General features: G+C 41.1%; 1 protein-coding gene across 2 annotated transcripts; it reads right to left on the bottom strand.

Moving 5' to 3' along the window:
• Positions 1–42,526: 42,526 nt before the first annotated feature.
• On the bottom strand, positions 42,527–78,046 carry CTTNBP2NL (CTTNBP2 N-terminal like). Of its 2 annotated transcripts, none has more exons than XM_054981262.1 (5): positions 77,961–78,046; positions 64,685–64,792; positions 51,037–51,267; positions 48,703–48,810; positions 42,527–46,719 (listed from the first exon to the last, which is right to left on the bottom strand). In XM_054981262.1, the coding sequence occupies exons 2-5, from the start codon at positions 64,781–64,783 to the stop codon at positions 45,253–45,255; spliced, it is 1,905 nt and encodes a 634-aa protein (XP_054837237.1). In that variant the 5' UTR covers positions 64,784–64,792; positions 77,961–78,046; the 3' UTR covers positions 42,527–45,252. The 2 variants fall into 2 exon arrangements, with proteins under 2 accessions (XP_054837237.1, XP_054837236.1); XM_054981261.1 differs by lacking the exon at positions 77,961–78,046 and adding an exon at positions 76,927–77,047.
• Positions 78,047–144,179: the final 66,133 nt, after the last annotated feature.

Below are 144,179 nucleotides of genomic sequence, written 5' to 3'. Positions count from 1 at the left end.
CATTATTGGATAGGCAGGGTGGAGACAGGGACATGCACAACAGTGAGATCTCAGTACACGTGTGGGTGGTGTCGGAAGTTACAGGAGTTTGAAAAGCCCAGAGAGAAGCAGCGGTTTGTTCCCCTTGTAACCTCTAGTTTGGATGTTATCCACATATTATATTTTATGGCATATATCTACAAAAGCACTATTTGCATTTCCAAAATCTGTAATGCAAATGGAAACCTTTCTTGGTTCAAAGATAATTTGAATTTTAAAAATTTAATCCTTTCCTGCCATTTATAGGCAAATGGACAACATCTAAAGAGGGAAAAAAGACATTCAAAAATACTTTTACCATCTCGTAAAAATGCACATAGTGTAAAAAAATAACTTTAACATTTAAATTCTCTGTGATTTTTAGGCAACAAAAGTCACTTAAGTTGGAGTCACCTAAGTTGGAGGAGGGCTCCAAAATTTACTGAGTGGAGTGGTAGGATAATATCTATAGATTTCCTTTGGTGCTATATATATCTATAGTCTATCTATAGATTCCCTTTGGTGCTATATATGCCTTGTATTCCATTGCAATAGTCTTCAGTAACGGGAGAAAGGCTGGGGTCAACTTTTTGCCTGCTGAAGGAGACCTGGGCTAAGCATCTGTGCCTCTTCTGCTGCAGGCACTTAGCCTGGCCATTGCCCGAGGCACCAGTCTTTGGTGTGAGTCAAAGGACAAAAGCCAAAGGACTCTGAGCCTGTTGGCTCTTAGCCTGTGCCCTATTGCCCTAAGTGAGCTAAATGACTGAAAATCAGCACCAGTCTAGAACATCAAACGGCATGTTTTTGCTTCCCTAAGAAAAATGCTTTGTATTTTATGTTTCAATTTGTAGCTGTTTGTAGGTGTTTTTTTTTTCTTTCAGTTGGCGGGGCTGTGATTTCTAGGGGCAATGTGTGTGTCTGTGTAATTTTTAATCCTTTCCTCATATCAATTTGCCACTGAGAATGGCCACATTCAAGAAGCTGTGGGAAGGGATATGGGTGCCCATACATTGTTCTCAGTCAGGGTGAAACCAACTTGGAGACAGAGATCTGGAGGAGGCAGGAATAGCATGGGAGATGGCTCAAAAAAACAGTTCTTCCTGTCAACCTCCCCCTGAGAATTTCAACTTTAAATAAAAATGAGCATGGCATTACACATAAGATTTCATCATACGCAGAGATTTGGGAAATGCTGGTACATTTCTTTCTACTGTGCAATTACTAAAATAAGGCAATCTTGTGTATGTTAAAAACAATTATTTATTTGACAAATTCAGAGCCAACCAGACTATCACATAACAATATCTGGAACTGCTGATACTGCAAAAACTATTAGGAAATTCTCCCTCAGCTGTGTGGCTAAAACTTTGCCAGTAATGTGAATTTCTGTATCCAAATCCAACCTGGGAAAGTGAAGTTCCTAGGAGAAATGTTAGCTTGTCTGCCTATGCTTCCACCATAGCCTAGCTTTGTTCATTTTTTGAATGAACCAGTTGGTGGGCCAGGAAGTAGAGGAAGGTTGGTGGTGCTAGGTGCATTTGTATATCAACTACTCAGAATCTGAATCAAATTACTTTTGCTCTTTAATATTTCTAAAATTCTGAATCTCTTCATACTACTGACCTCTCTGGATATCTTTGGAAACGACAATTATTTTGCTGCCTTTTTGTCTGTGTTTTGCAGCTGTATGAGTGCAGAAGAGGCAGTGAGGGGAGAGAATGGCTTAGTTGATAATCTAACAGAAAGGGGTATCTCCCCCTGGAAGACTTAACACATGTGTCCACTGATGATGAGATTTACCATAGTATTGTTCTGGTGTCACATTGTGCCTGTCCATGGAAGGCAGGCTGCTGCAGACTGTGGGCTGGGACCCCCACCCCTTTACAACAATCAGAATAGCTTCAGGGAAAAGAGGTGCTTTGTTTGTATTTTCTGGAAGCTGATGGTCAGGCAGGCTGCTGAAGGGCAGACTGAGAAAGGGGATAGAGGCAATGGCTTTCCTTACTAATGAAAGGCAAGGACAAACTAGAGAAAATTCAAGTTCAGTCATGAGTCACCTGCTCTCTTTGCTATTATGAGAGAGACATGTTGTCGGATTGGACCTGGCATCTACCTATAGTCTGTTGATGGTGTTGTCATTGATTCCTAGACCATCATCACTCAGCAGGAGGGTTTCATAGTAAAATGTCTCCAGTTTGGCATTGCTATAGCCCTTGGCATTTTTTCAGAGCATTGTATAAAATATCTTGCTAATGTGTTATATTTTGACAATTGTTTTATTTTTGGTAGATATACTAAGGAACTTCCATGAAGATAGATCAAGATGGGTAGCCGTGTTTGTCTGTCTGTTGCAGTAGAAAAGAGCAAGAGTCCAGTAGCACCTATAAGACTAACAAAATTTGTGGTAGGACATAGCTTTCATGAGTCACAGCTCACTTCTTCAGAAGTGTATCTGAAGTGAGAAGTGTATCTGAAGAAGTGAGCCATGACTCATGAAAGCTCATATCCTACCACAAATTTTGTACGTCTTATAGGCACTATTGATCTTTTCTAATACTAAGGAATGTGTGACATGAATGTATGAAGGCCTGCATTGATCTGTTAATGCCAGTCTCCATGGTGGCTATTAAGGAAGCTTTGGAAGAAATTCATCATGATATCTAACATTGGCATAGGGCTTCTCACATCACTGTGTCATGTGGGACTCTTTGTAATCTACCGTGAATCTCAATGAGATAGGCAAACCATAAAGTAAAATAAGTCAATATGTTGTGAGACAGTTACCTATGCAACTGTCCACAGGCAGAGCTAAGCATCATCTGAATTGTGGGTCATGACTATCAATTGCAATTTCACCACCAGTTTGAACCAAATGAAAGAAGTCTATGTGCTAAGCAAGACAAACAGCATGGAGAGAGCTAGTCTGAGAGAGCCAGGTAATAAGCCAGTAATTGTCATTTAGCCTTATAGATCTTGCAGGGTAGTTGCTATAATGGCAAAATGGAGAAGGGAAGAACACATAAGCTTCTTTGGGTCCTCATTGGGGTAAGAAAAGCAGAGTATAAATATCGAAATAAAAATAAATCAAATCCACAGGTTTGAAGAGAGTTAATCTTCCCCTTGCACTGTATCCCTGATGTGTTATTCTGCCCTCCCCGATTGCCTTAAGTTCCATTTGGAGGGTGGAGGGAGAGCATAATACTAATACTTATTTTTGTCTACAGAGGTTTAAAGCAGGTTCCAGGGGTGAGTGGGATTTTTGATCAGGAAAATGGTACAGAAGGGAAAAATTAAATCCATTCTTCCCTACTGCGGCAACCCTGACCCATTCTGGACCTGCTCATGCCTGCTTCTTAGAGCCAAATTGCACATCTGGAGCTCCAAAGACAAAATGCCAGCACTGCATGCATTTGGCCCTTAGATTCCCATTTCATGTGTGTGTTCCTTTGGAAGCTCAGAAATACAGTGAGCCATCTGTTGGCGAATCCAGTGGCAGATCTTCCGATATTACTTATTAAGACATGGATTGTGATGTGCGTATATAAACAGAAGAATGAACAAATAGCTTTGTATGCATGTGTGTATGTGCGCGCACACACACACATTTTAAACACAATAGTTGTATCCTATGAAATATATATACACACACACACACACACACACACACACATACACATATATATATATATATATATACACATACATACGTATGTATATGTATATGTATATGTATATGTATATGTATATGTATATGTATATGTATATGTATATGTATATGTATATGTATGTATGTGTGTGTGTGTGTGTGTATGTATATATATATATGTATATGATACATGTTTATCATGGTGGTGGATCTTTCCCTATCTTCCCTATTCATATGACTAAATATTTCATTTTTCTGAGTCTGTTTGGTAGAAGGATCTCCCATACAATACAACTAAGAGATCCATTATGAATATATTTATTGTATGTTTAAATAGCAGCACCTGTGGCTCAAACAGATCACTCTGTTGAAAATCTGTAGGAAATCTTAGCATGAGTGCAAGGCAGGAATCATTCACTTTCCATAGTTCACAAAGGACCAGTTCCAGCTGTCTTCATAATTGTTTGTTGGATCATGCCCATTGTAGTTTATTAAGAACTAAAAAGGCCCACAGAGCAGGAGACAGTTCTTTTGTTTTTAAAAACATATTGGTGCAAGGTATTTTTATAAACAACAACAAGGAAGCCCACTAGGGAGATAAGAGGTAACCAAAAACAAAAAGGTCTCCCAATAAGCAATTAACAATGAGAAACAGGAATCAATGTATTAATACAATGCCAAAGTGCAAAGTGCAAAGCATAACCAACAGTCAATAGATCATAAATAGTAACAGTCAGTAATTAATAAATGGTATACATCCAATTCATAAATCACATCCATATAAACATAGCAGCACTACACATATACACATCCACAGATAATTTTCTCATCAATGTAAACAGTAACAGGTAGAAAAAATACTCAGTCCACATCTAGAAACAGTATATTCAAGGTCTGGAGAACTCCCGAGGCTCCCACAACAACCACATTTGGTATGGTATATGGGGAAAGAAACAATTGTAATGAATCTGCACTTCAATCTGTGTTGAAGTCTCATGTGTTGAAGAGGATCGCCAACGGGACAAGCTCCGCTCAACAATCTGCTCTCCACAATTGTTTCACACCAAAGGCTTTCTCAAAGGCAAATATTTATTCAGTCATTATTCTGATTCACAAAGTGGATGTGCCTCTTTCTCTTCTGATGGATGGAATCTCCCATCTGCTTTGTGAATCAGAATAATAATGTTTCTCATTGTTAATTGCTTATTGGGAGACCTTTTTGTTCAAGGTATTTTTATACCATGTCATCAGAGTCCTGCACGATTGGTATTCGGCTTCTGAATGATTGTAAGCTGCTCTCTTGTAATTTTGTAATGCTCTTGATCAGTTTTTAGTCAATACCTTAAGAGTTAACAGGGTGGAGTTGCTTTGCTTTTTCAGTCCCTTATTGTTTAAAAAGAGGTCTGGCAATATCTTATGTCAAAATCAGTGTGTATAATTCTAAGCACCTCAGTAGTAATAAAAAATATTAGCTTTCTTGTCAAACCTAGTTTCTGCTTTTCTATCAGCCAAATAAGCATCTATTAGGAACAAGACAGGAGAGTTAGAACATGTTAATCAGTGGTCAGTTCATTGATATTCTCACTTAACCCTTCACAATAAGCAAACAATATAGCAATCATTTGATTAAGAAGCAAAATGGAAACTTTAGCATACACCTTCCTATTGTTAGCACATGACATTAATTTATGGTAAATTGGTTGGGTCTTTCTGAGGCCCTTAACTATACCACAAACATGATACCAGCAGAACAGTTTTATAGCACGATAATGATCATAAGGAACAATCTTAAATATGTCTACTTGGAAGTACGTCCCATTTTATTCAATGGAGCTTACTCCAGAGCAAGTGTTACTATGATCACAGCGATAATTTCTCACAAAGAACCCTTGGAACTGTAAGTTGGTGAGATGCTGAGTATCAGAGATGTTTACTGCTGTTCTTCATAGACTACAATTCCCAAAGATCTCTGGGAGAAGAATAATTAGCATGGCTATGTCTTGAGAAAGATAGAGCTGCAATAAGGACCCCCCCTTTTTTTTGTCAGAGTCCATCATGTTTCCAGGTTTTTTTCTTCTCAGACCAGATAGGAGGGCACAATCTACAGGTCACCATATCTTTGTAACTCCATGGGTTGGATTCAAATTGCCACAAGATAAATTAGGAGAGGAGGAATAATGGAAACAGGATCCTCCAATCCCTACTGTTGTGTATTGAGCCCTCCCAAATTGTGCTCCTGGGAGAGGGCAGGATACCCTAACAAACAGCTTGAAGGCAAAGTAGTAGCATTTTATTTATTTATTTTATCATATTTATATTCCGCCCTCCCCACAAGCAGGCTCAGGGCGGATAACAGCATTAAAAACATTTAAAACATTTCATTAAACATTATCATAAAACATTAAAAGCATTATATAAAGATATTAAAAATAGCAGCACACTCTTTTTTTTTTTAGTGGCGATTACAGAAAGTGCAGCAGTGTAATTGAAACATGGCAGCAGCTTCAGAACAGTGGAGGACAGCTCTCATAGGGAGGGGAGTAGATGTTATATCCTCCAGCCAGTGGAGGCCCAGCCTCAGCCATAAGCCTGGCGGAACAACTCTGTCTTACAGGCCCGGCGGAAAGATAGTAAATCCTGCCGGGCCCTGGTCTCGGTAGACAAAGTGTTCCACCAGGCAGGAGCCAAGACTGAGAAAGCTCTTGCTCTAGTCGAGGCCAGGCGGGCCTCCTTGGAGCCAGGGACTGATAGTAATTTCTTTTCTCCTGATCGGAGGGTCCTCTGGGGAATATACGGGGAGAGACGGTCCCTCAGATACGCTGGCCCCAGTCCGCACAGGGCCTTATAGGTCAATACCAAAACCTTGAACCTGATCTGATACTCCACTGGCAACCAATGCAGCTCGCGCAATATTTGTGTAATATGCACCCTATTCGGTGCTTTCATAATGATGCGCACTGCTGCATTTTTCACCAGCTGTAATCTTCGGGTCAGGCACAAGGGTAGGCCTGCGTAGAACGCATTACAGTAATCCAACCTAGAGATGACCATTGCCTGGATCACTGTAGTTAAGTCACAGGTAGACAGGTAAGGGACAAGTTGTCTGGTCTGCCGCAGATGGAAAAAAGAAGACCTGACAACTGCTGTGACCTGTGCCTCCATTTTCAGGGAGGCATCTAGGATCACCCCCAGGCTCCTAACCCTTGGAACAGGCACAAGCTGTGCCCCATTGAGGGTCGGGATCCAGAGTCCCGAATCCAGTCCCCCATGGCTCAAGTATAGGACCTCCGTCTCTGTTGGGTTCTGTTTCAGTCTACTCTGTTTCAACCAATCAGTCACGGCTGCAAATGCATGTTCCAGGACATCTGGGGCTGAGCCGGGCTGGCCGTCCATCATCAGATACAGCTGGGTGTCATCTGCATATTGATGGCACCCAAGCCCAAAACTTCGCACCAGCTGGGCAAGGGGGCGCATATAGATGTTAAACAGTAAAGGGGAGAGTATTGCCCCCTGTGGGACCCCACACACCAATGGGTGACAGGGTGACAATTTCTCCCCAAGCGCCACCCTCTGTCCCCGACTGTGGAGAAAAGAGACAAGCCACTGTAAGGCAGTCCCTCGTATCCCCACATCGGCGAGGCGGTGAGTCAGAAGATCGTAATCAACTGTGTCAAACGCTGCTGACGCATGCAGCAAGGGGGAATTTAGCAAAAAAACCCAAAACACTTATCTTCCATCAATGGAGGTGCCATTGTATGAGCATCCCATGATACCAGTGGAACAGCACTTTGGATCTAGCCTAATATCTGTCCTGGTCCACCACAGTCTTTGGTCCTCAGGAGACTGGGATGCTTTAAACTGGCATATATGGGTTCCTTGTGAACTTCTGTGGTTTCTACGTTTTTAAATTCTCCCCCAAAATCCTGTACTTGGAACAATAAAGTAGCGCTGGCCAGAAGGAACATACCTATATTAATCACATTCTCCAACTTTCATATATGTATATGTATATGTATATGTATATGTATATGTATATGTATATGTATATGTATATGTATATGTATATGTATATGTATATGTATATGTACACTAAACAGTTGTAAGTTAAGATTCACAGACAAAGTCTATTATCAGGACATGGTTAGAGCCATATGTAAATATAGTACTGGAGGACAAGGAGAAGCTGGAAGATGAGGTAGCTGGAAGCTTAGGCCTGAAGTACTGCAGGCACTGCACTGTTATCTAGACAAAGTTCTACGACATTCATACAGTTGATACCAAACTGTGTGTTCTTGTAAATGACCTTCAATTCACAAAGCGAAATATGTCCGGTTTCTACGTGACAAGAATTTTAACACTAAGGGTTTTTTTGTTCGTAACTTTATTCCCATTTTGACATACACCAGACCCTCTTAAGAAGACCTGCCTGCCAAGAGAAGAAATGGCGCATGAGGAAATACATCTTTAAGACATTTAGACAGGAGAGACTCAGGAATCTGAAACAAGTAAACACAGTTACTGCGCTCAACTGATCAGGTGGTGCTCTGGAGAATGTAAAACACATTTTTTAAAAAAATCATACAAGTAAATAATTAAAAAGGAAGAATGTTTGTTTGTCCTTGTTTGACCAGATGCTGAGGTTTTGGGGTGTTTGGGACTATCTGGCATGAAAGCGTACATGCAGAGTGGTAGAGGCTGACAAGTGTCTGTTACGTAAAATGACTTCTTCAACGTTCAATACACTCTTCAAAATATAAAAGTTGACAGGACATTGCACTGAATCCAATGTTAAAATTCCATTCAGATAGGAACCAGTCTGATTATCTGCTTTAGAAATGTTGACAGGGTTGGAAGCTGGGGCTGGTTCTTTTATATTGGCTCAGTGGTGGAGTTTCTTCTTTGTAAGTAGAAGATCTTAGGTTCAGTCCCTGGTATCTCCAATTAAAAGGTGATGATGTGAAAGACCCCCAACCAGAGATCCCGGAGAGCTGTCAAAGTAGATAAAATACTGTAGATAATACTGACCTTGACGGACCAAAGATCAGATTCAACAGAAGATAGCTTCATGTGATCATGAACACTTGAAATATATGAATGTTTTTATGTATGTTGCTTGATGGATCATGTCCACATTGTGAATATGGATATTGGTTAGTGAATAGAATTATCAAAATCTGTTATGTCTGTTTTTGTATCAAAATCTGGAAACAGTGGACTTAGACATTGGCATTCCAATCATCATAACCACACAGTTATTGAAAACAAAGGTTAGCAGTACAATTTTAAGCAGTTATACCCTTATGAGTTTACAGAAATCAAAGAAATTAGAAGTACATAACCATCATATTTGCTTAGAACTGCGTTGTAATTTATATAGCCTCTCTCACTGTACCATCATAAGCATGCTTTCTACGAGTAAACCCCATTGAGCAGATTTCAGTATGATTCTGAACAGACCTGGTTAAGAGTCAGCTATTGATTTTTGTCTAGGAGATTTAGTTCCCAGTGGGGAACCAAAGCAGCCTACAACATCCTTCTCTCTGTGAAGTGAGTTAGGCTTAGAGAGAAATAATGGCCCAAGGTCACCCAGCAAGGTTCCCTGACAGAGGGAAATTCAACCTATGTTTGCCATATCCTAGTCCAACACTCTAGTTGGAGAGCCAGTTTGGTGTAGTGGTTAAGAGCGTGGGACTCTAATCTGCAGAGGCTAAGTTGGCGTAGGTGTTGGTGGTGTTGGAAAGAATCTTTAATTCATAGCTGTCTTATGGTGACCACTGCTAGGGTGTTCATGGCAAGAGACTAACAGAGATGGTTTGCCATTGCCTGCCTCTGCAACCCTGGTCTCCACTGGCACTCTCCAATCCAATTACCAGCCAAGGCTGACCCAGCTTAGCTTTTGAGATTTGATGAGATCAAGCTTGCCTGGGCTATCCAGGTCAGGGCATGACTAAATGACACAAAGGGAATGCTACGTATGGAATTTACAGTGCAATCCTATGGAGAGTTACTCCAGTCTGAGCCCATTGAAATCAATGGCCTTAGACTGGAGTAACTCTCCATAGGATTGCACTGTTAGTGTCACATTTAATTTGGTTCTTGCTACACACAAAGCTGCCTTATACTGAATCAGATCATTGGTTCATCAAGGCCAGTATTGTCGACTCAGACTGGTAGGGGTTCTTCAGGGTCTTGGGTATAAGTTTTTCAAATTATTGTAGAGCAGGTGTCTCCATCCTTTTGGCACATGGGAGCTGCCATAGAGTGCCCAATGCCTAAAAAGGACCACATCTTAAATCAAAATGTAACAAAATTATTAAACTACTTATTTAGATCAACAGTAAACATTCAGTAGGTCAATGTTAACTTGAATGAAATCCATTTTGGAACAATATATTTTTCTGTTCTTTTATCTAGCTATATATGCTTCCCTAGCCAGTGTGATTTTTGTGGCTGTTTTCTTTTTTTAAAAAACTTTTTATTAACTTTAAAAACAACATACAATGCATAAACAAGAAAACAAATTACACAATGTTAAAGTCAACTATAATACAAGATTGTGGCTGTTTTCTGTTAGCCAAGGCATTAATGTCCAAGTCCAGGTTTGTGACACCCTTAAAATGTCATGTAAAAATGTTCATCTGTAAGTCTTGTCCTACACTTGGATTTCTCAATTTTCATCTTGGAAAAAGTTTGTTCACAGATGTATGTGGTGCTGAAGACTGTAAACATGCCAGCAGCAAATTTCTTTAGGTTTATAAATATATTAGGTAGACCTCAATAGAAATCTAAATGTCTCTGAGATGATCACTGACTTGCAAATCACTTAGTTCCATCTGCAAAAAGTTATTTACATCTTCTGGTGCTACTTCAAATGGATTTTGAAACAGTCTTATTTCCTTCCCATGCTTATGGTAGTCAGTAAATCTGTTCTAAAATTCCACCTGCAATAGGTTAAGTTGTAAGTAGTCCGCCATATTTAATAACTGTTTGATAGTTGCCTGAGATATAAAAATCACAGGGTTCCTGGATTAATGCAGCCTGATATACATCAGGGGGAATTCCAGCTGGCTGGGTAGTGAGCGTTGCTGAGTCCTGCCCGGGAGATCAAGCATGAATAGGACATTCATGCAAGTGCAGAGTGACCATGGTGATTGTATTTATGGCCTTCCCAGCTATGGGCGTTTGCTGTGATAAGACAGGGTCTCATTGAATCACCCCTCTTAGCACATTTTGACACTCTCCTTCCATGATGAAATCCCCACCCCAAGACTGAGGGGTGATTAATTAACACTGATAAGTTTATAATTTGTTCCTGGGAAGATGACGTCTCTATCTAAATTCATCAACTCAGCTCTGGAGAGATTCATTAGCAAACTGCCCCTTTGTGAGGCAGCAGGAGAGACTTTGCATTTCCTTTCACATACCCTGGCAGCAAGTAATCAAAGTAATGAAACCTTTGTAATTCCCAGGAACTGACCCTTAGGGCATTAAGTTATCCTGAAGGGCAGTATATAAATTGAATGTTGTTGTTGTTGTTGTTGTTGTTGTTGTTGTTGTTGTTGCTATTATTATTATTTGTTCCAACGGCTGAGGAGGCTTCCCTGCCTCAAGATACATTTTGCCTTATAAGAATCAGGGTTCTTTCCCCATTCAAACTGCACACCTTCTGGATCCAAGTACTGCTCCCTAAGGGTAATTTTCCCTAAGACTCTCTCTTTCCTGGCTGAGAACACTGGATGTTTGAAGCTCTTCCTCCGTGGACTACTCTACTCTTCGGATAGGTAATAATTGCCCTAATATCCCTCAAATCTATTCCACTTTCACTACTGCTTTTCCTAGGCATCCTGTGTGCTTGCAGATAATCTCTTGTGTGTGAGAACTTTCCCCCTTCAATAAAAATATTATTTTTTTCAAGATCACCATTGTCATTTGCCTCCTTGGGGAAGGGATCCTGTAAATACTGGTGGAGATATCCCATTGTTACCCCTCCCACATAGCCATACTCCTTGCTGCTAATTCCCCCATTTACTTGCAAGGAGACCCATTCCCTGTAACACAGTGCTTTAATTGTAAATTCCTGTGCTTCTCAAATTTTGGTTCATTGCAGCATGAGAGGTTTGAAAAGTTACTTTCACTAATGTGCTTCACAAAAATGTTTAGTTTTGCTTCAAAAGCTTTCAATTTAGAATACATGTCAAACACAAGCTTTCCTTTTCTTTGCAATCTTAGATCCAATGTGTTCAGATACTCTGTGATATCAGTTAAGAAAGCCAAATAAAAAATCCATCCAGAATTAGAAAATACTTCTTGACCTTTTCCTTTCTCCTTGAGAAAGACATTGACTTTGTGACGAAGACTGAAAAAATGTTTGAGGACTTTGCCTCTGCTAAATGAGCCACCTGACTTCTACATGGTACAATACGTCTCCATAATCTGCATCTATCTCTGAGGGAAAATTTTGAAACTGATGATGGGTAAGGCCATGATGCCTGATGTAATTAATGCTGCATCACACCTTTACACTGAAGAATCTTACTACACAAGGCTTACTGATGGATGATGCAGTGAAATTGCATGGGAAGTGTACCATTTAATTTCAATCTCTTCATTGATTCTTGCAACTATACCAGTTTTACTTCTTACCATATTTCTTGCACCATCAGTTGTAATACTTTTTAAATTTATCCCAACTCACCAAGATTTTCTACTGATTCACACACCTCCAAGAATATGTATTCTGCAGTTGTAGGGCCTTTCAAACTCTGCAGTGTACACAACTCTTCTGTAATCCTGAAGTTGGACTCTATTCCCCTGATAAATACTAGTAGTTGACCAGTGTCTATAATGTCATTGATCTCATCTAATGCTAAAGAGAAAAAAATCAAAACTTTTTGCCTTGACAGTCAGTGACATATGCAGCTGTTCTCCTAGTTCTTCAACATGCCTGGTGATTGTAGATGCAGATAAACTGACACAACTAACACAAGATAACTTATCAGACACATTTCCTCCATTACTTTAACCATGCACTTTTTAACAAACCATCAGTGAATGGCCTACCACTCTCAGCAATACATTTAGCAACATGTTAGTTGGCCCTCACAGTAGACAGGTTCTCCTCAATGTGCTTTCTGAAACTGTTTTGCTGCAAAAAAATTGATTTTTTAAAAGAGAATTTATTTTGTTCACTTGCACTTCCTTGATATATTGAATAGCTCTTGTGACAGGATTCAAAGTGCCTTTTAACATTGTACTCCTTTAATACTGAGACAATTTCAAGACATATCAGGCAAACTGCTTTATCCTTGTTTAAAACAAGAAAGTACTCAGTAGTCCACTTGTCATTAAAGATACAGTGTCCATTTACAATTTTTCATTTCTTTGAAACAGCACTTTCAGAATATCTTACAGAATTTTTAGCAGAGCAGCAGTTGCAGAGTTTCAATATTATCCTTGAATTAAAAAAAATATGAGAAGTCTATTCTATGGTGTCTAACTTGCATTTCTCATCAAATCCACCCCACTCTAGCTGCTACTGGCTTGGGATTTTCATTTTGATCACGGCAAAGAAGAGAAGAGACCTCTGTCTCTACAGTTATCAGGAATATTGGACCATATGCACAGGCTAGAATTTTTTTTAAAAAAAATGGATTATGAATCTGACCTACCAGATGCCAGAGCTGCAATCCTAAGTACATTGAATACTATGAGATTTATTTCTTAATAAACAGACTGCCTTGAGGTTTAAATCTACACATGTTAATACTTTGGGGGCCCTCAAAAAGGGGCAAGTACAGAGAAAGAGCAAATGAAAGGGTAGCCTCCCTCCTGCAGCAAAAGATATGACATTAAGTTGACTTCAAAATATATGCAGGGTCATATACACATCACTGCCTTCCAGCCAAGCCTCAATCATGAGAAGAAAAGGGCAGCCCGGAAGAGGAGGACTTGTCTGGATGAAGATGTGGGAAGGGGGATCCCTAAGCTTCCCTTTTAAGAGTATTCCTTCCCTCTCAACCCAAAGGGCCACTCACTGGCTCCTGCAGTCACAGATGCGTGAGAAGACTTCTAGCTGGAGTGGGTGGGGGAGTAGAGGCAGAAGCAAGCAAGGCAGAAAGTCAGAGCAACCAGCTCTTATTGAGGAAGAATGCTTTTGCCTGCAGCAGCAACCTCACCAGTAACCTTGGAAGCCACTTGGAAGAGCCTTGATGGGTGGAGCCTCTAGAATGTTCAGTACAAAAAACACTGTATCTTTTTTGTTGCAAAAATACCCGTCCTTTTACTGCCCCTTTCCAATCTTTTTTGCAAAAGACATCTCCATTACTCATTCAACACAGCTGCTTTATCTCCTTTACACACATATATAGCCTTCAACATGGTAATGCATGGAGAGGGAGTGTGAAAAAGCTGAGTGGTATGAGCACCTGAGCTTTGCTGGCTAGCAAAGCTCCCAGAAAGGCCAAAATGCTAGTATGGAGGAAAAACAAAGAGGAGGTTGACAGAAGAAACCATGAAGACCAGAAGAAACAATGTTGCTATTGTGCTTTTTGCAAGAAAGGAACAGGAAGAACTGTAGCAGGTGGTGCCTCTTGAGGCAGGAAGAACAGTGTGAGTCTGAGGGAAAATGCCTTGAGGGCAATAGCAGTAAACAAGCAAGATGGAGGGCTGCACATGGGGGCTGCAGGTTGTGACCTCCTACTGCAAAGCTTTGGGAATGTCGACTATCGAGTGGACCAAAGCAACTACTTAATTTGTAGACTGCAAGAAGACAGTGCTTCCAAGACAGTGGCCAGAAGACAACTACAGACATTATCTGCACTCTTAAGGGACTGTGAGTAAGGCCCTGGCTTGATAGGTCATCTTTCATCCTGGAACTCTGGGCCTTTGGAGGGGGAAGTTCCATATCCAGCATTACAAGTTCTGTTTATCTATTACAATAAATACAGTTTTGCTTATACCAGCGTATGTGAGTAGAAAGTGGTATAATGTATTGTCGAAGGCTGTCACGGCCGGAGAATCATCACGGCTGGTTTTTGAATCATCTCAACAACATCCACCTGAACATACAATTCACAATGGAGAAAGAAATCGAGGGAAAACTCCTATTCCTGGATACCTTGGTCATCCGCAAAGCAAACTTTCAGTTAGGTCACAGGGTCTACAGGAAACCAACTCACACTGATCGGTACTTACACAAAAACTCCAATCACCACCCCCGACAGAAAAGAGGCATAATGAAAACATTAGTGGATCGTGCAAGACAGACATGTGAGCCGCACTTCCTCAATGAGGAAATTAATCATCTAAACCACGCACTTCAGGCAAATGGCTACTCCAGAAATGAAATCCGAAGAGCAATCAAACCCAAGATGAATCAAACAACCAAGGAAAAACAGTCTCCTACAGGAAAAGTGTTTTTGCCATATATCAAAGGAATTACTGATCAGATGGGAAAGCTTATGAAAAAGCATAACCTTCAAGCAGTATTCAGACCCACCCGAAAAATACAACAGATGCTACGATCAGCAAAAGACAGTAGAGACCCCCTCACCTCTGCAGGAGTATACCGTATACCCTGCAGCTGTGGACAAGTTTACATCGGGACCACAAAGCGTAGCATCCAGACAAGAATAAAAGAACATGAAAGACACTGCAGACTTGGACAGCCTGAAAAATCAGCAGTGGCTGAACATAGCCTAACTCAAACAGGGCACAGTATCTTATTCCAGGACACCAAAATACTGGACAACACTTCCAACTACTTTGTCAGACTGCACAGGGAAGCCATTGAAATTCACAAGCATAAGCAAAACTTCAACAGGAAAGAAGAAACCTTAAGAATGAACAGAGCATGGTTTCCAGTTCTGAAAAACACCAGGCTAACAAAACATTCTATCCCCGACAATAGCCCTGCAGAGAAGATTAGCACATCAAGTACCAATCCATATGCAAAAGAACCTCCTCAGGATACAGTGAAGCCTCCCGCCATTAACATTCCACACCCTGGGAAACTCTTACAGGATGACTCAGCTCAACCCCACCCCTCCTGAGTAGATACAAATGACCTACATCTTTTCCACACTGTGACACTGAGAGATCTCTGTCTTTTGGTGCTACACCTCTGAAGATGCCAGCCACAGCTGCTGGCGAAACGTCAGGAACCACAATGCCAAGGCCACGGCAATACAGCCCGGAAAACCCACAACAGCCATAGAAAGCGGTATACTTTAAGAAAGGGGACCCTTGACTATGATTTCAACACCCGGGTTACATTACCAAATTGAAGACACTGGTGATTGAACCTGGAATCTTCTGCCTGCCGAACAGATGCTCTACCACAGAGAGCCACAGCCTCTCTGTTCTGTTTTGACTTTTCACTCAACTCTTGGCTCCTTTCTGAAGAGCAGGTACAACAACATACATATGCTGTAGCTGGTGTAGGGAACACCAACCAGCCATTCTCAGATCCTTACAGAAGATAATGGCTTACTCTTCTGTCACATATTTGACTTCTTTTTACAATGGACTGAAATTTCCCTGTTAATTGAAATTAATTCCTCATAGTTACATCTTTGTTCTTCTTGAAGGCCACCCACCCAAATGAGAAGTGGTAAAATATGCCCATGTCTTTTAACTCTGGAGATGGTGCATTCTGAGGATGAGCTCACATGCAGATGCTTAGATGTTAAGGCAAGAAGAAATCATCAAGACAATTTATTCTGACTGCATGCTCTTTTCAGGGCACAGAATTCCACCTAGTAATTCCTGCATGAAACAGGATTTTCAAACAGAAAAACAGTAATAGAATGAACTCAATCAAGGAAAATGCTGTCACTTCTTGTTTTGGAATGTATACTTCCAGCACCTAGAAGTTATGTCTCTTTCTGGGCTGTTCCTGGTGGTTGAAGGGGTTTTTCAAAGCATATTGTGGTATCTAGGCAACTTGTACATTGAAATAGACCAGCAATGGCCAACTGGATGCTCATTAACCTGGCACTATCCACCTGCCGCTACACTCCTTCCTAAGAGCACGTGGTGTTGCTTCTCCTTTAGCATTTGTTCCTCCACTGGGAAATGAGGTTATGCAAAAGATTGTGACATCATTGCTCAGGAAGTTCCACTATGTGCCTAGTGCTTCTACATTTAGAATATGTATTACATTCTTATCTTGTTCCCATTCTTAAAAGAACTACATTGCCTGCCAGTTCGGTTCCAGGCACAATTCAAGGTGATCATTCTTCTCTTTAAATAGGTACATTGTTATAGACTGAAATATATGAAAAACCACTTTCTACCATGTAAGATATCCTGGCTATCTTCTCTCTGCCAGTTAGTTAACATCAGAAATCTTGTCCCATGTGCTGAAGTAAGATGGGTAACAGTGTGGTAGCACTTCCTTTTTAAAATAGTTTGCCCATAAGTGTTCACCTGGTGCATAGTTTGTTATACACTAATGAAAATGTTATTAGCCCAGGCATTTGTTTAATAATAATAATAACAATAATAATAATATTCAATTTATATACTTCCCTTCAGGACAACTTAACGTCCACTCAGAGTGGTTTACAAAGTATGTTATTATTATCTCCACAACAATCACTCTGTGAGGTGGGTGGGGCTGAGAGAGCTCCAAGAAGCTGTGACTGACCTAAGGTCACTCAGCTGGCTTCAAGTGGAGGAGTGGGGGATCAAACCCAGTTCTCCAGATTAGAATCCTGCCATTCGTAACCACTACACCAAACCATAATTTATGTACTCTGTATAATCTTGTACCTTTGGCACTCTTAAATCACTGATGCTTCTAAGTGCTTTTACTGCTGCTACTGTTTTTACTGATGCTTCCAAGTGCTGTTTCTATGCTGCTGCTTTTATCATTTTTCATATTTTTATGCTTCAGCTGTGAATATTCTGTTTTTAATGTTGTGAGCTACCTTAAACATTTTTAAAAGAGAAGTGGCCAATAAGTATGAAAATAAAATAAAAAGTCCACCAGCACCTTAAAGACCAACAAGAGTTTCCAGGGTATAAGATTTTGAGAGTCATGCTCCCTTCTTTAGACATGAGAAGGAGTAGAGATCTCTGAGAAAATGCAGAAAATTAGCATCTGTAGAGAGAGAAGGCTCTTATATTCCTATTCAACCTTGGGAAGGGGAGGAGTTTCCATTTCTCTGAATTTGTGAATTAACTCAGCTTCAGCAATCTCACTACAGATGCTAACTTTCTGCATTTTTACTACAAAGATAATCTTATTAAAGAAGCATTACTTATAGTTATCAGTCAACTCCATGGAAGATCTTATCCAAGAGATAAAAATTACTTTTCTATCACAAGTCTAATTAAAGCCATTAGTGTATTTTCTTGCTTTTCAGCAGCCTCAAAGCATTCCACAAGCCAATTACATAATTAATTCTGGCTCCATCAGAATGAGTTTCCCTTTGCCCAATGGAGCAAATTTGTAAAGAATACAGGAGATCAACTAACTAGAATTTCATCAAAGGCACTTTACCAGGAGGACACCCCCACCCCCCCGCCATTGCTACAGAATTAGAAAAGTTTTAGTTCTTTGAATACACTTTTCTGGAAAAGACTTGAGCTCTACCAATGCAATCATAAGTAGTGTTTCCTCTTCACACGTTGCAGAATACACAGGCTAGGGTTGTATCAGACAATATCATCACATGTAAGTTAGGGATACACCTTAGTTCCTGTGAGTGTGATTCTCAGTTCAGGACCATGGTGCACATGGGGAAAGTGCTTAAGTTTTCTTTCCAGCATCAGTTGCTCAGCCTGAAACAGTCTCCATAAGGGTGAGGAGGAATCGGTCAAATTTTGTCTTTCTCTCTTTTTTCAGAATGTATTTAACTTGATGATCTATGTCTGACTGTGAAGTTCCTTCAGTTGAACAGCATTTCCATTTATTTACTCAATTTATACCCTGCCTTTGTCCCTAATGGGGATTTATCCTCACAGCCTTGCAAGGTAGGCTAGGCTGAGAATGTGTGACTGGCCCAAGGGGAACCAGTGAGCTTCTATGGCAGTGTCAGGATTCAAAACTGGGTCTTCCAGATCCTAGTCCAACACTCTAACTACTATAGCACACTGGAGGAGGGAATGGCAACTTTCACTGGTTCCCTCTTCCCAGTGCAAATCTCTGTTTTGTCCCTGTGGTGGTCCAGTTGAACTTGATGCCAGTCTTTTACATTTTTTTTTTACAGGTTTGCCAATGTAGTGGTAAAGCATTTTAAACAAACATTTTTTATGCTGCCTTTCCATCCAACTTAGGGTTCCCAGTGTGGCAAACAATGAAAACCATTAAAACAAGCTTTTAAACATCCATATTATAAAAACGACGAAAAACAACAACCATACAAAACTCATTCGGATATGAATTGGAAGGGAGGAGGTTAGTGAGAGAACATTGATTGAAACAGACAAATCTCAACAAGGCAGAGGTGCTAGAGATAAGTAAAATGTCTGACTCAGGATTTAAGGTGTCATCCATTCTGGAGGGGGTTGCACTCACCTTGAAGGAATGGGTCAGTAGTTTGGGAGTGCTCTTGGACCCAGGCCTATTGCTGGATAAGCAGGCGCCAGCTGTGGCCAAGGGTGCCCTTTATCATCTTCAACTGGTTAGCCAGCTACAGCCTTTCCTGGGCAGGAAAGTTCTTGCCATTGTTGTGCATGCCCTGGTTACATCTAGATTAGATTACTGCAATGTGCTGTATGTGGGGCTGCCTCTGAAAAGCATTCAGAAATTTCATTCGGTACAGAATACTGTAGCCAGGATGCTGACTGGAGTGGGTCGTAGGGAACATATCACTCCAGTCTTAGCTAGGGTTGCCAGATACCTTATCCTTGCAGTGTGTGTGTGTGTGGGGGGGACCTGGCAGTCACCTTTTTGTCACGCTGTTTGGAGCCCAATTCAGCTCGCTGCAAAACACAGGAGTACTCTTGAGGCCTGATACAGCCCGTTTGGGGCCCAAATTAGCCCACTGAGAAGCATAGGAGTGCTCTTCAGACAGTGTGGTAACATCACTTCTGGGAGTGACATCGTTGTATCACCCCCAGAATGCACCTGGAAGGCCTATTCTCCCCCCTCCCCCTGCTGGCCAGGTAAGTAGTGGTGGGGGAGGCAGAGGATGGGAGCAGGGGATCCTTCGCCCCCACCAAGGGACCTTGCTATACCTTGAGCAATCAGAATTAGCTCTTTGCATACAGTGTCATTTTCTTTGCACAGCACTATATCACATCTGTTAAATAACCCAATGTAATGGCTTGTATGCTATCAGAAGTGGACTGCATGATGCACACCTTTATATCTGCAAGCATGTTATGTACATGCCAGCATTTGATAAGGGAAGATCTGCATATTTTCATGTTCAACATATGGGCAGAGGGTTCCACAGGACCGAAAGTGAGCAAACCTTGCTTTCATGAAAACAAGTACTGTTAAAATATTTTTATAATGCGCATTTCCCAGCAACAATCTTTTGATGCGACATATTTTGTATGCTTGTATCATCACACAATGCAACACTCCCCAAACATTCACATTTTTACAAAGTCAAAGTTCATGATGCACTAGCAGAGTCATGAGAACTGTGTGCCAAATAGTGTTGTGCAAGGCAATTTGCTACAATTGTTGAGCAAGCATCCAAATTAGTAAGAATTCAACATACTTTAGCAGCTGATACTCACAGGAAGAAAATGTATGCTGCGTGCATCCAATAGATTAACAAGTATCCACAACTGGCAGCTATAGAGTAATTGGCCATGGAATGGGACATGGAGTGAAATAGGAACAGTGATTTAAAGACAGTATATGACTACATATCTGTGATATTAGCCATAGATACATGGTTACATCTACCTGTTTGTGTCTCTTTTTTATGTTATTTCTGTCTTTAGTTGTTGTTATAGGTACTGTGAATACCTTTGTGAATATCTAGTAATCTATGTTAGCTACCTAGGGTATAATTCTTTCAAGCGCACATACAACAGTACATGTCTACAACTGCAGCAGGGCTTTTCTGTGATGGTACTCACCACCAGTACTAACTACGGGCTCCTTAGCGGGGGATCTCCCAAGTTCTGAGGGGGAACTTGGTGGAAATCAGAGCAACCTTATACATGATGAGTACTAGCACCTTTTCTTTTGACCAAAAAGTACTGAACAGCAGTATTTGCACATTATTTAATTTACCAGATTTCTAGACTTTTTCTATTAAATGCTCAGAATTAATTACAAGGTAAAAAACACAATATGAACAAATCACAAAGACAGTACCAAAAAACAGTTGACACAAAGGCCATTAGATTAAAGAACATTGTTAAAAGCACTTGCTAGATGAGGAGGGTCTTAACCTGTAGGCAAAAGTAGTGTTTCCAGCCAGATCTCCAAACTGAAAGGTGTTCTGCAGTGCTGGAGTGACTACTGAAAAGGCCTTGCTCCAACTGCTGAGGATGTCCAAGTAAGAGGCAATTCGTGAGGGGACGGTGAGCAACTGTCATTGCCACTGAGAGGTGCAAGCCAAATGGCCCCCGAGGCACACTGGTAGAGTTGAGGGGCTTGGCTCTGCTTAGCCCGACTGCCAGTGACCCTCTAGAGAAGCAGCCTGTTGAGACATTTCCCTGTAAGTTAAATTTATTTTATTACATTTGTATTACGCTCTCCCTGAGAACCAGGCTCAGAGTGGATCATAGAAAAAGTATAAAACAACAGCATAATAGTTAAAACACATACAATAAAAACATCACGGCATTCATATTGCATAATCCCTCTATAAACTTGAAACCCATGGGGGTGGGTGGCAAGTTTTTGAATGTTTCAGCAGACCAGGGGGGAGCATATCCCCCTGGTGGGAGTCCAGTTGAGGGGGGGGGGACACTCTCCTCAACCACTGTATGCTTGGCAGAACAACTCTGTCTTGCAGGCTTGTCGGAAAGATAGTAAATCCTGCTGGGTCTGAGTCTCTACAAACAGAGAGTTCCACCAGGTCAAGTTGAGACAAACCTCCAGGGGACTGGGGATCACTAGTAAATGTTAAGTTGCTGAACAAAGGGCTCTCCAGGGAACATATGATGAGAGGCGGCCCCATAGGTATGTTGGTCCCAGTCCACTAAGGGCTTTAAATCACCAGTCCATCACTTTACAGAGCCATTCACTATTTTCTACCAAAAGAAATGCTGCCCTCTTAAAAGGAGAATGTAAATGCTCCATTTCTATGTGACAAGCAAGTGGGCAATGCCATAAATAATATAACTTTCTAGTACAAACCATCAGATCATTCATATTATATACCCATATTTAGGAACTGTGATCTGAATTTTACAAGTCAGTTTCTCATTTTTCCTGCATTAGAGAAAAGAAAACTAAAAAAAAATAACATCACCTTTGAGCATGCTCTGTGGCTTTTGCAAATGCATGACTGCCTATACGTATGTAGTTTTCTTTAGTGTGTGTCTGTGTGCATGTCTGTGTATGTCACATTTCCCTGTAACACATTCTCTGCCGCTGGGAATGTAGCTGTATCTCTGTGTTCCCCCCTCATATAAACACTTCTTCAGAAGCAGCCCTTGTGCTGAGCTGTGAATTTTCATCTTTCAGCTCATCAACTCGCTTCCCAGTCCAAACTTGTCAGGCATTTTATCCCGGGGCTGGCAGATTTCTCCTTGGCCTCTAAGCGACGGCAGACATTCTCAGAGCTCCCCCTGTACATAGGCAGCCCCTTCACAAACAAACCTCCCGCCATGGTGACCCTTCCCCATCAAACACATCTGACCCTGGATCCTAACACCCTGCCTGCCTTGGTGGCTCTGGGCCCTGCAGCCTTTACAATAACATTTGCGCCACTCCTTGCATCCCAACATTCGGAACATCCCCAGTCACAGTTAGTAAAAGGGAAATGTTTACTGGGCAGTGCTGTCTAAGTTGGGAGTTTATTAATCTCTCCCTTAGCCAATTATTCAGGCACAAGAGATTAATCACCCAGCAACACACACACTGCCTGTGAGGCAGACAAAAGACAGCTGTGAGGAGAACTGCTGTTACAGGTCTACAGAAGCAGCAGATCCTCTCTCTGAGCTGGGAAGAGATGCACAGCTGGTCTCCTTGAATAAGAGAGAATCAGAACTCCAAAAAACAGGGCTCTCCCATTCACAAATCAAAAATGGATAATTAATTTAAAACTTTGTTCCTCTTAGCTAAACAGCCTTATGTCTTTTCTCGCTATTTCATTTAGTTTTTCAAGGTAATTCTATGGCAACTTTCTCCCCAATGAGGACTCCAAATGGCCTACAAAAAACCACCAAAAATATAACCAAACAATGTAAACAATACATAATTTGAATAATAGACAACAAGAAGTCCAGAGAATACACAAAGAGCATCCTGGACTGGTCCTTTTTTACTGGGCCAACTCCTGCAAGGCCATAGGCTGCTAGAACCAAGGTTCAGAGTTTCTTCATCAAAGGTTCTTGCCCTTTGATGTGTACCAAATGACTTGTACCTCTGGCCATACTCAGGCAGTAACACCTGCAAGTAGAGGAGAAACTGACCCATCCCCAATCTTGTTCAGCTTCTGCAAAGCTAGCAGGATGTCTCCACATAGTCAAGGCTAAACAAACCTGGCAGACCCAAGTGAAGAAAAAGCACAGAATTAGGCACTGGGCAAAGTATTCAGTAGCAGACCCTAGGAGACCCTTCAAAAAAGTTTTGTAGGAAGCCACAAGTTATTGCTTAACTACAGTTGCTCTGGGCAGGCTATAATCTCATGCACCTCTATATGAACAGCCAGATCTGGTGTATTCTGAAGTGATCAATTAAATCATCAATCTTAACTTTTAAAAAAGGCAGTGGGTGTTAAAAAGTTCACAGATTTCACAGAGAGATCTTCATCCTGCAGATTAGCTAATTATGGGAGTACCTATTCCTCCTGAATGGGACAAGGCAGCTAAGTCCCTTGTCCTATGGAATTGCTATTACCTGAAGCTGGAATCCCTTGTAGCATGGCTCAACAACCCCTATAAACAGGACTTTAGAGAGAACCAATTTGGTGTAGTGGTTATGAGCAGCAGGACTCTAATCTGGAGAACTGGGTTTGATTCCCTACTCCTCTGCATGAAGCTAGCTCAGTCAACTTGGGTCAGTCACAGCTAGACATGGGCACGAACCACATTACGAACGCAAAAAAACCACGAACTGCCTGATCGTCTGTTTGTGATCCGGCGGTTCATGAGGGTCCATGGCCAACGAACCAGCGTTCGTTCGAAGCCCGGTTCATTGTGTTTGCCCGCGGTTCATGAAGCCAGACAGTCAGGCACCATCCATCAATTCCATTGGAAACGAAGCCGGGGGAATGCCTGAACTCTGTCTGCACTCCTTCTGTCGCCCTGGAAACCCGAATCGAAGCCCAGCTTACCTTGATCGGCAGGTCTTCCTTCCAAACATGGAGCTGCAAATTGGTTACAATTGGTTACATGGGAGAAGACACCCGGGGGGGGGGAGGGAAGGGGAAAGTGTCCCTCCCCCCGAGTCCCTGCAAACCCTGATAGGCAGTTCTGACAGCCAACCACAGCCCTCCTGCGTTGCTCTATGGGACCTCTGCTTATAAAATCAAAAAGAGTCCAGTAGCACCTTTAAGACTAACCAATTTTATTGTAGCATAAGCTTTCGAGAATCAAGTTCTCTTTGTCAGATGCATGATACAGAGACTGGTCAAATACAGAAGAGGAGGGAGGAGAAGAGGAGGAGAGAGAAAATTAGGGGGGGAGGGGGAGGGAGCAACCAAAACATTCCATTGCTAGTATATGTAAACATCTCCTTTTGGTGTGTGGATCAGTTGGCTTCAAAGGTGTTTGCCCTGTTAGTTTGTAGCAGCCAAACAGCTAGACCATCCAATTCCAATGCAGCATGAGCCTTCGATAACCACAGCTCTCCCTGCCAGATGCATCTGACAAAGAGATCTGTGGTCCCCGAAAGCCCATGCCAGGTGCCACTGAGCTCCCCCAGACCCCGCCTCTGTAAAGGAAATCTGTTACCTTTGATAATGTGATAACCATTCATAGTCCCTATTCAGTCCCAGGCTGACAGAGTCAAATTTGCATATGAATTCCAGTTCAGCAGCCTCCTGTTGGATTTTGGCTCCCAGGCTGGCTTTAACTTTCAGCGAGCAGTGGAGTGTGACAGAGCTGTTGCTTGCTACTTGCTAGCCTTTGGGGAGAGAGACAGAGTATAATTGAGCTTGGATTTTGGGGACAGAGATCTATCTCCTCTGGTTCCAGGGCTGCTGTCTGGCTCTGGGGCCAAGCTCACAGGGCACCTCGGCTGAGGGCTCACACACTATTATTATTGCCTGATCTGGTCAGGTCTGTGGGAGTGGTGGGCTAGGGCTCTAGTCCCTCCCTCCCTCTGGTTCCAGGGCTGCTGCCAGGCCTTGGGGCCAAGCTCAGTGGGCATCTCGGCTGAGGGATCACAGTATTATTAGTGCCTGATCTGGTCAGGTCTGTGGGTGTGGTGGGCTAGGGCTCTTGACCAAACTTGGATGCTGGCTGGAGAAGAGCCTGCTAAATACTCCCTGTGAATATAGGTTCTCTAAGTGCAACGGGGGCCGTTCCGACTCTCACGAACCACGAACCGCAAACCGGTTCAGTAACAGGAAATGTTCATTATGGTTTGTTTGTTCGGGTTCGTCAGCGGCACCGAACCACGAACCACAGGTTTGTTATTTTTTTTGGTTCATGCCCATGTCTAATCACAGCTCTTCCAGAGCTCTCTCAGCCCCACCCACCTCACAGGGTGATTGTTGTGGGGATAAGAATAACATACTTTGTAAACCATTCTGAGTGGGTGTTAAGTTGTCCTGAAGGGTGGTATATAAATCAAACGTTGTTGTTGTTGTTTAGAACTGGAGCAACTCTAGCAAGCTGGATTCAAGATCTTGGAAACAGGAGGGAGAAACAAGCCCTCAAACTTTACTAGTGAGTAGAGCTATTTTATCTTGTGAAAATAATCGTACCCTGCTTTTTGACTGAGTCTACAAGGACACTGTCGTGGAAGAGAGTGCTGCCAAGTCATAACTGACTTATGGTGACTTATGGAGTTTTCAAGGCAAGATGCAAATAGAGGTGGTTTGCCATTTCCAGCCACTACATAGTAACCCTGGTTTTCCTTGAAGGTCTCCCATCCAGTTGTCCCTGCTTAGCTTCTGAGATCTAACAAGAGCAGGCTTGTTTGTGCTATCCAGGCTCCTAGGAAATAGTAAATAATTAAATATGACAACTCACACTCACCATCTAGAAATGAGAACTTGGGCCTACAGTAACAACAATGGCTCTGCTACACTATCTGCCTTCCTTGGATGCCAAAGATTTCTACATTTCCATGCTTTCTCAAAGGGCTACTCACAAGCCTCCATGCCCCTGCTCTATAACACTGCCTGTTTTGGGGGGGAGGGGGTACCGTCTGCCTCTGCCCATAATGTTAGCAAAAATTTTCATTGCCAATAAGTCTTTTTTCTTATTTGTGTCTGAATTTGCACAGAAAGGAATGAAGGATCTAACTCCCGAGAATTACTTGTTTCCTAGTGACTCCAATGAAGTACAAAAATGAATGCATATAGAAAGGGGGGGGGGAAACACACAATTTTGAAACCCAAGCCAAAACGAATGTCAAATGTTTAAAAGCACCCCCCTTCAATAAAAAAAGAACAGAAAGGATTGTGGGAAAGTGTAGATTCTTGGTATGTTTGCATTAATCCGCCATATGAAAACTTTTCATATACCACTCGATGTTTGGAGCCTTAACCAGTCAGCAGTGTTTATGGTGGAGCACCAGGATCTCTGTCATTGGTGGAACTGCATAAACTATACTAGGAACCAAACCTATGGAAGGCAATATATCTTGGCCATGATCTAAGTTTTAAACAAGGAGATGTTCGGACAAATGAACCTTCCTGCAATAGACAGTTCCCTTGCTTGTCATTTTTTTGTCAAATATAGTTTTTATTGGTGTGTGTGTGTGAGGGGGAGATCTCTGATCAATACCAGAATAGACAATTAACAGAGAATGAAGGGTGTGTGTATGTGTGTTTGAGAATCCTGAGCCAGATTAGAAAGTAATTTATTTGTGAGATGGCAATACATCATATTTTTATCCTACCTTTTATGGAAACTCCAAACAGTATCTTTTTCTGCCAAACACAGAGATAGAACAATACAGTATACTTTCAGACCATTCTTTGTATTCATCCCCATTTCATTGGACTTGTTCACCAGAATGGTGACACACCTGCATACTGAAAGGCAGCAACAGAGCTCAGGGGTATGGCAATCAACACCTACTCCAGAGCTTGCAAGCAGGACATTTGTCCACATTGGCCCTGTTTTTAGAGAATTCTGAACAGTTCCTGGTATACCAGCAGCCAGGTGCATTATGGAAGTTATAGTCATCCCAAGAAGCTTGATGACAGCTTCTTGAAATGATGTCTCTCACTTAACCTAAGAGGTGTAATTTTACAAAGAAGTAGTTTGAAAGTTCAAATTCATCTTGCTCACATTGCCCATTTTCCGTTAAGCTGTGAAAACTACACAATGCATACATCTGTCTGCAGTTAAAAATGAGCAATGTTTAATGTTGTTTTGCATCTCTGCAGTTGGCATCATTGGCTGGCCACACAGCCACATCTGTCTCATGCTCATGATTTACTGCACTGCTTGGATTATGTATGCTGCGAGGTTTTGATGGGCAGACCACACATTGCTTATGAACTGCTCCATTTTGAACATATGTCCAATTTTGCACTGATACAGTTGGTAGTATTCACCATACTGGCACAGGCTCAGAATCTACTGGATCAAATTCAAGTTCCCAGTTAGCCATGTGGTAATGTGCAAAATATTTTAGAATATTTGATTGAAATGAAAATGCTCAGCAGTGGGAGGCAGACATGCGTAATGGGCAAGGGTGGAATATTAGAGAAAGAGGTCATGCAGTTTTGCACACTTTCACGACTCCAGCAGGTGAGATGTAACCAAATGAAGCACTTCTTTTGTAAACATGGAGGTAGATAGGAAAGCTGTGGAAAAGCAGAGCAAGACCATGCCTGCACAAACATTTGTTATACAATTTAGAATCATTTGTTTTTCTTTCTTGTTTGTACTTTCCAGTTTATTATTTAGAATCATTTCAAGCATTCACCAATCAGGGAGCACTGAGCATTCAAGAGTGCTGCTCTTAATTTGCAATTAAATTATGTTTGAACAGAGGAGTGTGTTTTGCTCACCATCTATCAAATGGCTGCTACTTTAGTGCAAACCCAGCATGCACCAGGCTAAACTGTTATACATTCAGTTAGGGCTGGAGTTTCCCCTACATATCCCCATATTTCTCAGATTAAAGTCTTTAAAGTATGTATGATATTTAATGTATGACATTAAATAATTATGCATTATAACACCCTTTGATAGATTCTCTAATTCATTTGGTACTCTGCATCTAATTTGTTAAATTAACCTTCATGAGGTTCAAGTCTAATTGTATTTACTTAGAATTAAGTCCTACTGAGTTCAATATAACTTGCTCCTGGGTAAACATGTTTAGGATTGCTTCTCATTTAGTACAAGTAAGTAGGTTATTAGTAAAGGACCCTTTACTAATTGGATTGGATACAGATAGAGAAGGAATATATATCACTGTATTGTCGAAGGCTTTCACGTCCGGAGAACGATGGTTGTTGTGGGTTTTCCGGGCTGTATTGCCATGGTCTTGGCATTGTAGTTCCTGACGTTTCGCCAGCAGCTGTGGCTGGCATCTTCAGAGGTGTAGCACCAAAAGACAGAGATCTCTCAGTGTCACAGTGTGGAAAAGGTGTTGGCAGGTCATTTATATCTACTCAGGAGGGGTGGGGTTGAGCTGAGTCATCCTGTAAGAGTTTCCCAGGGTGTGGAATGCTAATGGCGGGAGGCTTCACTGTATCCTGAGGAGGTTCTTTTGCATATGGATTGGTGCTTGATGTGCTAATCTTCTCCGCAGGGCTATTGTCGGGTGTAGAGTGTTTTGTTAGCCTGGTGTTTTTCAGAACTGGAAACCATGCTCTATTCATTCTTAAGGTTTCTTCTTTCCTGTTGAAGTTTTGCTTATGCTTGTGAATTTCAATGGCTTCCCTGTGCAGTCTGACAAAGTAGTTGGAAGTGTTGTCCAGTATTTTGGTGTCCTGGAATAAGATACTGTGCCCTGTTTGTGTTAGGCTATGTTCAGCCACTGCTGATTTTTCAGGTTGTCCAAGTCTGCAGTGTCTTTCATGTTCTTTTATTCTTGTCTGGATGCTACACTTTGTGGTCCCGATGTACACTTGTCCACAGCTGCAGGGTATACGGTATACTCCTGCAGAGGTGAGGGGGTCCATCTAAGCTTAAATCAGTGTTTAAAACTGCCAGCCCCTATTGTTGGAGGAAATGTAGAATAAAAGGAACTCCCTGTCATATCTGATGGGAATGCCCGGTTATTCAAGTCTTTTGGAGGGAAATTTATGAGGAGATTATAAAGATTGTTAAGGTTTCTTTTCTTTATAATGTTAAAGTGGTGTTATTTGATATTTGGAATGATTGTAGGTTGGCAAAAGAATATATAACTTTGATTTCAATATTGTTGGCAGCTGCAAGGCTATTAATAGCTAAACGCTGGAAATCGGATACACCACCTATGAAGATGCAATGGTACAATAAAATATGGGCGATGTATATAATGAGTAGAATAACCAAAAATTCCTTTTTTTGAGGAAAATGTTATAAATATGTGGAAAGCTAGTCATGAAGAGAGGTGGAATATGGTATTAGAATATCTAAAGTGTAATAATATTATCCCAAATAGGAAGGATTACGATGTGTTTTTGAATTAATTTAACTTAAACATTTATTTCTCCTTGATTTTAATTTTTTTAATTTTAAGTTTTTAGGATATTATGGGTATTGGAGTATTGTACATTTTTTTGTGTTTTGTTTTGGTTAATCAGTAAAAGTTAAAAAAAAAAGGATTGCTTCTCAAAATTTCAATTTCAATCCAACTTCAAACCTGGTTTTAAAAGTGAAACTGCTGCAGTTATCTATTGGATAGCCTAATTTTAGAGGGGTTGAGAGAATGTCCTTGTTGATTCTTTCTATCAGTAGCCTTTGATATCATTGGCTATGCTATTCTGAACTGTGGAGACAGGGACCAGGGGCCCTGTGATCCAGGGGTTCTGGTCCTACCTGGCTGATCAAAGGAATAAAATGAATCAATACTAGAAGTTGTTGCTCAGAGACAACTGCTTCAGCTCATGGCAGTTTTGGTGTGTGCCAGTAAACTGCCACAGTCTTCCCATGTTCTCAAACCTTTGAGGTTCTGTGTTTCCTGTCTGGTTCTGGAGAGACATTTGATCAACTGTTGGTTTTTGTATTTTCAATAGGATGCTTCCAGTTTTTGTTTCTTCTTCCTGACAGAACAGGAGCATAATCTGATGCCAGCTAGCTGCCTGAAGTCAGCTAAGCACCCTTCAGGCATCCTGTAGATGTAGAAAACGGGGCTTGAATTCCATGTCCTTAAAGATATATTCTCCTTCTTTTCCTCTTTTTTGTTTTTAACATCCAGCCTGATAAAGAGTTCTGCAGAATTCAAAAGTTTGCACACTGTTTTTGTCATTTTGGTTGAGTTTAATAAAAAGTATGTAGGGTTTTGTGTTTGGATTTTACTTTGGACCTCGTTCTAATATAAACAGTACTTGGATTACCTCCTTTAACATTATACTCTATGATCCATCATATTTCTCACAACATCTTTACAAACTAATCCAAATACAACACTTCCTGCAACAAATGTTTCTCATATAAATGAGGCACAGCAGCAGCAGCAGCAACAACAACAACAAGGATACAGCCTGCTCAGCTGACATAACTAGAATCAGCAAAGACTTGTGGCACTGAAAATCTGCAATCTTGCCCATCAACAAAACCAATCAACACTTTCATTTTGAGCTTTGAAGTGTAAAGAACCAAGGGTCAGGGAGGTCTTTTTGAATACTGAGATGAGACAGACCATTCCTTAGCAGTCTGGAAATCTTCATGGCTTCAGTTGTGATTCTAGCAGTCCAGAACAGTAGCTGATAACATTAGCGGAATTCTGAGAATCTTAGCTAGTGAACCAGCTTCCTTCCTTCTTTTGATGGGAGAAATGCTAACCTTTATGGTTTTGAAAGAAAGCTTGAAAAATGAGTATCTATTAAAAAGCTGAAAGCCTTAAAGGATCATGCAGTATTTCCAGGAAGCATCAGGCAGATCCTTCTCTCCCACGTGCCATCCATGGCTCCTGCTTGTTTTCTTAGGATATATTCATTAGTTTTTCTTCCATTACATAACTTGAATTGGCATACCCCAGATTCTCAGGTGGTCTCCCATTCAGAGACTGGCCTGACTGAGTCCTGCTTAGTGGTGGCTTCTAACTATGCCTAGGGATCCAGTGTTTTATGCACAATTCCCTTACGTTTTACACATCTCACACTCACCCCCAACATCTGTCAAATGTTTCAAATTGTACTTACTCAGGCTTTTCAAATTAAAAACAAACCAAGGTATACTATGTCAGTGTTCAGGACTGTCCATCCCCACGCACTTGGGTTTTATAAAAAAAAAAAAATCCACTCCTTTTCCTTAACATTCTGTGTTTGTAAAGGTCCAGTTAATTAAATTAATTAATTGGGTTACAGATGCTCTTTGATCTGGAGTTATTTTGCTTACACAACTGTAGTGACTGAATTTGGAATTTCCTTCCATAACAGACAGAATGGGTTGGATCCAACCAACCTTTCCACTGGTGAAAAAAGGAGTAGGGACCCCATTGAGCAAGGACTTGAGGAATCATGGAGACCACATCGACAAAAGCCATGTGGAACAGGAGCTGTAGGAAGGAGGAGAATTCAGCAAGATTGAGTGAAAAAGCTGACTGGAGGATCCAGCCCATTGGGAGACTGCAATGGCAACATCATATTCTCCTTCTGAAGTTTTCCCTCATAATGCAATTTTTTTAATTGGGGAATGAGGCACAACAGGAAGAGACGCAAATTTACATTGCAGGAAAGTTAATGGTCAATTTTGTTAAAGTTGCTTACTATAATATGTTCCCAAATTTGCCAGATAGGAAAAAGGAGAAGAGAGACTATTTTTATCATTTCTCTTTTATCACACCTCTACATCCAACCCCTATAAGCCGCATCCTAAAAGCAGAATAGGCAAGCATCAGTGTCAGGACAGAAAGAATCATATGAAGCCCATGATGTGGGCCGTGCACAATTCCAGTTGGAGTGTCCGTGTGCAAGATTCTCCTATACCATAGTATGGAGAACTCCTCCTAAACTTCTGCCTGCATTGCAGAAAGGTGTCTATAACATGAATAAGTGAGATGTCACACAGCGCCTGGTGTGCAGCAAAATTGATTAGGGGGGAAATTCATTCTTGAGAGCAGATATGACAATTGTTTTGAACTTGAGCTCAAATGACTAATGCTCTGATTTTCACAAGGAATATATTGAGAAAATTGAACTTGCCCTTTTCACAATGCCTTTGGGCATCCCATACAACAGCACTAGTGATTTGTTCTTTATTAAAAATGAGTAATATTTTGAGTGGGGTATTTTTCTGCTTATGAAGTTGGTGGCATTCAGCATGGCCGCTGGCTAGATGTTGGCGCATATGATTTTGTGACTCACTTGGATCATATATGTGTTCCAGGATCAATCTGGCACATGAACAATGAAAATATGTTGAGTGTCTGAGTTGCTTTTGTGCTTGCACAGTTAGTGGCATTCATCATGTTGTATATTCAGCTCTTACTCAATTGAACTACAGTTCCCACATGGCAAGGCAAGAATGTGAAAAGTATTTGAGATCTTGTTTAGAACTCTTGGTGAAACTATGATGCTTTGGGAATCAGATAGGCAAAACAGGAGAGGCCAAAATACACAAACAAACAAACAAACAAACAAACAAACAAACAAACAAACAAACAAACAAACAAACAAACAAACAAACAAACAAACAAACAAACAAACAAACAAACAAACAAACAGAGCAAAACATCTTCCCCACCACAGCAGGACAGAGACGACCAAATAGTTGCTTAATTTTCTGTAAGCTAATTTTCTTTCTATTGGTGAAAATTGGGCAGATGGTGGATAAGGATGGGGGTGGCTGGGGATACCAGTGGGAGAGCATATACAAAACATTTCCAACACAATTTAGGATTATTCCAATTGCTAAATGAAAAATAAACACTTCCCCTATGAGAGTGATCATACAGTTCTATCTGTACACAGGCATTCCTGAAAACTGCAGAACATATCTGATAAATCCACAAAATTGAAACTTGTGCACATTGCACTTGGAAATGTATTCATATACTTGGATAAGGATTCATGTGCATAAATTTCCACAAAGGAGGGGTTTTTTTTATTAAATTACCTCATGAATGAGGGCTTAGTTGGATAATAAACATTTTAGAATATAAGGTGAAGAAACACCTACAAACTCAGAAGCCATATATCCTGCTGCACATGACAATAGACATCCAGTATTAGAGCTGCTACCATGCCAACCCCCAAATGAAGGCATACGAGCAATGATACCTTTTGTGGGACTGATTGTTGCTTGAGAAAAGCAGGTAAATTTTTTTAGTAGCCCTGGAATCCTGGAAATTTGCACTCTCTCTCCAATTAGTTTCAATAAAAAGGCATCATAACCCCTCTCTCTAACACAAGAATCTGTTGTCTCTGTTTCTCTGCTCAGATTTGGGAGGGGGGGGGGGGAAACGCATCCAAAGGCCAGCAGAAGAGAACTGAACATTTGGCTGAACAAGGCTGCCCTCTATTGACCAATATGTGTTGTCATAGATTCCCAGATGCCTCTGGCTAGCTTTATGGAAAGAGAGACTTCTGACTGAAACACTGTGTCTCTGAACTGTCCTACTTCACAAAATCCTCTGAACTAAAAAGAAGAAATTCAGATTTTAAATAGGTCAATTAATGAATCAAGAGATACTTTTATTAATACTGTGTATTGTAGCTTATTTGAATTAAAATATATTCATATTAGTCTCCTCATTATTGTTGTGTCATGCTGATTATTTTATTGATGGAAGTTAGAAGGCAAGAGAGAAAGGATGAAGAGAGGAGCTAATATAGCAGACACGGGAGACATTTGTCTTCTTCCGGTCTTTACTTATCTTTTAGATTGACCTGATGCCTGGATTTAAGTAGGGCTAATAACAAGAGCAAAGAAGCCTAGTAGGGAGATACAATGGTAACCAGATATCAATCTCTCCCAATCAACAATTAACAATTTAAAGAATAAAAATATATTTTTAGAGTGACAAATTGCAAAGTGCAAAGCATAAATAGCAATCACTATGTCATAAATAGTATATGTCCAAGGTTCATAAATCACATCCGTACATAAATAGCAGCAAAACTCATATACACATCCACTGATGGTAGTACAATCCATGTAAACAGCAACAGGTAAAGAAAAACACTCAGTCCACAATCAGTATTCTTAGTCTGGAGGGCTCCCGAGGCTCCCACGAAGAACTATGCTCAGTAAAGTGCACAGTGCAAGAAGAAGTTTCAATTCATTCTGTGTAAATGTCTCGTGTGTGGAAGTGGTACGCCAATGGAAGTGGCTCCGCCCAACAACCTGCTAACCATGTTTCCCACAAAAGGCTTTCTTAAGGGCAAACATCTGTAAGCCAGACATAAACAGGACCAATACTAACATGTGCTGTTATAAACATTAAAAAAAATCCACAGTAAAATCTCACTTACTGTACGGTAACTCTACCTCATATAGCGGATGTGCCTCTTTCTCTCTGGATGGATGGAATCTCCGTGAGGCACAGAGACACTCCCAGTCAGATATAGTTCTCCAATGACCATACTCTCCCAATTTAAGGTTATATGCTCCTCCAAACACACTTACTGCACCTGACAAAAATCACACAAAACAGGATATGTCCCAATTTAAATTTAAACCTGTGGGTGATCTAGAACCCAATTCAAAAATCTGATGTGACTCCCGTTGGAGAAGCAACCATTGTGAAATACGACCTTCTCTATCTCTTACCACCTCCAACACAACAAAATGGAGATCTCTTTCATTCCTATGACACTGGATAAAATGAGATGTTAAAGGAGCCTCCAACTCATTCCTTCTGATTTTAGACTGGTGCTCCTGGATTCTTATTCTAACAGCCCGGACAGTGTTGCCTATGTAGATCTTTTTACATGGGCATTCTATTAAATATACAGCTCCATGTGTGTTGCACATAGACAATGCCTTTAACTGTATAACCTGGCTAGGCTGTTGTAAAATAACGATGTTCCCTGTCATCGAAAAGGCACAGATGCTACAATGTCCACAGCTGTAATGTCCAACTGGGGCATCTTCCAATCTAGCTCTCATTTTCATATCTGCATGAACTAGAATGTCCCTAAGACTATGTGTTCTTTTAAAACCCACTAACAGCACATGCTCACACCTGGGCAAATGTTCTACCAAGTGCCAATGCTGTCTGATGATTTTACTGATTTTAGGGGCTAAGGAGGTAAAGTTCAACGACCAATGGATTCTTCCTCCCTCTTGTTTCTGCTTAACCTTTAGTAGTTCCCTTCTAGCTACATTGGCTGCCCTCATTTTTGCACTATGGACTACCCTATATGAGTAGCCCTTCTGTAGGAAGTTGCTAACCAAATTGGAGATTTCTCTAATATAATCCAGTCCTGAAGTTGCATTCCTGCATAAATGAAGGAGTTGACCCAATGGGATGTTGTTTTTTAAATGAGAGGAAAGGTGGGAAGTATAATGCAAATAGGAATTGCGATCCATCAACTTCTTGAATGGTCACAGCCAATTTGTTAGTGGTTTTGTAAATGACCACATCTAGGAAGTTAATTTGATTGTAGTTGCTTTCCCATGTGTATTTGATGTTAGAGTCCAGGTTGCTCATCCAACTGGTATGGTCATCAATAATATCAGAGTTAGACAAAATAAGAAAGATGTCATCAATATAGTACTGGTAATAAATAATATAAGAAAAGAAAGGGCCGTGCTCATGATTCAAGATACTTCGGTTTCTAATGCGCTCATACACAGATTGGCGATGGAGGGCGCCGCAGGGCACGTAATCGCCACTCCTTTTATTTGCAGATAATATTCAGTTCTATATCGATTTTTTTCCCTCCATGACTAATTCTGCAAGAGATAGCATGAACGGGAATAGCTAGACGTCTCTAGCTATTAAGGCGTCTTCTAGGACCATCCTAGCCTCGTCATGAGGAATAGATGTGTACAGAGACACTATGTCGAGGGTCATTAACACAGCTCCAGTAGGGATCGTGAGGGCTTTAATGCTGTTAATAAACTGCATGGTGTCTTTAATGAAACTAGATGTGACAATGGCTGATTGCAGTTGGCTGTCCAATAACTGCGTAGAGGTTCTAACAGGGAATTATTTCCAGCCACAATCAGCCTCCCTGGCGGGGGCAAGCTCCCTTTATATATTTTAGGTAATAAAAAGTTGGCATTTTTGGTTCCTTGTTAAGCTGGAGAAATACCTCCTGCGAGCATGGCCTCATCTAAGACAATTTTGATAATCTGCATCACATGATGACTAGGATCTTCCCTAAGTTTTTTATAACTTTCAATATCTCTCCTAACAGTCTACGGACTTTGGATTAATAATTGGCTGTGTTCAAAACAATCACTCCATCCCCTTCATATGCCATCTTAATAATTATATCCTTGTCACTGGACAAACTCTGCAACGCCTGCCTCTCCTCATGCATCAAGTTCTACCATTGAGAATAATTCCCATGTTCTACCGTCTCAATATCTCTAAGCACGACTCTTTCAAAAGTGTCTATGCTAGAATCATTAATCAAAGGAGTGAAAGTGGACTTGATCTTTGATCAACAGTGTTTTGGTGCTGAAATCAACTCAGCTCTCTCCAAACCATTTTCTCAAATTTAATAATCTGATCAATTTAAAAACGTCAACTCGAGAGTCAAACAGAACATATTTGGGGGTTGGCACAAAGCCTAACTCCTTATTCAAGACACCAGTTTCAACAGGGTTCAATGTTCTGTCAGATAAATTGAAGAGTAGTACTTCCTTCTGCCCCCTTGGGAGGCGGATGCCAGAACCCAGGGGCTCCACCTAAAGAAGGCTGGTTAAGGAAAGGCACAGCTCTGCTCCTTAAGTTTTTGCTTTGAGCACTCTCCTCGCCTGAGGATTCTGCCTCTGAGGCTTCGGAGGTCTCTGCTTCAGATGCTGCTGCTGATTGAGCCCATGGAATCTTCTGATGTTTGGAGGTTTCCCACCATTGATACACATGGCCTGTTGCATCATCATTAGTGCCTCGATTAAATTTATGCAATTTAAAGTCCCTAAGCTTATTCTCAGACTCTTTGAGGCTTTTATCTAGTTCATTAGTTCTACAAGTGAACTCCTCTTTAGTGAATTTCTTCTTTAAGAAGGTAGAAACTTGAGTCATTTCCTCTTTCAGCTTTTCTTCCTCTCTCTCAAAAAGAGTCCAGTAGCACCTTTAAGACTAACCAATTTTATTGTAGCATAAGCTTTCGAGAATCAAGTTCTCTTCGTCAGATGCCTGATACAGTCTCTGTATCATGCATCTGACGAAGAGAACTTGATTCTCGAAAGCTTATGCTACAATAAAATTGGTTAGTCTTAAAGGTGCTACTGGACTCTTTTTGATTTTGCTACCACAGACTAACACGGCTAACTCCTCTGCATCTATCTTCCTCTCTCTGAGAGGTTTCTACAATCAAGAGTACTAAGTCGAGAGAGCACTTATTTAGTATGGCCATCTATTTTTTCTTAAAGGCTTTGTCATTATGAAACATGCCCAGGAGCTTATGCAACTGTAATCCTCTCGGGATCATGTTTTATTTGTAATATTCAGTTAAAGATGTAGCCTGTAAGTGCATTTTAATGCATTTCTGTTGCAAATTCTGTAATATGCTCCAGTCCGTATTTGTAGGAGTGCCTCCTTGCCCCAGGAAGGCAGGAACATCTCCTATGATACTATCTCTATCGGCATCAGAGTAGGCAAACACAGAACGAAAATGACTCATGGCCTCTACAAAACTAATAACAACAGCAAAAAAGCTCAGTAGGGAGATACAATGGTAACCAGATGCAAAAGGTCCCCCAATAAACAATTAACAATTTAAAGAATAAAAATATATTTTTACAGTGACAAAGTGCAAATTGCAAAGCATAAATAGCAATCAATATGTCATAAATGCGATGAGCAGGGAAGCTGCCATTTTTTCCAGGGGAACTGATCTCTGAAATCTCAGCTGTAATTCCTGGAGAGCTTCGGGCCCCTCTTGATGTTGATAATCCAAGTCATGAGAATTTTCCTCCTTGTTGATGCCTGAGACATACAATGTAACACACATCAATGCACCTGAGGAATGTGGCCCTGGAGTATCTGCTTTAATAATATGTCTTCCACCCAGAGACTGTTATTTCTCAGTGTGCACAGAGGAATGGCACCTGAGGAACTCACATCACAAATAACATCCTAAACACCAGCAGAGTTGGGAGGAAAGAACCTTGGTCCACAACAGTTGACAGTAGCTTCCAACCTGTGCTGAATGGCTACAATGGTTCTGGGCCACGTATTAAGTGGGACAGGATATACCAAGCTGAGCTAAAAGATTTCTGCTTCCTTAAAAAAATTCTGTGCATACTCCAACCAGAAGATTGCACCTTTCTGAAACTAGTAAACTCAGAACAGGAAGACTTTTACCAGTCAGTAGCAAACTATCTCAGATTCAAATGCAGAGATTTCAAGTATATGCCATGGTCACGGTAATACTAAGGGATTCCTCTGATAGCGATCACAAAGAAATGTCACATTATGGAGCGATGCCACTAGCTAGCAGACCTGAAAGCAGCCTGAAAATCTCCTACAAGATAACAAATCTCATTTCCATTGGAGTATGTTAAGAGCAGTAAGAGTCTTGCCCAACCTCAAAGGTGCAGTCTACTTCAAATAGCAGCTTTTATCTGCAAAGTGTTTTTAAAATGCCTAAATGAAATCTGTACAAGTTGTTTTCTAAAGTAGATTCCTTAGTGCAAACGGATACTGAGGAATTGTTCATGAGAACGCTGCTCTCTAGTGGATTTGTCATGGAAATGTCGGAAGAGAAAGTGTGCATTGAGGAACCAATCCCTAGCACTCAAAATCTGAGACGGTTCACTTAAATACAGTAGCAGGGTGGACTAAGCCAAATATTCGGGGCTGTGCAACATCAGTTTGTGCCAAAGAGCATCAGTCATTTCTTCCACTTCTCCCTTGGGATGAGAATTATCCTTGCTATCACTGGTAGAAACTTCAGAACTGTGAGGAATGATTTGCTCACAGCTGTCCATGGCTTATTTCCAGGTAAGACTATGGCAATGCATAGAACTCATTCTGAAGACCCTCTGAAAGTTTCTTTGGCTCCAAAATGTGACATCAAGACTGATTTCTAGGATAAATCATGTGGCATATATTTCTTATGTGCTAAAATATTTACATTGGCTTCCAATTCACTTCCAGGCACAAATGTAAGAGCTGGTCATTGTGTTTTCACTCATGACAATAAGACATAAGAAGCTGCAGCTTCTTATCTTCATTTTTATTGCAGCTATTTTTAGAGCAGTTTACAGTATTGTTTTATTCTGTTGTAATTCTTTTGCAAGCCATTTTGAGAAACCTCAAAATGGCTTGCAAAACAATTGGCAGAAAGAACAGGATAGAAATTACTATTTTAAATAAATGGGTGCCGAGGAACAAAATCCTTATTTCTCTATGCCTCGTGCCCATTTCTACTCCCTTTGAACCTTACAATTACTGCCTCCTGGATCCGACCAGCCTGCTGTTGTCTTAGCCTGCAGGTTACATTGCCATCCCATCCTTCAAACAGCATTCTAGTGCTTTTATCACTATTCACGCTCTTCCTGTTCAAGTATGTGTCTGAGAAAGACTAGTCCTGGCATGTATGCACCCCCCGCCCCCCAAACCTTTGACTTTTAGATCTAGTCTGCATTTTCTTGAATTTTCTGTTTTGAAAATACATGGATATTCTTAAAAACTATAATCGCAGTTAAGACATGAGTATGCACTTGCAACACAAGGGGGTGCTAGAGAGATTTTTTTGCGTACTCCTGGAGTGGAATCTTGTGACTTTATTAGGGACAGAGTTGTAAGTTAACTACTCTGTGTCAATCCACCAGGAAAGAACAAGGGAACTCACCTGCAAAATGTCTTCGAAATTAGAATTGCTGCCACCAGCCTTTTAACTCATTTAAGCAGGTATGCAAAGATGAAAGACTCCAAAGGTAGAAGGCTACAGCAGGATCACACACATTGCCTGAAGGCCAGAACCTAGATTTCCTAACAATCCATGAATTGTATAATCATTTTTTTAAAAAAAGTTTCAAACATATTCTAACCTTAACCCCGAGGCATCCCTGCCACTTGGCCCATCCCAGAGGATGGAGAAACCACTAGCTACACGAGGGGAGGGGGGAGAAGTCTCACAGAGCTGTTACTGGGGAAGAAGTGGGGCATATAAAGTACTTCTTGTAAGTGCAAGAGAATAATCTCAAGCCTCCCCTGCTTCCACTAGTGCTAGGCAGTAAGAAATTTGGGTTCCTAACCAAAGAAATGGACGGGGTTAACAAGATTGCCATAGGAGATTACCTATTTCAATGGAACATGTTAGAAGGCACTGGGTGGAACCTTTTTACTTTTGTGGTGTTGTAAAGAACATTTTGTAGCATTCCAGGGTGTGGTAAGGGCTTTGCATAAGGGCCTCCACTCCCACAAGAGGAAAAAAAGTTGCTGCTGGATCACAACCTGGAGCACATGAGCTGGCCAAAGGCCCATCTCAAAACCTTAGCAACTGGCAGAAGTATGGTAAACAGTCACCGGTTAAACTGGTTACCATCCCAAATACACTGACGTGAATAAGCTGCACTTGCTTAAAGGCACACCTAAAAAACATATGCCTTGCTAATGAGCGAGCATGTCCCAAGACCAGGAAAAAGAACTAACTTAACAGCTGGTTAATTTGGGCATGATGCAAGACTAATATATGAAAATTGAATGTGCAGCAGAAATGAAAGGCGGTGCATCATTACGAAAAGGTGGCTGGACAGGTGGGAGATCAGCAGGGTAGCTTGAAACTTAGACATTTGGGAATGCCACTTAAAACTCCCCAATTGCTTTATGCATATTGTAAGAATACAACTGTGGAAAGAGCTGCTGTAATAATAACTGGGCGCACAGAGGTAAGAAAATTTGGTAAAAGCTGCCTTAGTGCTTGAAAGGTAAATTTGACATCTGTCCTGGATTTTGTTTCAGCAGAGGCTTGTGAATGTCACAGATAAGAGCACAGCAAATATACAAATCATATTATAATTACAAGTGTCAAAATTTATAGAATTTTCATGTTGTTACCTAGGTAACACTTCCACTATAGCTATTTGATTGGACAAATTATAGCTTTATATGTTTTGGGTTCTGCAAATGTGCATTTGTGGCATTCTAATTTCTGGAATAAAATCCAATTAACATAAATTATTCAGACAAATCACACACAGGCACACAGAATATTTGTATGCCAAATATTTTTCATTTTGCCCACATTTGCAGGTTTGAAATATATATAATGTAGAATATGGCATAACTCATTTGCTATAGAACCAGCAAGTGAGTTTTTGTTTCTCCTGCTCCCGAATACCCAATGGAAATACACAATCATGGTCATGCCATAAAGTTGTTCAAGGAAGACAGGCTAGGAATGGGAATAGCTCTGAATCTTGAAAGGGAGTTATGAGAGAAGCACCTCATTTTTAGTGTCTTGCGTAGGTGTGGGAGATCCAAGTGTTGGGTTAAGACTGAGATCAGGGTTCAAATGATAGGGAAATGTATTTGCAAATTTCTGTAATAAGTACACTATCAGGGCTACCCTCGTTGTGGTTTTAAGTCAATGCAAAATAGTTTAGCTACATGGTAATGCACACAGAATTAAGATTAACCTGCTCACATAAGCATTATTTTTAAAATCAACACTTCTGAACTGAGGTTTGGCTCTTACATTTCCCCCCCACTTGTGCTCTTTTTCATGTGTTCCACAGGTGTCCCTCTGCTGCAGGAGTACACTTTCTCTGGTGCTAGGCACTTCTGATAATACAAAAACCAGGGTCACTGAAGGAGCTGATAAGTACCAAATGTAGTAGAAATAAGCTCCAAAGTGGACAACTGCTTCCGCAATGAACAAAAAGGAGCACCATCAGAAAGGTATAGGATCCAAGTCTTACTTGCACAATCAGAAAGAAGGAATAGGATCCAAATCTTACTGTGTCACTTTCTTTTGTCCCCTCAGCTAAGGTGCCACTACAGAGTTATAGTTTATGGTAACAGTGGGCACAGATGTTTGTATACCTAATGCTAAAGAACTCTTACGGACAGATTGTAGCCCGGTGATCTAAACAAGCAGTAACAGTTACAGCAGTAACAGTTACAGCATGGCCACTACTAACTTGCAACTTTTCTGTTTTGGCCTTAGATGCATTAAGTCCTTGTAACTCCAGTAACTGGCTTATTTTCATGTTTTTCTATATTATGTGGTGTGCATAGTACAGAGCCACTACAGCTAAGGAAATAATTATATACCACTATGCTTCATAGATAACTAGAGAAAATGTCAGTTGCATACAACCAGTCAACCTACTTTAAAAATATATTCATGCACAATATTCACATCATAAAAATAAAACCCTTTATTGATAGTATGAATGTTTAACACGTTTAATGCTACCAGCTATTTTAAAAAATGGTAAAAAGACTTCTGCTTCATACATTTGACTTTACAAATATACAGATGTTAATGAATAATTAATACTAGATTATACAGTTTGAACTTCATTAAAATCCTGTTAGCCAATGACAAACCTTTCTAGCAACACATGATTCAGAGAAGATATTCATTTTTTCCCCATACACGGAAGTCTACAGAAAATTTTAAAACTAACCCTAGAAGTCTTACTGGATTAGCAGGAACCACTTTAACAGTTGTGCTTGCTTTATAGGCTACTAGCAAAAATACACATCTCCTCTTGCATTGCGCCTCTCCACAATCCACTGTAGAATACAGTACTCAGTGCATTTCCTAATAAAATTCATTATTGTATATAAAATCTCTATAGAGTCATAGCATAAAGAAAGGGTACAAATTAGTGTAAACACAAGGAAATACTTTAAGGGCAATGATATCCTCTGTTTAAGGTTAGAAGTGATGTCGACAAGAAACCACTCACCAAGATTTCAGCTGTAATCTTTATTCAAAAATCCTATGCTGGACAATCAAATTATGTGTGTGCTTATCAGCTGTTTCCTATGTGTCCATACAATAATGATCTCTTTGCAAGAGGTCTATTCCAGTGAACAGAACAAAATTTAAGAGATACATTTGGAGCCTCTATGGCAGTGTGCAATTCCAAATACAGATCAAGAATGAAAAGACCACTGGCTAGTCCATATGCAATGCAGTGAAGTCTTGAAGCATTTTAATTGATCACAAAGGTTCAAGAACTTTCATCTAACATCTCAACATGAAAGTAGCAAGTGTCCATGCCTGTGGAAGATCCTTTGGTTTTTGTGCAAGAGCTCTACATACTGACATTATATGGAAAAACTGGTTAATGCCTGCTAATTGTACAGACTGGTTTGGGGAAGGTATAAATGCCACTACTCATAGCCAGACTACTTATATTTATTTTTGTCTTTGGACTACACACTACTATAACATCTTAGAGCAAAGTCATCTAGCACAATGTCTGACATGAGCAGTGTACATTATTGGGTGGAAGGGGAGGAGTTGCAGAGAGGGTTGGAGAACATATTTTTGCCCTAGGCTATACAAATTCTCTCTCTCTCTCTCGCACGCACGCACGCACACACACACATATATATAACAGGAAGTTTCATTGATTAGAAACCTCCCCCAGCCCTGTATTGGCCCCCAATTATTGAACATCCATTATAGGAAAAGCTTTCCAAAATTAGGTCAAATAAAGATTAAGTAGCAACTTTATCATATAAGTGTTTCCTCATTTTTATGAGCTATGAAATATCTCAATATAATTACAGTACGATTTAAATAAATGTGTTTGTGTGCATAACATACATGTGCTCCCCAACTCTACATGTATACATGAGTTTCTTTATATGAAAAGTTAATGATTTGGTTTCTGCAGCTCAAGATGACAGCAGTCATCAAGAAGCAAACAACTTAGTCAGCAAAACCTATGTTAGCTTGAGAAAGCATCATCATATGGAACAACTTTTAAGTTATTGCTTTGGATCATCTAGTATAAATCCTACCTTACCAATGCAAAAAACCTGTATAGAACAGACTAGCCTCTTCTCACTTCAAGTAAAATTATGATCTTTATCAAGCAAAAGATACTTCTCTCAGAAGTTCTACATACAACAGTAGTTTAGGTGGATAGCCGTGTTGATCTCAGTAGAACAGCAGGATTTGAGTCCAGTGGAACCTAAGAGACCAACAAGATTTTCAGAGTATAAGCTTTCTAGAGTCAGAGCTCCTGAAGAAGGGAGGTCTGACTCTTGAAGGCTTACAATCTGAAAATCTTGTTGGTCTCTCAGGTGCCACTGGACTCAAATCTTGCTGTACATACAACAGCAGAGTGCACGAATATTACAACAGACACAGCACTTCAAGATTTCTTCTAGTCTATTTAATCTCTATGGAGAGAGAAATGTTAGGAATGGATAGTTGGTGGGAAAGAACTGGCACTGATTGTTTAAAGCTCCCAAAATTAAAAAAAAAATCGTTTAAAACGTTTTATAATGTAGGAAAGGAACAAGTTGCATAAAGCTCAGCAACAGGGCCAAAGTGCACCTAACAATGTAGCACTACATAAAACTAACTTATGTTAATATCAGGGAAACAATTGACCAGACTAGTGGTCACACCTTTGGAACACTTCCTTTTCATAGCATAGATTTAATAAAACGATCAGGAAAAAAATCAACAGTCTTGTTTTCAACATTCATGATTCATAGAGAAACTGTGCTTTTTGCAGTCAGATGATTCCTTCTGGATTTACAAAGAATCACATTCAAATCTGCGGGCTTAAGCTCAGGCACTTTTTAAAAAAGGTCTGTCTGGAATGGAGGTTTGCATGGAGTGTACTCAGCATGATTTAAAAATGAGCATTTTCATAGTCTGCTGGTTATCTCCCAGCACAGAGATAGTTTTCTCATTTGATGTGCCTGCTGCCACGAGACACCTTTTGAGGCTTTAGCGTTAAAGGTTTGTACATAAAAAGCATAATTCTCTACATACTATAAAATAAAAGAAAAAAACTGAGTTATACAATTCTGCTATTACTCAAATAAATAACATGGAGTGGATAAGACAGTGTTAGGAATGGCAAATACTAGGAATGTAATATTTTCCCAGAGACTAGCTGCTGGTTGGCAACAAGATCTCAATATCTTTCCCATTGGCTACAACAGCATTGCTTGAGCAACTGCTTGCCAAGTCCACAGGTGACCCCAGAGAGGATGCCTGAGAAGAGGTTTTAGTTGGTGGGGTGGGAGTGGCTGGAGAAGGAGCCAGTCCAGGTTTCTTTGGAGGTATTGGTGGAGGATTCCCTCTTTCTGCTCTGGGTATGGTTGGTGATTTAATTCCTGGAGATAATGGACTTAGAGGGCTTGAGACCTTCCCTGGGCTTGTCTCATTTTTGGGGCTCATGGCACTGGCCAAGTTTCGGTAGTCTGTGCCAAAAGGTGAGCTGTTAGGAGAGACTGGCTTGATAGGGCCTTGTTGACTGGTGAACCTGGAGAGGACCTGAGTGACTGTATTGCGAGCAAGCTGCTTGGCAGCAGAATTATCCATAAGGGTGGGTGACAAATCCCTGGATGGAGGACTCTGGAGGCCACTTGACTGGTGATCCTGATCTGCTTGAGACTGGAATTTGTGACGAGCAGCATGGAAGCGCTGGTTGATTCCAACTTGGTAGGAAGACTGATAGCCAGGACTGCTGGCTGAAGCACCAATCAAACGTTTGGTCATCACTGGGGAAGAACAAGGGGAGGAAGTCAAAGATGAAGAACCTGTGTTGCTAGGGGATAAGGACATCCCACAGGAAGGGAGTGGTGGAACACAAGAGGCAGGTGATTCTGTTCTTATAGGGGAGCTACTGTTTTCTACAGCATTCTCAACAGTTGACCCTGCAGGCTTCACCCTTTGCAGGCTCTCTATGGTGAGCTCATGTGGTTCTCCACTTGTCTGTGTATCAGGATCACAATGCCCATTTATTTTAGCATAAGAGTGGGCAGCTGTGGCAGAGGTGGGTGTTAACAAGTGTGCCAATTTTCCTGTACTTCCCTGGCTAGCATTCTCTTCCAAGGAACTTTCTGTTTGGCAAGCTACTGACCTAACAGAAGAACATTCTGTAGCAGTTGCTATAGACACCACTGAGATACTGGATGGTATGCTCTTAGCTTGGCTGCTGATTTCTTTCTGAGCAGCCTCTAGCTCTTTTAGGGTTTTCTTCAAATTCTCTACTTCTTCCTTCAGAGCCTTGGTGCGATTCTCTTCCCGGTTCAGCTTGGCCCTTAACTGTTCTCGTTCAATGTCAAACTCAGACAGCTGCTTCTCTACTTGTGCCTCCATTTGCAAGCCCCTCTTCTTCTTGGCTGCCAGCTCCTCCTCCAGTTGGCTCACTTTGCTTCTTTCTTTCTCCAGCTTCAAACTAATTTCCTCAACCCGCTTCCCCTCCTCTGCAGCTTTGGCTGTGGCTTTCTTGCATTCCAGCACAAGCATGGAAGAAAGCTGCTTGTGGTGTGCTCGTTCCTCCTCCAGCTGACTAGATAGCTTCTTTTGCTCTCTCTCAAACTTCTTCACCTGGGACTTTTCAAATTCCAGCTAGGAGAGAAGACAAAGGCAATTAAAATAGTCAAATGGCTTCAGACCATCTCCTAAAATACAACCCCCTGCATACTGCCACCCACCTTAAACCTCCCTATCACCAGTTTGGGGGCTTTGCAGGCAGTTAAGAGCAGTCAGAATATGCCACTCTGTCTAATCTCCAATTTTCAGGCAGAGCGCCCTGGTCAGATTCACACCAGGTCCCCTCTCTACTCTTTCCAGATGCTCTGCCAGACAGGCAGCCCATTCCTTATATTTATTTTCCCTCATCCAGCTACTGCCCAGAATATATGAATATGCTGCCACCATTTAATTAAACTTGGCCATTGTTCGTGACCAGAGTGTTTGAGGTTTGTGTGTGTCTTGTTTCCTCTCATTCAACGACTTCACACCAGCCAGAGTTAGAACAAAGAATAACTTTTATATATAAAATAGAACACATGTGATAATGATTTCAAAACTCAGATATATTGTGAGTTCCCAGACAAACAGGGAAAGATTATTAAGTGACAGGAGTTAACAGCCAGCTATATATTTCTGTTACTTCTCAGCAGTCAAAAAACCCTTCTCTCCTCCAGTTACTGCATTAACTCCCTTCCCAACGGACTTTCAACTGTCACTCAGCTAGCATTCTGCCAGCTCTCACTGGCTGTTTCCCAGGAGAAGAGGAGCTAGAATTACTCCTGTCCATCACATCCCCCTGCAAGACAAATTAGTCATGCCAATGAAGAAGGATGGATGTAAGAATCAATGACAGAAAAAAAACCCGAAGGTTTGGATCCTATGACATTGTTTTCCTTGCATTCCCCCACTACAGTGTCTGCTTCCTCTGCTGTCAGCACTTCTACATGCACAAGATCAAAGGGCCATTATACACATAGAAGTGACAGCAGCAGAGGAAATGAGGAAAGCCTCCACAACAGCCCAAGAGAAGCACAAGGGTAAGTGCCGTAAGATCCAAGCCTATGAACAGCCTACATTCTCAGGACAGCACGTGCCCAAACAAATGCAAAAGCTAAGCATTGTTTCATATTTTACAGCTAGTATTACTGTATATACTCAACAGCATGGGTGAATTAGCAATGCCCTTCTGTTCATGACAAATGAATACTCTTCTTCCTTCCATACTGAAATTAAGCCTAAATATGTGTAACAAGAATGAAAGCACAGCCTTCCTCCTCTTTATCTCCACCTCCCTCCCCTCTCTTCGGGACTCTCTATGTTCTATGAGACAGATGCCTGCCTTTTGCAAAGCATCATGCTGCCCACTGATGGTAATACAAATGACATGAGGAGATCTGCGATTGGTCTTAGTTCCTTGTACTGCGTTCATGTGTGTACATGTGAGAAAAGAAGACACATGTTTCCTCTCACCATTTCAGGATACACTGTAAATCCATGCAGCATTCCCACCAATTTCAGAAGCAGAAGCATTTGTTATATTTTCAGTGGCTTGGATCCTGGGCAAAATCTTTGTTGACACAAGGAATTTCCATTAAGAGAGTGGGACCTCCACTCCCCCATTGCACAGCAACCCAAAATGCCCCCTTTGAAATGCTGTCCTTGGGGACAGATGACACCCCCCCGCCCATGAAGAAACATGAGATGGAAGTCAGAGGCCTGCCTCAGAAGGAAGGAGTAAGTGAAAATTGGCAACCTCTCATCAGAAGTTTTCTACTGACTCCAATTCATTATTATTTTCTTATTTACTCCATTTTGGACACTCCTATGACCCGTGAAGTATACTGCCTTTAATTTTTAGTGTAAGACTCTCTGAGTGGAATACAGTACGGTATGAATCAAACAAATGTCTAATCCAAATAGTTATTTCTGTAAACCTAACAAAAATACCGCTCTAATAATAAGTCTAGTTTTGTGCTTGTAGGAAGACTGAACTCTCATGTCACAGAAAGTGATGCTAATATTTTTGAACAGCAAATAATCAAACCTCTCTGAGAGATGACCAGCTCAAACTCTTACCTGTTGTGTAAGCCGTTCTCGTTCCTTTTCCAGCATGTATGTGACATCATCCCCTTCAGCAGTGTCTTGGGCATGTCGCTGCCTCTCTTCTTCAAGATCCAAGATTACCTTTCAACCAGAAAAACACATACAATCACTTTTAAATACAGGAAGAATTACAAGTACATCCAGATGTGCAGGCCACTCTGGGCCAGGCCCTTTTATGCCCAAAGCACAGTTTCAAACAGAACAACACATAAATACATGTGCTCCAAATCACTAGTCTTTCATATAGTATATAAGGATTTGGTTGAAGACTTAAAAAAAATCATTGACACTTGCCAGTCTATCCACTTTCTGTAATATTCTGCCTTTATCTTAAATATCCTTGTGAAGCAAAGAATTAAAACAGAGATGAAAAACAGAAAAATGTACAAGACACTGTGCTTACTAGCTTTCTGCACAACTCTGAAACTTTATTTCCTTTTCACATGATTTTGTTGCAGATATCAGAAGGGAGCTCAACAGGACTGTAAAGTGTATGTGCAGAAACAGATGCTTCTCTTCAGGATGCTGGAAGTTTACACCAGCAATTCTTCAAATCTGTCTCATAAATGAAATGTGCAAAACTAAAGAATCTTCCTTCACAGGTTATCCCGTGTTATGTTATTCTGTAGCAGCCAAGGAAAATTGGTAGTATCTAAATTGAAGTATCTAAAGTTATACATCAAAATTGATGTGCAAATTATTTCCTAATTCAGAGACCTCACTAAAATCTACCCTTGGTGATGGTGGGGTTGCAGCAGTAGGGGAAAATTTGCCTACAAGTTAAGATTATTTCCACTGAAATCCCATGCACATGGGAGCAGGCTCCACTGAAGTCAAAAGGACTTACTTCTAAGATAGCATACTTAAGGGCTGATATAAAAGATCCTGTACAAAGACTTGCTTAACAATGAAGAATGTGTAATAGAAGACAACTTATTCACATCATGTGAGGTACAGGTAAGACCAATGTGCTCATTAACTATTAATTAAAAAATAGGCCTGCTTCACGCTATTTGAGAACACAACAGAGGAAGAATAAAGCCAAAATTTGTCACTCCTCATTTAGAAAAGGCATTCTGCATATGTAAAGTGCCAACAAGTTGCAGGTGACTTATGGCAACTCCATAAGGTTTTCAAAGTGAACCAAGGTGGTTTACCACTGTCTGCTTCTCTATACCAACCCCAGAGTTTCTTGGTGGTATCCCATCCAAGTACTATTTAGGGCCAACCCCAAGCTTCTGAGAGCTGACAAGATTGAGCTAGCGTGGGCCATCTAGGTCAGTGGAGAAAAGACATTAGTGAAAAGAAATTACTTGAATACTTTAGTAACATTTAACAACAGCGTTTCTACACTAATTGCAGAAATCCAAAATTCTCAGAACGGGGAGTGTCAAAGGTGTATTTAAAACAAAAACTCCCAGTCAATTCTACTCTGGGATTCTAGAAATTATGCCCATAGTAATCAGATGTAGTAAGTATCCACTATGTCTTGCATAACTGCTGTGAAGTACATCAAATGGCTTTAGGTAAAATTAAACTGTACAGGGTTTATTATGGAATTGCTTCAAGTGTTAACATACCAAAAGACCTATTAGCCTGCAACTCTGAGACTGTATGTAGAGCAAGGAAAAAGACACAAGCGCGTAGTCAGTCTCTTTTGAAATGATGTATTTAGGGGAAATTATTGAAATGAAAAACAACTAAAATAGACAGCAAAGATTCCAGTGTGAAAGCCAAAAGGAAGTACTTGCTTCCTTTCAAAATTATCAGAAGTTCTAATATAATTATAACACTAGGATTACTAGAAAACCTCATCGGTGCAGAGGCGAAGCCTCCTGTGGCAAAATGGTAGCCAGATTTTGAACATGAGCATATTATAGGAGTGGAAATTACATCAGCTTTAGCAAGTGCACATGTATTCTTCATGTTGTCCACTCTGTAAAGACAGATACCAACATGTCAGTGTGATTTCATTTCTGTCTAACCTTAATACTATATAGGTTTTTAATAAGAGGCTGCATCTCCTCTACTTCTCAACAGCCAATTAAGTTAATACAAAACTAAAATTTTTGTGTTTCATTAAGTGAAATGAGTTTATTAGAAGTGTGAAGAAGGAAGTTAGTAACTGAAGATCACATTAATGCCTTTGGGACTGAGTGGATTTGTGCAGCTATGAATAAATGCTAACAGTTGCCACATGAGGCTGATAGACCTAATAAGGTAATGTGGATCTGCATTGTGCTAAGCAAATGCTAAGCAGAAGCAATCATATTGTTTTGACCGAAGTACAGAAAGCATGGAACCTACCTTTCTGTGCCTGCTTTCTGCTGCAGCTAACTGAGACAACATTTTCTCCTGCATATTCTTGCAATGTTTCATCACTACCTTTAGGACAGACAAGGGATTGGCACAAACAGGTTGCTTATCTCCATGATTCTCTTCCTTCATTGCTTCAAAATCCCGCTGAAGAGCCATCAGTGGGTCACTTATATTGTATTTTCCATAACGTTCTTCAATAAAAGCATCTCTGTGCTGGGCCTGAAATGTATGATCAGATATTTCAAATAATTATGCAATGTTAGGTACCAAAGAAAAGGTAAAAAGAAAATTCAGGACAAAATCCTGTCACCTGATGAACACGAGTTAAAAGAGGAGCAAAACCCAGGAGGATGGTCTTGCCAAGAACCCAGCCAAACAAAAATTAAGTCTCCTAATTATGTAAAGATCTGCTCATAATTAAGCCACCTCATAGCCCATAACAACTATTTAGTGGGGCTGAAAGAAGGGGAGAAAGAGAGAGAATGGAAGAAGGAAGCATGAAGCCTAAGAAAGAAACATGAAAAAGTAGGGATACGAGAATATGAAGGAAGTAGGGATAAGAAGTGGTTGTCACAACTGGGGGATGATGCACCTGTGGATAGAGGAAGAGGGTACAAAATCATCTAGGAACAGGAAGAAAAGCAGAGACTGGAATCTGCCTACTTATTCAACTTGGACATCTTCGTACCTTCCCACTACCATATATACTATTCCTCTGATAGTTATCTAGATCAATGAGATACACACTTTTTAAAAAAACATGGAACTACTATCTAACTTGACGAAAGTTCAGTTAAGATGTATGAGGATTTAACACAAGGAATGTTTAGAGAGGGTTTTAAGAAGTAATTTAAGAAGGAAAATAGCACTTGCCTAATCTCAGTCCACATAACCACTACATGAAAAAGTAGTAGCACTTCACTATTGTTCAGAAAATGTAATTCCAGTCTGGATATTTAGACTGCTGTTATATTGAATATTAATCTTTGTAAGAAATGGAATATGCAGGAACGTTAAACCTACAGATTATTTTACACAAAAGCAGCCAAATAATTCTCATGTTACCATTTGTTTTTCCAGAGTCTATTCTTAACTAGCCTGAGAATACCACAGACCCATTAAAGGGGTTGTTTTTTCCTGACTGAGCCTACAGTACCATTTCAAATAAGCCTGAGTGTGACCTGATTTGGGTTTTGATTACCCTCTAAATCCAAGTACAACAAAGCTATTTGTTCAGAAAAAAATTGTGGCTAAGCAACCTTATGGAGGGCTTACTTGAATCAATAGGGAAAAAAACACTTTAGGATGAATTCTGTTCAAATCTCCTACATAAATCACAAGTGCTTTTATTGGTACAATCACTAAACAAAATATTGACTATTTACAGTAAAGATTCCTTTGATATGGAACTTGAGGTCATTATTTTGTTAGTTGGGGGCATTTCCCATCATCCTTTGGGACAGGAAACAGGCCCTTAGTTTCTCCATCCTTTCTGGCCACTCCTACTTAGTTCTGAGATTCCCAGAGGCAAAAATTTAAATAAAAGAGGAACATTCTACAAACACATAAGGTAACCACAACAGGCGGCAAACGGTTCAGAAGAGAAGCCAATGAAGAAGGCAGTATACTGAAATACAGCACCAGACATAGCCTAATGGGAAATGGACATTAGCACCCCAAGTAAAAAAACTCCAGAATGTCACCAGGGCATTATTTTGTCTCAGAAGTTCCTGATATAAAGAACCTTCATGGTAAGTGACCAATATTTTGTTCTAATCAGGAATGAGGGCATAATTTTGACAGTTGGTATGTCCAACAGCTATACTAGAATCCTGGGGTGGGACTACATATAAGAAAACAGACAGATAGTACTGTACATTTTTGAGATCCCCCACCAGAAAGCTGGAGGAAAGCTAGGTCTATATGCATGACCACCTCGTCTCTGTGGAATAAACATAAGCCTCAATGAATGGAGAGTGCATTGAGTTCTGAAACCCTTTTGGCTGATGTAATGACTCCCTCTGGTCTGATCTAAAACGAGGTCAGGGTTCAATTAGATTGACAGGAATGAACAGAAAATTTTCTGAAGTGAGGCTGTGGTCAGGTGGTTAGGCAGAACAAACTGAAGCTGATTCCAGGCAAGACAAAGGTAATGCTGACTGGGAAGCAGATATTCTAGAGGACCGAATCCCCTTGTCCTAGATGGAATGAAGTTGGCTCTCTCAGAGCAGGTCAAGAGCTTGGGTCAACTAGTATATAAAACCAGCTGGTTGCAGATCTTTCTGAATACCTGAGGGTGTAGGTGCCATTCTCCTGGTTAAGGACCCTGCCTTGCTCTTTGAAAAGCAGGTTGGCATGGTGGCTCAGAGCACCCATTATCAGCTGCATCTGGTGTGCCAGCTCTCTTGCTACCTAGACTCAGCTCATCTATGGTCACTATGATCCATGCTTCTGTAACTGTACAGCTGGATTGCTACAATGAACTGTAGGTGGGGCTGCCCATGAAGACAATTTGGAAACTACAACTGTTTCAAAATATGACAGCACAACTGTTGTCAGGGGCTAGCTGCCGGGAACGTTAACAATTTTGAAATAGCTACATTGGCTGCCAGTCTGTTTCTGAGTTCAACTCTAGATGCTGGTAATGACCTTTAAAGCCCTTCACAACATGAGAAGGGCTGTCTCTTCCATATGTCCTGGTGCACCAACTACAATCTTCAGGCAGCTCTTTGTTGGCTGTCCCACCACATAAGGTGGCCTTTTCCATCATGGCTGCTGCTCTGTGGGATGCAATCCTGGAGGAGGTGAGGGAGCCCCCTTCATGGCGATATTCAGATGCTGCAAGGCTTGTTTGTTTGCCAAAATTTGTAAGGGAGTGTGAAAGGCAGGCATCTTTTAAGAGGAGAGGGAGAATTTTAACTTTGTTTTAATTTGTACATTTAAAAAATAATTTTGTAAGCTGTCTTGAACTATGTGGAAAGGTGGGGTATAAATGCATAAATATAAAATAAGTGCTTGCCCTCCTTTTTAAGAAGAGAAGGGCATGGTTTTCTTTTTGTCCTTGATCTCTACAAAGATGTCTTCCAATTTCTTCCCAAATAATTTACCTTCATTCTAAGGGGGAGCTGTTGCTGGTGATCTGGTCCATCCCCCAACAACCGCACTATAAGTAGCACTGTGTGACCACACCAGAGACCATTAATCTAGAGAAGGTAGTCCTGGCACTGAAATTCATGTTTGCCATAAACTCCATTGCTCTTTCTTACTTACAGAGTAAGTCAGCAACCTTTCTACACATGTTGGGAGAGTCTGTGATTAAAGCCCTAGCTCAGGCCTGTGATACTCGTGCCATATGGGAGGCAGTGGCTGTTGCTTTGATCACAAGTCTGCTGGTCCCATAGCTTTACTTGAGAACTATCTCAATCTTTTTGTCTGTAGTGAGCCTTTGCTATCTTGATGCAGGAGTGTTCTTGAAATGGTAGTTGCAACTGGAACAGTTTTGTGTAGTGGTTAAGAACGTGAGACTCTAATCTGGAGAACCGGGTTTGATTCCTCACTCCTCCAGTTGAAGCCAGCTGGATGACCTTGGATGGGTCAGTCATAGATTCTCGCTCTCTCAGCCCCACCCACCTCACAGGGTGTTTTGTTGTGGGGATAATAATGGCATAGTTTGTAAACCACTCTGAGTGGGTGTTAAGTTGTCCTGAAGGGTGGTATATAAATCGAACATTGTTGTTTAGAACTGGAGCAACTCTAGCAAGCTGGCTTCAAGATCTTGGAAACAGGAGGTGGAAAAAAGGCATCAAGCTTTACTAGTGAGTAGAGCTCTTTTATCTTGTGAAAATAATTGTACCCTGCTTTTTGACTGAGTCTACAAGGACACTATCCTGAAGAGCGGTATATAAATCAAATGTTGTTGTTGTTATTGTTATTATTAACACTGATTATTGGGGTGGGAAATATGTTACTGACTTTCTTAGGGAAGTTGTAGAGGCCTTTGGGTTGATGTGCCCAGAATTTAGAAGAATCAGGAGTTTCCCATTCTTCTATGATCTCTTCCTGAAAGAACCTGGGAAGAGTAAACACATGGGACATGTATTTCAACCTAATGAATAAATCTTTGCATCCTATGATGATATATTTGAGAGGTGGCAAAAGAAATAAATAACCAGCACCAACCTAACAGCAAACAGAAGTGCATTTAAAGGTTTGATTCACCTACATATTACATGAAGGAGTTATTAAACCTCAGTCATGTCTTGTGATGATTAACAACAACAAAAATTGGCCTGGACTATAAAGTGGCCATAGTCTGTCACTGACTCATCACAGACTAATCTCCTTCCCAGGCTGTGTCAGAGAACCTAGGAAAGGGATATGTAGAGTTTCATGTGCATTAAACAGAGATCCTCACTTTCAGCAGTCAGACCTGTGGAAGAGCGATCAAGAACAGAACTAGTTCATGTTAGGAAAAATATACACTGTTTTACATATCACAGAATCAGAGGTATAGAGCTGGAAGAAGCAGCCAGCAATAAATGTTTGGGAATAGTTACACTATTTCTGTGTTGCTTAGAACAGTTACCATAAACATCTCAAAGGAAGTAGAAAAAAGAAAGGGCAAGCATACAGAAATATTCATACAGGACTCAAAATCAAAGATCTCAGAACTAACCACAGAAAAATAAAAGAGTATTAGAAAACTGCTCAAACTTGACTATATAGTTCACTTCATACTCTCAAATCCAAATACTAAAGTTGCTTCAAACAATTTCCATGAAGTGCAAGGAGTAGATTATCACAATCACGCTGAATTTTAAAGTCTAAATATTGCACATCTGTGAGATTCTCACTAACATGACTTTGTTGTTCATCTTTCCAAGGCAGAAATTAACACAGGTTTTCCACAGTAAATTTTCCAATTGGCTTCTGCTATACTTTTGATATTGCAATAGTTCTGGTCACAATTTTTTTTTTAAAGCATGCTTCGTCACAGGAACACTAAGTACAAAAGACCGTATATTTTAAAAAAATGGTTTGAGCCATTTTACCATACTGGTCTCATCTTTTTAAGGAAAAAAATATAGGTAATGTTTAATTACACCAACTGACAGCAAGAGCAGCTCCTTGAAAATATGCTGTTGTTCATGCTATATACTGTTTATTGTCCATGAAGCAAACCTATGGAATAAAAAGGAATCGTTTTCCTGGAAGTGTTATCTTTCCTACTGCAAGGCTGAAGTGTAGCTGGATTAGTTGCCTGCAGTACCTACATGTGCACCACACATCTGGGGATTCTTGTGAACATAAACACATCTTTAACCCATACCAAATTAAGTACAGTAGCCCTTTCAGCATCGATAAAGACTTTAATTTTAAACAGTAATCATATAAAGCAAATTACTTTATGGATCCTGTTAAACAACACACAGATTACAGGAACAGCTGTCAAGATTACAGGAACAGCAAAGTAACCGCTTGGAGGAAACATCTCCTAGACAATCTGTAAAGTATTGTTGCAGAAGTTTCTTTGCTTGCTAAAACATTCTAACTGGGAGGTAGCCCAGAATGAATCAATTGCTTGAAATTGTTCAGAGAGGGCAATAATTTAGGCAAACTTTTTAATTCTGAACAATTTTATAAAAATTGTTTTATAAAATTGTTTTATAAAATGCCTGTCCAAAATGCTTATAAATGATCTTGTTCTTAACAAGCCTATGAAATGCAAATGTGTATTTTGTTTAAATTTCAAATCTTCAAAACACTTTATACTACCACCAATATAGATTCATAATTCAACAGCCATTCTTCTGGATAGTAAGAACTGCTACGAGCAGAGTATGCTAACAACAGCGTATCAGAGAAGAATTGTTCTTTGTTTTTCTGATCTACGATTTCAGAAGACAGATGTTGACAGGCAGGCTAGTAAAATCTAAGGGCTTAGTTGCAAAGCTACAAGAATATATTCATCATATTCTTATATATTTCAGTTAGTGCACAGATCATAACTAGATTTCACTCATGTGAATTTCCTTAGTGCTTTATTGATCAGCATATATACTATACACCAAAGTGACAGAATCTGCTACTCCAGAATTTGTGCTGAGATCTCGTATGAGTACACTATTGACTATACAAACTGGACAGCAATATTACCCAAATGAGTAACACTACCACATTACTAATAGGCAGAATAGCAGAAAGGCTATCATTCCTGCCTTTATTATTTTTGATATACTAGTCCAAAAAGCAAAATATTACCCACTATTCTAAACAGATGCCACAAACTACAAATTATGGGGAGGGGTGTACACAAAATCTGAGAAATGTCACTAAACAATTTAAAGGATGAATTCTGAAATTCTACATTATAGCTAAAAACCAAGAAAGTGAACTATCAATACTAAATTTTGTGTTTAGAAAAGGAAATACACCCTTGAAAATGAAAATATTTGATTTCTAGGTTGCCATCAGTTTAATGAAATAAAAAGTAAATGATACAACTTAAAGTTCACAACAAACTGAAGATGATCCTGAATTTCTTCCCGAGGAAATGCAGAATGCTGGAGTAATTTATCCAGGATAACAGACTACATTACTGAAACAATCATAGTTTGGTCAGAGGAGGAAACATGGCACAAATTTTGATATGCCAAGCACATCTTAGAAGACTAAAGATTTTTAAAACTTTATACAAGTTTTGATTTAGTAGCCTATTAAAATATTAGACCATCTGTATTGGACTCAAACACTGAGCACAAGTGGTTTCTTTCCCCCACCAGTCCAATTTCGACAAATCACTCATCACACAGCAATATTCTCCTGAATCAAGAGACTGATTCAGTTCCTCTTGAAAGAATAAATAATTCTTTCCTTACTGCTTGCCCCAAATTGGAATGACAAGCAGCTTTCTTCTTTAAAGTCTGATTTCTGACTTGCTTCATTGTAAGCCCACAAGGCAGTAAGTGCTCTTACTAAACCCCTCAGCAAAACTGGCAAGGTAAAATACACATTGAAATAAAAGCCGCATGCCCCTGGATCATTGGAATCATGGCTCACTGGAAATGAGGATTCATTGGAAATACACTACAGAGACCCTATCTAGCTACTGAAACCTACAGGATTGTATAAATTGGCTGGTAGACCTGATATTTCCACTGTTTAAAAACTCCTCCTAAAGAGTTTCTTGTTTTAAGACAAGGAAAGCCTCCTGTAACAGAAAATATACAGACTATACCTCAATGTATTAATACTCCTGATCTAACCTAAGTAAAATGTAAGAGAGCTGCACAGACCCTCGTAAACCAGACATGCATGAGCCACTGAATGAAGTCATACAGATCTTACAAGTGGATCACAACACTTGAGCTAAGCTGCCAATTGAATTCTCCAACTCAGAGCTGCAGTACTGATTATACTGGAGGCTGCACATGTATACAAAACTCCTGCACCACTGCCACATACAAAGCGTTGGTATTACCACCATCATTTACAGACTAGATCACTGAGACTCAATGAGGATTAAAAATATTCTAAACTTTCAATCAGTAAGTGGATGATAATACACACTCTGGCTTACAAACTGAATTGAACTAGACTGCACCCCATTCATGTCAGCCCCCACCCCCAGACCTACTGAGATGTTACTAAAGAGAAATAAGAATGGAAGATCTTAAATGTGTCACTGGATGCTGCACAAAGACCTGAGAAAAATAAAGGAGGTACAATGCAGTCACTTAGTGACTGAGGTTCTTCCCCTTTGGCATTAAAAAGGGTTCAGAGAAATGTATGAGTGAAATTAGAAGCTCTGGCCTGGCTGAAGAGCACCTTGTAGGATTGAGGATAACCTTGACTGTTGATATAGATGTGTCAAAGTTAAACCAAAGAACAGTAAATATTTTTGATAGAAATAATGCTGAAAAGAAATGAACTATTGGGAACTACTAAAACAAAGGAATAAATGCTTTAAAATTATATCTCATCATCAAAGCTGTATGGTTAAATTTGTAGTTTGAAAAAGAGCAAGGCCCACTGTTAGTCTACCAAAGGGTCCAGAAACAACCGATTAAAATTAAAGCAAGAGTTTTTGGCTAAACATTAGGAAGAAATTCCTGATAGCCAGTGCTAGGTTCTCATGGCCCTTTCTTATATGTTCAGGGTAATGCCGATTGCCACTATGTCTGAAAGAAATTTTTCTCCAGGCCAGAGATCCTGGAGGTTTTTGCCTTCTTCTGGGCATAGAGCAGAGGTCATTGGGGTGGTGGTTATGTGGTGCCAGTTGTGAATTTCCTGCATTGTGCAGGGGGTTGGACTGGATGACCCTTGAGGTCTCTTCCAGCTCTACGTTTCTGTGAGACTACTCACTCTTTAGAAAGATACAGCCAATTGACTAGATTAGTTGTTTTGCTTGTTTTGGTGGCATAGGGTGGGGTGTGTGAGCACTCCACAATACAATCCTGTACAGAATTACTCCACTCAATACCCATTGATTACATTAAGCACAGAATGCAGTAACTCTGCTTATGACAATAGTATTAAGCATCCATTTCCAGGTGAATTAGGCAGTGATGGAAACAGGGCATGTACATGCAGGAGCAGTGAGTGTGTGTGTGTGTGTTGCAGTAGTAATGAAGTGAAATGCCAAAAACATAGAGCTGAAACAGTAAGCCACACACACTGCTTGAAAGTTCTCTCTGAGGATTTATAGGCTGCCTTGGGAAAAACATTTCTCACAAATTACTTTGTATTTCTTGCATGCATGTCTCCTTTGACCTACAACTCATTCCTTAGATCTATTGAAACACAAAGAATGCTTAAGAATAAATTAATAGCTTTGAGACAAAGAAGTGCAGCTCTAACTGTACGTATTTTTCCTGCTCTGACATCATACAAGAAAGCTATTTAAATAGCTGGCTATGCTGTGTACTGGACCACACAATTTTCAAGCAGATTTCATTGGTGCTGAAATGCATATTCCAGAAGACAGAAAATGGCATCTTCTTTAAATAGCTTACTGTGCAAACTTGGAACTTCCTTATTCCTAGTTTTTCCCTAGAGACAGATGTCTGAAAACAAATACAGACTGAAGTCATAACAAAGGGGTAGAGAAGAAAAAGATTACTTCATTAATCTAGCAGCTAGAAACATGATAAAAAGACTGAAGTTTTTATCTTTGATCCACAGCAGCTCCAGACATGAACGATGTTCTGTCTAATAAAAGCTAAAAAGGAGGCAGTTACCAATATATTAAAAGAAAAGACAGACCACAAGGTTTAGTTTAGCTAAAATTACTGCATGTTTAGGTTAAGTAAACAAGTTCTATTAGTTTTATGTAGAAAAAAATCAAGTTCTTTCATTTTTACCTCTCCAGCTCAGAAGAAAGTAAATATATGGCTATTAACATCAATAAGATTATAACACAACCCTACTACGTAGGCAAGTAGTTCTTCAGATGACAAAGGATAACAGTTTGCAGAGTTCTACAAAGTTACAGTTTGGACATCTTTTTAAAAAGGGCTGTGCTAGAGGTGAAAGATGTTGCAGTCATCTATGCACTGACTTTGAGGGAAGACAAAAACTGATGCATATACAGGATAAAGAAGGTAGCAGGGAAGTACTGCAAATTTAGAAAGATTTGCTTTGAATGTGCAAACATGTTCTATATAAAAATGCAATTTAACAAAAACTGCATGCAATTTCATGTAAGTATATGAACAGCTAATGTTCTTAATACTCAATATTTAAGCATCTGGTGTAGGATTAATGAAATTTAAGACCAAGGCATTTCAAAACTTATGCTGGACATTTAATAATAACAGCAACATTCAATTTATATACCACCCTTCAGGACACTGCCCACTCAGAGTGGTTTACAAAGTATGTCATTATTATCCCCATAACAAAAAATCCTGAGAGCTCTAGAGAGCTGTGACTAGCCCAAGGTCACCCAGCTGGCTTCGAGTGGAGGAGTGGGGAATCAAACCCGGCTCTCCAGATTAAAGTCCCGCATTCTTAACCACTACACCAAACTGGCTCTTTACTAAGAAGTTAAAAAGATTTCAAACTCACTATAGCCCAGAAATTAAAGACTGATTCCAGCTCTAAGGTAATATACAGATCATCAAAACTGGGGACAAACAGCTTCCTATTACATGGTCCAATGAGATTAATGCAGTGATCCTAGTACTAGAGGAGTTAGCCGTGTTAATCTGTAGTTGCAAAACAGTAAAAAATCCAGTAGCATCTTTAAAACTAATCTTCTTTATTGAGGCATAAGCTTTCAAGAACCACAGCTCTCTTCATCAGATGTTCTTCATGGTCTACATTTGTGGACGTGTGTGATATTTCACTAGTCATCCTCTATCTGAGTGCTTCTGTACCACCTGGTTACTGACTCCCATCCCAGGTGCATCACCCCTACACAACAAGGTGAGAGATTGCCTTAATATGGCGAAAGTTAGAAGGGGTAATCAACTCCACTAAAATAGCATAATTGCTAACTTGCTAACTTTAACCTAATTTTCCTGGTAACCATGGCTAATAAGTACCTCCTAGCCATGAGCTGCGGTTAGAAGAAAGAATAGTAGTAAGGGACTGGGAGTCCTTCTGTGTGTTGACTTCACAGAGCTGGTGGGTGAAAGACTGGCAGCTATTGTAATCCCGTAGTGTCCTGTAGTTAGTACTACAGCAGTGATAGCAAAAACAATTGTGTCCTTTTGGCAGCTAACTTCAGGAACCAGCTGCAGAACTACTGGCTGCAGCTCTCACTGCTGCTAGGCCACTAGATCTTGGTACCTTCTGAGCTAGGTGGGAGTCATGAGCTATACAAAAGCAGACAGTTGGAAAGAGAATTAATGAAAATAATGAAATTAAGTATCACTCATACACCCACAAATATAGGCCAATTAATAGCATAATGTATGAAATTCGTCTGCTGAGAGTGATTTCTAGTTCAGCCTGAGTTTGCTCTTTTTTTAAAGCATCACTCAACTTCTTTTTTCACTGCCCCCCCCATTTTTATGATCTGTCTGAGGGGTGATTTCCTGTAATATGTAAGGCTATTAAAGGTCTACCAAGACATTACCAGCAGGAAGCACCATCCTGTAGACTGCACATGCTTGCGCTTTCTGTAGCTGTAATGAAGTATGCATGCCATATGATGGGGGCCTCTTTCCACAACCAATTACTGTTCTGCTAGTCTTCATACAAAACACTTCTTCATAATGAATAATAATTATGCTGCATTTATTGACACTTACCTTCTTCAGCTGAAGTCCATTAACAAGAAAAGCCCCTCGAAAGAACTCTCAGGGGTTCCAGCTCCACCCAGACTACCTCCACTAGCTCCTGTTTCCCTTGTTTTCCTACCTTGCGTAACTCAAAATGCCGTCTGAATTTCATTTTGGTGACATATGGGCTCTTACAGACCTCACTATTAACTTTTAGAAGGAACCCTATTGTCAGGTAGCAGAACAAGCTGCAACTGAACCCAGACAAGATAGAGGTGATGCTGGCCAGAAAGACTTATGTTGGAGGGATCATATCCACTTGCAGTGGATGGAGATAAACTGCCATCTCCAGAGAAGGTTAAGAGCCTATTACTGTTGCTTCTGTAATGCACTCTAAACTGAGCTGCCATTGAAGACAACCTGAAAACTTAGGCTGGTTCAGAAAGCAGCAGCACATTACTATCAGGGGTTAGAAGACAAGAAAATCTCTCACATATCTTAAAACAGCCAGTTTGTTTCCCAGGCCAAGGTAATTATATCCAAGGTGATTATATCCTTTAAAGCCCTGTGCAGCCTAGGACCTGCATCTCCACCTGTACATCCAGTGTGCCAAATACGGCCCTCAGGCTGCCACCTACTGGCTGTTTCCACACTTAGAGTAGTCCACCTGACATCAACCAGTGCACTCTATGCCTTCACCACTGTAGCTTTCCCTTTGAGGAGAAGGCTCACTAAGAGGGTCATTGTCTACTGCTCAAGTGATGCTGCGAGGCCATTTTATGAGCCTGGGCTTTTAATGGCGTACACACAGCAGGTATTTTGTGTGTACGTGTTATTTTGTTTTAAAAGACATCTTCAGCCACATGGATAGGCAAGATAGAATAAATATTAAAATAAAGATGCCTAAGACAAGCTAAACCTCCTCCTTGCTAGTGGTTAAGGATCATCAGCAACCCTCCCACAGTCTAGATTCAGCTGTTTTACTGAATTTCAAAGACCAACTTCTTATAGTAGCCCCTCGCCTGCTATTTTTGAGCCTTTTTGCCTTTTAAATTTCCCCTTAAGAGAAACTGAAGTGCCTGGAGCACATTCCTACTTAGAGACTCATCTCTAGTCAGAGGTGGGGGTGTCTGTGAAGAGATGGCAAAAGGAAGGGGTATCCTGAGAAAACATCATCAGTACATAAAAATAGCTGGAACAGCAAGGTACCTTCCTCTCTGGAGACAAGAGGCTAGGATTTACAGTACTACTGAACATACTGAGATTTCTGCATTCTGACAACTATAGTTAAAGAAAGCTACAAGCAAGAGTTTAGAATTTCAATTTAGCTCCCAGCAACAAACTAGTTTGCTGGTTAACCTGCATTTAGGCATCATGCTAAACTAGAGTTTAATCAAGTTATAGTTTAAAAGCTGTGGTTTACATGATGCCTGACAATAGTCCATTTCACAGAACGAACTATGCCTCGTTATTAATCTTTGCTCTCAAACTGTGGTTTAACAAAAGTTTTATGGCTTTGATTTTGTTCTTGTTTATTCTTTGGGTGATTATGTGCACATACAAACTTGCTCAGTCAGTACTGACTGCAATGCAGCATAGAACATGCCAAAGGTGGTGGTTGGAGGGCACAGTTGCCAATTCCATGATGGAAAATTCATGAAAATTTGTGGATGGCGCCTGGGGAGGGAAGGGAACTCAGCGCGGTATAATGCCAAACAGTCCACACTCCAAAACAGCCATCTTCTCCTGAAGAACTGATCTCTGTAGTCTGGAGATCAGTTGTAATTCTAGGAGGTCTCCAGGCCCTACCTGGAGGTTGGTAAACTTGAGGAGGTTAATTAAAATAGCATGACATGAAATAGACAGTTTCCCCCACCCTCCAAAAGGTAAGACACAGTAAAAAGCAATCCATGCCCATACATTTTCCAATTATAGCCACCCACTGCTCAAGGTAAACATCGAAACTTGTGTTGACTCTCAGGAGGTAATGGGGTTAGCTAAGAACTCAGATGAAGAATCTGTGTCACTATTCTTGCTTGATGAAAACAGTACATAGTTGGTATTCATCAGGATTTCTTTACAGAAACATGCTGAGACATGACAGCTAAAACAAGAAGTTCAAGTCTCATCACTCTTCTCCAACAGACTTCCAATTTAGAGATAATAATCTTATATTTGCAATAACCATAACCAAGATGTTCAACCATGGAACTGTTCATACCTGAAGTTAACTTTTGACAAAGAAAAATGAAATATAGACTAACACACAGCATTTGCAGTGATTTTACTGACAAGATCCAAATTGCTAGAACAGTGAACTTACTGCTTAACTTTATCTTCAGGTAGAAAATGACAGTAGCACCTGAAGCAGCACTGTTACATTTCAGTTCCTTTCTGGTATAGCTTACCTTTAAGGCTTCTATGACAAGATCTCGGGCTTCTAGCTCTCCTTCAAGAATGCTAAATAGTGTCAGTAGTTCAGGTTTGCTGAGCTTTTCCAGATTCATCTTGAACACCTGAAAAGATATGAAGTTAATAGTCATATTAACTATTATATATACATACTGCATATATATATATATATATATATATATATATATATAGAGAGAGAGAGAGAGAGAGAGAGAGAGAGAGAGAGAGAGAGAGAGAGAGAGAGAGAGAGAGAGAGAGAGAGAGAGAGAGAGAGAGAGAGAGAGTGTATGGTGATGGTAGAGAGTACACTCAAGTCTGAGTTGACTTATGGAGACCCCTGGTGGGGTATTCATGGCAAGAGATTAACAGAGGTGGTTTGCCATTGCCTGCCTCTGCAACCTTGGTCTTCATTGGAGGTCTCCAATCCAATTACTAAACAAGGCTGATCCTGCTTAGCTTCTTTGATCTAACAAGATCAGGCTCACCTGGGCTATCCAAGTCAGAGCATATATGCAGTATATATCTAGTTTAAACAACATTTGGCTTTCACTCAATAGGGCCAGGGTATAAGTCATTATGAAAAGTAACTTTTCCCTCTTGCCTGGCCAATTGATCACCAATTGGGAATGGGTCCCACTTATTCTGATTAGATTATTTGCTGTTTTGTCTGAATCTTTAACAAGGGCCATGGCTTAGTGGTTTTGCAACACAGAAAATCTCAGTTTCATGATGCAAAAGACTTCTACCTGAAATCCGGGAAAGCTGCTGCCAGAGTAGACTCAGAATCACACTACATGAGGCAAATTACACGCATATTACATGTGAATGAACTTATACATGTTTCCCCGTTGCTTTCCTGCTCACTTGCACAATGCGGTTACACTGCACTCGATTCTGTGCTTGGATTGGCACGTGTTTCTTCCCCATTCCTCCCAGACGAGAGACGGTATCCCATGATGCACCTTCTCTTTGCACATGCTCAAACCTTCCTCTGCAGCTTTTCTGAGAGGGAGACTTGTTTACTCAATTGGGTGTCTTGGGGGAAAAAACCACCGGGTTTCCGGGGGGGGGGGCTGAAAATGGGGGTTCCACACCTCTGCTGAGATCTTGCAGCTCAGCCTGCCAGGAAGGGGAGCATCTATGCAAAGGGGGTGGGTGGGTAATCTCCACGTTGGAAGCCACAGCAGCATTTCTTGCTGTTAGCCAGAAGCAACTCTTTCCTTCCTGTTTGTCCTCAGCCACCTCCGATCTCCATTATTATCTATGGGGAAAACTATGGGGGCTATCCAGGGGGATGGGGGTTGTGTTTTGCAAAATAAATTTACAAAATTTTGCTAACTATCCTCTAAAGACCCCCCAAGTTTCAAGGAGATTGGACCTCAGGGAGCCATTTTAGACCCCCCCCCCAGAAGGTGCCATCAGCTGCCCTCTTTTTTACTACTGTGAAGAGAAAATGACAGGAACTTGGGAAAACCATGGCTCATGCCTTTCTTGGGGTTCAATCTCCCTGAAACTTTGGGGGGGGGGGTCTTTAGAGGACAGTGAGGAGTAGGTCTTCTGCAAATTTGGAGGATTGGACCTTGGGGAGATTTTGAAGCCCCTCAAAGTAGGTGCTATCAGCCGCCCCATTTTTTTACTATTGTGAAGAGAAAATGACAGGAACTGGGGAAACCCGTGGATCATGCCTTTCCCGGGGTTCAATCTCCCTGAAACTGGGGGGGGGGTCTTTAGAGGACAGTGAGGAGTAGGTCTCCTGCAAATTTGGTGGATTTTGCTTGCAAAATGCCACCCCTGTCCCCCTAGATAGCTCCCCTAGTTTTCCCCACAGGGAATAATGGTGATTGAACGTGGCTTGCTCAGGTGCTTAATTGTGTTGCTACGATCTTTCTTCCCACTTCCTCCTTATCCCGACCGAAGACACTGCATGAATAGAAGGAAGAGGAAGTTAAGAGGGAAGGAAGGTGCAGGAAGGAGGAGTACGGAGGCAGGAGAATTTAAAACTTGTCAGATTAAAAGCAGAACAGTTTGAGATCTAAGGGCAAAAAGGGGAGAGGGAAGTGGAAGCCGCTCAAAATCCACGCTCTGAAATGGCAACTCACTGAATATGACCATGGACACTCGCAAGTGCAACTACACCAGTTACCCGACACATGCACAGACTAGAGCTAGAGGACACGTGTTCATCAGAGGTAAAATGGACACGAGCAGGGAGGAACAGACATGATTCTAGACACTCACACGATCTCATCTAATTCATCTTGTCTAGTTTGGATCATATTTACCTTGACAGACTGATGGACTGACAGGCAACTTAATGTATTCATGCAATCACTGCTAGGTCTTTTGGCCTTGTTTTGTAACAATATCCAACTCCCCATCCCTTAACTTATACTTGTAATATTTGTGTTTATCTGTGGGAACACATATGTAAGTTTTTAAGATACCACAATACCCTTATATTCACTGCAAGATTAATATGGCTATTCCCCTAAAGTTTAACTACTGTCTAAACAGCAACCATAATAGCTACATTTATAACACAGTATAAAGAACCTGAAAGGCTCAAATTTCCAAATGTGAAGCTGTACTACTAAACACACATAAAAGGTAAAGGTAGTCCCCTGTCAAGCACTGAGTCATTACTGACCCGTGGGGTAATCACAATGTTTTCTTGGCAGACTTTTGTTATGGGGTGGTTTGCCATTGCCTTCCCCAGACATCTACACTTTATCACCAGGAAACTGGGCACTCATTTTACCAACCTTGGAAGGATGGAAGGCTGAGTCAACTTTGAGCCAGCTACTGGAATAACTGTACTTTTTTTAAAAAAATGGCCATCATTATTATTCATAAAAGAGCTATCATTCACCTTTTCCCAAGGACTCAAACATATGTTAGCCCAGGTGGCCTGCGTACAACACAAGTGCTAGCACAGCAGTCTAACAGTCACTGATTAGCAGCTAAGTTAACTATAGTCTAACAGTGTACATTTTAAAAGTAGAGTGTGTTTGGCTTTTGGACTGTACAGCTAAACTGCCCCACTAAGAACTTCCTTAAATATCTCTAATTCCAAATAAAGAGTTTGGAAAACAATAGCTATATAGAATATTGGGTTTATGCAGCATAAATACAGAAAAAAATAAGATTCCCATTTCATTGCTTATTTAAGAGATCTAAAGTAGTTCAGTAACAATATTCCAACAATAGTCCAATATTAAATCATGCTAGAATCAAGAGAAATCATGTTCTTATTGCACAAATTGAACTTGAAAACCAAAATTTTAATAGCCACTGCACTGTAAATGTAAAGCTTCAAAACAGCTGTAGTGCCTAAATTTAGCTTTCATCACACATCTGAGCCCAGCTAATTTGAGTCTGTTAATACTCAGCAATTTGGCTCATGAACGGAGGTAAATATTTAAATGTATAACAAAACACAGTGGCTTCTGCTCCCACATAATCTTACTTCAGTCAGTGTGTTTTAGTAAAAACTCTATTGCATTCTATTGCCATCTATGTTGCAAACTATTTGGATAATATACATAAGCAAATGAAAACATATTCAGCTTTAAGGAACAGTACTTCTGCAAGCGCTGATCTACTCTCTTAAGATACTTTAATACTTTATAAGAAATGTTTAAAAAGTAGAATTTCACTGAATTCCCCCCAAATTAATTGAGGAGTGTGGTCTCTTCAAGATTGCTATAGGGTGAAGTTTATAGTAAAATGTTAGGCTTTTTAGCATAAAACATTGAAAATTTTCAAAGGCTGAGGTAAGAAAAGTATTGCTGATTTCACTGCAGATTATTCTCCCAATGAGAGAAAACTATGGCTCTTTCATACTGTGGCTGTTTTGAAATCTGATGTAAATAGTCATTAGAACTGTCATCACTGTACGCAGATAAATAAATTAACTGTCTAGGGGAAATTTAAATGGCTTGGAAAACTCATAAATGTCTGGTTTCATGATTTCCAACAAGACTAGACAATGCCAAATTGGTACCAACACAACAGAAGAGGAAGTATGTTGCTCTAAAAGATCAACAGAGACACAGGATACTCCCCACTTGTTTCTGAAACACTTCCTTGATGTACACATTTACACTGTTAGTGTAACTTCCCAGCACTCCAACAGTTCCTTGAACACCAATATTTCTATCTAAAGTCAACAATGATGAGTCAGTGGCTAGACCTTAGTTTAGTTAAAAAAACAATTGAAGTATTACTGCTGAAGACTAAAAGTGATACTTTTGTCCACTTGTACAAAGAGAGTACAACTTTAAACTAGTTATGTCTACAGGAATGTTTTGACATCTAATTAGTTGAACATGACCAGATTTTGCACACAGTTTAGGATACAAATCTGAAGTCTATCAGACATTTCCAAACTGGGAAAGATCTGTTTCAGGCATTACAGTGGCTTCCTGTACCTACTTAAGAGTATGTCTGCACTGGACAGGAGAGAATCTCTTATTTTAACTACTGTTGTTGAATTAAGAGGGAAGGGGATATGTGGGAGAACCATATTTGCGTACTAGCAACCTGCTCCTTCCAAAAAGGACAGGGCACAGGATTTATCATAGTTTTGTCCCTCGTTCCATAGCAAGGCATTCAGTGACATCCTGAAATTTTAGGGTTTTTAAAAACTGCACATAAATTCTTACCACAGGGAAGCAGTTGTCTATGACCAGATGTTCAGAACTATAGAAGGAACCAAAACCAAAAAAAATCCTGCAAACCAAAGGAAACAGGCTCATCTAAATCTACAGAAGCTTCTTTTTTGAGATGGAACAAAAATGGCAAAGGAAAAGATAAGGCTGGTGGGGAGGGGAGAGACTGAACATTAGTCGCTCATCCTGACATTCAGGGCATTCATGGTCATAGACAAACTAGCTTGGGATTTTGACAACTATCTTCCTCTGCAAACTAAGTCACCCATTCCTTGACAGTGCCCTTTCTTCCTTACAGCTCTCTACCAATTGAATGCTTTACTTTCTGGAATCTGTTTGATCCTGGAACATTTTTGATAATACCTTAGCTGTTCCATTTCTTTCTCTAATAAAGCTCACACTAGGCATCTGAGAAATATTACTTTTTGTATGGAAGTTAGCCAGTCTTTAAAGCCAGCACAAAGTGAACAAAGAAAAATGACTTTTGGACACTTTCACAGTTCCATAGATTTTTCAGAATAAATCTTGCAGATGAAAGAAGATGCAAAACAAAGTACAATCAAGCATCTTTACTCAGAAGACAGACTCACAGGGTTTAATTAGACTTATTCACAACTAAGCATAGATAGGACTGCATTTTCCATTATGTTCTATGGAAATCTTGTAACATAGGCACGCTCAGTTTTCCTAGGAGAATGGCCACCACCATGGTATATTTTAGCTTGGAAAATCTTTACATCTTGACCTAAACTATCTGAAATTATATTGGTATGCACACTTTTATCATGAGATTTCAAGTCACCTCAGGCAAAAGCACAGTAGACTGTTGTAGTCAAAGTATTGGCTTTCAACACACGAAAATAACCAAAATATTCAAACAATTCCGGTGGTGTTCACAAAAACTTGCTTAGCCATTAATAAAATATTATTAGGAAAAATTCAGAAAATACACATACAAATGTTTTGTAACCATTTTCCACCCACTCTGAATACATCCTAGGTGTTCTTTCTACAAACATTCAAAAAACAGATTCTCATTTGAATTACCTCCCAGATTTCTGGTGGCCCATGGGAAAGTCCCCCTTGCATTCAAGGGGTATGCAACTGAAATACAAGCTCCTGGGATGTAGTGAAAAGCTTTGTGCACCAAGAGGGAAGGAGTCCAAAAATTGCATCTCAGTTTTTCCTTGAGAGGGACAGAACACTACTCAACCTAGGGAAAACCTTTCAACATTTTGGGGTGGGGGGCTAGTGGCCAGAACACCACTTCTCAACCAAGAGAACAACTGAGAGGTAGTACTCTCACCCCCTCCCAGTAAACTTTAGAGTATTAGTGCCTCTCAAATTGCACAACATGGATCCAATGGGCTGCATGCACCCATGCTATTCTGTAAGAAAATATGAACGGATGCTTTTTATATGGAGTTTTATTGCACTACAGCAGAGATTGAAGGGAATTGGGTTACTTTAAGTTTCAGATCTGTTCTTTACTGGCTGTCAATACCTACTCAGAAAATGAATTATCTAATCATTTTACTAAAATATATGCATCTAAAAGCAAAACTAAACTTGAAGTTTTATAGCTATAGTAGCAGGATATTCTACTTACTACTTATTGACCATAAAGCCCCTCACGTCACATCATTCTGATTTGTTACATTAATTGTTACATGCTCCAGATCTTGCTCAACTATGTGTTGCCAACTTATGAAGATTATTGACAAAAAAAATAAACGATAAAATATTAATACTCTTCATAACTTCCAGAAACCAGACTATCTATGAGTAAGTATACAGAATAAATCAGATAAGAACAGTGTTTCTGAAGCATGCCATGATCATAAGCAGCCCACCCAGAAGAAACCTTGATTATAACTTTTCTGAAGGCTTACTCAACATAGCCGTAGGGTAGCTTCTCAAAAGAGAGGGCTGGATACAGCCACCTTTTCCACACACTCTTGCTTATACCAGATGAATTTGCTCATGCAGGTCCCATAATTTGCAGAATATTTTAGGTGGTCAAAAGCAGCGTTGCCTCCCTTGTTTATTAGTGGTTGGATTCCACCAACCCACAGTCTTCCCTCTTAGCTTGAAATTTCCTCTCAGATGTCTGGTGCTGTTTTCTTACAATAGATTACAATGATCAGGGGCCAGCATTTTCCTGTCATTATTAGATGCATTTCCTATCCTCTCGTGTACTATGACAACATGTGTGCCTGTTATTAAAAGAAGACTCCTGCAAAGAAAATGAATTTTAATGAGGCTTGTATCCATGTTGTGCTAGAAGTTTCAGCAGATTTTTTTCAACTGTAAAGTCTTGCTAGGCATAATTATGCTGCTGTATTCATGTTATGGTGAATGTATTGCTTCCTTGTGATATATAAACACCCAACATTTGAATTTCAGCATAAGAAATGAATCCTAACCATATTTACTCAGACAATACCTCCACTAGCTTCAATGGAATTGAATTTCAAGTAAATCTATACAGAATTGTTGCCTGAAATAGATAGCTTAATCCTTATTCCAAGATCCACATTTCCATTTTTATGATTATATACTACACTGATGTCTGAACATTTAAAATCAAATCCTTAAAATGCAAATTAAGATTATCTCAGCTTGAGAAAATACAACTCACTTTCCCACTGTCACCATCCCATAATCACTTCCAACAAGTATCTGCAGACAAATTATCCAGGAGAGAACCAGAAGCTAATTATGTATCCTTATTTCAAACAAAAATGATTTCTCTGCAGACCAGAATAAAAAAGAGTCCAGTACCATGCATCTGACGAAGAGGATTCTCAAAAGCTTATGCTACAATAAAATTGGTTAGTCTTAAAGGTGCTACTGGACTCTTTTTGATTTTGCTACCACGGCTAACTCCTCTGCATCTGCAGACCAGAGAATCTTAGCTTTCCAGCAATGACTGAATATAAAAACCCTAAGTTTTTAAAAAAGGTCGGCAGTGATCTTTTGCAAGAACAGTTCTCTCAACTTAGAAAAAATACTTCCATGTGTGTTTTTTTACAGTCTCACTCAGCAATATGATTACAGGATCTCCAATAAGGATTTAAACATTTCTAAGTACATTCAGCACTTTCCCCTTCTTAAAACATTTCCTTAGTTTGCACACAGAATTTGGATGTTTTACTACTACAACTGAGAGCTTAAAGACAACTTTTCTGTTTTCATATCTTTTGCTAAAAGGTAGAACTCCAAAACTAGGGGAGATACTCAAATATCAGAGTAATAATCATATGAATTCCTGCTCTGTCCTTTATTCTGTCACCAAGTTTCTGGCAATCTGCCTCTTTCCTCCACTATAAATTGAAGTTTCCAGCACTGTTCTGAGAATTAGCAAGCAATGATGCCAACTAGCAAATTTAAGCCTGCACTCTGTTCGCTACAGAGAGGGCTTGCAATATTCATATTATCTATCAGGCCTATGAATCAGAGGCTGTTCTCAAAGAAACCAAACACTAGTTCTTTAATATCATGAACATAGATCAGGCTGTGCAGTTTGAAAGAACCTAAAAAAAAAGATTAGAAACTACCAATGCTGCAGTGAATAGTTGCCTGAATTATTTGTCAAACTAGAATTGATTCATAAGGTCAGATGAACTTTTGCCTGTTTATCTGTTCAAATTTATATTCAGCAATAACAGAATGATAGCATTGGAAGAATACAATCAATCTTTCGAAAGACTTAAAAAAAAACCCTTTGGGGAGTTCTGAGCCAAGAACTATGGGAATAATTACTAAAAGGTAAGTTACACACAAGTTTGAATTTCTGGGGCTGAGAAGTTTGGGAGAAAGTTGCAGAATAATGGTTTCTATGTACATAAAGGATGTGTATTTGTTGTTTAACACACGAGGAATATTGCCATGGCTTAGGCTCCCCAAATTCTCCAAACAAAATCTGCTATATTTAGCTCTTTTCACTGTCATATTGGATTGCTATTTTTTCCTGACAGTGGTCCTGTATGGTTGAGCAACTGGAAACAGATGTAAATTTCTTCAACATGAAATGGTCTTACAGCTATCAAATGTAAAGAGCCTCCATAAAAAAATAGCCATAGGTCACTGGATCTTATGACTGGCTATATATCTCTATACAGAGAACACTCTCCCGGCCTCAAACACAATGTGTGCATGCAGAAGTCTGTATTTCTGCTTTTTAGTTTTGTCAGTATTCAACCTGAAGAAGCTAGTTCCATTTTCTTTCTCACCAACGATATCTCATGCACGCCTCCTATATTATGATAAGGGATTCTAACTGTATGTCTAAATCCACAGGTCAGAAACTTTTATGCTAGGACACAAGCCATCTGTAAAACTTTCTATACTCTGTCTCAAACATGCATTCTCACTCTATACTTAAGTAAGGTGGCTTTAGTCTGGTCCTTTCCAGATTGGTGAGAATCTGTCAAATGTCCAATCTATTATTCTGCTGCTGCTATAAAAAGGGACGAAACAACAACAAGCTCCCCTTCCCCCATCTTCATGTGGCAGACTGTGAAGTCCACAACAGGATCAGAAGAACATATTAGCCTTGTCCACCTCTTTAAAAGTTATCTCCCATTCTGCAGAAGGACGCCATGAGCATCAAAGATGACACAAAGTTGCTTTGACTAAATTACTAAGATTCAAATGATCATTCAAATCCACATTTTTCTGCTGCGTTTACACAGGCACTCTGCACACTACACACTTCCATTCTTAGTAACAGTTTGGGAGTTGACAGTAAGGGAAAAGCTTAGGTAATTAGCTGAGCAATCTTTTCCTTAACCAATCCAAATAAACGGTGATAGAAGGAACTCAAGCCATCCTTCTTCGGAGACAGAGGAGGAAATGTCCTCTTTCAGCAGCTATTGTAGAAGAGCCCAGAACTACACATTTGGTAATGGACAGAAACATCAGAGCCTCCACAGAAGACTGTGATACACATTTAAGCCTAGAAATCAAAACTTTTCCCCTCTCATTTTATGTGACATATCCCCCTCACTTTATTTATAGCCAGCCTCTCTCTCAAGAAGATATAAGGTGGATTTTGATTTCTCAGTTAGAAGGAAAGCTGCACTAGAAGCCTGATACAACCATGTTTTTAGAAAAAGGCATATACTGTCCCTTTTGGTAATTCCCATCTCAGTCAACTCAAGTAAGCCAACTAAAGAAAGCAACAAGATTGAAAATAAGAGGAAGCATGCACAGAGGAAAAACATGTACAGAGGAAGGAAACAGTTTACAAAGTTCTAAGACAACAATGAAGGTATTGCTATGTTAGTGGATTCAGAGATACTTGCTAGTAGTACCTTATGATCTACTATACATGGTATAACATAGTCATTTCATTAAATCTTTAGAATTGCAAAAACCAACAACTGTCTTCTTTCCATTCTCTCTTTCGTCCTGTAAAATCACCTGCATTTGTAGTGTGTGAATAAATTCTAAGTGCATTTAAAAGAAACAAATATGTTGGCTAATACAATAATTAAAAAGTTTTAAGGATATTTTTCTAGATATTTAGATCAAATAACTGACCTTATTTCATTCCATTTGTATCAGGTGGGAAAAAATTACAAACATACAAGTATGTCAGTTTATTAAGCTAAGCTTGGTTTACAGAAAAAGAAAAACACATACATTTTCATTTCAGTAAAGGAATTCATTTACTTTTAGAGCTCCTACAATTATAGACCCAACACATGGCAATTATCAACTTGTGTTCAGGGATAATACAGCCGCGGAGAATGCTTCTCTCTCTCTGTCTCTCTCCCTCTCTCACATACACACACAACTCCATATATTACTTACATGCATAAGCTCCAACTCCCCCTTCCCAAAAAAGGAGAGATGTTCAAGAAGTAGCAGAATACATGAAAATAATGACAAAAAAAACTTTCAGAAAGCTATTAGTTTCAATTCTGATTAAACATACTGAAAATATTACTTTCTGTTTGTTTTTAAAAATAACTAATAAGAATTGTTTTACAATAGACACTAGAATACTATTTTCATTTTTGCCATAATCACATTTAGAACATTTTCCTAACATCCCTAAAGAGGTTAGAGTTAAAAAGGCAACCAAACAGTGCAATCCTAAAAGAGTTACTTCCGTTTAAGTCCATAATGGGCTTAGACTGAAGTAATTCTTTTTAGGATTGCACTGTAAATCACCAAGAAAAGCAGGTATGTTTAAATATGGATTTAAGCCAACTTCACATAATTCAGATACAACTTAAATGTAAGTGCACACTAATTACTTGTTACAACTATAAACATACTGATACGAAACTAAATAAAGCTTCATAAAGTACATTTTAAAAATATTAAATTTTATTAATTTGAAAATTACCCAAATTGCTATCAGTTGCGAGAAGCTTGCAGAACAAGATTTTCTGCTTTCCACCAATTGAAGTGGGGGGGGGGGCAGAGTGTGTACGTGTGTGGTGGGGAAGGCAGAAAACCATCTTCCCCTTCAAGAGTGCCATTTTGCTACTACAAGTGCTGTTAGACCAGTAGAAAAAAGCTTTAGATTCAATCAAAGGCTCAGAACCCCAAATATGATCTCATTCAGTCCTTGCAGTCATGATAGGCTTTGTAGGCAGATCCTGGTTTCTCTCTTTTCAGTATTTTTTTTGGTTTTGATCTGCATATTCTCCCATCTTATGTAACTGCTCTGCCCACACACAAACACAAATCTTATTTGGAAGGAAAAAACAGACAAATCAATATTTTCTATGAAATGGAAGAGACGTGTCCATGTTCTTCAAGTGAAAAATCAAGGAACCGAGCCAATTGCAGATATCAAGTAATTAGTGTCATGGGGTCGGCGGGTGACACTATGTTGATTTGCAAAATCCTGCCTCCAGTATCAACTATAATATGTTGTGATGAGGAACTCCCCCTCCCCCTTTTCTCTTTATTAAGAAAAGAAGCCTTTTGTAAGAGAGTCACGCATTCTATTTTAAAAGATGACATTTTTGCACTAAATTTAGACTTTTTAAAACAGGAAATTTTAAAAAGAAAAGCTTATTACAGCTAAAATATTTCTATTTTCATTTTTTCTTGAAAAATAAATATCAAATTTTGTTCGCCCTTAAGCAATCTGATTTTGTACAAGCAAACACATACACTTGTCACACTGTTGTATGTTTAATTATACAGAATGGTGTTTAAAAGTTGGGGGGTTGGTACTTATCAATGGTGTTGTGTTGTTATGTTAACAAACAGATATGTACCTGTATTTAAGGTGAGGACAAATACCACCCTTCCATACACATGAAAGCTGTGATTCTAACCATAAGTCATATCAGGTATTGATGGACATCTTTACAAAATAAACATTAAAAAGGTATTGATGGACATCTTGAATCCTCACCAAAGCAGTCCTCCATACCTCAAGAGCACCAAGGTTTCTCAGCAATGACTACAAGTTCTAAAAGCACCTTCCTGATACAGAACCAGAAAGTTTCAGGACCACAGCTATAGACTGTTTCCAGTTAATCTGGAAAAATCTTAACAAGATTTCAGACACAATATGCTTGAAAGAAGATTCTCACCATTAACCACACAACAGGTAGGACTTTCCTTTAGAGTTGCACAATCAAATTTTCTCCAATTGCTGTACTCCTGTGATCAAATGCTTTCCTCCATCTGTTGCTTCCCAACTCTACTCAATACTTTCCATTTGCAAGTTATGACAGGCCCTGCTGTTCTGCTTTGTCCAATAACTTGTGCATCTAAAACACTTGCATATATTTGCTACAAAGGAAATTAGCATTTTAATTAACCATTTTACCGGGTCTGTACTTTTTCAACATACAAAAAACAGTTATATCCCCCTGCTATCTTCTGAATTGTTCTGATATTCAACCTGCTGCCCAGCAATATTAAACCTCTCTAAATGCATATAGCCCCCCCACTAGCATCCCTCCAATATTTTCCACCTTGTTCCATCTATCCCTCCTCACTAAAATACAAAAGCAAGTTTTTTTAACGTGCATTTTGTCACATATCTCACCAGGCAATATTTGCCTCCATTTCAAAAGGGGTCCAGTTACAGGTCCTGCTTTCAACTCCAAATCTGGCATCTGTGAAACGACGCTAAATCCAGCGTGCATATGCAAGAAGTTACCATAACCATTCTCAGCCACCCGTCCTAAAACAGTCCTGAGCTGTAATGTTCGTTATTTTGGAAACGAAATACGGATCGATTTCCAAAACCCTTCGGGAAACTGTACGCCCAATCGTTCGTCGCAACGCGTGGAGCGAAATCCCAAATCCGACCCCACTTCCAACCTCACCTGGGGTTCCAAAGCCCCCCTCAGGACGGCCATCCCACCTCACAGGAGCCTTGGCAGCCGCAGGGACACAAAGCGCCGCGTTCTCGCCCCGAGCACCTCGCAACTCCCGTCCCGCTTCGCTCCCACTGAAGAGGCCGCACTCCATCCGCTCCCACGTCGCAGCCCAGCGGGCCTCCAGGTAAACTCCCACCACTCCCCCTCGCCGGCTCCTCGAGCCGCACACCCCAGCCACCGCTACCCTCGCCCGGAGCAGCGCCGCCCGCGGCACGCCGGCACCCGCTTTCACCGACCTGGCCGCCGCGCCTCTTCGCTCACTGCCCGCCGTCGCCCTCGCCGAAGCCACCCGTGTCCCCGCTCGGCCCCACTCTCCATCCAGCCTCCTGAGGCAGCTCGAGAGTGACAGCTCCAGCCACCAACTGCCTTCCCAGGCAGCTGAGACATTGAGCCAATCGGCGGGCGGGTGGGCGGGAAAAGCCGGGAGCCGGGGGCCCAGATAGCAGCCTTAGCCAATCACCGGCCGGGGCCGGTGGCTAATGTGGAGAATGTGTGTGCCTGCTTCGGAAAGCTTGAAAATCCCTTTTGTTCCCGGTGGTTGAGATAGGCAGAGCGGAGCTGTGATTCAGACGTCACTTCCTGTGGAAGGCTTTGGTTGGTTATGAAAAATCCCACCAGAAAGGGGGAGGTGGCCAGCTTCTCCTCAAGAAGGGAACGGGACGGGATTTGAAGCCGGCAGCGGAAACTCCCGTTACAGTATATGTCGTAGTCTTCAAGGGGACGCAGAAGTATTATTTAGTGATTGTGTGTCTAGCACAGAGGCTCTTGCTCACGAAGGCTTATGCCACGGTACGCTTGTTGTAACTCTCCTAGCTATGTTTATTCCGAAGTAATTAAATTTCGTTAGTGACTTCGATAGGGTTTGTTTCCAAAGTGGCACGCTTGTGGTTGCAACCTTAGTTTTTAAGGTGCGGCAAGATTGTTATTGCGTTGATTGTCGCAAACCAACACGAATCTTTTTGACCTCGTGCACGGAAAAGGGAATGGATTTTGGGCGTGCGTCTGATTTGAAAAGTGTAAATGCATCTTAGTGCATGGAGCTGGAAGGGTTCCCAAGGATCATCTAATCCAACTCCCCGCACAATACAAGAAAATCACAGTTACCTCCGCCCCAGCCACGAGAGCCTAGCAAAGGCTTGCACGACATGACTTTCTGGTTAGATCTTTGTCTCTGAAGGGACTTTCATGCTTTACTAGAAAACCAATATAAAGTGATTAGTCCAGAAGTATTTGTTTATTGTTTTTATACTGCTTCTCTTCAATCATGATCTCAAAGTGGTTCTGTACAATCACTACAGCTAAAACCAGTACAAAAATTTAATATTCAATATTCAAGTAGTAGCAACTATTTGCATCTTTATCTGTCTACCTTCCTCCTTGCCATGCTTCTTTGTTGCTCCTCTGGGAACTATCTGCAACCTTTGATAGGTAGATCATGCCATCCTGTTAAGGTGTTTGCAGACAGAAGTAAGTATCAGGGGATGTGCCTTGGACTGATTTAAATTGTTCCTCAAGAAATGGACTCAAAGTTGCTGTTGTTGGTGTGAGAATTACCTTATGGGATTCCAGACGCAATCTTATGCCCCATATTATTCAACCTATACGTAAAAGAACTCTTGGGAGAAATAATTTGTAGCTATGGAATTGAAAGCCATCAATATACAGATGATACCCAGCTTTCTCATCTCACTATCCAAATTCCCTCTCCAAATTTACTGTCAGGCAGTAGATGTATTGATTTACTGCCTGGCATCTGTCGTGAAATGGCTGAAAGCAAACAAATTGAAACTGAACCCAGACAAGACGGAAGTGATGTTGGTTAGCAAAGCATAGATCCATGAAGGACACTGTGCTTCCCACTTTTGATGGGGTTCAGCTGACCCTTGCTGACAGCCTAGGTGGTATACTAGATCCAGTACTACTGCCAGAGAAACAGTTAATGCCGCTACCAAAAAGGCTTTCTTCTAACTCAGACTAACCTGGAAGATGGCCCCTTAAACACGGCTGAACTGGCCACCTGGATACACACCATGGTAATATCACAACTAGACTACTGTAATGCACTACATGGGCCTCCCTTCAAGGTCAAGTCAGAGACTCCAGCTGATGCATAATGCTGCTACTTGATTATTTACAAGAGCTAGGCATTTTACTCCTATTCTACAGTCACTCCATTAGCTACCCATTAGTTACTGGGCTCAATTTAAGGTTTTGGCTATCACATAGAAAGCCCTTCATGGCCTTTGCTCATATCTGTAGGACCGCCTCTCTCCCTATGCTCTACCATTGCAGTTTCACTCATCTGAACAGGGTCTTCCACAGATACCAGCCTGAAAATAGACAGCCTCAACAACTGTCCATATATGAGGGTTCTCTGTATTGGCCCCCACCTTATAGAATGACCAGCCTGAAGAGGTCAGGAAAGTTCCCACTCCTAGTTTTCCATAAACCATGCAATGCTAGATTGTTCAGGAGGGCTTTTTAACTAAGGCAATAGGGCTGTGCTCTAAGGAAATGGTTCAGAGAGATGCTTTGATAAAGATACAAGGATTACCATCTATACTAGTGGGTAAGATGTAGGTAAGATCTAACTGGGTAGTTTCCACGTCGTTTAATAGAACACATCAAATGACTTATGTTTTGCTTCAGCAGTGTTTCATCTCTGTATTCTTGTATTTGAATTGCATGCTTGTTTTCAAATTTTTGCCCTGCATACTCTATTATATTGTTTATTGAATGTCCTAGGCATTAATCACCTGGACTTACACTGTGTAATCTGCTGGGGTCTTAGTGAGAAAGGCAGACTATAAACATTATAAATAAATGAATAAATAAATAAAAATTAACCAACACTACCCCCACAGTTGCCACTCTATCAAAGAACTTCACATCATTCCTCCCACAGATTTCCCTGGGATGTGTTCCTTTGACCTCTTGTTCATTTTTAAAAAGACTGTTTTGTGATGTAGGTCGAAACTTGAAACTGTGATTTAAAAGAATAAACACAACTCCCTCACATTCTTTTCTAAAATGAAGTCGTCACATCCGTATCACATGCAATGCTTTTTTTGTGGACTGTTACATGTGAGTATAATTTAAACACATAAACACTTAGGAGGGAATAATGAAACACAGACTTTCTATTTGGTTTGCAAAATGCCAGATGTCTACTCTGTGTGTGTGTGTTTGTTTGTGTGTGTGTATTTGTGTGGCAGCCCCATTCAACATTTTCTTTTTGATTAATGAAGATAAATGTGAAGGATGTTTTTCACTGACTGATACGAATGCTTAAATGTCTGCCTTGGGCACAAGTAAGATAAACCCTTGGAAACCAGATTGCTCTAGGAAGTACTATATAAATTGTTCTGTGCTAATTCGCTACATCAAGATAAAGTTACTGGCTAACACACATTGATATTGAGATTGGTGGAGGGGGGTGGTACTTGGTGAAACAATTGCCTGTGTGTTTTAAATATTATTTAAACCCAGCATTTACATTCCTACAGCAAGTAGAGTCCTGTTTTCATAACTTGTGAATAAGCAGACTAGTCCCAACCATGTGTCATAGTCTGCCAGATGATGGACAACAACCCCTCTGTTTTTGCAGAAGCAGGCAAGCAGCAAAAGCAGAAGGATTATTGGGCCCTTGGTAGACTGCCATGCACAGCTTAGTAGGTTGTGTGTGTTTGATGCAATGCTGAACTCTGAAGAAATGCAATCTGCAATGTATTTCCATCATAATTATAAGCAAGACATGTATTTCTTAAATCATTCTGGAATAGGGGTGAGTAATTTGACTGATAAAAATAGATTTAATCTATTGACAGGTCAATTATTGTCAGTCATTAATTTTATAAGTAAACCAAAATACAGAGGGATGCACCCTCACTGAGGACAACAATCTAATAATAATATGCATATATATATTGAAGTGTTTTTAGTCAATTTATTGAATCAATAATAATAAAGTGCTCTAGTGCTGTAGGTAAACTACTGCTGTCCCTGAATATTCCAACTCTACCCAACTCTACCAATAAATATAATAAATACATAAGCCTCTATAAATGCAATGATAACGATAAATATAATACAATAAATACAATGAATCTTGGTCGTTGTTTGTAGGTATATCGGATCTGGCTGATAGCCATTATCCTGTAACTCCTGGAGGTAAGTATATTGTAATGGCAATGTCCCATATAGTCAAAGAGTTTTCTCTTGTATTTTCACAGGTGATTGCAGGTTTGTGTACTCTGATGCCATGGGGCACTGCCCATCAATTTGCCACGCCCAACGAGCTGCTAGCTGAAGAAACTCGTTTTGTGTATCTTTATCAAGAGCGGCTGAGTAGGCACAAAGTTTATCCACGTATGAAAATCATCCGACATGAACAGAGGCTCATTGCCTATTGATGACCATTTACCATCAAATAATACCATTAATTTTATAAGAACAACCCCTCCCATTCTACAATAATTTAAAAGTTTGATATTTATATCACTTACTGAAAAATAACTTATCTTGAAACAATGGAATTAACTTTTTAAAACTAACTATAGTAAAGTGGTTTGAGAAAGAGTGTACCAAGGATGAGGAAAACATGGAAAGTGGATGACGAAGTATAATGTCCAAAAATAGTACTCCAGTTTGGTAGCAAGAAGCCAAGATTCTGAGAACAAGTGGGTGCCTCACATTTAATGAGTGAAGGCGTAACTGGGTGCTGATCTCAACCCACACTGCAGCTTTCACCTTGATACAAATGGGGGATATGACACTAGCATATCTGAAAATTTCCCACTGAACACCTTTGGACTACCTTGTATGTAAACAGATCATGCTGCATATGTCAAGAAGAGTATTGGATTTATATTTAGCAGTTGTTGCCCTAAACAAGGAAATATATACCTTTAAGTTTATTGCAGCAGTGAACTACAAGCAAAGTACTTCCAACCACATCCTGCTGTGCTCAGGTTTGGATAAATGTCAGCTCCAGTGAGAAGTCAGGGGCTGAAGTTGCAGTTTTTCTAGTTCATAGAAGAGAGTAGGAGATCTTGTGTGCTGCTGTTGCAAGTAAAACCCTCTTGTGAGCAGTGTTTTTGCACAAATTAGCCCCTTCATCTCATTGGAATTGACCATCTCAAATCAAGTCGTAGCTAGACTAGGATGCAGAATAAACTATTTAGTTCCCTGTTTTTATCAATGGCAGTCTGCAGGTCACTCCAGGAACATGTGAAGTGCTATACAGACACTTTCCCTGTTTTCAGATGAGAGCTGCCAATGCCCCAAATTTCTTTCATTGGAAAGTACTGATAGTGCAATCCTAAACACCCTTCTAAGGCCATTGAAATCAAACGGAACAGCAAATCAGGCTAAAGGATTGCCTTAAGGCATATATTGTAAAAACAGGTGAGGTAAAGCTTACTTCATAGGGTTAGCATGGCATGGAATGGACTGCTCCAGATCCTCAGGAGGTTTCTTTGCCTGTGCCACTTTTCACTATGCAGAGGGGTGGGTCATTGGGAACCATAGCATGGAAAACTCTATTTGGGCTCTGTTGGCTTGGTGGCCTGTATTCTAAGCTTATCTTGAAGGCTTGTAGCTTCTATCCCCTGTAGCCTGTAATACTTCAGAAGTTTAACTGAGCAGTTCTTTCAATAAATTTGTGGCCTTGTTAAACACAAGTTCATATCTTCCGGGGCTTCAGGGAAGAACTTCACTTGTTTGTGTAAAAATAAAACCCAACTCAGAGGCCTTCCTGGAGCAAACTTGTATGAATCATTTCATACATGACAAAGTCCTCATGTTTGTTGATGGACAACATGAGGCCTTTGCAACAAATTGTTCATTAGGAATTTTGGGTCACCCTTTTCTTTCCATGACAGTGGCATGCTGGCAGAAGTTGTGTCTGTCTCTCTCCTTGCTGTTTTTGTTTCCTTAACCTGCCCTGCAGAGCTGCTATGGCTCTGTTTGTGAAATCACTTTACTTATATGGCTGCATGTAAGTTTCACAGTGGAGTCATTACTGTTCCAACTGTGGTATGCTGAAGCCACTTCTACCCACACATGAGGAGAAAGAGGCACTCGTGGGTCTGGGAGGCCCAAAACTCCTACTGAAAATCTGGTATATAGATACCATATAGCCAAAGTTTTACCTGCTCATACTCATGCAGTATTGAATGTATATGGTGTAATTCTACATGTTATATATACATAATTTGACTGTTAAGGCTCAGTGAGAGGGAGTGTCTCCTAGGCAATTTGCAACCTTCCATATGTATAATTTGCAATTTGCAGCTGGTTGCTAGAAGTGAAATATTTATTCTGGCATAACCTTTTGTGAGTCAAAGCTCACTTCATCAAATGCACAGAGGGTACAATAAAAATAGCTGCTTTGTGTACATGATGAAGGAGCTCTGACTCATAAAAACATGCTGGAATAAATTTTGTTAGTCTTTAAGATACCACTGCACTTCTGTTTCACAGGATGAAACAAATATCCATATTTCATTCATTCATTGTGACAAGTGCACGGAGGATTTGGGGATAGCTGAGAATGTAGAGGAAGAGTGTCGAATGATCAATCTGGGGAGCCAGACAAGAGGAAAAATGGCGGCGGGGGGGGGGGAGAATTTGAGGCTGAGGAACAGCTAAAGGGGAAGGAAACTGCTCAGCCCATGAATGAAGCATAGCTATCTACAGTGTGTTCTTCTTTCCTACAGAAGGGAAGTGGGTAAAAACTTTTCTAGATCTCTTTTTCTATTATCAACTTTGGGTTTGCTTTCTGCTCTCATGGGGTGTTTGAATTGTTCAAATAATTCAGCAGAGAGAGAGAGCCCTTCCCTTCGGTGAAAGCAATGAAGTTTCTACCAAACACACGAGTGTTTCTCTCCTCATCCTTTACAACTATCCTAATAATAGTATCTAGAAGGGGGAGAAACGGAAATGAAATGAAAGAATCCTTTTCTCCAAACATACCAGCTTTGATTATTGTTCTTGTTGGCACTTGGGTGGGTCATGCTGAAACTGAAATAGGCACAAAAATAATTTTAACTACTGGGCAGCAGTTGCTAATGCTGGGACCCAACAGAATCAAGGAAGCGAGGAGGAACCGTTGTGTAGCATGCAATGTCAATTGCTTGCTGCTATGGAAAGTCAACCCCAGTTTTGATACAAAGTGCTTTAAACAAGACGGTTTACCAGCTACACTGACTATTTTAGCTCTTCCTGGTCCCTTTTGCATGGTGCAAATACTAGTTTCTGCTCACTGGAATTAAATGTTCTGTCAGTCTTGCCCGCATGCCCCCCTCCTTGACCACCACCACCACCTTAGGCTACCCAAAGGCAGGTGAGAACACTTACATTCTGTGCCCCAGTCAAATTCTGGTATGGTCAGTGGGTTCAAGTGGCCTTCCCTGGTGCAATACGAGTAGGGGGGCATGTATGTGTGTGAGTGCAAAGGCTCCTTCTGACAGGAGCAGTGTGGCTGCTCTTATGTGGCACTGCTGTACTATGCACAGTCTGGGGAAAAAGCAGTGCCTGTGTTATATATCACTTTTGTGTATTGCTGCCTCGGCAGAGTATTTTTATTTATTTATTGAAAGCATTTATTAACCACCATTCTACTTTGTAGGAACTCAAGGCAGCTTATAATATAAATAAAATAATCATAAAAGCACACGAAAATATCACTCAATAACCTAACTTGATTTCAGGTAGGTGTGACTTGCTTCCAAGTTGGCAGCCTAAGTGACTTTCCCAGTAACGCAAGAACCTGTGGTAGGGCTGAGTTTATTTCCTGAATGCCAAATGGGTCCCTTTGTCACAATGTCATCTATTCTTGTCAGCAGTTAGACATCTCAGAGGACAAATGGACTTCAGATTTGGCTGTACTGATGAAATTGAATGGCAATGCAATCCTAAACAGCATTACACCTTTCTAAATCCATTGAAGTCAACTGGCTTAGAAGGGTGTGGCTGTTTAGGTCACGTAGCCCAGATTACAGGCAACTCTGTCATTATTCAAATAGCCTTGCTGTTCCAGTGCAACGATGTGCTTTAAAGGACATGCTGCTTTAGTTCTTGGACATCATCTTTATGTTTCTACATGTAGTTACTTTCAGAGTTGCCAAAAACCTGGAGAAAAAGAGGCTTGATGTGTTGGCAGGTGAAGCTTTTCATAGAGTGGCTGTAAATAATATCATCTGCTAAATAACGTCTCTCTTAAGAGGGCAAGCCATTTTTTTCTACAGATTGTTGGCCCTACGTACTTGTGTTAGATCGTGGCATTTTCTCTGCTGAAAACGATGGAAGAAGTATTTTTAAGACAATTTTTTAAAAAACAAACCAATTTGGGTGTGATATTATCACCCCCATTACTGGAATGTGTTTAATGTCTTGTATGAAATGGTATTAGGGAGGCTCATGATGAGCTTAAGAGCCCCTGTCCTAAATACATATTTAATTCAAAGCTCAAGGAAACAAAGGGAGCCGAAGTGCAAAGCAGGGTGCTCAAAGTGAGCATGTTACTAGAGGCTAATATATTCATGCTGCAGTCCTATGTGCCCTCTTATTTAACTGGGAGTAAATGCTATTAAAATCAGCTGGACTTGATTCTGAATAAACATGCATAGGATTGGGCTGCAGGGATGAGCTGGACTCCCTCTTGCGCCAGCGGGAGAATTAGCCTGCCAGATTTAAAAGCCATCTGGAATGATACCTGTAATTAAGCTGACAATCCAGTTGTGGTCTGACTAGTCCACTCTTTTTTCAAGTTGTCTGGATACAATTGTCACTTCTGTTGGCTGGGCTAACAATAGTTTTGCATCATTCACTCCAGTGCTGTAAGCAACACTAGCAGAAAGGACAGAATTTGACAAGCGCTATGGATTTGCATACCATATTCATTTTAAAAAAAAAATCAAAATCTCATTAAGAATTATCAGCAAGTTTGTTTTGTTTTCCTGCAAACTTTGTTGTTGTTTAAATCTGATATGCAGATTTGGTTAATTTTATAGTAACATTTTGTGCATAATGAAAAAATGCAGCATCCACAATATGAACTGACTCCAGTCTGTCATTCTAGCCACTACACAACACTGGCTGCTGCAAGCAAGCTCTGCTGTCACAGTAGACAATCTCTTGGGAGTACATTAAATCTTATCAGCACTCAAGCCACAATATATAGCTAGAAACATTGTCGTCCTTGTTTCTGAAAGCATTTATTTTCTTGAGTGTTGTGTACTCAGAATCACAGGTACCCCAACTAAACTTCTGCTTTTCACTTTCATTCGATAGCCTCAGGAGATGTGTGCATCACTTGCTCTGCCTTCTGAGGCCTTCACAGTGAAGGATGGAAGAATGACAAGGTTGGGATGCCACCTTTTTGCTCCTGAGTCTTTTGCAATGGCCCTTATGATCTTTGTACATGGAAAAGCTTTGTTGGCTTCATTTCTTTATATCAGGCTGCTTTAAAAGGTACAGGAGTAAGAGCTTTAGAAAGCTGGCATCTTTAAGAATTCTTCATCAGTCCATCCGTCCATCCATCTGTTCATCCATCCAACAGTAAATCTATTACTGTTGGCAGATCAAGGGCCTAGTCTGCTTTTCTTAGTCTGTCCCCCTAAGGTTGCCATCTCCAGCTTGAGAAATCCCTGGAGATTTAGGGACAGTGCTTGTAGAGGGTTATGTTTGCGTAGAGTAAGGATCTCAGCAGGGATGTGATGCCATACAGCCCCCTCTGAAACAGCCATGTCCTCCAGAAGAACTTATCTCTCTAGGTCTGGAGATCAGTTGTAATTCTGGGAGAACTCCAGGCACCATCTGGAGGCTGGCAACCATAAATGGGAGGGAGATCAGCTGGGATATGATGCCATAGAGTCATCTCTTTGAAGTCCAATCTCTTCGACGGGAACTGATCTCTGTAGTCTGGAGATAGGGTTGCTAGGTATTTGAACCACAGAGGGTGAGTCCTGTCCCCATCTTCCATTGCCCATCCTCAGTCCAGTGAACAGGTGGAGGAAAATTGAGTGGGACAACATCACAGTTCCTTCCCATGATGCTGTAGGAATGGACCCAATCTTTATGATATAGAGACTGGGGAAATTCCTAGAGCATCACAGGGAAGCAGGGACATTACTTCAAGGTGATCACCCAGAGGTAATACTACAGCATCCATGATGCTTTCACCTCCCCAACTCTGGCTGCTAGTGTAATTCTAGGAGAACACTAGGCCAGAACTTGAGGATAGTAATCCTTCTGCCCACACCACCCCTTTCTTCAAACTGATGGCTGCTGGTTCCTATCACTATAAAGATGGCAAAGAATGTTTTCTAAACCTTTCTACCCTTGAAGCTGCATGTTTGATTGGGGGAAAGGGAGGCACTCATTTTACCCTGGCTCCCGGGTTTTTAGGTTTTGTGAAAGAAAAGCATGAGAAACAGAATGCCTTGCAACCACAAGCCCCTGGATTTACCCCTCAGTGCAGGTGTAAGGACAGCGCTAGCCCTGGTGCCCTGATAGCAATGGCTTTCCCATTCAGTACCAAGGATAATGACACATTTGGGTTCTACTACAATGTTGCCTGTAGTTCAGTGGTGTGTATGGTACCACACTGCTCAGCATTCTTCCAGCCTAAGAAGCTCTTCCTCCAACTTAAGTGGCTCTTCTTCCAGTGGGACAGCCATTTACATTGGAGGAAGGCTTCATATGTTGCTTTCTGTATTATGATATGCCATGCCTTAAACATTTTTGCTCTTTTTGTTCACATTGATACCCAGTTCTGTAATCCTAGTCTTACTGCACAAATTAATTGGAGTTCTCTGTTTCATGTCCTGTAATCCACTTTGAGCCTCAGTGAGAAAGGCAGGCTATAAATGAAGTAAGTAAATAGAATATGTACCATTACTTTACATGTTCACCTTAATTTCACTCATATGCAAGACAGCAAAGGCATGTACCCTGGGACACCGTAGAGGTAGAAGCTACAGCTGTCCGTTTCTAGTAACAAGCAGATTTTGCCCTCTCCAGCCCTGTGGTCCAGACCAAAGCCCGTTTGCTTTGCTCCCAATAGAATTTAATTAGTGTGGGATAATGAGAACTGAGCTAGCTCCTCTCTGCATAGTTCCACCTTTCATTTGTACAACCCTCAATTTTCCATTCTGTGTTTGAGGAAATGTTTGGAAAGAGTGACAAAAAGAGTGTTGGGGACTGGCTGTGATCTGAAGCAATATGACGGGTACTTGTTTAATACTACTCAGGCTGCAATCCTAGGGACGCTTTCCTGGGACTTAGTTCTAAGTAGCCCTGTTTAGGATTGTTTCCTCATGGCCACACACCCCTGCTCTTGTTCCCTGTTTCTAGTATACTGTAATCAAGATGAAAGTGATTAATTGTGGGGGTTTTGTTTGGTATGCAGGATTGTGCTTCCTCATCTACTATTCAGTTTGATGTTGTTTACTTCATTGTTTTAAACAGAATTGGGAAATGATTTGGGTTTTTTTTTTTAAAAAAAAAATGACGTTTGGCTGGCAGTGAGAATCTCCCGACAGCTGTAATGTTTCAAAGCTCCCTTAGTTGCAATAACCCTTTGGTTTGCTGCGGAGTGCAAGTTTATAAGCTACATCAGCAATAAGTAAAGTAATTATTTAAAAAGACTTTCAAGTGGGATGTAACTTGAAGTGCCAGGTGCTTTGTTTCAAAGAGAAAGGAGGAAGAGGAAAAGGAAGAAAAGAGAACTTTAAATGCTGTAAATTTTTTATTAAAAAAAAAAACCATGAAAAGTCAAGACTGTTTATTAAGACTGATCATTCAACACTTGTTTTAATTTTGAAGCACTCTTTAAATTAAAAAAAGTGATTTAACACCAGCTTACAATTCTTTTTAAAGAGTGCATGGTGTTACAGATAAAGAACAAATGCAGAAGAATAATATGTGATATAGTGATATAGTGATTAGAATGTCTGAAAAGGACCAGGGAAACAGAGAACAAGGGCAGAGGCGTGTGAGACCATGTGGGAGCAATCCTGAGACCAGTTTTTCATTTAGCCATGGGTGCTCCCTAGTTGACCTTGGGCCTCTCTCAGAGTAACCTACCTCACAGGGCTGTTGTGAGGAAAAAACAATCAAATCAGTACAACTAATTCAGGTGCTGGGGAATATTTGTAGGTGATATGAAGCGATTTCAATGCTTGCCATGTTGTAGATCCAAGATTTAAAAAAGAAAACCACAGAGTTCCAGCAGCCACAGTTTTCATGTAATGTATAGCAAAACTGGAGTCAAGTGAGGAACTCTCCATGAATGACCTAGATGGAAACACATCAGCAGATGAGTGCTGAGTATACATTTTCCTAGGCTAAAAAACTAGATCATGGAGTCTAGTCTCCATCCAGTCCCACTGTATTAGTGTCCAATACTGTATTAGTGGAATGTTTGGATCCACCTCTTTATTCTTAAGTAGATGGAAATTATGGTTTGGATCCTATGGACAAGTCCTATGCATGCTTGATAGTCTCTGTTACAGAATGTGCATCTTTTAAAACTTCCCTTTGTTCAAGACCAATGGTTTTCCATAGACCATAGTGCACATGGAAGTTTTAGCGGAAGAGGAAAAATACTCCATGGCAAAGACTGTCTAGTGTGCATGGAACTTGTTCATAAGATCCAAATTCCAAGTATTTTAGAAGGGTGTAACTCTGTCTAGGATGGCAGAGTGAAGTTAGCAGTGACAATAGTATAGTAATACTCGTGAATACTAACAGTACTCAGAATTCAATTTTTTTTCAGTCCTTATGGTGTACAAGTAAGCTGAAATTGTATTTTATCATGTAAGGAGATGGGCCTTACATGACAGTGGTGTGAAGGGAAGGCTGTCCAATGATTCATAACTGGTGGGTTATTGAATGAAGGTGTTGCACATCTGCCTTTTCAGAGATGTAGCCACCAGAAGGCATACCAAGTTCACCCTTCGCTCCTGCAGAGGCCTCAGACTGGAAAGGGAGGGGGGTTGAATCTTCACCCTGGTCCATCTCTTCCATTAGGGACTCTTCTGTCACTCTCCTGCTCTTCTCTCTGAGCTAGCTCCACGAGAAAGGAGTAGCTCTGATTGTATAATCCTTAGCTCTGGGCTAGAGGAGCTTAAATAGCTCCCCACAGTCCCTGCAAGTCCCTCACTTTTCCTCTGGTTTGTGGGGACCCAGCCATTCCTGAGTATTGCCTCCCATCCCTAGAAAAAGCTTGGGATCAGTCTGCGCTCCCTTGAGGTCAACTTTGCTCTGGCCTCTTCCCTGGCTTGATCATCAAGCTGTCTTTGGGCCACAGAAGTGGGGCTTTGCTTTCTGGCCTGCCAGTCCTTGAAGCCACAATGTTTCCAGCTCACCATCCACTTCTGCCACCCCCACCCCCCAAAGAAAGACCACTGGCCTCGCCTCTGGAGCTGTAGATGAGCTGCAACCTTGCACTGAACTAGCCAGAAAATTTGGTTGTTCTCAGTGCTGAACCTCAGTGGTGTGACTACACAACAAGAAAAATTGAAACACATTCCACATATTTGAGAATAACTAAAGGTATGTATATATGTTTCTCTTTAGACTGTTAAGTGCAGTGTAATTTCATGTATTTATATCTCTTGTTGGTAGTTATTGTATAATTGTATGATATATTTTTCTAATAGATTTTTCATTTTTGGTATTTGTTGGTTGGGTATATTTTCCCCTTTGTCTTTTACACTTTTTTGCAGATAGTCTGAGGGGTTTCCTTTTGCTTTATTTGATTTGCTGTAGGTAAGCTCCATTTCCCCTCTTAGCTCCACTGAGGGCTGTGGCCATGTTCAGCCATCCCACCTTTAGGGTGGTTGGAGTACTAGTGTGGGAGCCCCAGTCTGGTCTGGCTCTGGACCTATAACAAAGAAATTTAAAATGCAGTAACTGATATGGTATAGGGTTTCTGTTCTTAATTTGCTCATCTCTCTGTCCCCTGCCCTCTCCTAATCATTATTCCTTAGAGATTTACCCATGTTCAGTTTCACAGCATAAATTCAGGTGTGTGTCTAAGTTTCATGTTTTCAAGGGAAGTCAGAGAAACCAAAGACTGAGAAGTAGTTGGCAAAGCTTACAGAAGTGACTATAATCATTGCATGTTTGCTTAGTTATATTTGTTGGATGTTGCTAGGCTGGAGCCAAGTGTTGATAATGATCTCTGACTCATATTTTTCATGATAGGTACCCATGCCAGTGCCCCTGGCCACCACTTCCTGCTTATAAAGTAGGAACTATTGCAGGAGGCGAAGGCTCCTATTTATCAGCTGCCTAATGCAGCAGCTTACTCCTTTCATTGAGTTTTATTTAATCTATTGTTAAAAGATTTTGATGCAGTTTTTATTCCCTGGTACCAGTGGTACCAGAATTGCCCAGTGGTACCCAGTGGTACCCAGTGGTACTCTCTTATATGCATCAATTGCATATAAGAGAGGTTAGCCTCTTAAACTTCATTTAAGATAAAATGGAGATTCCCCCTTCCATAAAGCTTTTAGAAAATCATTAATTTCCTCCGAAGACAATGCCAATAGAAATATTTGTGCAGACCAAGCCTACTGTAATAACTAAATCTAGATCCTTATTTGGATAGCTATGGGCTACAAACACATTTTCAGAATGTGTTTATGTGAATGTGTATCTCCACCCTGTGACCAAAAGAAGAAATGCAGCATATGGCTGTTTCATCTGCAAGCCTCCAGAAAAAATAAATAAATCTATTTAACTTGCACGTACTAGCCTGCCCATTATTAATATACATATTAAATAGATTTTATTCTCAACTAAAAACAAACAGGATTCTTTGTGGCACTTAAAAGACTCACATATTTTTATTCCAACATAGTTTCATAGGATATAGAACTATTCTGGAATAAGAATGTGTAAGTCTTTTACATGCCACCAGGACTCCTGTTTTTTTCCCATTGAGAATAAAAGCTATTTAACTTGCATATTCTATTCTATGGATCAATCTTCCCAGATACAAAGGCTTATACATTCAAGGGAAGAGGGAGCTAGGCTGAGTGCTGGAGTTAAAACCCCCCAAAACAAAACACTTTCAGCATAGTCCCAGAGTTACTGCAGTTTAAGTCTATTGAAATTAGTGGGCATAAACTGGAATAACTTTGTTTAGGATTGCACTGTTTGTCTTTTAGATGCTACAAGCCTCCTGTTTGTTTTCACTTGAACAAATACAGCCACCCCTCTGGAATTCTCTAGTATTGTCCTCATGGTTCCTTCCATTAAAAAAGGAGTAACTACAAGAAAACTAGAATGTAAAAGCATAACCAAATACATCCAGTTTCACAACACTAGGGCTACTTTCACATACACCGGATAATGTATTTTCGATGCACTGTTCGCGATTGTTTGCAAGTGGATTTTCTTGTTTCACACAGGAAAATCAAGCGCTGAAGTGCATTGACAGCACTGCATTATTGAACGTATGAAAGTAGCTTAGGAAGTATGACTAGGGCAAGAGCATCCTATAAAAGTCTGAGAGTTTTGCATGGCTGTAGTGATTTATTTGTATAACCTTGTGATAGCCTGAGTTCCCTTGACAACTATTCTAAAAGCGCCAGTATGTGTGCATGATGATTTGCCTCAGTATCTGAGTTACCAGTACATAAAGCAGTAAGCCAATATGCAAATTGAACTTGTTTGGTATCTTTTTGAGTAGTTCATTTTAATCACTGTGCCAGAATGCTGGCCTGTGTTCTTGATCCAGATTATATTTCGATTGCGCTTGTTGTTACTCAAGTTAATATTACATCTGTCCAGGCCATTTATTTCCAAAGTAAGAGTTCCAATAACTTTCTCACAATACAGAGTAGAACTCTTTGTGGATTTTCATGTGCTCGGCATATCACTTATTGGACCAGCAGTGGTAAAGGAGTAGATGCATGCATCTTTCCTCCAAGGTGTACATAATGCAGGAAGGGAGATGGGACTCCGTGTGAGAACCTGAATACATACAGACTATCTCTTCTTTTTTGTAGGCGAGGAATGCCATAATTCAAGCTTCAGTGTGAATTAACGACATTATTTTGTTTATGTGGTGAAGCAGATCAGTTGTACTCATTCTTCTACCATAGGACAAGAATTGCCACTCAAGCAAGCATATGAACCAGACCTACATTCATTGTAACATTCTTGTTGTCAGTCTTTGCCATTGTGAGTCTCCATAAGACCTGCTTGTACTTGACAGTTTTGGGGGAGCAACATCCTGTACAGTGTTTCACTTACATTTATTCCAATTCTGTGCAAACATGGGGCTTTGCAATCCTATTGAAAACAAAACATGAAATGTGCATTAAAGTGCTGGAGAGGATACATGTCTTTCCTTCTGAGAAAACATAGATTGTGTAAATTGCAGTCAGGTGAGAGATTGTGCTTGGAGGGTGTGGAATCTTTCAGTTGAAATACAGCCTTACAATCATCTATCCCCTTTAAAAATTGCATGCAGAAATAGTAGTATTTTTTTTAAAGCAGTGCCTTTTTGACACCAGTAGAGAGTAAACCAATCTCCACTCTAATTTTTCCCTATTTGCATGCCTAGCAACCAAGAGGCAAAAGTTGCCATGTTTAACAGACATAAAAAGGTCAAGAATGATTGCAGAAATAAGAATATTAGATGCCACAAGACTCTTTTCTATTTTTAACCTATACTGCTACCGTCTGAATAGAGCTGAGTGATAGTGCAGACTTGAGAGAGGTACATATTGTCCATGGTTTAGAGAACACAATACCAGACTGCTCATTATACGATTACTGACTTGTCTCTAGACCATAATTCATTTGTTGAGCAATGTACTGGTTACACAATTATCACTAATACTCATAAAATGCCAAAGAGACACAAGCTGGACAGAATACAACACCTCTAGTTCTGAGATAAATGTGTTTTGCAAACATGCATTGTTATTCTCCCTTTTGTGTACACTGCAGAATTTGACATGCTGCCATCTAGTGTATGAATGGGCTATCATGTTTACAGCCTCCAAGTAAGGCTGAGTAAATGCATAGTCCATATTCAGTACATTGGAGCACATCTGAGACAGGTTCAGTGGTTATTGAGAGCACTAACCTGAACAAGAGTCAACAATTCAATGCTGTAGCACAAAAGATGTGTTATTTTAGGTCACTTTACAAGAGTAGCACTTCCAAGGTTCAGGTTCAACTCATTTCTGGTAAGATTTCATTTGGAGTCCTGAGTTCAGTTTTGGATACTGCAGTTCCAAAGGAAAATGTTGCTATTATGACAAGTAACAGCACAAGACTGACAGAGCCCGTATTTCCTCGTGAGATGCTACTATTACCATAACTGGCAACGTTCTTTGCCTTCCAGCTGCAGGACAATTGGGCTGTGCATCTTGCTCTCCAAGAGACATCGAGTCACTGTTTCTCAGAATCAGTCCACAGATGTTTCCTGCACGGTGGTTCCAGCTGGCCGCTTGTTGCTTTTTCCCCTTATGCTGCAAATTTTCCTCTCTTGCCAATTTTGTTACAAATGGAAAGGGAAGAGGAAGAACTGCACAGATGGAATCTATAGTAATTTACAAGGTACGTGAAAACTTTTCCTATAAAAAAGAATTCCCTCCACTGAACATCTTGCACCATAGATCTTTCTACCATGGTATCTGGAATGAGATTTTGAAGCTGGACAATAAATGTCAGAAGTCATACAGGTGAAAAGGAGAGGTAAAAGGAAGTGATCTGAATTGTGTTTGAGTCCAAGCACACAAAGTCACTATACTGTATGAGTCCTTTTGAAAACCCAACTATTTAATGGAAACCAGATTTTTTTTGTTCTAGTAGGCACCTTATTGTATGTGAGACTGGAAATACAAATGGTGCCCCTCCAACGGTGGCAAAAATTTAGCTAAATGAGGTATTTTTTTTTGCCTTTTAATGGTAGCCTAAAACTCCACAGATGGAAGCAAATCTCTTGTTCTGTCTAATTATAGGTCTATTTTATGAGTTTCTGGAAATAGCACTATTTATTTTACTTGTGAGAGCATATAGAAGCATCTTGACATTGAGGATGTTTCTCTAAGAGCTAATTGTCCTTGGACACAATGTTGAAGTGGATGTTAATGGGTTAACAGGTGGGATAGTTGACAGTATCACAGACAGGAAGCCATATTATCCTTATGAACAAATATAAAATATCAAACCAGATGGCAAAATTACCACCCAATTTCCCTCTTTTTTTACTTAGTGTAGAAAAGCAAATGCCAGAGAGACTAAAGAAAAAGAAACCCAGAGGTAAATGTATCACTCCAGGTTGCCTGTTTTCATTTCATTCTTTGTTACAGTAAGGCTGCCATTCTGTACATGGGAGTAAGTAGAAGAATGTGCCATCAAGTTACACCCAACTCATGCCAACTGAATCCATAGGGCATTCCAGGCAAAAGAGATGAGCAGAGGTGGTTTGCCATTGCCATTCTCTGTACATCAATCATGGTTTTCCTTGTTGGTCTCCCATCCAAGTACTGACCATGGCCAAAACTGCTTAGCTCCCAAGCTCTGATGACCTAGGCTAATCTGGACTAGTTGGGCTGGGAATAATCTACCATTAAAACCCTGTATGTGTTTATTTCCAAGTAAAACATGTTGAACTGTGCATTCATTGTTGTGCTAGATGCCTTGCGCATGACATAGCCCCATCATGACTAGCCACAATAGTAAAAAAGTATCTTACTCTATGAATGGAACAGCACATAGGCAGGCTTGGATACATGCTGACAGTAAAGTTAAGGGCTAAGAAATCATGTGGACACTGAGACAAACATGAGGGAAGCCACATTTAGCATGCGATGGGTCAGGGAGCGTCAGGGAACTAGCTGGGACTTGGGTGGGGTCATGCCTCAAACCATCTTCAGGCTTAGGAAATAAGGATCCCAGTTGTGGCCATATGATATTTAGACAGTTAGAAGGTTTGAACTGTTCAGGATACATGGAACTTGTGGAGTGTGACCTTTTTTAATTTTTTTTTTATTTTTATTATGGAAAAGTTAAAAGATAGAACAAGAGAAAGAAAGTGGAACATAACAAGAAGACTACTACAAAGGGCCAAGAATGGCCTACAAATCAATATGCAAAGTAAAAACAGTCAGAAACATAATAGGCATATTATTAATCTATTACAGGTTTTTGCCTACAACACTTCCCTTTTTTCTTTTTCTGAGAGAATCTCACATGGACTTCACTCAAAATACCATTTCCAGCAATTGACCATAGTACCCCTGGGCTTTTACTAGAAAGGAAAAGATGGAGCTTGAAAGGAAGAATTACAACAAAGCAATATGAGATAGTTTGGTATAGGGCAAACATAATGTTCTAAGACATTGTTCTAATCTAAGTTTAGTCAGCGTGAAATCTGAACATTGAGGATTTGTCAGAGAAAATTGATACTTGAATTGCTGTCATATTTTTTAGAAATGTCATTACTCTTAAATCTCAGGGCAAATCCACAAGCAGTTTCTTGCATTATCAGAGTATATTTACGCCTCTGAATGAAACAAGTTTAACATTAATTCCCCCTCTCCAAGAGAATGGAATTACCTGTATGTGGGGAGAGGGATGCTCACATGATGCTCACAGTGGTGGGCAATCTCCCACCTCTGTGCTCTGGTTCGCAACTTACTCTGTGGAGCCATAGGAGGAAAACACAACACTGTGACATCACTTCTGGTTGAGCAGGCTGAAGTGATGCCATGGTGTTAGTGATGCTCTAGGAATTTCCCGAATCTTTATGATACTTAAGATAGAGATTGGGAGGAAACCTAGAGCATCGCTGGTACCATGACACCACCTGCCTGCTCAAACAAAAGTGACCTTAAAGCATTTGACATGTGCCCCTTTTCCAGGATCTGCCCCTAATTACTCCCAGGGGTTGTGAGCCAAGGTGTTGCAACCCTGTGTCAAGATCTGAAAGGATTATGAGCAGCCCCACCAAACTACTATTCCCAGAATTCTCTGAGAGAAGCCATGACAGTTAAACTCTCAAAATTGCTATACATTTATGACATGGGGAACATATAGGAAAAGCACACTTTAGATATTTGGATGTGTATATGAAAAAAATCAAGAAGTGCTTACTCTGCTTATCCAAACACTGACATTCTGTTCCATTATATAACTCTACTTAGCTCACTTTTAAAATGTGCAACTATCCATAGAGTTCACTGGTAGATGGGAGGGAAATGTGGAAAAGGGATAGAATGTACATCTTGTTCTCCAAAAGAAGCGCATATCATACATCAGGTGTCAAAGCAAAGAGGAATAAGAAAACTGATTTCTCAGAAGATGCATTCTCATACACTTATGCACAAAAGAAGGAATAAAGGATGCACTCAAAAATATAGAAAAGAACTCATCTGGCAAGGCTGCCCAAGCCAAAGGGAAGAAAATAAATCTGGGAAAATATCCAGAACAATCTCCTGTGTGGGATAGTCTTTTATCTTCAAATACTGTAAGACATCCATCCTTGGCACCTGGTCTTGTTTCTCTTGTCATATTGGAGGCATTCTCCAATTTCCATTGTAGGTCTGTCCAGAGTAGAACCTCTCTGTATGTCGCGCACAGGGCTGGGCTCAGCAGGCAGGAGGCCCACCGGTACTGCAGGGCAGAACACAACAGGCAGGAAGTCAGTAGTCCAGGAGTCAGGTCAGGTGTCAGAGCCAATATGTCAGTCAGAGAGAGGAGCAGGCAGAAGAGTAGTCAGAAAGCAGGCCGGGGTTAAAATCCAATCCAACAGCAGGGCAGGGCACAAGGCAGGGCAAGAGCGTCCAGGCGTAGAGCTCTGGTAGCAGGGAGTGGCGAGCTGAGTTGCTTCCACGCTTGGTTTCCTCGGCGTCTTCCTTTTATGCTGTCCTAATGAGGAACAGCTGTTGCCTCTCTCTCTAACAATTCAGTTCGGTGTTGCGCCTGTAAACGGGCGCTTCTTCGCCTATCCAACAGAGCTGACTTATCTCTATGCTTCCTCCTTTCAGCTGGCCCCAGGTGCTCAGGTTTCGCTTTTGCCCTGTGGGAGTCTTTGTCTCTTACAGCCTCTGTGGAGGTTTCTGGCTGTTCCTCATCCCTGACAGTCTCTGCAGAAGCTCCAGGCTGTTCTTGCTGAATTCCTCCTGGAGCAGCAGCAGTGGTTTCTGACTGCTCTTCCTCTCCAATAGCTTCTGCAGGGGCTTCTGGCTCTAGAGAAGACCCTTCTGGCCCTTCCTGCTCATCTTCTGAGGAGGACTCTGAAGCAATAGGTAAGGTGGCCAGCCGGGGCTGGGGCTGACTCATGACACCATCCCCCCTCCCAAGGCCCCCTCCACCCGAAGGTCCGGGTTTGCTAGGGTAGGTCCGATGGAATTGGCGGATGAAGCGGGGTGCGTGGAGGTGGTGTCATGAGTCAGCCCCAGCCCCGGCTGGCCACCTTACCTATTGCTTCAGAGTCCTCCTCAGAAGATGAGCAGGAAGGGCCAGAAGGGTCTTCTCTAGAGCCAGAAGCCCCTGCAGAAGCTATTGGAGAGGAAGAGCAGTCAGAAACCACTGCTGCTGCTCCAGGAGGAATTCAGCAAGAACAGCCTGGAGCTTCTGCAGAGACTGTCAGGGATGAGGAACAGCCAGAAACCTCCACAGAGGCTGTAAGAGACAAAGACTCCCACAGGGCAAAAGCGAAACCTGAGCACCTGGGGCCAGCTGAAAGGAGGAAGCATAGAGATAAGTCAGCTCTGTTGGATAGGCGAAGAAGCGCCCGTTTACAGGCGCAACACCGAACTGAATTGTTAGAGAGAGAGGCAACAGCTGTTCCTCATTAGGACAGCATAAAAGGAAGACGCCGAGGAAACCAAGCGTGGAAGCAACTCAGCTCGCCACTCCCTGCTACCAGAGCTCTACGCCTGGACGCTCTTGCCCTGCCTTGTGCCCTGCCCTGCTGTTGGATTGGATTTTGACCCCGGCCTGCTTTCTGACTACTCTTCTGCCTGCTCCTCTCTCTGACTGACATATTGGCTCTGACACCTGACCTGACTCCTGGACTACTGACTTCCTGCCTGTTGTGTTCTGCCCTGCAGTACCAGTGGGCCTCCTGCCTGCTGAGCCCAGCCCTGTGCGCGACACGTTGCTTCCACCCACAACTCAGCAGCTACTGGCAGCATGGATGCAGCCACAGCTGCTGCACTTGTAGCTCAGAACCAGACGCTGCAGCAGACGGTGACCCAACTGAGCAATGCTGTGGCTCAGCTTCAGCAACAGCTTCAGCAGCAAGCTGCGGCAGTGCCGCCGCCGGCCACGCCCAAGTGCCCAGTGAGTCCACCAGAAATGTTTGCGGGCAATGTGGAGGAGTTTCCTGTCTTCCTAGCCCAGTGCCAGTTGTACATCAGCCTGCGCCCCCGAGACTTTCCTGATGAGAAGACCCTTCTGGCCCTTCCTGCTCATCTTCTGAGGAGGACTCTGAAGCAATAGGTAAGGTGGCCAGCCGGGGCTGGGGCTGACTCATGACACTGTAGCAGTTCTTTATGACTGGATTTGGCTTGGTCTGTCTCTTCTTTCCTAGTGCTGCTCTTCTCATGGACACAGGATGTAGACACCTCTTCCTCCAGCCAGAAGGTGGCTTTGAGGTTTTTAAAAACAAACCTAATCAATGGTTGTTGTGATTTTTCCGGGCTGTATTGCCGTGGTCTTGGCATTGTAGTTCCTGACGTTTCGCCAGCAGCTGTGGCTGGCATCTGCAGAGGTGTAGCACCAAAAGTCTTTTGATGCTACACCTCTGAAGATGCCAGCCACAGCTGCTGGCGAAACGTCAGGAACTACAATTCCAAGACCACGGCAATACAGCCCGGAAAATCCACAACAACCGTCTTTTGGTGCTACACCTCTGAAGATGCCAGCCACAGCTGCTGGCAAAACGTCAGGAACTACAATGCCAAGACCACGGCAATACAGCCCGGAAAACCCACAACAACCATTGTTCTCCGGCCGTGAAAGCCTTCGACAAAACCTAATCAACATTCACTGTATTGCTTCATTTGTACTTTCATGTGGTTTGCAAAATCATTGTGAACATCTATGAGCATTGCTATGGCTTACTGCACATGTTTGAAGACTAGGATGGCTTGATGCTAAAGACGGCAGGGCTCCTTTGCCTTTAAGAAGTGTTTAAAGAAGAAACTGGAGAAATTACAGCTTGCCGTGAAGGGCCTTCACTGAAATTGCCTCTTGTGTGCAGCTCTTAAAGACACAGGAGCCTGATTCTTTTTTGCATATGGTCACCTTAGCAGAGACCTCTGTGGCATCATGCAGGTTGATGACAATGTCAGCTTCCACACAGAGAAAATTCTACATGTAGTTGCACTGCTGCTGAGAATGCACATGGAAGTTTCCCTCAAAAATCCCTTGCCTCTGCCCTCCATGGTTGACATTTCTTCTAGCCACCATCAGACTTTAAAAAGGCTTTTAAAATCAGTAATTGTCATGGGTCATTTCGTAGAAAAAGAGCTAGAGGAACTCATTAGCATAACTCATTAGCACAACTTATTAGCATATGCCACACCCCTTGCCATCACCAGAAGTGTCATGAGCATAACTGATTTGCATATGCCACACCCTCTGACATCTATATTGGCTGTTTTGGACCCAATCCTGGCCATTCAGGGCCAAAATTGGGCCGAAAATACCAAAAAGGGGCTGAAAATGGCTGAAACGGGCCCCCAAATGGTCAGGATTGGGCTGCTGCTGAGCGGGAGAGTGATCCACCACCTGTCAGAGGCTCGATCTGGGCCGTTTCGGCCCCAATCCAGGCCGAAACAGGCCCCATATGGCCGAGAGTCGGGTGGGCGGGGCCACCTGACATGTGACCTCTTTGGGGAACTGCCAGAACTGCGTTCCTGTGCATTCCTCCTCAAAATGAGCCCTGGTAATTGTTATAAGTTAACACTATAGTGATATAGCAATCTAGTGCAAGAATGTACTCATTCCCAGTTTTCATTTAAAAGGTAGGTTGCTAGTCCTTTTGGTACTAGAATTAAAGAAGAAATGTGCAGCCAGTACCTTTTCCCTTATAGTTCCACAACCAAAATGGCTAGACACTTGCATTTGAAAAGAAAAAGAAATCTGGGAATTAATACATAGTTACAACAGATAGTTACAATTAGACATGGGCACGATCCAAAAAATAATCCCGATTTAGCTGATCGTGATTCCGTGGCGGTGCCGAACCCAGGTGCCCGAACCTCACCGATCAAGTCCTGTTTCCGATACAGAATCGGGAAGGCCAACGTGGGAGGGCGCCCCGCGGTTTCCAGTGCTAAAGGAATGGTGGGTGAGGAGGATGGTGGCCGCCGGGCCTGGCAGGCCCGTGGAGGCAGCGGCAAGCCACCTCCCCTCAGGGGGCGGGGGGGTTGTCCCCACGGGAGTGTACCGGTACTATCACGGGGGGGGGGACCAGAGGAGATAGCTCCCTATTCCCTAATTCCCTATCCGCTGAAGCCCAAAGCTAAAGCTCCCTCTCTCTCTTGCACTTTCTTTCTCCAAAAGCGGCAAGTGAGAGCTCGCCTCTGTCCCACTCCACCTGCGAGCGAAAAATTGAAACTTTGTTGCGCAGCACATGGCTATTTATAAAGCCTGGGTCTGCTATGCAGGAGGGCTGTGTTTGGCCGTAAGAGCTGCCTCTCAGGCTTTGCAGGGATGAGATTCGAGTGTCCATGGCTACAGAAGAACACCCCCTTCCCCTGCCCTCCCCTCTTTTCTCCCAAATGGACGAGACGCGTGCGCTTTTCTGGCTGCTCCGGGGTTGGAAGGAAGCCCTGCTGATCAAGGAAAGCTGGGCTTCCATTCGCGTTTCCAGGGCGACAGAAGGAGGGCAAACAGCTCCAGCATTCCCCAGGCTCCGTTTCCACGGGGCTCCGTTCCCTCGGGAACAGATGGCTGGCGCCAGACTGTCTGCAGACTGCAATCCCGAATGTAAACCGATCGATCCGATCGAGACCCGATAGAGCGCCCCACCCAAGCGCTGAACCGGGAGCCGTGGATGGAACCGATCAGCCCAGTCCCGATGGCGCAAACACCAAAATCGGGGCAATTTTCAGCCCGTAATTCCGATCGTGCCCATGTCTAGTTACAACGTGATGGCCTAGCAGCAGTTCTGAATTCTTTTTCAAGAGCCTGGATTTCTGAAACACAAGTTTCCAAAATCTCATCTGGAAGTTCAGTGGAAACTGGATTCATATTCCTATTTCCTCCCCTGAAATAGTTCTAGAGCGTGACAAAAGCAGAACTTTGTAGGGCCGTTATAACAAAATGCAGTTATCTTTAGTGTAATCTACCTGGAGCATGGTGCAAAGCTAAAACAAGATTAAACAGGAAAGATGTATGTTCTACACAATGAAAGACATGAAAAAAGAACAGAAGCCTCCAACTTTTAAAATTAATGTTCAAGGACAGTTTCAAAGGGATTTAAAAAAAATTAAAAACAAAATTGTGAGTTTAGCTATTCAAATATCCAGGAGAAGTTCCTTTTTATGCTAATTAAAGTGCTTACATTTGAATTGCTAGACATATTGATTTTGATTTTCTGGGAAAAGCTCCTTTTAATTTGATGCAACAGGTTTTATTGTTCAATAAAGCCGAGCTCTCCCTCTCCAGGGGCACATTGCAATTGAATATGAGTTAGCATAAATGGTTTGAAAGAATCTGTGAGCATTTAGATTCATTAGTGCTTCAGCAGAAAGGGAAGGGTTCATTTAAAAAAGAATGATTCAGACTGTGAGAATGTGAGGTAGGGAATGCACAATCACAGCATTTTTAATTGATCTTGATTAGAATGGTTATTGAATGTCACTTACAGCAAATTTTTTTGAGATGAATTTAGATTTTTTTTATGGCATCTGAGGAGTTTTGAGGGAATGCATATCAAGTGAAGGGAAAATGTGAAGAAGGAAAGGTGTTTTTTTAAACTTGTAGGACCTTATTTAGTTTGTGTTCACTGATTTCATCAAGATACGTGAGACCGTGTAATCAAAAGCAGCTCCCTTTAAAAATGCTTGAAGCTGCAAGGATATGGTGGAGAAAATACATCCTTCATTGTCAGTGAATATTAGGCACACTGCAGTAAGACAGTTACCGTACACACATTGACACACTACACACACTGTACTATAATGGAGGTGCTAGCTGGACGGGGGTGGGGGATGCCTTCTCCCCAGTTCACTTAACTGTTGCCTATACACATATGCTTCTTAACTTTGAAGACTAGTGCTGGTTTTAATACAAAACTTCATTGTGTGAGTGTACGGGGGTAGGGGCAGGCAGGGAAACTTTCTAATTTTGTGCCTCTCCTCCAAAATGCAAAAGCTGGCTATTTCTTCATTTGGTTGGCTCCAGAGACAAGCTACAGGAAACATCCAGATATGAATAGCAATGTAACCATCAAACATGCAGTTCTTTGAGATGCAGAGCCAAGTAACGGGTCATGAAAAACAAAGTCTGCTTATCTCAGGATTTGCTTGAATAAAATGTTGGCAGGAACAATAGCTTCCTCTGTGTTTGCAGCTAGACTGATACTGATAATTTCGGTGAGTCTCAGGGACACATCTGAACTTTTATAAACTTTATAGATATTTTGTTCCTCCCAAGCAACAAGTCTGGTCATTTTAAATAAAACCTTGAGACAATCATGACAATTTTTAAATGACTAATAATTTAAAAAACCCTTTTAAAAAAGGAAATTGGTTTGAGAACTATCATGTTGTAGAAGTCTTTTAGAAACATTTTCTCCCAAATTTACCATGAAAACACTTTGAAACTTGACTAGATGATTTCCATGGTATAAAATCCGATCATATCAGAGCCCTGCTTTATACTATATTCGGTATGTAAAAGAAAGTTGCTAGGCCTGGTAGGTACATCATGCCTTTAGGAACTTTCTGGGTTGTGCAGTTTCTGTTTCTCATACAATCCAGGGAATTTCAAAAGAAAATCAGCCTGTGTTTTATAGATTACAGCAAAGTTTTTAACTGTGTGGATCATGAAAAGCTGTGGATGGTGTTAAAAGAAATGAGTGTGCCACAACATCTGATTGTTTTGATGCTCAGCCTGTATTCTGGACAAGAGGCTACTGTTAGGAAAGAATATGGGGAAATAGGATGGTTTCCAATGGTAAAGATCAGACAAGGACATATATTATCTCCCTGTCTGTACAACCTATATGCAGAACATATCATAAGTAAAGGTGGATTCGATTTAGAAGAAAGTGGAGTGAAAATTGGTGGAAGGAACAATTGGAGATATGCAGGCGATTCCATGTTACTGGCAGAAAACAGCGAAGACTTGAAATGACTACTGATGAAGGTTAAAGAAGAAAGTGCCAAATAAAAAGTGCTAAATATTAAGAAGACATAAGTAATGACTATTGAGAAATTACACAATTTTAAAGTTGACAATGAAGAAATTAAAATCGTTAAAGATTTTCTATTCTGTGGCTCAATCATTAACCAAACTAAGAAACAACGCGCAACTAAGAAATTAGAAGCAGACTGAGACTTGGAAGAGCAGCCATGAGGGAACTGAAAAAGATCCATAAAGATAAGGATGTCTTTCTGGGGACAAAGATCAAGAATATTCCACACTATAGTACTCTCCATTACTATGTATGTATGTAAATATTGGACAGTGAAGAAAATGGATTCACTTGAAATGTGCTGGTAGAGAGCTTTGCAGATAACATGGGTGGGCAGAATGACAAATGAGTGGGTTCTAGATCAAATCAAGCCTGAATTCTCCCTAGAAACTAACTGGCTGACTATGGGTTTGAATATGGGTCTCACTGGTCTGAGTCCCATCACAAACAGTCCCCAGTTGAAATCCTGCCTCACAAGGTGCCCTTACTAGCTCTTAGCCTCAGTCCCCCTCACCCTAATGTGCAACCATACTGACCTACATGACAGAATTATTGTAAAGGTGAGAGGCAGAGAGAGAATGTATTCAAAATACTTTGAATACTCTGCAAGATATTATTATTATTAACTTACAAGTTATTATTATTAGTATTATCCCCTGTATTGGGAGTTGGTTGGATTTTTTTCTCACATGGTGTATGCAGCTGTTCTGGCATCCATTTTCCTATGAGCATTCAAACAAGTGACAATACCACGTTCCTTAAATGATTCTAACCTATTTTTGTAGCATGGCAGTTATGAGAAAATGACTACCTCTTTCAGTCCATGTTTGCTGAGATCTGAAAAGTTATTCATTGCTTTCAGATTGCCCTAAATTTTTTCAGGCAATGAAAGCAAAGTGTAGGCTTTTACTAGATGTGTTATTATAGCTTAAACTCTGTGTGATTGCTGAAGAGAGAGAGAGAGCTTCCCTAGATGAAAATATATCAACTAGCATGTTGAAAATAGGTTGGGTGGTTGAAATGATTGGAATTCAAACATGTGTTCAGTTTCCCCCAAAGAGAACAGATGACAGGGCTATTAAGAAGAGGCTGTCTCCTTAATTCAGGAGAAGGAATCAGGTTTCTGGTCAAACCCTTATATGTATAAGCAAGAATATAGCCCAAGCTTCTTGGAACTAGAAAGGAGCTTATTAAAAAGCAGTGGTGTGAGGAAGAATTTATGCATGAATGAGTCAAAAGTAATCATAGTGAGCAGTCAAAGTGCTATTTGTGTCTTGTGCAGTGATTTCACAGGCAGTGTGAAATTTGTAGGCATTCAAGTAGGTGGTTCAATTTCTCTTCATATATCACATATATTGTTACACATGTGAGTGTGCGTGTGCATGCGTGTGTGCGCGCACACACACACACACAGATTTTGATTCCCCTCCCTTTTCCTGCATGGAATGTACTTGATTTCTGCACTTCTTTTGCTGTTTGTCTGAATTATTAAAATCCATGTCCCCTGCTCTGCTTACACAGCTGAAGTTGCTGTCTCATTATCTAAAATAGGGGATTTTATTAGCTACAGCAAATACCTGGAGGGCAGACTCTGCATTTGAAGGTTATTCAAATCTGGTTTTCATTATTTTGTCTAGTAACCTGGAAAAAAGTGCTGCTCTCTCTCTTTATTTCTAAGTGTCATCAAATAATGTTTGCATAGCTGGTTACAGTCTCAGAATACTAATATTAGTTTCTTTAGCAGGGCTGTTGTGGTTTCTTTCACTACTCCATCGCTGGTAACTTTTCTTATTTAAAGCATATAATTTAGGATTTATTAAGATGTGCTGCAGGAGATCTGTGATCGGAATCCACTGTGTGTGTGTGTGTGTGTGTGTTTGTGTGTGTGTGTACGTGCCTGTGTGCGTTTTTAAGAAGTTCAAAGCAGCTGTTGGGCCTCTCAAGTTTATTTAAAATATTGATATCCTGCTTTTCTCCCAGTGAGTTGGACTCAAAGTGGTTTACATCAACACCAACTAAAAAATCTCATTGTCTAAAAATACAATGCAAATAACAAGAAGGTAACAAAACATTTAGACCATCACCCCCTACTCATCAAAAGCTCATTGGAAAACCTTTGAAATCACTGCAAGATTGGGACCTTCCTCACATCCTCAGGACGCCCATAGCCCATATCAGGAAACCTCAAGCCGAAACAGTTGCCACTAACCAGAGTGGAGGAACTGTTAATACTTGACTATTGGAGCTGCCTTGTGGGCTGCAGTTTGCCCCATGGGAGAAAACATACAGCGGCCATAACTTGGAACAAATGGCAGTTTATCAAAGGGAACTTAAATGAGGCAAACAGCAGAGGGTGAAAGGATGACTTATTTGAACAAAAAGAGAAAGAAAAACTCCAAAACAACCAATACACGAGATTCTGATCATGGCTATTATGTCTAATAAGCATAGCTATTGAAAAAACTTCCGTTGCAAAGGCAGTTCCCAGACGATACAACTTTAAACCCAGGAACGGCCATTTGCCCACCCCCTGACTGCTGCCAGCAGATCTGGGTCCATATCCTCACTTAATCTTAGGTACATTTCCTATGCATATACGAGTGTTTCTTATAGTCTAGGTTAGTTACAGTATCCTATCACAGCCCAGATCATAAATTTGTATCAACAGGATCCCATATCCAAAGGTGGACCAATCAGAGCACAACCCCAAATTCCTCACTGGGCAGCTAGGTTCTGAAGTTTTAGTACAATGCCAGCGCAAATCCTACTTCTGCATCAAAACGAATCAATAGCACACCGCTCCCCATTGGCACTCAGGTAAATTCAGGTGGATAAGAAGAGCATCACCAGCCCTCAATCTTTGTAGCTGGTTCCCTCCAGGACCATTTTCCATCATCATGACCATGAAATCACTGGACCAGAATATGGAATTTCTTTAGAATATAACTTATTCTCTCTTATTCTGCCTCCCTTCCCATGATTAATCATTTCTGTCTGTCCTATTTACCTGTTTATCTTAGCTTCTCCATTCTCCATCTAGGACTGGCTTGTTGTACTGTCTGCCAGCCCTTTCCCGTTGCATCTTGCTTAGGGGTTCCTTTTCTTTTGCCCTAAGTTGTGTTCCTGTTTATCTTGCCACGTGTTTTGGTCCCAACTTGGGCAACCCATCATCTATCAGCTTTCTTTAGGTTCATTTGCTCTGAACTGGCCAAGTAGGAAGAACACAATTTGGAATAAAGTAACACAATTACACATCAGTGTATTGTCGAAGGCTTTCACGGCCGGAGAACGATGGTTGTTGGGGGTTTTCCGGGCTGTATTGCCGTGGTCTTGGCATTGTAGTTCCTGACGTTTTGCCAGCAGCTGTGGCTGGCATCTTCAGAGGTGTAGCACCAAAAGACAGAGATCTCTCAGTGTCACAGTGTGGAAAAGATGTAGGTCATTTGTATCTACTCAGGAGGGGTGGGGTTGAGCTGAGTCATTCTGTAAGAGTTTCCCAGGGTGTGGAATGCTAATGGCGGGAGGCTTCACTGTAACCTGAGGAGGTTCTTTTGCATATGGATTGGTGCTTGATGTGCTAATCTTCTCTGCAGGGCTATTGTCGGGTGTGGAGTGTTTTGTTGGCCTGGTGTTTTTCAGAACTGGAGCCCATGCTCTGTTCATTCTTAAGGTTTCTTCTTTCCTGTTGAAGTTTTGCTTCACAAGCATAAGCAAAACTTCAACAGGAAAGAAGAAACCTTAAGAATGAACAGAGCATGGGCTCCAGTTCTGAAAAACACCAGGCCAACAAAACACTCCACACCCGACAATAGCCCTGCAGAGAAGATTAGCACATCAAGCACCAATCCATATGCAAAAGAACCTCCTCAGGTTACAGTGAAGCCTCCCGCCATTAGCATTCCACACCCTGGGAAACTCTTACAGAATGACTCAGCTCAACCCCACCCCTCCTGAGTAGATACAAATGACCTACATCTTTTCCACACTGTGACACTGAGAGATCTCTGTCTTTTGGTGCTACACCTCTGAAGATGCCAGCCACAGCTGCTGGCGAAACGTCAGGAACTACAATGCCAAGACCACGGCAATACAGCCCGGAAAACCCCCAACAACCATTACACATCAGGTTTGGACAAAGTAACAGATTTTTTTATGCACTAAGGAAATTTGTTTCAGTTTTGGTTAGTTCTAGTTGGGCCAGTGCTGATTCTGATCTAATCTCTTTTTTTTTCATTATCTGATTTCATCCTCTTGTGTGCATGCATGCGTACAAGGCAGGTGGTGTTGTACATGTGCACAAACATGTTGTTCTTTTCAAGGGGGGTTGAGGAAACGAGGCAGTATTTGTGCTTAACAAAAAATGCATTGTTACCAACCATTAGTCCCCCCTCCAAGTCCAAAAAATCATCAATCCAACAAGTTGCACCTCAAGCACAAAACCCACACACAATAGACTTTGAAGAAGGTGAGTGTTGGTGGGTACATACAATGACAGGTCAGTCTCCATTTTCTGTCTAAAACCATTAAGCCAGAGTTGAATGATGAAGGAGAATAATTTAAATGAAGCCAAAGCCACAGCCTCAATAAAGAAAATGAAGGGAGTCCACATGGAATATGGATCTGGAAAGATTTGGGTGTCTGCATGGAAGTGTGCACAGTTCAAGGTCCTGCTATCTCTGCTCATTTAACACTGGGTTAACAGTTTTAATCATGGCCCAGAAAAGATGAAGAAGTCTTTCCTGGGCAAGATGAAGTGCCTCCTGGTGCTTCTTGATCCATTATCTTAGATTGATTTTTGCAGTCACGGTTAGCTATGGTGGCACCTAAGTGAAAGACAGTAGCAGAAGGCACTAAATGAGCAAACCCCATACATGCCTGATTCCTCCTCTGTGTGGCTCTCCTTTACTAATTCTTTATTTGTTTCAATTTTTACCCTCATCTGCATATCGTGTGCCTTTGTGGCAGCCGGGGACTTGGAAGTGAGAGGAGACCCCTCCTTCCTCAATGGCATGTGTGTGCGTGCGCGCCCTTATGGATGTTGGTAGCTTGCCAGTGTTTCCTTGCATTGTGCATAAAAGAGCACAGGAAGAGAGGGATGGATCTTTGGTTTCCTTCACAGAAAGAGAAGTAGAGGGAAGTTGATCCTCTCTTTTCCCTATCTTTTACTAGTAAAGGAGGGGAGACTGGACATGTTATTCAGTTTCCCTTTCCAATTGAAACTGTTAACCCAGAACTGAATGAAGGAGGAGTTGAATTAAAGGCAAAGTGGAGTATGACAAAAAAAAATCTTAATCAGATTGGTCTTTTCACATGCAATGGTGATCTGGAAAGATTGTCGAGACCACACACAGGCCTGCTAAGGCCCTTCTTTAACCCGGGGTTAACAGTTTTAATCAGAAGAGTCCGGAAAAGACAGAAGTCTTTCTAGGCAGGGTAAAGTTCCTCCTGGTGCTCCTTGACCCATTGAGGATTTCTTTAGTCACAGTTGTGGCACCTAAGCAAAGGACAGCATCAGCAGAAGGCCACTATTAGACAACCTGTTTCATACATGTCTGGGTCTTCCTTGGTGCAGCTGGCCTTTAATAATTTTTTATTATTACCAGTTTGCAGCCTAATCTACATAACGTGGGCCTCTGTGGCAGCCAGGGACTTGGAGACTACAGGAGACCCCTCCCTCCTCAAAACTGCATGTGCATGCTTACATTGGTTGCTTGCTGGCTTTTGCTTGCATTGTGACATAAAGGTGCAAAAAAAAAAAAAGTATTGGCAAGGCAATGCAGATGGTGCCATGCCATCTGCTGTTCTCCTCCCTGAAGCAAAACAAGCCTTTCATGAATTGGAGCCACTCAGTCCCAATGCTATTGCCTAGGAGGTGCCAAAGACAACATGCACTCAGGGCCAGCGTGCCCATTGAGGCCAGGTAGGCGGTGGCCTCAGGGCGCGAGGGCACCGGAGAGGTGCCGGAGGGGGTGTTGGGGGCGGAGGTATGCGCCACGGAGCTGGTGTGGCTGGCCCGCAGCTGCTGCAGCCAGCCAGCCCTGTGCTGCTGCCGCTGCTGCCGCCGCACGCCCTCAGCCATGCGCAGCAGCCACGAGCTGCTGCCGGGGCAGCGTGCAGAGCGTGGAGCAGCCTCCGCCCGTCACCCCAGCCATCCGCCTGCGAATGCCGCCGGCTTGCGCTGTGTGATGACGTTATTGCATGATGATGTCATCACGCAGTCTGTGGCGCATGCGTGTAGGGGGTTGCCACAGGCACCAGAAACCCTGGCGCCAGCAGTGCATGCACTCATGCACAACATGCACATTCCCCTTTCTGCCACCAGCCGCTGCTGACTTAGTGCCTGCCTGCCTGCGCTGCCACTGCACGGTAAGCACCAAAATGAAACACACAACCTTTTCCTGTAGGGGAATGATTACAACTTCATCTCCCAATTTTGTTTCACCATTCTGGAAGCCGCTTTAACAAACTGAACTATAAACTTTCAGGTATATTTCCAGCTTGTTTGTTTCATTTTGCACACCCCTAGTTTTCATGATACAATTGCTTGCCCTTTCATTTCTTTTTTCATACAGATTCCTCATTTTCTAGTCTGTACCTTGGTATAGGTAATAACATTATTTGCTGATTGAGTGCTTGTCTCCTTTCAATCTTTAATTTATTGGAGAGGTATGATGTCAAACTGAGAGCTGTATGCAACAGACTACAATTCCTTTTTGCCCTTGGATATGTTTTCTTGCCTTATACGTAGGGGACACTCTTGTGTGATAGGCTTCACACAGGAACTGATTTGGGTAACATTTCCCACTCAGGTGGAGGATCTGAAGTGGTTTTCAGAATGTGTTTGTGTTTACTGGGGTTATTTTATCTCTTTGCCAAAGTCCATAGAATTCTGTTGCTGCTGCTGCAAATGTTTGGCATTTTAATTAAAATCAACCTTTCCTTTCTTTCTCTACGGATCTCCATTTTTATTGGATTGATTACTGAAAAGGCTGTATTTGACAGTTGGGCACTGTGATTAGTGATTTATTTCTTCCATTCTCTTCAGTTAGAAACAAAAGTCTCTTCTGCAGAGCAAAAGCCATAGGGAGCCCTAACTGGATTAGCCAAAAAGGAATTTATGCATTTATTTTTGTATTGATTTGAATGTGTCATTCACCCCATCTAGAAGATTTCAGGCTGAGTGACAGTAATTTAAAAACTGTTATAGAGAGATACACTAAGCAGCATAAAATCACTTTTAAAAGCCAGCAAAAACTACAATGATTGGATATCTAACTTTCCATGTTAACTCTACTTTGTGTAGGGCTATAAATAAACAAGTAAATTTTGGCTTGTTTTGTTGTGGTAAGGCTGTTCATGTAAATGTTTTCCCATGTGTGATTTTTGTTAACAAAATTGAAATATGCATGGATCTCTGCCTGTCCTCCAGGATACCCTTCCTAGGATGGGATCTTGGGAGGCATTGGCTCAACATGGTAAATTCACTTTTCTTATCAATGGATAAACTAGCAGTCCATTTCACTAGTGCCTGCTCATTTCTCCAGCACAAGTAATCTCCCATCAATGCAAACAGCATTTCCAATAGTGGAAGAGGCTTTTTATAGCAGAACACTTCTGGCAACGAGGAACATATTGGTATCAGCAGGATGGATGGGTAGGACCCAACCAATAGTTTCTGTTGCATTATGGGCTTTTGGTCCCTCGGGAAAATGTTCGAAGGATAAGAGTCTTCCTATTACTTTCTCCTGTTGCCAATTACGAGTTGTCGTGAAAGTAGAAGCCATTTGATTGGGCAATCATGGATGTTTTCAGCCTTCAACTGGCAAAGCCTCAGCAGAAGCTTATAGAAGGAAAAAGGCTTGTAGAGGCACTGGGGTATTGAAGAGGAAATGGGAAAACACTACTGGAGCTGTCCTGTCCATTAGGCTGACCTTGCCCAGGGCAGGGGTATGTGTGTGTGTGTGTGCCAAAAGAGGCTAAGGGCAAGTCCTGGACAGGGCTGGATCAGCTGCAGCTAGAAGCAGCCCTGGATGGTGCCACCAGCTCCAGTGCTGTCACCCTTGCACACCTCATGATTAGCGATGGCACAGGAGGACACGGTGTGTTTGCCCCGCCTGCCTTTCTCTGCCCCTCCCCATCCATCCAACAGAAGGAGGCAGGAAGGAAGGAAGAGCAGGCAGTTGCCAGCGTCATGCTGCCTGGCTAGTGGTGTTGGTGGTGGCTCCTTGACTGTCCAGGTCCCTTCTGCCTGGGTATCAGCAGGAGGTAGATGCCTGGGTCACGATGTGTGCTTGGGTGGAGGAAGAGGGGTGTCTGGGTTCGGGGGGGGGCAAAGTTATGGGCCACCTAGGACACCAAGAGCCCAGGATAGCCCTGTACACTATAACTGACCGTAGATAAGGAAGAAAAGAATAAAAGCTATTGGAAAGGAAAATTGTAGCAGAAACATACCAACAAGCAACCACTTCAGAAACTGCATGCAAATACTATATGCAGAAACTGTATGCAATAAATCTGAAAGGTTCTTCAACTCTGTGGAGGCCACTTTTACCTAGGAGATTGAAAATGACTTCAGGTATATGGAGATGTTGAGGAACAGGAAAGCAAGCTTCAGTTGCCATTGTTTGGTTTACTATCCACTCCCCAGTCAAAAGCAGAGGGCTCAGTACTGGAAATCTTAGTTTTCATATGATTTCTGAAACTGAATAAGCCATGGCTTTGTGTCTTTATTGTTGATACACAAGAAAATTATGAAGTGGAACTGTTCCAAGGAGCCTTTCTCTGACTACTCTTAATTTTTTACCACCCTGACCGCAGCGACTAACCTTAGACTTAAGCTAATTATATCTGACAGCCTTTGGATAGGCTCAGAGCAGTACCTAGAGGACCCCATTGGTTAAGGCCATCCCTTCAGCTGACTGTGCTTGACTATGTGGTACCTTCTAGTGTCTACTCATGAATATATTCTGGAAACAAATATGAAATTTACGTTTGGACATAACATTTTTAAAGAATGTGCATTCTACAAAAAAGAGATGCTTAGGATCATTTCTTAATTTTTTGTTTTATTTTTGACCATAACCATGTTTTCTTTGAAATTTCACAATGTTTCCTTTGAAACAATCAAATAGAATTAATATATGGTCAAGTTCAAGGTTAATATTTACAGAAAACCTTTTACTTAACGGCCTGGAACAAATGAACCTTTGGTCCATCCTAATTCAGCTGGGATTTCAGAGAGATGAGAATCCACTCTGCTGGAACATTGGATTGTTGAGCTTTGATACTCATTAATCATATTGTCATTATTATATGGTGCAAATAAGTTCTTATAATGAATTCTGGGATAATGCTATGAATTAGTTATATTGTACTTAGCTTTAAAACTTGTTAACTTGTTTGGAGTTAAAGTAACAACAGTGCGGTTAAAGAAATTATAACAGATGGAGAGTGGTAAAAAACTTTTATTTTGCAACACGTCTAGGATTTATGAATTGTCATATTAACATGTATTTTCTATTACTGAAATAGTTGCCTAGGATGATTATCTAATCTTTCCATATTTACAGACATCCGTGATTTCTATATCAGGAACTAGAGGCAAGATTCAAAGCCCATGTTTTCTCTGGCTGCACAATGGGAACTCCCTACTGCATGCAACATTCTGGCTCCCTCTGTTGATGCAAAGAGAATTTTAAAATGCGCAGGGAAGTTCCAGTTAAAGTCTAACACTCTAGTATCCCTGCATCACATCACCTCACTCTAGAAGGAGGATGATAAAGCCTGGCATGTATGTGATCATGTAACACAATTGTAGATTCTTTGTCAGAAGTTGGATGTTTGTGCTGGGAACTGTAGTTGACCAATTAAGTCCAAATCCTACTGGGGACACAACTGGGAAAATTGGACAGCACTCATTTGCTCACCCAGTTACAACCTGTATTTAGGGTCACATTGCCACTGTGCTCCTTATTTACAAGGGCAGCAAAGTTGGAAACCTGTCCCTATGTTGCTCCTGGACTTGTCTACCCCAGAAACTCTGCAAAATGTCTTAGATATCCTTGCTTTTAGGAACTGTTAACATTCAGCCTAAGTCTAAAGAGGATGCTGTTGATTAGTTTCAATGGAATACATTCAGCTCTGCATCCCTATTCTTAAACCTCCAACTAGCTTGCAGAAGAACGCCCCCCTCCCCGATGGTAAATGAATAGGTTACCACTAGATAGAAGTTTGATCCTGACAATTATATAGTATTTGCATGATGTTTGATTAGAGCACCTTCTGATCCCTAAATTTTTCAGCTTAAAAAAAAAAAAAGAACAGGCCCAAACTGTAGGATTGTGATCTAAAGAGAGAAAGAGAATAAGGGAGAAAATAAAGGACACAAAAATAAGGATATGGTGGAGAAAAAAAAAAGATCAGCGCTCAGAGGTAAGAACAGAGTAGGAAACAGCAATGAGCTTAGACTGGAGTAACTCTTCTTAGGATTGCACTGTTAGATGAAAATACACCTGGTTAATTTCAGAGAACAACTTGTAGTGTGGTGGGTGTATTGGACTGGGAAACCTGAGTTCAAATCTTGGTCTTGCAATGAAGTTCACTGGGTGGCCATGGCCCAGTGACCCTGCCTCAACCTAACCTACCTCAGAGGATTGTTATGATAAAATGGTGAGGCAAGAACCAGAAATATCACTCTGAATTCCTTGGATGGGTTCGATAAAAAACTAGGTAGATAGATTTCCACAGCTGCCCCCCCCCCCGCCCATTTGAGATCTGATATTAGAAACATGAGTGCTAATTATTCATGTGTGCCATGTGTATGAACTTTGCTTCATACTCATACAGATTTATTCCAAAGCAAAATACTTATAGGTTAAAAATGTTCTAAGAGTTAGCTGCAATATATACAGTTTATGCTTGATTTCATCCTGCCAAAGAGCAGCAGTCAGGAGGAATATATTGAAATGGTCTCCTTCACAAGAAAACAGAGATATGCTGTTACAGTCAACCTTAATGTCACAAGACAATGATATTAACGTTTCTAGGTACCATCGTGACTCTATTCTGGATGAATTCTTGTTTCATTCCATCAGATGATTACAAAACTTGTAGTATACTGTGACATTGCTGTTGCCATCTTGATCAGAGCCATGACATGACATGACACTTAGTGGCAGTGCATCTGGGCAACATAACCTATGGAACTGCTATCCAGTTTAGGTTTACTTTCAGGAATTCATGCTAATTTACAAATCTGGAAATTATCACTGAAGCAGTTTTCAAATATTGTTATTTGCACTGTGGTGATTCCAAGTACAATGGGGTTAAAGTGAGATATCTTATCATAATGAACATCATTGATTCCTTCACGTGCTTCTGCCAGCTAAACAAACTACAGCTGGAATGTATACATTTTGTTTTTACCAAGCTTCATTGGACTTAACATAAGAAAATCTTTGTTGGATCAAACCAGGGGTCCATCTAGTCCAGCAACATGTTTTCGAAAGCTCATACCTGGGATATTTAGTTGGTCTCTAAGGTGCTACTGGATCTGAATCTTGCTCTTCTACTACAGACCAACATGGTTACCCCCATCTGTGGTCCATCTGTGTTTTTATCAAACATAGTAGCCCATCACTTGCCTGAAGGGCCAACAAACAAAGTATAAAAATGACAAGTCCCTTCCCTGATGTTACTTCCTAGTGCTGCCTGTGGAGGTTCCCTTTAATCATCTGTTTAATCATCTTCTATGAAGCTGTCTTGAAAATGGCTTTTAAAGCCATTTATGCCAAAGGCCATCCCTATGTCCTCTGGCAGTGAATTCCACATTTAATTACTTGTTCAGTAAAGAAGTATCTCCTTTTGTCCATCATGAATGTACAGTCCACCAGCTTCATTGCTGTTAGTATTTTTCTGATCTCATAGGAAAATTGGCAGGCTGCTAAAAATGCAGTGTTACAGACTTCCCATGTCCCCCCAAATGAGAAATTTCAGGGGCAATACTTCAGGGTGTGGTTTTCTTTGGATGAGTGAGAGTGAAGGAGACACATGGTATCTCAGTAATACTGGTATTTTTGTAAATAAAAAAGGCAGAGCATACTGGAAGCAAAAAGGCATTTTATAGGAGGTAGCATGCCCATCAATCATGAATCAGATTTCTAGAGGGAGAATTGCAAGATTCTTTATCTTCTGCCAGCACACAGCTTTCTTTCCCTCTATGTCTGAAAATCTTTGAATTCAAGGAACAAATGGACTCCGAATTGTTTCTCTGTTCCCTCCTCAAATTCTTATGGATATTACTTTCCAAAAGCTTGACTGACATTTCTAGACATCAGGAAAACATTTTCCATTTTTTGCATTTATTGATGAAACATTTATCAATCCTTCTGGACTTTTAAAATATTGGTGTAATCAAAACATGTTATTCCAGCATCTGTAACAAAAGCTAGAACTGTGTTCTGTGTCTCCTGTGGCATGAAGGAGCTACTAGTTCTTTCCCTCCTGACAAACTGAAAATCCTCATTGTGTGAAGGTAGCTTTTCACTTTAAGTAGCAAGAGTGTTTGCAATCTGTATACATTGATGTGAATGACATGCAAAGCTATATACACATCTTTATATAAATGCACAGGGACGTCTGCACAAGTGATACAAGTGACCCATTAGGGCAGCGCAACTGTGGGCACATAGCCAATGTGTCACTGATGTTCAGATGCTGGCAGCTGGGAGGAGGAAATAGGGATGGCTTATGGTCATTGTCACTTCCTCAGACCCCTGCTTCTGCTGGCTGGGCCCAAGGCAAGCATTGAGGTGCTGGCAGCACTGCTGGGACGTGTCTTTTATTTATTTATTTATTTATTCGTTTGTTTGTTTATAGTCTGCCTTTCTCAATAAGACACAAGGTGGATCATACAATGCAAATCAATATGACCAACAGGTAGGACATTCAATGAACAAATACAATAGGGTATGTGTTGCAGAAATTTGAAAACAAACATAAATCCAAAAATTATTCAGTCTGTATTCTCTTCATATGCTTCTCAGCCTAGAAGTATCCTAGAGCCCATCCACCTGAAATCTTCTGTACAAGCACCATTGAAATAAGAGCAGTACAGTCACTCAACCGGTGGTGGTGACTCTTTCCTCACTGTCCAGAGCCCATGTATCTGAGGGTCTTCAGCCTTAATGAGGGAAGGAACCAAGAAACCAGCAGTAGAATGACCTTCTTGGAGATGCTGTTAATGATGACCCTTCAGAGGAGTCAGGGCTGGGGAAGCAAGGCTCCCAGATGCGGGGGCAGGGCAGCACTAGTGTTGATCTTTGAAGGGGCAAGATGGCAAACAGTGAGGTGCAGCTCAGAGGCCTGCAGAGTGGGTTAGCAGTTTGTCAGGTAGTTTTGAAAACCTCCTGTCAGGGCCTGGAGATCTCCCACAATTACAACTGATCTCCAGACCACAGAGACCAGTTCCCCGGGAGAAAATGGCTGCTTTGGAGGGTGGACTCCATGGCATTATACTCCACTGAAGTCCCTTCCCAAACCTCTTCCTCTTCAGTTTCCACACCCATCCCAAATCTCCAGGAATTTCACAAGCAAGAGAGGCCATCCCTATTCAAGAGAGATGAAGCCTTGGGCAAGAGTTGAGGAGGAGCCTGGAGAAAATTGTTTAGACAGTGGCCATGCCCCAGAAACAGTTAACAACCTGAGGTCAGTAGTGAGGAGGACCAGCACTAATACTACTGAAATCCTGTGGGGTCGGGGAGCTTTGTGGGAAAGGAAAGGAGACATAGCCACGTGGAACTTCCAGAGGTTTATAAGCCCCAGCAGCTCCAGGCTGATAAGGACTCCCTTCACTCCTGACCAATGCTGAGAGAGTAGAGAAGCAGGCTGGAGGGAAGAGAAGTTGTGGGTGCCATAACCCCCTGTTCTTTCTAAGCAGAGGCCACAGCAGGAAGAACTCACACTGGCAGGGCAGCCTTCCCTGCCACAGTAGATCTGGCCTAATCGTTTAAGGTCTAGCATGGGATTGTTAGAACTCTTGCTGATTCTGGGACCAGTCCCTGCCTGTCTCGCTGAAACTGCATGGTAACTAAGGTGGGATATAGAGTCTGATGTGCATTGCCATTTCACTGACCCAAAGCAGGCTCAGTCCAATTCGCCCTCCTATATGGTATCTTTATCATGGCAGCAAACTGGTCTACAGGTGGAAAGTGATAAAATGCTGAGGTGGTAAAATGGACTGTATCACTGAAGTCAGAGGATGCTACTTTTGAGTGTTCCCCCATGTAAACAACCCCATACAACAGAAGAAAAATGTCAGACTCTGGCTCTGGGGCGTCGGTGCCTGGGGGTGGTGGACCTTCCAGGTTGGCCCCTTCCCTCATTCAGGACAAAGGAGTGTGCCTCAGAATGGAGGGAGGAGGGGGGTTTACATCGCGCTCTTCCCTCTCTTTCTCCATCAGGTAGACAGCACTCTCCCTGCTCTCTTTCTGGCTTGCCTCACTTCTCTCTCTCTCTCTCTCTGATCCACTCTGTCTCCCAACACTCCTCACTGGCCTCCCCTTCCTGCCCACTTTTATGGGGCCCTTCCCCTGTACTAGTTCCCACCCCCTCCCAGTGCTGACCTGCCCCTACCGTTCCCTTCCCCCTCCCAGGGGCATGGTCAGGGGTACTGGCCTATCACCATGCTGCTCCTATTCCCTTCTAAATATTGGCTCCGTCCCCTGCCTTCCCTCTCCTCTGGCCATGTGTGGCTGCCTGGGCCTCGCTGGGCTTGGCCCTGGGTCATCTGCCTCTGCTCAACTGGGTCCAAGTAGGTTCCCAGGGGCCAGTGGCTCCTGAGAGCCCCAGCACTGCCTGCCCACCTCCTGGGCAGCAAACCAACAAAAGGAACCCCCTGGCTATAGGTGTTCCTTGGAGGCGTCCCCTGCCACCTGCCAGGCTGCCATGGGGTGATGGGAATGTTGGGGGCCTTTTGGGAGGCCCCTATTGCAGCCCTGGGCCAGGCTGGTGTGTCAGGGGCCTTCCTATCTCCAGCCACTGCTCCTGTGGGCTCCACTTCCATGGAGGGCCGGGCCAGTGTGACGGGGCCTTCTACAGCCCCAGCTGCTCCTGGGGGCTTGGGGAAGTCCAGGGGTGGTGGGCCCTTGACCCCAGACAACAAACATATTAGGGAGAGAAGTTCTAGTCCAGCCTGTTCCTTAATGTTAGTCTTCTACTTATATAAGGGAGTATTCAAGAGCATGTTTCTGAAATGGTTTGTGCAATTCCACTGCATCAATATTTTGCCACCTCATCCTGCTATCTGTCTAGACCACTGCATACTCTCTAAAAGACCAGGTATTTCACTGAGCGACTCCATGAGCTGGAAGTGAAAGTAATAGACTTGGCAACAAGTACTATGAATGGGCAACCTGTGGAAAACTATATCATGTCAAGAGACTCTCTCTTGTTTGGTGGTTCAGAATGCTATTTCAGCCTAGATTGGCTTTTGTAAAGCCAAACAAAGAGGCATTACCTATTTAGTTACTTCTGTATTTGATTTTCCCCAGGCACTGCTGAGACCCTTTGGTCCAGTTTAAAGGCTACCACAAGTCCCATCACTTTCCCCTGAAATGAACATGCTGTGCTCTGTTGGAGCAGAGAGATGAGCTATCAGGACAGGCTCAACAGCTCATGTGTCTCAGGCTCATGCTAGCACAGCTGACAAATTGAGTGCCAGGGATTTTTCTCTACCTGGTTTCACCAAATGAAATGCTCCAAGAGTGACCTTGTCCCTCATTAGCATCATTCAGCCTTGCTCAAATGTCTACTAGAAGAGCATCCTTTAGAAGAGGGAGGGGAGGCCAGCAACATCTTAAAGCAGTGAAAAGGACTAGTAAGCATACTGGGTCTCTCTTTTTGATCTTTGATGGCTTTGTTTTGAGGAAGAGGAGGTTGTGGTTAAGCACAATAAAAATGGTTTGACTCCTGGGTACTTGGCTAACTGATAAGACTTCAAGAAAAGTACATGAGAGTCATTGTAAGGATTCACTTAAAACTTCTTAGAAATTGGTAGGGGTCGAAAAGACAGATGATAGAAAGTAAGTGCATGTGTGGGGATGATGCAGGGAATCTATCAGTACTATTGTGTACGCCACTCCTTGTTTGCTATCAAGCAAAAGATAGAAGTAGAAAAAGGTATAGGGAATGGGAACAGAAACAGCTGCTGAATCAAATGGTTGGGTCAGTTCCAACGTTCCATTGCATCCACTTGTTCTTAAGGAAAGGGGAGTCACATTTGGAATTTGTGGGCCGGTTTTTAAAATCTGCAAATTCTGTCTGCCAGATTTGTATCTGGCTGTTCCAACACAACAATGACTCATAGGCCCTTGACTTTCAATCCACTTCTGTATGTGTGTTTCAGAGATATGAATACAAAATGCAGAAACAGAGAAATAGATCAAGCCTGTAAAATCTGAATCTGAAGATTAGTCCATGTTTTTGAATTAAGAAAGAACTCCTCTATACCAACACCCCTCTCAGATTAGCAGTTGTGATCTTCCAGTCTCTAATGTGACATAAATTGGCAGCAGGGCAGATGAGCAACATACCGGAAGTAACTATGGGATAAAGAATGCATTTTGTAAAGCAGGCCATTGCCTCCTGAGGTTGAAAGGGAAAACCACTTGCTAATCCCTGTAATGGAAAAACTTCCAAAACCTTTCAGTACCAGCTCAGTATAGAGGATCCAATTTCTCCTGTCAGCTCCAGGTTTAGGAGGCCATTGGGTAAGATGCCCTCAGTAGCCCTACCTCCCTGAGTGGGATTTAGGATTGCCAGATTTCAGGTGGGGCCTAGAACTCTCCCAGAATTACAACTGATCTCTAGACTACAGAGATCCATTCTCCTGGAGAAAATGGCTGCTTTAGAGGGTGGAGTCAATGGTATTCTGTCCCACTGAGGTTCCTCCCCTCCCCAAGGTCAACCCCCAGATCTTCAGGCATTTCCCAGTCTGGAGCTGGCAACACTTCCTCCTTGCCACTGCCCACTTGTTTACCCTTTCCTCTGGAGCCCACCCAGGGGAAAAGTAAAAGTAAAATGTGACAGCTGCCCCTTCTTCTTGTTTCTGTCACTGCTCACTCACTTAAGAAGGCAAGCAAGCAGGTAGCAACTGAAAGAGGATGAGTGGAAGGGCCCAGGTACTCCAGTAGATGGCAATGTGCCCCTTGCGGGGATATGAGCCTTAGCAGCTGACCTCCAAAGCCAGCCTGACTCCAGCCCTGCCTGTTTCCAGCAGTGGTTCTCTCTGCCTTGTTGGAAAGCTTTGTGTTACTTTTTTTGAAGAAAGAGGGCCATGGAATGAAAAGGGACCTGCTGGGATAGTTTTACAAAGTTGTAAAACTTGAGGGGTTTTAACTTGAAATTCAGCATCAGAATATTGTGATCAGAGTAGTCCAAAATTTGATTGGAAGCGTGTTGTTATACAATGCACTAAATTCTATTGCAAGTGATCATAAATGATAAAATATTGACTGCTATTGAATGTCACCATCAAATATCATTTAATTCTGATTGTTACATATCATATAATGTTGACTGCAACTGCATTTTCTTTGGGTGTCACATGTGATGCCACATATAATTCATCTTGTAAATGTTTGAACACCTAAAGAATGTTTAGAGAATATTTGCTATCAAAATTCGTACTGCAGAGATCAGGGGGGTCTTGGCCATTAAGGACCTTTCCCAGTGAGTTAATGGCCTGGGGAAGCCCCCCTCTCCCCACCAGTGTAATCCTGGCCCCTAGCAAGGGATAGGAGCAAGCAGCTGCAAGCTGGTGGTCATTGCCTCACATTGGGCAGGGAAGATGGTGCCTGGCCAAGCTCAGTATGGGGAAGGTTGAACCCTGCACCGCATGGGGCTGGTTAGGCAGGCTTTCTCCCTGCTGCTGTCCTGTGAGGGGGGGCATAGCTGGAGTAGGCTGGAGAGAAGTGCCAGGGTATCCCAGGCAGCATAGCTCCTCTTCAAGACCACTTTTTCCTCCCAGTCCACCCCTGGCAGAGATGTGAGGAGGTGAGAGGGAGCTAATTTATTAACATTTTTATTAATGATTAGACAACTGGTCAAAAGCTTCCATCTTGGGGATGGATGAACCTTGATTGGAACTATATCCTCTTGTGTTTCTGTTTTCACAGCACAACTGGCTCTAAGCCAGCCTTCAGACGGCGAGTCACTCTATCGATTGCAAGATTGACTCTGTGTTACCAATTTTCACACAATGTAACATGCAAGAGGAAATGGGTTTCTCACATTACTTCTTGAGTTCACAACGGTAGGACGTTGAGCAGGTCCATTGCAAAAGGAAAGAACTCAAGAAAAGATGGAATAACTTTATGAGTAATAAAAGCACAAGCCAGGGATCAATGAGGAATCCTGGGGAACGGAACAATTTGGAAATCCTAACATAGTCCTTCAGAATTGTCTAAAGCTGTTTGTTCTCAGCCTTATTGAAATGGCAATATTGTATTGCTATATATTTTATTTCAGGACACCCTTCCAAATAGAATAAATCCAGCTGAAATTGTCGTAGGTAAAACATGAAAAGCAGTCAAGTAGAAATATAATGAAGGACAAGAGCAGGTCCTAAGACTGAGCAGGCTCTTGCAGCTGGATTCTAAAATATTTGACTTCGGATGCTCCAAGAGCTCTTTTGTTGCATTGTTCCAACACAGCCAGGGCTCCTGCCTTGGATTCATATTCTAGCATTAGGACTGTGTTTGCAGAGACCTTTGGAATGCAGTGTGTTAGTGAAGAGTCCAGCAGATGGTGGTATGCAGCTGCAGAAAGTATGGGGGCAGACAAGCCGTCTTTCTGGGAGAATCAGAAGAAAAGACTGAAGACATAACAGGATTTTTTTTAAAAGGGTGGAGAGGGAGAGAGAGATGGAGCCGAGGATACGAAATGCCTGTCCATTGCTGTCTAGCTGATACTTCAACCATGACAGCCGCACAAAGGCCACAAAAAACAGAGCTCGTTTTATACAAATGAACAAGTGGTTAAGAATTGTTTAATGCCAACGTCTTTGTCCATTTCTTATGGAAGCTATGAGTCTCATCCACTTGTGCAGTGCGGCTGAAATGTGCAACAACAGCAAACTTACCTGAGGTCTGACATGCAATTACTTTGCCCAGCAATCTCTTCAGATTCCAAAGCTCCTGTTAGCCTCCTGTCTGTTTTAGAATTCCAGAGCAGTAGTTGTGTTAGTTCTATCTCAGAAAAACAAGAAACAGGAGTCTTATGGCACCTTAAAGACGTAACAAGACTGGCTAGTGAGGAATGGATCCATTCATTGCATCTGAAGGAGTGGGCTATTAGCCATGAAAGCTGGTTGAATTGCTATCCTCTTACAGTAATTTATTAGAAAAGCAGGCTATAATGACTGTAATAAGTAAATAAAGGATCAAGCTTAGTTTTTCTGCACATCCATATTATCATTTCCAAAAAGTTAATTTCTCAGTGTGAAAATTATAGCTATCAGCCCAGAAAAATAGGTGATCTATATTATAAAAAGTACCCCCCCCCACACACACACTTTTGCTTAAATCTACTTCCTTTGAACCCGCAACCTCCTGGGCTTTTGTCTTTTGAAGACTGTGTCCTCTAGACATAGGGTTGCCAGCTTTGAGTTTTGGTGGGGTGAGACCAGATGTGAGGGAAATCTGGCTGTAACATCTGTCACCCCATTGATCGCCAGGGTTGATTTGGCTGATCTGGCTGGCTAGGTGGATGTCCCCTTCCTCCCTCACCACTCCATGTGCATCCCTCCCGAAGCTGCGCACTCGGTGGAAGAGGACAACCATCCCAGATAGAAGGAGTGTACCGTTCTTCGGTCAAGGGTATATGATAGCTGCGCTCCCCTGCTAGAACCTCCAAACAAGCTCAAGGTCCATTTGTAGGAGAACGTAGGGTGGGGTGAGACCATTGGTGGAACAGAGGCTAGAGAAACAGTGCTGCATGATGACATGGCATCACTTAGTACCAAAAAATGACACCACAGTGTCATGCAGTGCCATTTCACCCTCATTTTCTTACTGCCATTCTATTGAGTGAGGGTGGGGGTCAGAGCAGTGGGGACAGGAGGCTGCCATGACATGCAACCTGATGAGTTTACCGAGATCCCAAACTTTGCTGTCTTAACTCTGGCATAGTCTATACCAAGGGCAGGCAACCATCTGCATATGTGCTGAACAGCAGCACACCAGAACATTTTGATTAGCTTACAGGCCAGGTTGTCTGCCCAAAGAGCTGAGGTGAAACCCTGAAATAGTGCTACTGGAGCTGATAGCATGGGGGAAGGTGGCAGGCCTGGATTTGGCCCATCATTGCTTCTTGAACCTGCACAGCTGCCAACTGGATCCAGGGTGAGCCCCTCAGGTGCTGGCAGCAGCCGGGGGGGCTTAGTTCATTCCCACTATGTCTGGCCCAGAACAACCCTCCTCTCCTCTTCTCCTTTCGTTTGCTGGCATTCCAGCCCCTTTACAAGTAGAAGAGATTTTGGCTAATTGGACCAAAAGGTTTCCTACCTCTGCTGTACACTATGCTAATACTGGTGATGATGAGTGCTCAGTGCAGCCTATACTTACAGATACTTAATAAATGGTTGCAACACGCCCCCCCCCCGCCCCCACCTTAGTCTCTCTCTTTATTATTTGAGTGCAAAGTCCCTGTGCATTTTGAAATATCTCTGAATATGGGGTCAGCTGGAAAAAAAGAAGACAACATATTCTTTAATCACTTTAATCTCACAGCATTCAAATTACAACACAGCACAGACTGTGTACTGTCAAAGCAAATTATTATAGGCCTTTTTAAAATTCAGTTCTGAGCCTCTTGGAATGTTGATTAAAATTCATTTGGCCTTTCCAGTTTTGTTTGTAATGTTGATAGAAGAGCAAAGGGACACCCTGAAAACAGGAAAGAGAAGAGAAATGATTGGCAACGACTCAGCAGAGTCCATTCTTTTTCAAAAATAAGAGAATGCCAGCAGAATCTTCTGCAGGAAAGATATACAAACTAGTCAATTTCCATTCTAAAGTTCTGCCAGTGCAAAGTGTGCCTGAAGCATGCTGGTGGGGGCAACCAGGCATCTTTTCAAGTGACAGTGGTCTTATTTGATTTATAATGCAAATTTTTTGCAATATCAATACTGCTAAGTGCACAAGAGATCCTTGGGATCATGGAGGGTTGCTCCCATATGCCAATAACAGTGGCATGCATTTGGCACAAACATCTAACATTCTTGAGGTAAGAACTCAGGAAGCAAGATGAGAAATGTACAGACTAGACACCTCCAAACTCCTATTCTGGGAGCTGAAAACAGCCACACCAGACCCCTTTAGGCAGCAGGAGGGTTCCTGTTCAGTTGTGAGGCTTTTCAGTCTCCCAAGTTCCCTGAGGTTGTACCTAGACATGGGCGCGAACCAAAAAAATTTAATGAACCAGCGGTTCGCGGTTTGGTGCCAATGACGATCCCGAGATCGCGAACTGCAACAAACATTTTCTGTTGCTGAACCGGTTCGTGGTTCATTGGGCGCAGAATGGCCCCCATGGTACTTACAGAGCCCATATTCCCGGGGAGTCTTTTGCAGGCTCTCCTACAGTCATCACCCAAGTTTGGACAAGATTACAAAAGGGATCTTGGAGTTATACCCTCTCCAATCCAAGGACCCCAGGAAACTCCCACAAAAATCCAAGCTGAATTATACTCTCAGTCTCTCTCCCCAAAGGCTAGCAAGTGGCAAGCAAGAGCTCTGTCCCACTCCACTGCTCACTGAAAGTGAAACCCAGACTGGGAGCCCATGGCTATTTATAAGCACAGGTCCCATTGAGCAACGCAGGAGGTCTGTGTTTGGCCATCAGAGCTGCCTATCAGGGTTTGCAGGGATGAGATTGGAGTGCCCGTGGCTACAGAACACCCCCTTCCCCCTCCTTCCCCTGGGTGTCTTCTCCCAACTTGTAACCTCTTTGCAGCTCTATGGTTGGAAGGAAGACCTGCCAATCAAGGTAAGCTGGGCTTCCATTTGGGTTTACAGGGTGACAGAAGGAGTGCAGACAGAGCTCAGGCATTCCCCCGGCTCTGTTGCCAGGGGAATTGATTGCTGGCGCCTGAGTGTCTGGATTCCTGAAACATGGCCGAACGCACCGAACCAGGCCTCTTCCGAACGCTGGTTTGTTGGCCATGGACAATCACAAACCGCTGGATCGCGATCGCACGATCGCCATTTTCATGGGTTTTTAAAGTTTGTAATGCGGTTTGTGCCCACCTCTAGTTGTACCTACATACAACTAGTGACTCCAGACACAGGTTTGAATAAAATATCATATAGTTTACTGGGTACAAATTTACAGAGAGTGTTGCTGAGCATAAAGCACTCTAATTCAGGCAATAGATAAGAAAACAAACAAACCTTTCTATTGCTAGCTAACAGCTATCTGTCTAAAAACATTTGGTTTCTCTGATATAGCTTTTTAAACTATTAGGTTCTCACCATTAGGGTTAGCGAAGGAGTCCATTTCCATGCCATGCAGCACAAGGCATGTTGATGACAAGAGGCATGGAACCATTTTTCTCTCACACATGATGGTAAAAGAATGATGTTAGAGAAGTGTGTGCTAGGCAGTCATCTTTTCAGGCCTGCCAACATTATCCTACCAACCAAGATCCAATCAGGGCTGACTTGCTTAATTGGCATTGCTAGCCATGTGAAACTGAGGAGTAAAGACAGGAGCTGTGAGAGCCCGTCTCCCATGGTCGAATCTCCAGGGAACCAGCAGTAGCCTGTAGGTGTTCAGAAGTAACAAGCCAGCACATTTTTTCTAGCTAGGCCAAATCGAGGCCTGCAACAACTTACAGCTTGAACCAAAGTTCTGTTATTTTTGACAGGAGTACAGGGCTTGACTGAGCATATTTCTTACAAGAAACAAGTCTCTGAAGGACAGTTGCTTATGGAATGGAAGCTGATTATAACATGAATTATAGCTAGCATCCTGATCTACAATACCCCTCCCATCCTGTACTTGGATTATAAAGACTCCTATCTTTTTCTACTCCTTATATCAGATGAAGGGAGCTTTGACTCTTGAAAGCTCTTAACTTAAAAATCTAGTTGGTCCTTAAGATGCCGTTGGACCCAGATCTACTACAAACCAATATAGTACCCACCTGAAACTATCTGCAGTAGTACTTGTTATATACTCAGTGGATTTGAAAAGCTGGCTTGGCCTGTTTTGAGTGCTGGACTCTGGAACTTACATACTGTCATATATAATTCAAAGTTGCTTCCAGAAACCATATTGGAATCTCCAAAGAGGTTTAGCTCAGTTACTGCTGTGGAGGTCAGTCAATCAAGCAACCATTCTATGTCTGCAGAGGAATTTCCTTTGGGTTTTTAAATAGCCAGAAAGTCCCATTTCCAGCAATAGTCTTTATTGAAAAAAAAATACTCATTCTGTTTAATAACAAGAATATAATTGTGTGATTACCTTTGTTAATTCTGGGTGGTCATGCATATATCTGGAGTCACGGTCCATATACTTAGGGCTTGCAGTTATGCATACTGATTATCTGCCCACCCAAGTCTGACTGCTGGCCCCACTGAGAGACCAGTTACATTTGGGGATTTCACATCCACTCTTCCCTACAAGAAGTGAGCTCTGACCCTGAAATACTCCATTTGGTGGGTATCTGGTGCTTGCAGAGTGCCAGAAGAGCTGAACTGGAAATATTCAGAACAGTGGAAAGTGTCTGGGGACATCACTCTGCCTATCAGTCTTTCACACATTTGGAAGATTGCTTTGGAATTTGCATTCAAACAGCCAAAGCTGAAATAATGACAAACTGCATACTATCAGCCTCAGATAGAAAGTGGTTATTCTGTAAAAGTTCTTATTTGCATGGGGCTCTTATTTAAGTCTTTTCTTCCAGCCTGTCCTGCAAATTGTTCAATTAGTTTAGCTCCAGGTGGGCTACACTTCCTATTTCAAGAGCTTGCATAGCAGTGTTGAAGTGTGAGTTATTACTGGGGATTGTTAGCCTGGAAACAAGAGGGAATATACACGGATGGTCCTCACACATGAAGTTTGTGTACACACTTGGTGTATGGAAGCAATATTGAAATAAATGAAGAAGAGGCAATTGTAATTCAATAGGATGATTTTTATTGAATATATTTCCAACTGAAAGCAATGCAAGGAACAAAGAATCTAATAAAAAGGTTTAATAATGATAACAAAGAAAACCAATGCAGTTATTAAACAGAAATATAAATATTTCTCTGTTTCTGTTTCTCAACAGCTCTCATATGGCTACTGTCATGGAAGATGCTTATCTCTCAATTTAGAATGTATTTGCAGAGGTGAAAATCCCCATGTCTTTTGTAGAGCAAGGTTCAAGTCCAGTAGCACCTTAAAGACTATTGAGATTTTTCTAGGGTATAAGTATATTTGAGAGTCAGATTGTCTGTTATAGTTTCTTCTATATTCCAGATGTGGTCAAACGGCAGGTTCTGCACAGTAGACCAGCACAATCAATGGTGCAGTCACATCTGGCAGTAGGTTTGCTAGCTCCAGGTTAGGAAATTCCTGGAGATCTGGGGGTGGAGCCTGGGGCTTGGGGTAGGGAGGAGAGGCACCTCAGAAGGGTCTAATGCCATAGAGTCCACCCTCCAAAGCAACCATACTCTCCAGGAGAAGTGATCTCAACAATCGGGAGATGAGTTATTATTCTGAGAGATCCCCATTCCCAGTGGGAGGTTGGCAACTCTATTTGGCAGTCTTCGAGGAGGTGAAATATCCCATTCTGATAAAAATGGTATATATTGTCCCGCTGCTATTCTTCCTTTTTCTGGCAGTGTATAGCAGCAGAAGAGACAGATAGAGCAATATTTATCATTGGTTTAGAATGTGCATTAAATCAGGGTCCTTGCACAGAGAGTGCAAAGGATCCAAAAAGATTTATGGTGCTCCTTTTTCAAGAAATTCATTTGCTAACCAGAAGAATATGACTAGATAAAACATTTGATCGGAGACTTATTGCTGCACCTGCGAGTGCCAAATATTCACAAGACATACAGTTTATTACTCTCCCTTCACTTTGTGTGGCACGCATCCCCGTTGGCTACCCCATCGATTAGAACCTTGTCAGCATGGCCTAATTGAAAAGGCCTCATGGATTTTCCATTTGTGCTGCCAGAGTGACAAAGACAAAATGGCCCTTTGTCTAATGCAAATTAATATTTAATGCTGGCTTCTTTACACCTGCCATTCTGCCTGGACAGCCAGCCTCATTTGCTGGCCGAGACAGTGGCATTGATTTGCTGCTATAAATAGACATTTCAGCATGGAGAAAGGACACTCGTCAACTCCCTAAGTTATTCCAGAGAAAGGATATTTTCTTTTTGCAGCTGCTGTTTGGCAAAAGGCCAATGTTGCTCTCATACAGGGAGCTTTTTCATGTATTTTGAAAGCCAAACAACGCTACTATTTTTAGCACCAATGAGAATATTTGATTTCCTCTTTCCAGTTTTTGAATGCATGAGAGGCATTTGCATTGCCTTTCTGACTTGCCGCATGTACCATGCTTTGAAAGCAGCCCTAAGAGGGTAGAGCGGGGGTCTGGCAGCAGCAGGGCTGTTAAGTGGATGTTCTGAAATTGTGTCACCTGGTAGACTCAGCAGACTCTGTCTCCGAAGTGGCACCAATATTTACTCAATAGCGTTTAAAATGAATTTTTAAAAATCCACAGACTGACTGAATTTGCAACTGAACACTGCTTTCCAAAGAGGAAAGTTTGCTTTTTAATATAAATATATTTTTGGCTATGGCCAAAAATTACACAGATGATGAAAAAGTCTCTCCCCCCCCTCTCTCACACATGTATGCATGTATATTCCAAATTCTTTCAGCACCTTTGTTTATTAATTTTTTTTGTGCCATGGCCTTGCTTCTTCTTTCACTCTTTATATCAAATTCTTTCCCTCATTTTGATGCTACTTTCATCTCATCACTCTATGTTATTATCGTAAAAGGGGTTCGAGATGATGATGAAGACTTTGCTAGCAGTTCACTGAATTAGCCAAATGTCAGAGAGAGATGGAGCAAAGTTAAAGATTCTCTGGCTGTAACTATTTCGATTGGAAAGGCCTCCAGCTGCCATTGATGAGCTGTTCCAATATGAGAAAGAGACAGAAGAGGTAGTAGAGGAGGACACAATCTTATCTCCCATGTTATTCTCTATGTAAAGCCTTCAGGAGAACTCATTTGTGGCTATGGAGTTGGATGTCACCAATATGCAGACGACACCCAACTCTATATTTTGCTATCCAGGTTAGAGATGGGCACGAACAGGAAACAAAACCTTAACATGATGTTCATTGTTCATTGCCATCCACAAACAGGGACTCATGAACAACCATGAACATGTCCCTGTTCACAAACATGTCCATGGTTGGCTGTTCGTGGGGGCCAGCAGGCTCTCCTTCAGCCATCATCCAAGTCAAGATCCCTACTGCACGACTCCCAGAAACCTGACCTGAGCAGGCACCAGAAAAGGTACCAATAATAAATAATAGCTTGGCTCCAGAGCCTCTCAAATCACATTAGAAAAATTCATGAAAAGGTGTATTCCAATAAATTGTGCAAACAGTGCAATAACAATATCAATCCATACACTCATATGTCTAATGCAGACAAAAAAATCCTGTACAGAATATTCTATAGAACCCCCCTAAGGTACAGAAACCCCAAGGACACTACACTCTATATCATTATTTTGTAGCAAGACAAAAATTCTACAGAGTATTCCAGTGTGTCTTCTAGCCAGGAAGAAATTTCATAAAGAGTCTCTCATTGCTTCAAAAGACCATTCAGTAATACAACGTCTCTCATGAATTCAATAATTATAGGGGACCACAGACCCCCACCAGGTTTCTTTTTCAGTGTTTTTCCTTTAAATCAAGGTATGTACTCCATGGGCTATGAGGATGGTAAAAGCCTTCCAACAATTAGTTCTTCTGTTGTTCTAAATGCAGATCTCTCCAAGAATCTTCAGTTGGAACCCTTTCTCTGAGGAGATCAGCCACTCACAGTCCTAACTGCAGCCAGCTAAATGGCAGCTTTCGTCAGGACAGCTTCCTCAGGGACCAGTGGCTTGCTTGTTGTAGGTTCGTTTAGGTAAACCCAAGGAGTGACATTGTGGGAAAAACCCACGATGGTTAGGACTGTGAGTGGCTGATCTCCTCGGAGAAAGGGTTCCAACTGAAGATTCTTGGAGAGATCTGCATTTAGAACAACAGCAGAACTAATTGTTGGAAGGCTTTTACCATCCTTTTGACCTTTTACCAAGGTCAATATTGTCTATTCAGACTGGTCGGGTCAGTCTTTCACAATGCCTACTAATTGATCCATTTAACTGGAGATACAGCATGCAAAGCAGATGTGTCATAGCTGAGATACAGCACTGCATCCCAAATACACCAAATTGGTATATGAGTCAGTTTGGTGTAGTGGTTAAGAGCAGCAGGACTCTAATCTGGAGAACCGAGTTTGATTCCTCACTCCTCCACTTGAAGCCAGCTGTATGACCTTGGGTCAGTCATAACTTCTCAGACCTCTCTCAGCCCCACCCACCTCACAAGGGGATTGTTGTGAGGATAATAATAACATACTTTGTAAACTGCTCTGAGTGGGTGTTAAGTTATCTTGAAGGGTGGTATATAAATCAAATGTTGTTGTTGTTATGACTGGATTGTGACAGATCTGTGATATATAAAATGAAAGGCTTGTTCTGCTTTATTGCTCCCAGAATATACAACCATAATGGATATATTTAAAATGCCTTAACCAAAGTCCTGATTCTATTTGCCACACTAACTTCCTTCACATTTGCCATATTGGGAAAGCAAGTGCTAGACATATTAGAACTCTCCGAAAAGTTACAGTGGTGACTAGGTTGGGGACGTGTTTCTTCTACTTGCAAAATGCAGGCAAATCGGAAACACATAACCGTTTGGGATGAAGAAGTGGCTCTGTTATGATCTACATGTTCATTTCATTTACTAACAGGTGAGTCTATATTGCACACAGACCTTTAGACAATATGAAACTATATAAAATACAAAATTATGTAAAATGTAAGGTTTAAGATACACAAAACAAACCTCCAAGCTGTACATCCATATAGCCTCCAAATTTACAGTGGCTAGTAGATTAACAACAAATCCAAAACTGTAAACATTCTCAAATGAAACATAGATCCAGAGGAGTTAGCTGTGTTAGTCTGTAGCAGCAAAATCGAAAAGAGTCCAGTAGCACCTCCTCAAAAGGGCTTTTCAGAGGCTTTAAAACTCCATTAATGCAAAGTGCCACCTCATCACCAGATCTCCTCTTTATTTAAAGCATTAGATGATGTCAGTAGTTCAAAATACTTAATACTTTTCACACAATTCTCCATTAAGTGAGTACAGAGCTATTATAGACATATTATAGATGGGTCCCAGAGAAATTACACACCTTAACCAAGGTCACCATACTTGGCATAATATTTTACATCCTAACCAGTTGGGTCACTCTTATTTCCTTCCTTTCTTTTCTTCAGAAAAGATTATAGGCAACAGAAATTAGACTAAAAATAATCCAAGTGATGCTCACTTAGGAGCACATTTGCATTCGAGACCAGGATTGCAGTAGCATGTTGACATTGCCCTCTTACTGCTCTTCTAAGACCTCAGTGGCAATGTGGGAAGACCATCAAGGAAAGGTCAAATGCTGATCAGTGTTAATGGAGCACTTAGATGAATCGCTGAGCCCATCTGTAACTGAAAGAACAACCTCTCTCAAAGAACCAAAAGACATTTTTCCTACTGAGCACAGTCTTAAACTTGGCTAGCCGCTGCTCAACAGTCTAATACAGAACTGGAAAATCATTTTGGTCCTTCTCAAAAGCTAGGGGTGTGCACTGCAGTAGCACAGTAACTGGCCCAAACCCCAATAGAAAACACCTCATTCTTTAGTATAGTTACCATAACTCATTCATACTGAAAAATGAATGATATTATATAGTTTTAGAAAACATTTTGATTGGTTTGCTATTTCAGTGCCTGACTCTCTGATTTAGAATTTAAGAGAGTAAGAAGGTGGGAGTGGGGAGAATGAAATAAGAACGATTCAGCAAATATGCAACTGTGAAGGTTATTCACCTGTCAGCAAAATTATACTCAGATCTTGCTACCAAGAGTATTATGGTAGGCCTTGCTCCTGCCTAGGATTGCTACCAGAGAGGATTAATAGGTGTCTCTTTCCACCATATACTGTCTTGAGAGAAGAACATTGATTTGGTTCTATACAAGTGCAGTTGCTCCTGTTTGTCTTTGCTTGTCACAGGGCCTCCACATATATAGCAATCTGGCTGTTTCCTCCATTGGAACTAGTGGAAATGCATCGAGAATAAAGAAAGTGACCACATGTAATAATTCTTTTAAAAAATATATTTTATTTTATTAAAACAAAAAGGGAACACAAAAAAGAAAGGGAAAGAAAGGGGACAAGCAAAACAAATATAAAGCTGAGTGCTACAAGAATTATTAAAACACAGGATACAAAAACCATAGCCTTTATAGATATTAGAATAGTAATTAGAATAGTAATTAAACCTATTTAGTGTATATTTTTCCAAATAAACAACACATACAAAATTCAAACCCATTTCTACTCATTATTTTAAAAAATAAAAAGCTAATTATTTCATTATTAGTCCAGCTTGTCATTACCTTTTCTTAACAACAACAACAACAACAATAAACAATTATTAACAATTATTATTACTTATTATAACTAATTGTCATAAATTTTAAGAGTGTTAAGGTAAAGTAATATTGGGAATTCCAAACTGCTTCTACTCATCTTAAAAAATAAAAAAAATCTTTATTTCCCCTATATTTATTTACCTTTTACTTATGTATTACATAACAATAATGATATTGACTTTTTGCTAATATTTCAACATTATCTACCATACGGTCTATTCTACCAATTATCTTTATATAACTAATTATCTTACAGTTAAATTATAAAATATATCAATGTGTAATCAAGTTCAAATTTACAGGACTAAGATTTTAGAAATTTTATTCTTTGTAAGTAAAATAATCCCCCCATTTCTCTTCAAATTCTTTAATTGGCCTTCTATTTATGTAACTTGTCAATTTTGCCATCACCACATATTCTGACATTTGACAGAATATGGCCATCGACTGAGGTTTGATGTTTAGCATTATGCTAGTTGGATGTGTTGAACTTCTCTTTGGCAGGGTTTTAGTTTGGATTATTACTACACCCTTGATAAAGTTCCATGCACAAAATGAGCTAAGTTTGCTGGCTTCTCGTCAGGTTGGAGGGGCCTGTGTGTCCCCTTTTGTATATGACTAGCTTGATACCCGTGCTTCGCTACAGTATTTAACTACTTTAAATCCAGTTATAATACTTATGGACATGTAACATTTTTGGGGTTTGGGGGGGGGCATTGGTTTTGTAGTATAATAGCATAGTACCCGAGTTTCACAAAGGTGTTTGAATAAAGTGAAGTGTGTTGATGCCAAAAACTGATGAAGTGAATTTCAAAATGTAACATTATTGAAGAGATTTTAAAAGGAAAAGATTATAGTGCAATAAATAAAGTGAAAAATACATACAACCTTTTTTTTTCTACTGAAGGACCTCTTTGTAGACCTTATTGGTGGTTTTCCCCTCAGGTGCTAGGATCTTGCATCGTCATACTATAAACCTACCGGGACTTTGGTGATTACTATATAGACCTGTGGTCAATTTTAGGCAAAAGCACTTTAATATTGCACAAGAATTTTTGCTGAATTATATTTATGATGCCTTGCCCTTTGTAATCATCCACCCTGTATATATATTGTTTCTCTTGTTCAAGTTTATTATAATATTGCTATAAATTTGATTGAATTATAATAGAAACATTTATCAGTTAGATTTCACTGCTTGTTTGCTTATTTACTCATTATTATCCCTACAACAAAACACCCTGTGAGGTGGGTGGGGCTGAGAGATGCCAACTGATCCCATTATCAGAAGCTACTGATTGCATCTACTCCCCCCTCCACCTATATATCTGACCAGTTTCTTCTTACCCTCCACGCATCTGATGAAGAAAACTGTGATTCTCGAAAGCTTATGCTACAGTAAAGTTGGTTAGTCTTAAAGGTGCTACTGGACTCTTTTTCGATTTTGCTGCTACAGACTAACACAGCTAACTCCTCTGGATCTATGACCATGGAAAGATTGCAAAGTAGTCATACATATGTAGTAATGCCTTTACAATTACGATAACCACTCCTAAAACATCAACCTGTCAAGTGTGACCAATGCTTCAAAATACAAAGTAAGTTTTATATAGAGTAGTCCATTATAGTCCACCATTTTTTAATCTTTCTCTGTTCTTTGCAGGCAACAAGCCGTCATGGACGGTGTAGTCCCAAATGACGGGAAGCAGTATTCCTGGAGGGTTGGCAATGGGCATGCCAGCATTCAAAGCATCTCGTTTTGTACAGCTTCTTCACCAGCCTCTTTTAAATGTAAAACAATGAATATCAATTTATTCCAAAGCATTGGTATCTATTTTGAATGTAAAACAATGAATAGCAATCTATTCCAAAGCATTAGTATCTATTTTGAATTGTATGGAATAGATCCCTTAATTGAGTTGTTCCAGGGATGGTCACCTTTCCCTTGGACTCGGGATACTCTCCATCCCCTATTTTTAGTAGGAGTTCAGAGAATTCCCAAGTGGACACCTTGCCTCTCAAGTGGAACCTCATGTTCTTTCTTAGGGCCAAGCTACAAGTGACGAATGACACTTGAACAGCAAGTGGACTGAGTGGAGGGCAAGTGAACAGGGAGAAATACACTTGCCGTTCAAGTGTCATTTGTCACTTGTAGCTTCGCCTTGAGTGAGAATTTCCTGATGAGGGGCCACAGTTACAATGCCTTGACACACGTGGTAACTTCGTCAGCTCGAGTTCCCCTTGGGACTACTGGCAGAGTCTGCCAGAAGTCTCCAGCCAGCAGCACAGTGACTCCCCCCCATCGCTCTCTTGTTGCCCCTGACATCTTTGAGGGTTATGCTTAGTGCCTCAAAACACCCCTTAAGCGCCATGGTGCTCTCATCCCAAGCAATGAGCTTACAGGGGAGCACAAGCAGGCAGGAGCCTGCCAGCCACACAGGAAAGCTAGGCCCCTCAGGGAGATTGGCAACTCTAGAGGGGAAGACTGAGAGGTGTATTTTTACCTCAGGACACATTCAATGACTCCCAACAGCAACTGCATACTGTTTAGAATGTTGGGGTGATGACCAATCAGGCCGCATATGCAAATGACCTCAGGGAAGAGTGGCCGAGTTGGCAGGTGGTGGTGGGTGGAGGTGAGGAGCAGGTTGCCAGCCACACAGGGAAGCTGTATCCCTATGGGAAAACACATTTTACCCCTTTCCCCCCCTTAGGGGGTGAATTTCTTAAAATCCCTTCTTAGTGAGCCTTTACATCATGAAAGGAATCTTCTCCCCAAATTTCACATTTCTAGGTCCAAGGGTTTGGGCTGGGTGTTGATGAGTCAGTCAGGAGTCAGGACACTTGTCTTTATATAGAGAGAGATGATCCAACCTGGAAGAAGAATACAACTACATTAGTTTACAATCCAGCTCTGTTTTCATGGCGCTTACCTGTCTGCTTTCTTTCGACGACATCTGTCCCTTTAAATGCTTCCTCCTGGTGTCTCTGCAAAAGAAAGAAGAGGTTTCTTTGTACTGATGTTCAGGGACTTTGAATAGTGGCCATATATACTATATTCATGCATATTTATTGTATTATATTTATTGTATTTGTTGATGGAATATGTATAGGTACATTGATGACTTCATAGGATTCTATGTATTGTGTTTATAGGAATTATTTGCATGCAACCTTTTTAGGTGATTACAAGATGAGTTTATCTGATGGACTTGGTACTTTACACTGTATAAATATCCTATGATTTTCTCTTTAAGTGAGATTATTGTTCCTTGCTTATTTACTATACCTCTGGTTGGTTGGGCATCCAGTTTTATTTCCTGTTATAAATTAGGATCTGCTTTGATTTTTTTTTTAAAAATGGCCCATATGAGCAAGGCAATAGTTTGCCAGTTCTCTCTTCAAGTTGTCAACTTTTGACTTAAACATATATGGTATTGGTAGATAAGCGAGTGGAGCCAGGGCACAACCTGAGAGGTTAAGGTTAGATCCTAGAGAAATTTCAAGTCTAGGGTACAGCAAGGGAAGAACGTTCTGAGTCAAAGGCTGACCTTAGCAGAGTCTTGAACTTATTGTTTTTCTAGACCTAAACATAGCTCTAATGTTCATACCTGTAAACTTCTCACTGTTCTTCACAAACAGAGCGCTTCTGAAAAAAATCTGAATAATGCAGTATTTGAAAGTCACAACAAAACAAGTGAAAGATTTGGTAACTGTAATGTTTTAGTAATTGCTGTTGCTCTACAAGAAGATATTTGCAATGTGTGATGAAGTTTCATTATGTTCTGAGGACTTTTTGATATTATGATTCTAATTAGGGGTAATAAACCAGGGACAGGTGTAATGTATTGGGCTAGCTTCAGGTAAAGCTAGGCTCCTCAGGTCTGAAATCCTATTGGGTAGTAAATTAGCAGCATCCAATCGATTCTCTGGGATGCGGGCCAATTGCTGTTTGGTAAACAAGTTGTGTTTATTTATTTAATTCAATTTATATTCCGCCCTCCCCGCATCAGCAGGCTCAGGGCGGATTACAATTGGTATAGTAATTTAAAATACATGTAACTTTAAATACACGTAAATTTAAAATACATGTAAATTTAAAATACATGTAACTGAGCCCGCTGATGTGGGGAGGGTGGAATATAAATGTAATAAATTAAATTAAAATTAAAAACCAATAAAACCACATAAATATTTAAAACACACAGCAGCAGACTTCTCCAATAACCATCACCCAATTATCTCCAAAGTATTGAACAGGCTGGGTGAGTAGGGAGGGGTATGTTTTCCTCTAGTCAGCCGGTGGGGAGGCCCAACCAGCGTCAACCATACACTTGGCAGAACAGTTCCATCTTGCAGGCCCGGCAGAAGGATAACAAATCTGGCCAGGCCCTAGTCTCTTTAGACAAAGTGTTCCACCAGGTTGGAGCCAGGACGAAAAAGGCCCTGGCCCTTGTCGATGCTAGGCGGGCCTCCTTGGGGCCAGGGACCATTAACAGCTGCTTGTCGCTAGATCGAAGCATCCTCTGGGGCTCATATAGGGAGAGGCGGTCCCGCAGATACGCCAGTCCCAGTCCACATAGGGCTGTATAGGTTTATACGTATTCAGGGCATGCAAATGAAAGATCCTAGTTGCATATGTTTCTATTGGTGGGTCACTGAAAAGGGGCATAGTGTGGGTGTATATATCTGGCTCTTTCAGGAGCATGATGATTAATTGTACTTGCAATAAAGATGTTCTGATGAGCTGAAATCACTGCCTGGCTGAAATCACTATAGGCTGAAATCACAAACTTAATAACAGCATGGATGAGAAAAGGTAATATTTTATATTTCTAGACCCCACATGAGTAGCTTCTCACACAGCTGTTTCAAAACAGAAGTGGCTCAAGTTCAGGACCAGCATTGTGGAAGGGCATTTTGTATTGTAGTAGAAGTGGGAAGCAAGGGAGTTGTGTTCCACTGACAAATCCTTCCATCAGCTGAAATCATTGGCAGTATCCAAACCAGCGACTGGAATTATGATGACAATTGATCTGAATCATGACCAATATTATCAAGCATGATGTAGAATAGATCATACTGTTTTTTACATTATTTACTGTCTTGATGCTTCACAGTTCCCCGTACTATTGGGGGGGATTAAATTTCATAGAAGTTCAAAAAATTGTAACTGCATTGGCGGTGATACCTTGAATATATTACATACATGGGTATCTCCTCTAAACCATAGACAGCCTGCTGTCTATGCTCTTTGATACTGGGGAAAACTGAGCATGTAAGCTCAGAATCTTCTTGAAGCCTATGTATAATTATGCTACGACATCAGCTTAATTTTACTATTTGTTGCAATCTCTGAAGTGCCCTCTAGTGGTACCCAGTCTCAGCGACGCATCTTGCATTTGTTCTGGAAGTTAAAATGTCTTTAGTTTTAAAATTAATTCCATTTCTCATGTAGCAGACAAGTTTTTTAAAAAAAACATTTTGCAGTAATGTGGACCATTGAATTTCTAATAATGTTTGTTCAGTTGGCATGGAAATTTTTTGCAAAGCAGCTAATTCTGTTGCACAGCAGCAGTTTGATGAGATTGACAAATGCATCGCTGAAGGAACATGCAGTGTAAATTGAATATTCGCTCTTGACCATCCATGGTAAAAAAGATTAAGCTATTTGTTAATATAATAATAGCATCTGCTAGATTCCAAGGAAATGACTTGAGGCTGGGAGTTTCTCTCACCCATTTGCAATAGTGCTGTGTGAATATCCCAGAATTTTACCTTAAATTAATTATTTAATAGTAATTTAGCCACAGGCCTTTATCCTTTAAATGAGATAAAAGGGGATGGACTGGGGCACAGCTTCAATAAATATAAGACAATTCTGTTTTCATGGAGCCAGCACAGCAATATTCTTTAAAATGCTAAAATTCTCTCAATTTCCTTGAAACATAACATAATTTTGTGTATAAATGTTAAACAAAGCAGACTTCTTCAAGCCTTTCCTCTACTTCTTTGCAATGTTTGAACTGACTCTCAAAACTGATTTCACTTTTTAATCTCGATGAAATTCCAAGCACCAATTACATTTTTAAAAACAAAGGATCTTATTATTTTTACAGAGCCATTATTTATTTTTATAAATTTTATTTAAAAATGTGTAAATTTTATTAAAAATATATTTTTCTAAATATAAGTGGAACAGAAAAAAAATAAAAATGATAGCACAAGTATAATTAAATAAAAGAAAAAGAAAGAATAAACATATAATAAACAATATAAATAATTCAAGTTTTTTATATCCAGCACATATGAATCCTTGAATGTGTTTGGTGTCTGTCAGAAAAGAAAGTATAGTCTCCAACATTCAGATTTTTGATTTTCCAAGCATCTTCCAGTTGTAACATTTCCATATAATTAAATATATTTTTGGGGAAGTTTGCCTGTTTTTTTTCACCTCTCTCTTATATCCATTACCCCATTCATGTGTCCAAAAACCATTAACTTCTTGAAAATCGAAAAGGATTGGAAAGCATTTTCATAAAAATTTTCACTTGCATTGCATATATTATTGCTAGTGTGTAAATCTTGCCTTCCAGGAGCCTGTTTTTCAAAATCATATATCTTCTGTCAGTCTCTTAATTCTTCTGTAACATTTATTTGTAATTTGTAAAGCACAACTCCTTTTTTAAGTTATAAATTCTTAATAAACACACAAATACGTACGAGCAAAAAACAGGAACAAAGCCCCCCCAAATCATGGAAATTGTAATCTGATACAACAGAATGGGTGGACAGTCCTGTGCTTCATCTGCCATTGTAACTGAGTCCCTCATGTGAGTTTATCACTGCTTCCCCCCCCCCGCCCCGCCCAGCCAAATCTGAGGGGGCTTGAGCCCCTCAGCCCCCATGTAGTTCACTGGTTGCCTGTGGGGGCTCAGCTCCCCTGGCCAAATCCAGGTGGGGCTTGAGCCCCTCAGCCCCCCGCCCATAGTTTACACCTATGTGTGAGCTTAATTCTTCATGGAATATACCACTGGATTTCTCAGGGAGGTCTGCCTCATTACTGTTGACTAAAAGCCAGCTATTTGCACTGTTAGTGAGTGATCCACTTGCATGACTTTGCTTTCCAAGACGTTTACTCTTGCTGCTGTGTTATTCTGCCTTTGCATTTTGCACCTCCATTCCTCCCCCCGCCCTCCACTGTAGGTTTGTACAAATGCCACTATCTCACCTAACCACCTGTCCCAGGTTTTCAAAAAGATATCCAACTCCTGCCAAGCTTGATAACGGTGACTATTCCATGGATTACTACCCTGGCAGGGCTTAAAGGTTTTGCTGCCGACATAAGCTTTGTCATGGTTGATTTTTAGGCATTGTTGTCTAAATGTATTCTCAAATAAAAACAGAAAATGTACAAACAAACCGGATGACAGAGTTATATATAAAAAATATCATGCCTGCTCATTCACTTGAAGAAAAGCCTGGCTTGTCTAATTAACCTGAGCATGCCTGGTGTTGTTCATAAACAAGTCACAAATTAATATTGTATTTTTTTTGCTGCCAGCCAACACCACTAAATCTTTACCAGGCAGCCTTAAGGAAGAAAAGTATAGAGAAGCATGTTTTAAATGAAAGAGAAATATAGGACCTTTCATATGGTTCAGTGCTGTGACAGGTTATCTTGGATTTTTAAAAAAGTACACTAAAGCAAGTGGGATTAGTAAATGCAAACCAAGCAACATCTGTTCTAAAACAATACCAGAATTAGAGGTCAGAGAGCAACAAGTCACCATTATCCTTTATACTAAACTTTTTCATATTAATGTAACTTTCAACTGAATTACAAATCCAGGAGGATGTCAGTTTGTCTCTTTTCAAGTGCTATCAAAATAGATGAGATGATTTTTTTTCTCTTTAAAGGATCAATGAAAGTAGTACCAAATAGTTAATGGCACACATTCTTTGGAGCTGTATTAAAATGCACAGTATAAGAAATCAGGTATGCAGCTCAGAGACATAATACAAGAATGTGCAGGTCCCATGCAAAATGCCTGCTGTTTTGACATAGACTAAGCCTGAGGCTTCTGTCTCTCTCTCTCTTTTAAATCACATACACCATTTTTCTTTCAATCTCTCCTTACAGAAAAGGAGGGGCAAAACACAAATCAAGAAGTAACTTTTTTTTGAAGGAGAAATTATAAATTGCAATTTAATCACATAATCACTTTGACACTCTCAAGCAAGCTAATTTCTTCCCTTGCCTCATTTCACCCACTTGGCAAGATGAATCTTAATGAATAATGTCCTATGAATATTTAACTTTCTGATCAATTTGAATTTTTGCTCACATACCTAGCTGCAGGAAGAATAAATCAGTTCCCCTTGTATCCACCCCATCTTTTGCAAAGAACATGTTGCTTTTCCAAAGCAAAAACTCTTGCAATGTAGATGGAGAGGATGCAAGGGGAAATTCAATATTTATGTTAGCATTTGGCAGCCACAGAAGCATCCTGAGTGCCTGTTTACAGGAGAACCTCTAATGAGGCACACAGGCAATAGCTGTGAGTTCGAAAAAGGTCTCAAGTGAGAACTGTGCCCAAAGCCTGTCCAGAACTTAACACAATCTCATTGCAGAGCTTCAGGTCGAGAGGGGAAAGCCAGCCAGAATCCAAAGTACAACTGCATATTGCTTTTTAAAGCAAACAGATGGTGCTCAGAAGAAAAAGATTGCTGATATTGATTATCTCTGGAACTCACAAATAGCAAGGCCTATTGTACTAATAACTTCTGTACACAGAAGTTCTCAAGCCATGCACCAAACAGATGCAAAGCAACAAAGAGAAAAATGTAAGATAATTAAATAGAGCACAGCAACAATTGGACACTGGGTCATACCAAGCCAATATTAGCAGTACAAAATTGCAATGCAACATGATTTTTTTTTTTTTTACAAAAAGGTGGAATATATCAGGATTTTGCAAATCTTGACAGCGTTTTCAGCAAAAAAAAAAAAAGCCAAATATACAAATGTGCCATCTGCTTTGAACCTTGAAACAAGGACATGTGTTTTTAGACACCTGGTGAGGTCACTACCAGAGTTTTACTCCCCCCCCTCACCTTTTCCTCAAGTTGATCAGGACAGCCCAGATGAATTTCCACTCCCTCACTTCATCCTCACAACAACCCCATTAGACTAAGAGAGAGCG

This window comes from Eublepharis macularius, chromosome 5 (assembly GCF_028583425.1).
Source record: "Eublepharis macularius isolate TG4126 chromosome 5, MPM_Emac_v1.0, whole genome shotgun sequence".
Lineage (NCBI taxonomy): Eukaryota > Metazoa > Chordata > Lepidosauria > Squamata > Eublepharidae > Eublepharis > Eublepharis macularius.
This window is presented reverse-complemented; position numbering and strand designations above follow the sequence as displayed.

Coding starts and splice junctions, on each gene's coding strand:
- CTTNBP2NL (XM_054981261.1), bottom strand. Junction 48,811..51,036: donor CAGAAAGCAGGCACAGAAAG/GTAGGTTCCATG, acceptor TCTGGTTGAAAG/GTAATCTTGGATCTTGAAGA. Junction 46,720..48,702: donor GAGAACGGCTTACACAACAG/GTAAGAGTTTGA, acceptor CTTCTCTCCTAG/CTGGAATTTGAAAAGTCCCA.